The 144,179-nt window shown below is 40.8% G+C and overlaps 1 protein-coding gene across 4 annotated transcripts; it reads left to right on the forward strand.

Moving 5' to 3' along the window:
• The first annotated feature begins 3,823 nt into the window (after positions 1–3,823).
• On the forward strand, positions 3,824–110,970 carry SPAG9 (sperm associated antigen 9). Of its 4 annotated transcripts, none has more exons than XM_054046713.1 (30): positions 3,824–4,277; positions 13,894–14,014; positions 35,611–35,681; positions 49,452–49,546; positions 55,068–55,221; positions 65,725–65,935; positions 66,718–66,817; positions 69,238–69,359; positions 73,194–73,251; positions 74,772–74,924; positions 75,009–75,060; positions 75,519–75,649; positions 78,893–78,949; positions 80,074–80,247; positions 82,355–82,484; positions 82,991–83,083; positions 83,481–83,648; positions 84,648–84,819; positions 86,267–86,494; positions 87,024–87,219; positions 88,230–88,349; positions 88,969–89,049; positions 89,601–89,668; positions 92,528–92,676; positions 94,189–94,360; positions 95,385–95,498; positions 97,742–97,780; positions 98,671–98,847; positions 104,705–104,842; positions 107,296–110,970. In XM_054046713.1, exons 1-30 carry the CDS (start codon positions 3,972–3,974, stop codon positions 107,409–107,411), a joined length of 3,966 nt encoding a protein of 1,321 aa, XP_053902688.1. In that variant the 5' UTR covers positions 3,824–3,971; the 3' UTR covers positions 107,412–110,970. The 4 variants fall into 4 exon arrangements, with proteins under 4 accessions (XP_053902688.1, XP_053902687.1, XP_053902689.1 ...); XM_054046712.1 differs by having other exon boundaries at positions 3,825–4,277; positions 88,227–88,349; XM_054046714.1 differs by lacking the exon at positions 97,742–97,780 and having other exon boundaries at positions 3,827–4,277; positions 88,227–88,349.
• Positions 110,971–144,179: the final 33,209 nt, after the last annotated feature.

Here is a 144,179-nt window from a genome sequence, read left to right on the forward strand (position 1 = left end):
ATAATGAATCCAAATAAGAGAGACTGTAGCTTTCTGGAACGAGCTGATAGTGGGAAGAAAGGAAGAAGTGAAGGTGAGGAGGACTGGTCACACCACAGGATAATCAGTGAATGAACAGCATATAAAGTGAAAAGAAGAACAGGAGTACTTGTGGCACCTTAGAGACTAACAAATTTATTAGAGCATAAGCTTTCATGGACTACAGCCCACTTCTTCGGATGCATATAGAATGGAACATATAATGAGGAGATATATATACACCCATACAGAGAGCATAAACAGGTGGGAGTTGTCTTACCAACTCTGAGAGGCCAATTAATTAAGAGAAAAAAAAAAACTTTTGAAGTGATAATCAAGCTAGCCGAGTACAGACAGTGTGATAAGAAGTGTGAGAGTACTTACAAGGGGAGATAGAGTCAACGTTTGTAATGGCTCAGCCATTCCCAGTCCTTATTCAAACCGGAGTTGATTGTGTCTAGTTTGCATATCAATTCTAGCTCTGCAGTCCCTCTTTGGAGTCTGTTTTTGAAGTTTTTCTGTTGTAATATAGCCACCCGCAGGTCTGTCACTGAATGACCATATAAAGTGAAAGTGTGACACAGGTCTACACGATATAACAATGGAGTGTTGATCAAATTGTTTAAAGTCTCTTGTATGCCACCTAGAAATAGCTGACATTCTATGAGACAGGCCTGACCCAAAGCCCTGGAAGTGAACACCTCCCCTCAATTTTTAGGAGAGTTCAGGTCTGGATCCTAAGTTAGTGACTCTGGCCCCTACTTTATAGTGGTCTGAGTTAAAAACCTACATCTGTACAAGTCTGAATATTGGGAAAGTTCCAGTCTGGGTACACACCTTGTAGCTTGGATCTACTTGTCATAACTAGACTGACATCTATGCAACCCCACTGATCTGATGTATCTAAATACACAATGCAACACACAAGTCTTAAGTACAGCAATTGTTCAGGACCAGGCCAAATGAAAATACAGTATGAGCCTCTGCTGCTCTCCAGTGGAAATTAAAGGAATAGCTATTAGTTAGATCTTCTCTACCTGATTAGCGCTTGCATTTTTTTAAATAGTATTTGCTAATTTGATAGACTTTGTAACCTTAGCGATATAAACATGAATATTAGTTCAGGCGATACAGTTCATTATAGCATTAAAACTCAGAGAAAGCCAGTAGCTCATAGCAATCTGCAGAAAATTTCTATGGTGGCATTCTCCAAAACAATTTTGAAATAGCTGATGAAAATTGTGGAATATGGAGTTATCTAACACTTTTTCAAATCTAAGTTTCTCTGTTTCTGTCTCTAATGTTAAAATAGTATAGAAATTAGCCCATATTATTCAGATATGAATATAATAGGTCCAAATTGGAGCTCATCATTCCATTTTTTAGGGATCTTTCATTATAAACCAATTTTTATCAGCAAGTGTACAGTTTTTTCCCAAAAGTTTTTACCGGTATTGAAACATATACCTGATATTAATTCCTTGAACTACTTCATAAAACTACATGATAAGAGATTAGCATAGCCCTTGAACTAAGCACTGGGCTGGGAACCATGAGCTACTGAATTCTAATTCCAGCTCTGTCACTGACTCACAATGTGACCTTAAACAATTCACGTAACCTCTTTGTTCGTGAACTTCTTCATATGTAATTAGTGGATAATAATGTTTGCTTGCTTCTCCAGCATATTGTGAGGCTTTGTTCATTCATGTATTTATAATAAAGTATTAGTATCACAATTAAAGAGCAATTGTTCAACCGGCCTAAGTCCTAAAATTTGACCTGCCTTCAAATTGTTATAATCTGGAGAGAAATTTATTCCAGGTTAAAAAAAATTTTAAATCCACCAGTTGGCACCAAGAAATGAGGAAAAAATATCCTCAAAACTCCAAGAGCTTCTGCCAATGTAGGATTTTTGTGGCCTGGGGTTAGACTATATATCAGTGTTTCTCAACCTTTTTGATACCACAGACCAGTCATTGAGAAACACTGAACTAGATCACCCTTGTGGTCCCTTGTAATCCTAAAATGCTATGATTTAGACTGAAATGGTGCTACTGTCCACTGCTGCATGGCCAGCAGAGGGCCCTCAAAGTATAAACACTTAACACCACACATACTACAAAGGAACACACAGATGACCTCGTCCATCGAAACTCTTGAAGGACTTACTGCGTTAGAGAATGTACAATGAGTGGAATTGTGAGACTTTTTTCATCATCTAATAATTTATGAAAATGCTAATAAAACATATTACAGAAAATGCATTCACCTGGGCTCCACCAACCAGCCTGCTGTGTTTCCTACAGCTGTTTCGAGTGCTTTATGGAATCATAGGACTGGAAGGGACCTTGAGAGGTTTTCTAGTGCAGTCCTGATTTGAGTGCAGGGTACTAAGTATTATCTAGACCATCCATCACAGGTGTTTGTCTAACCTGTTCTTAAAAATCTCCAATGACTAAGATTCCACAACCTCCCTAGGCAATTTATTCCCGTGCTTAACTACCCTGAGAGTTAAGAAGTTTTTCCTGCTGCCCAACCTAAACTGCCCTTGCTGCAATTTAAGCCCATTGTTTCTTGTCCTAGCCTCAGAGGTTAAAGGTAACAATTTCTCTCCCTCCTCCTTGTAATAACCTTTTATGTACTTGAAACTATTATCATGTCATCCCCCCTCAGTCTTCTCCAGACTAAACAAACTCATTTTTTTTCAAACTTCCCTGTTAGGTCATGTTTCCTAGACCTTTAATCATTTTTGTTACTCTTTTCTGGACTTTCTCTAATTTGTCCACAGTACTCCAGTTGAGGCCTAATCAGTGCGGAGTAGACGGAAAAATTACTTTTTGTGTCTTTGCTTACAACACTCCTGCTAATACATCCCAGAACGATGCTTGCTTTTTTTGCAACAGTGTTACACTGTTGACTCATATTTAGCTTGTGATCCACTATGACTCCAGATCCCTTTCCGCTGTACTCCTTCCTAGGCAGTCAGTTTCCATTTTATATGTGTGCAACTGATTGTCCCTTCCTAAGTGGAGTACTTTGTATTTGTCCTTGCTGAAGTTCAGCCTATTTACTTCAGACCATTTATGCAGCATACAGCAGTATAAATGCCTCAAGTTTCCACGGCTTGTTGATGTCATTTTTCTGGAATGTATTTTCTTGTTGACTCAGATGTTCAGGAAGCAGGAGCTGGCTACAGTACAATATTGCCACATGTATTATCTCCCCACCCATATGACACAGAGGATGACTCAAGGCTCTTGGACTGGATCCCATACAAAACATCACAAGACTTAGGTGTGGCTCCACCTACCCCTTCTCCTCGCCCCACTCTCTCCTTTCCGTGAGGTCAGGCATCCTCCTCCCCCCGTCCCTTAGCCCCCTAAAGCCTCTGATACAGGCGCCTCTTCCCTTAGTGCAGCCTCCTCCTGCAGGTCACTTCATTCCTCCCCTGACAGTCTCCTCCCCACATGCCCCCCACACACACATTTTCTCCCTCAGACAACGGGCCCCGCCCACTCCTTTCCCTCCTTCGTTAAGCCCCTCCCTCACTTTGTCTCCTTAGCACCACTGGGCCACTCCCGTCCCCACAAGGACCTTTCCCCCCGCAAGCCCTACCCCTTTCCCCAGGGACCTCAGGCCCCGCCCCCTCATGCAAGCCCCGCCCCATACGCTCTAGCGTGGCCCGCGCTCCCGCCCCTGTGCCGTGGTGAGTCCGGCGACGCACGCGCGCCATTCCCCTCCCTCCCCACCTCCCCACACCGCATGCGGCCCCGCCCTGTCCAGGTGACGCCGCTGCCCCGCGCCCCGCCCCGGCGCCGTGGGTGAGGTCAGTGCCGTGCGCCCGCGCTCCAGGCAAGGCCCCGCCGCAGAGTGGGGAGGAGGCGCTGAGAGCCGCCGCCCGGCCGGGCCCTGTCAGGGAAGGAGCCAGGCGGGCCGGCTGCACCGAGGCCATGGAGCTGGCGGACGGCGTGGTGTACCAGGAAGACCCGGGCGGCCCCGGCCCCGCCATGATGTCGGAGCGGGTGTCGGGGCTGGCGGGCTCCATCTACCGCGAGTTCGAGCGGCTGATCGGGCGCTACGACGAGGAGGTGGTGGCCGAGCTGATGCCGCTGGTGGTGGCCGTGCTGGAGAACCTGGACTCGGTGTGCGCGCACAGCCAGGAGGCCAGCGTGGAGCTGGAGCTGCTGCGGGACGACAACGAGCAGCTGCTCACCCAGTACGAGCGCGAGAAGGCGCTGCGCAAGCAGGCCGAGGAGGTGAGGGGCCGCGGGGTCGGGCTGCTCAGCGGTACGAGCGAGAGGAGGCGCTGGGCGCGGATCCGGGACTGGCCCGTGGCACAGCTGAGGGGACTGGCTCGGCAGGGGCTGGGAGCGGTGCCGCTGGAGCAGGCCGAGGAGACAGCAATATAGGGGTCGCGGTAGGGTGAGAGTAGGGGCCAGGCCGACGGGGTCCGGGGTCGGGTGAGTTTCCTAAGCCTGGTTTCCTTTCCTGGGGAGTGGGATGGAGGCGTCAACATCCTTCTCCCGGGACTTGCTTCTATCTCGTAGGGCGAGGTGCAGGGTTCTTTTAACATCCTCTTCCTATTGCTGGTGGGACGGTGGAGCTAAGCCCCCTTCCCAGCGGGCGTGTGGCCCTACTCTGTAGTAGTCTGTCTTCACCCGGTTCCTATACAAGGTAGGTCACACACACACAGACGCCCAACTTCGCACCAACTCCTCTGAGGTGCAGAGATGACCATATCATGGCTAAACAAGTGGCTTATTTGTAGGGGGAGGGAAACAGACATTTCACTTTTTCTTCACACTGTACTGACACTTAGCATCCTGGTCAGAGGAATGTATTGTACATCATATTCCTTTTTTAACCCTGTGGTTAGAAAATTACAATACAGAGTTGATTACAGCAAGCTGTTTTAACTTATTCCACAGCTTCTACTCTTTTATGCGGCTCTTCGTTCTTTGCGACTCTTAAAATAACTGGCTAGAACAGCTTTAGAAGATTATTTTTCTTGTGTTCATATGGGTTATACAGAAGAACAATACTATTTGCGAGAGTAACCAAGGAACCAAACATTAAATGAATCAGTATCTCAAACTTCCTCTCTGTGAATTTTCTAAAGTTAAGGAGCTCCATAGTTATTTTTATTGTCATTCCTTATAAACATCTTGTGTGGGCGTGACTAAAAAAATGATACATTATGTGGTGTGTAGAAATGGGCAGTGCTGTTCAGGCTGTAACTCCCTGGGCTGGTGAATAGAAGCTTCAGCTGAGCAACAGGTGGCTAGAGATAGTTCAGTAGCATAGGCCTTCAGTGATGATACCACATAATAAGCCCCATGGTTGGGTGTGTCAAGGTAGTTCATCCAGTTCCTTATTTCAGAGTGTAGAAATTTGTAAAGCATCTCTTGTGTAAAAGTATCAAATAATATTGTCCCGCACTGTTGCTTTAATTATTTCCTCCAACACACTATCTCTCCAAAATTGCAGTAAGAAATCAGAGTGAAACCATTATCCTTAATTTAGCCAGCTGTTTTAAAAATAGTCCATGTCCGGACATAGGCTTCTTGTCCTGCACTCACCTGTATGTTTTTATTTCTGTTTTGAAAACTGAAAAGCATTGTTACTCAAAGTAGCCTTTTTCTGTACTAGTGTTGTCTTTTTTTTAACTTAGAAAAAGTTGTTTTACAAGCCTAGTAAAATTAACCCTACACTGCAATGCAAATAGTTCTAAATTAGTGTGAAAAAAGGTTAAGGTACAAATTGCTACAGGTCACACTTGAACAGGCAAGAAGACTATAACAAACATCCTTTGTTTTGTAAAGTTATAAAGAAATACAGTATGAATACACACAACTTTCCTCTAAAGACTTGCATCTAGTTTTTGTCCAAACCAGTCAAAAGAATACGATACATTTCTATACCAGATTTGCAAAATTAATTGCTCATTAATTCCAGGTGAATTAATTTATTGATAGGTGATTGAATTTCACTTTATTACCAAGGTGACAACGAAGAGGGGGTATTTGACTTATTTTCCTGGACTGGTAAATTTTCATGACTATATTGCAAGGATGGTTCATACTTGGATGGAATGTGAAAAAAGGGTCTCCACAACATGGAGCAGAAACTATAACAAATCACAGAAACAAAATGGGATGCTGTTGTTTCAGCTCTTACGGACTTTTCAGAAGTTGCGCACCTGTAGGTATCTCTCTGGCAGTATAGTAGTGTTCTATTTCTGTAAGTCAATTGAGGTGACCAATATAATGTAGATTAAAATTGTTACTGAATTGCAGCAGAAGTTCTTTAAGTTAGTTGCAGTTTCAGCGACTATCAATAAGGTATTGTTTTCAAACGTGAACACACTGTCCTTTCAGCATGAACACACACCTGTAATATTCCCAGGCCATTTTCAATTACTCCATTAACACATGCATGATAAATTTTAAAAATGCATGATACAATCAAAGATGTACATGCATTTACCAAATGCAGTTATAGCAACCATTTTTTAATGTTTGGTACTAATGCAAAGATGCTTCTACAAAAGGGTAACAGCGGGAATAAAATGAGGAGGAAGGTACATGAGTTACAGATTTGTACTATTGCTTTCTTTTAAGGGGTAATTTTTAATATTTTTCCATATTCCCTATTAAAAGCCTGATATTGCTTGGCTTGCCTCGTTTGACTATCCTGGATAATTGTCTCACTATCATTACAGGAATTTTTTTCTTTGGAGTAGTCTCATGATGAATATTCATGATGTTTCTTAACTCAGAACCCTTTTTGCCTCACTGTTTTTTAATCAGCAAGCTCCCATTTTTGTTGGATTTCTTCCTCATTAGCATTGTTTGACATGATGCAAGTTGTGATTGTGGGTTTCTTTTGGTAATGACTTCCAAAAATGAGAAGTTAAAATCTGCTTCTTTTAGCTATTCTTTGGGTGCCAGTCATTTCTTTAATGACTGATGCATGTGATCAGTTTTCATAACCAGTAAGAAGCCGCCTGCATAACTTTATGTATGTGATGTTTGTTCAGTTTCCTGGTTTAACATGAAAATTGAGAAGATGGGATATCTGGATATTTTGCCGATGTTTTGCATGTGACTGCTGTGTGACCATTTATATTTACAAAATAAGCCTTAGGCAAATTGGTTATACTGGAACCTTTATTAACCAAAGTTCCAAGCAACAAAGAAATGAGGAAGAGGAAGAAAAGAACTTTTATGCTGCTGTCTTATGTATAAATATACTTCTGACTAGTTCCCATAGGAGCACACCAGTCTATGTTTAGGTATGGGTAGCTGGCAGAAAATTGTTACGGAAGCTTTGATGCTTAAGGTTACTACTGGGCTTATAAACAGCCACAAGTAATTTCTTTCAGCAAAGAAACATTTATCTGGGATTTGGGTTTTATAGACTTGCCCCATAACTTATTAAATCAACCTGTTCTTGAAACCTGACATCTCTTAATACATACATCTTTTTTTATTTAGGCATGAAAAGGGAATTAATTTCCAGCTTCCCGCTAAATGGGTTTAAGTATTGTAGCTTACTTGGAAATACTGAGGAAGACAATGGCTAAAGTTTTTCTGCTTAGGATTTCAGGTTAACAGTGTTAAATATTTAAAATTACTGTCTTATTCAGCTGTGAGTAAAATTAAATACTCTAACTCTTATAAGAGTAGAACTCGTATCCAGATTTAACATTTTGAATGTCACATACTTTCAGTGTGTAATTTTTAATCTGCGGTAAGTAGTAATCGAGTGAATGGAGCATGAATCTGAGTGCCAGGAACTTACAGTCCACCCCTGATTTTGCTGTTGATGTACTGAGATGTTGGGCAAGTCACTTAAATACCTTCTTTATTTTGCAGTGTACAAAATGGGAAATTTAACTGCTTTACATGGGTGTTGTGAAGATTAATACATAGAAAATCCTTTGAAGAAGTGTGAAGTGTTAGTGTAATTTAACCATTAAAACCAAGGAGTGGCTTTACGTGGGATGTTGAATTGCTGTGTTATGTTCATCTAAATTTCAAGGAATGCTTGCTACAAATTGACATTTTGTAAAATGTCATTTGATAGAATAGTTGAAGTTGGTCCTCAGTGTCAGTTCACTTTTAAAGGAATGTTATCTTGAAATCCAGTCACTTTTAAAAGTTAAAAGTAGTGTAAGCTGAGCTGCCTTGCCAATTTCTGTGACTTCACAATAACTTCCCTATTTTTGAAAATGTTTTGTGTTTTTCCCTCTCCTTTTGCTGTGTGGAAGATCTGCATAAACAGGGGAAACTAACTACACAGGGAAATAGCAACTCTGACTCTGCATAGTGCTGTCAAATGCAAAAAGTAAACATGAGCATAACAGGGAGAATAGAAAAAAACAGAAATTTCTCTCATGTTAGGTGTTACTTGTAACAATATGGGCAAAAATAGAAATAAGTTGGTGGTGTCCCTTTGAATAACTTCACCTATTTTGAATATTCTTTTGCTTAGTCGGTGAATATTCTTTTGTTTTGGATAGAACATAATTCCCCTTGAATAGAACTTGAGTCCTTAGCATCTCTTTAGATTTCCCAGTGTAAATCTTTAAAACAGCAGTGGAATGACCAAGAGAATTACGTTTAACTAGGTAAAAAAAACAAACAAACAAGCAAACAAAACCACAACAACCTTAATTTGAAAACTAAGTCCTGTACAGCTCTAGAAGAAATTGTGTCTAAGGATAAAAAACTTGATCTATATTTGGTTTTATGTGTGATGATGACATTAAGATTGATTTAAAAACAGCTGTTGATTCAGAAGTAAGATTGTTGCTAATCTTTTGCACTCATGTGGCACACATGACTTCTGGAAATCTAGTGTCAAATAGAAGCAAATTAACAATGTTGCAGTTGTATTTAAACCTATTCTTGCACATTTTCTTCTGCTCACTTTAATGCGTTAGAAGTTACTCCGTGCAAGGCCTGTGTTAAACTTTGTCATTTTAAAAGGGAAGCGGCACTAACAAGAATGAATAAGCTAGACCTGGCCTTAAATGTTAATAAAAAAAGGCCAAAAAACTTAAACAAAAAACCCTTTTAGACCCTCTGTCTATCAGAAAGAATAAAAAAGTGCAAGTTGTATGTTTCTGGTTTCTGGTCGTATTTTTACACCATATATTTCACTAGTGAATATTCCTAAAACAAGGGAAAATGGTTAAACTGTTCACTCCCTCTTCCAGCAGTTCATAGGAATACTGGAATAAACTAATAAATTTATATATGAACTCCCTTCATTCAAGCAGAGAACCACAAAACACATTTACCTGTCTTTGAGCATCAGCTGTTTCTTGCTTCTCTTAGCATTTTGTTCCAAGCGCTGTCATATGAACACCATTGAGTCCTGTGATAGCCATATAACAGCTTATGTGAAAGCACTCTTGTTCAAGTTTATAGTATGAATAGAAAACAGAGCCAAATTATTTAAATGCACTATCAGAATTTCTTGCTGGTTGGTCTGCATTAGTAGAAATGAAGTGCTTTTATAAAGTGTTATGAATTCTCTCTTTCCCTTTATAGATGATCTAAAATTTGATGGAGCATAAAAAATTAGATGTAAACAATTGTGAACAAGCTATTTCAATGCAGTATTTTTGGGGAATAGTCTCAAGAGTGACGCTCAACTTTGACATATTTTTGAAAAGCTATTTGTTCGCACAGGAGTCCTATATCAGCCTCATCTAAATAGATCATCATGTGGATCATCTTCCCAACTTCTCATTAATCTCATTCATAATCATATATCATCCCTGTTGCAACTATAGCAATTGCTTATGTTGACTAGTAATATTGGTAAAGAATAGGCCGCTCTTTGCAATTGGAAACAAGGAGTGCCATGTGACCTGCCAGCTCTTAGGTCCATAAGAAAGGGTTCCCTGGGTCACCAGTGCTCCATGTGTGACAGCGTGATGATTGATGATTTAAGTGAACTTGCAGTGAGGTCAAGAAGTCTGTCACTGAAAGGAGCCTGCATACCTATAGAGATTCCTTTTTCCTATTGTTATTAGATCAGAGAGAACACAGCTTTCTACTATGGGGAGGGTATGATGCTCAGGGTTGTTTTTTTTGTCTGTTTGCTGAAGTGGTATGCTTTCCCTACAGATATAACTTCTGTGGTTTTTAAAGTCCACCCTTTTTCAGACAGTTGGATCAGTTCAAGTATAATTTATTTGAACCGTAAAGGTACTTTTGAGCAGTCAGAACTTCACGTATCACTTTCATTTCTTTGTCTACTTTTGAAGCCCCATTACCTACAAAATATACTAACTTAGTGAATTTCACCCTGCGCAGAGGGTAAGCGCAATACGTATGAACTGCCAAAGACCTACAGGTCTTGTGCTCGCTCTCTGCATAGTTTTGAATGTAGTTTATTATGCATACTTCTGTATCTGGTTTACTTCCTCCTCCTGATATCACTTCCACACATCACAGTCATGAGATGGGTGGGAAAAAACAATTTCAGCAGATAAGGCCGCAGCCTTTCTGTAACAGTGTTTTAGCTTTCTGGCTTTAGGTTATTGTCTGTTATCTTCATTATTATATATGTTGAATACTAGAATATGGAACAATACATTGTATTTGTTACTATGAAATCAAGCTAGTAACTGGACTATTTTATTATTACTTTCCAGCCATCCCTGAAAGAATCAAAACAAGTTAGCTAGAACTTTAAAAGCGTTATGTACAGTGTAGCTACAATAAAGCATTGATTGTTGGACACTTCTGATATTGGAACTACTACAACTTGGTTCATCACAGTGCTCCCACAGCTTGCAAATAATACCGTTACTGTATAACTATACTTAAATTACTTGTGCGCTCATTTGCTTGAACAATGAAGAGTAATGTTCCCTGAAACAACTGATCTAGAATTTTAACTTTCATTAAACGCTTTTAGCTTTCATGTCTTTAACTCCCAATTTAAAACTTTGCTATGCATGTTAAAACTGCTGTCTGTCCCCCCCATTCAGTATTAAAATTAATATGATTTGTATGTGAGAGTTGAATAAGCATGTGTACATTTTGCCATTTTTAATCACTGTATGAGGGAGACAACACAGATAGTGGATTACTTAGCCCAGCCGCCACACCTGTATGACAGCAAGGGATTTCAGCTACTAGTACAAATTAATTTTGCATAATGCCCATATAGGAATTGGACTCAGATCATGAACTTCTCATAGGCTATTGAATAGTAATAACTATCAGATGGAGAGGCAAGTATTAAAAAATTGATTCCTGGATGTAATTCTAACTGGATGACAGCAGTGCTGCTGGCATTTGTTCCTTAACACACTTCCTGTTTTTCCTCCTTCCCACTCCCACTTGTGTACAAAGGATTTTGAGATGCTTAATAGCTTCCATACTTCGTGCTGGAAGACAAGTATCTAAGGTTAGGAAGGGCAGGAGTGGTTGTAGAGGACTAAGTTATCTTAGTCTGCTTGGCACTGCTTTAAAGTTTTTTGATTACACCTTATTGGCCAAGTGATCGAGGGAAGTTAATTCGGACAAAATGCTCCAAAAATGAACACTGGAATGCTACATAAGGTAAATGGCATGCTGTGTGCTCACTATAAACTTAAACTGTAAATGTTATTCAAGTAAAAACAACGAGGAGTCCTTGTGGCACCTTAGAGACTAACACATTTATTTGGGCATAAGCTTTTGTGGGCTAAAACCCACTTCATCGGATGCATGGAGTGAAAAATACAGTAAGCAGAATATATATATTATAGCACATGAAAATATGGGAGTTGCCTTACCAAGTGGGGGGGTCAGCGCTCACGAGCCAGTTCAATTAAGGTGGAAGTGGCCTATTCTCAACAGTTGACAAGAAGGGGTGAATACCAAGGGAGGGAAAATTCATTTTGTAGTACTAATGAGGCTAATGCAATCAAGGTTTGTGAGAGTGAGGGATCGTCCTTCAGGGTAGGTTGTAGATCCTTGATGACCTTGGGAGGCAGGCCAGTCCTGGCTTACAGACAGCCCTCCAAACTGAAGCAAATACTCACCAGCAACTACGCACCACACAACAAGAACACTAACCCAAGAACCAATCCTTGCAACAAACCCAGTTGCCAACTCTGTCCGCATATCTGTTCAAGGGACACAATCATAGGACCTAACCACATCAGCCACACCATCAGGGGCTTGTTCACCTGCACATCTACCAATGTGACATATGCCATCATGTGCCAGCAATGCCCCTCTATGTACATTGGCCAGACTGGACAGTCTCTACGCAAAAGAATTAATGGACACAAATCAGACATCAAGGAATGTAACATTCAAAAACCAGTAGGAGAACACTTCAATTGTATGGACACTCAATAACAGACTTAAGATAGACAAAAAACTTCAAAAACAGACTCCAACAAAAAACTGCAGAACTGGAGTTAATTTGCAAACTGGACATCATCAAATTAGCCTGAATAGAGACTGGGAGTGGATGGGTCACTACAAAAAGTAATTTCCCCTCTGCTGATACACCTTTTTGTCAATTGTTGAGAATAGGCCACTTCCACCTTAATTGAATTGGCTCGTTAGCACTGACCCCACACTTGGTAAGGCAACTTCCATCTTTTCATGTGCTATAATATATATTTTGCTTACTGTATTTTTCACTCCATGCATCTGATGAAGTGGGTTTTAGCCCATAAAAGCTTATGCCCAAATAAATGTTAGTCTCTAAGGTGCCATAAGGACTCATTGTTTTTGCTGATACAGACTAACATAGCTACCCCTCCGAAACCTGTTGTTCAAGTGTGGTTCATAGATTCACTTCTGTTTATAAACTCTTGACTACACAACAGTTTCCTGTGAAATGCAAACTTTTTCGCTCCCACGGGCTGCTTTCTACATTCAGGAGTGAAAGTCTATTGAAAATAGTTTATGGAAGTGAAACTGTTGTAGATCATGACCGTAGCTTTATAGGATCATAAATAGATGTTGCTACATGAGGACCAGTAGTCTGGCTGATGATTAAGCTGTTGATAGTTGAATTACTCACCTTTCTTTAGCGGTCTTCAAAACTTGTTGCATGTTAGCTCTTCAATAGCCTATATAACAAATAGGTACTGTTTCCAATATTTCATATTTTACTCTTTGTAAAACAGGTTGGCTTATGAAGAATTTATTCTACTTAAGAGAATAGGATCAATTTTCTAAACTTCATGTAAATCCAGAATGGGTGTTGACCCAGTATTGATCTCAAAGTGACACAGAACGCTTAATAGTTAGAGGGCGGAGCACTGTCATGTTGTGTCAGAGCTTTATTGCTTACATCACAGTAGGAGATGGGAAAGAAAAACCTTGCCTTAGAATACTCACATGGAGCCCCTCACACCTCTTCTGGTGTATGGACGGAACAGATTCAGAGGCGGGCGGGCAGGTGGTAGGGTTTATATCTTTAAAAGCAAAAAAGCCACTTTGTTGGAGTAGAAAGAAAAATGTCTATAGTTATATATAAAAGGTAAGAGGAAGTAGAGAAGCCAAACTTGCAGATTTGGTCACCCTAATTTAGGTGCTTTGAGACTTTGAAAAGTGGGCATACTAGTGAGAACTACTGTTTAGTACCTAAAATGTTTGAAGTTCTGCAGCTTAGTGTTTCAGGAAAAATAATTAACGAATATTACTTTTATAATAAACTACTGTATATTCCTCTTAATAAAAGTTGTTAGGATTTTCAAAAGGTACTAAGGGAGTTAGCTACCCACTTCCTTTGAATTTGTGAGCTTTAGGGGACTAACTCTGGCTTCTTTAAAAATCCTAACCTTGCTGCTCAGTGTCTAACCACACTAGTGAATATTTTATTTGTTTTTTTGTCTGTCAGAAATTCATTGAATTTGAAGATTCTCAAGAACAAGAAAAAAAGGACTTACAGACCCGAGTGGAATCATTAGAATCACAAACACGACAGCTTGAACTGAAAGCAAAAAATTATGCTGATCAAAGTAAGTAGAAATGGCTTATCATGCTGTAACTGCGCTTTGGTTACATTATGACTTCAGGATGATGTTAATTTTCACTCTAATTTAACCTACAATAGTGATACATGACAAATCTCTTTCTGATGCCTGGTCCACCACTTTTGACACATGCACTTAAACTAGCTTTTATGTTGTTCCACCTGTAACTAGGATAGAAGTTTAGATGCCAACACATTTTATTCTGATGATTTCTTTATTATTCTATACTCTAGGACACAACACTATCTTAATTTTACAGAACTCTTTTCAGGTCAGGGTATAAGTCTTAAGCTATTGCTATACTAAAGAGCTTACAGTGGTGTAGCTGCATTGGTGCAGCTGTGCCACTGTAAGCTCTCTAGTGTAGCCCTAAACCAACAGGAGAGAGCTCTCCCATCGACTTAATTAATTCATCCCCAGCAAGCAATGGCAGCTAAGCTGGTGGGAGAAGTTCTCCCACTGACATAACTGTCCACACCGACGCTTAGGTTGATGTAACTTATGTTGCTTGGTGGTGTCTTATTCGCACCCCTAGTGACATAAATTATACCGACATAAGGGGTAGTGTAGACATAGCCTTAGTGTGCAAGAAGTGTTATGCAGTCCAATCTATAAATTGATGTTGATTACTGACTCCTTCCACTTTGCTGCTTTTAAGAGGGCTCTTAGTGTGCGAGACTTGTGTAAATAACCAATTTTTTTTCCGTTTGGTGACCAAACTGAAAAATCAAGGTTTGTGTTTTGTATTGATGTGAAATGAAATACTTCAGAATTTTTTTACAAAAGTCAGAAATTCATTTCGGTCAAATTAAATGTTTCATTTGACCTAAAATGAAACATTTTAATTTTTTCAGGTTTTTATACTTTTTTTTAATAAACTTGAAGTAAAATTTGAAATTGGTTGACCTAAATCTTCAATTTTTGGTTTAAAAAAAAAAAAAAATCTGAAAATCTCCCCCCCCCCCCCCCCCCAATCTTTGTTCTTTATTGGAATCTCCTGCTTCAACCTCACTGTTTGAGAATGTCAGATGTCTGCTGAGAGATCATTTCCACTGTCCCAGGCTCTAGCTACAAAGACTTTTCAGGGTGTTTGGCGCTGGGCTGTGGCCTGTTGGAAGATTAGAATAAATTCTAGACTGACTTCCTTCAGAGCCCAGGGCAAAAGGTTATGCATAACAGGACCCAAGATGACTATATTAGAGGAGAAAATACCTTAAGTACAAATCACAGAAACCTAGAAATGAGTAGGAAACTCACTGAAATCCCAAACAGGAGATGAATGAGACTCCATATTTTTTCTAGAGTAATGTCTCATTTTATTTCTTTATGTGGCAGTCTTGATGGCTTTCATTTAGCCTAGAGAAGTATTGGACCTCTCTTATTAACCCCACTTTCCTGTTCACTCTCATCATAAAATGGCTATCTGTAGTTCCTCACTTCCATTTCCAATTACTACTCCTAATCCTCCCTAGTTTACTTTTCTCCTCTTGTCCAGGCTTGAGCAGGAATCTCTTGTAAGGGTTTGACAGGGTGCTATTTGGAAGTTGTTGGCATTTTAGGTGTGTTCATCTACCTTTCAGAGTTTGGGAAATCAGCCAGAACAGTCCTTGGTAGGTTGGCAATAACTGCAGATGCCCTAATGTTCTTTCTTTTTGTCCAGTTTGCTGGGCCAGGCATAAACAGAAAATATTTTTATTACCACCATTATAAACCTTGGACTACTGGTATTTTTCCAGCCTGAAAATCAAAGTAATGCTTTGTGGGAGGATTGTCTATATTTCTGCAGCATCCAGAAGGGTAAATGCGGTGTGTCCATGGCTTCTACAAGATTGAGTATCATAAAAGAAGCTGCTGGAACATTTGGAGTTGCTGAGACCATTGTCTTTCCAGAAAACAGCTATTTCATCCTATTGGTTTTCTTAAAATGTAATATTTTGGGTTATTTTAAAGATGTCTCAATTGCACGAAGTTAGACAAATTGAAATATATTTTTTAAAACTGTATGCTGTTTGTGAGTAGTTGCTGAAGTACTGAATGCAGACTTTGTCACCTGACTAACTTTCAGATATACATTCTTTCAATACAGGTCCACTAATGAAGCATCCTCCTTAATCTAGTTAATTCTGCTGGAGGCAGAGATGTTTTGTTCTACACTAGTTTACTCTACTGTGTAAAATTACCTTAAATCACTGATGTAATTTCGTTGTGGCATATTGTTGGAGTAGGAGAATAGCTGTTGTGCTAAAGTCAGTAATGTGGGAATAAGTTTACTTTTAAGTGAAATGTCAGCTGAGACTTTAGAAGTGAGAACATCTTCACCTATAATCCTGATTAGCCTGTTTTTATAATGAGAAATGAGGAATTGCTCAAATACTTTTCTGTCCTAAGTGGGGGATCTAGTATTTACAGAAAACTAGTTTTTAAATAGAACTCTTTCACTTTAGAGGGCTACTTTCTGGTAACTTAGCCCCAAAATTAACTTGTGCAAGTTTTTGCTCAATCTACTAATAGAAGTGTCTTCCTGAAAACTTGAAAAAATTAATTTAAATATATTTTGGCTTATGCTGCATTATTTCCGACACAAAGATATTGTGGACTCATGAAAATCGAAGTGAAATTAATTTATTTTAGCTAACTGAAATGTAGAAGATTGGTGTGTTTTTTTTAAATACCCTCTCTCCACAAATTGTAAGTTGAAGATGAAGGCTCTACAGTATTTGGTTCTAGATTGATTTTAATTGATTAGTGTTTTGTCTAGTCTACTGTTAAATGTCCCAAGGTTATGTTTTAATCTAGTGGTGTTCATAGCATAGGTATTAATGTGAATATTCTTTTAATGGTAACTGCTCAAAATCAAGATGTGCAGTGCTTTAAAATTTGCTTAGACTGTTGATGAAAAATGTTACATTAAAGACTTAGAAAAGGTAGTGATATATATAGCTCCTAATGCTGGGTTACAACACAACCTTGCCAGTCCAGTTCCTATGTTACCTGGCACTGATTCTCAATTTCCACCCTTTTAAGCAGGATGCTACTTATCAAAACACACTTTTTGTACCATCTCCTTCCTGTCTCCTTTGTTCCTTCTCCTCAGCCAGCTTTTTTTTTCATGGTGGATGATTTCTCTAATACTAGTGAGTAATGTGTAGCTGTCTTCTCTTCATTAGTAATGTGCAGCTCTTTTCCACCTCTATCACCTAAAAATTTACTCACTGTAAGATTCTTGCTTTTTTTAGTGGCATCTATGGCAAGAGAGCTAGAGTAGGGAGCTAGGTAGAGATTGAAGAGCTTGGTAATGTTGTGCTCTGAAGTATGTAAAAGGAGGGCGATACAGATCATCCTAACTGTTTTTCTTAAATTGAATATTGGAGTTATGTGGTGTTTGATTAGACAAAGACTCTGCTCTTCAGTCGATTAGAATATTATGGGCAGATCTTCATAGAGTGCATTTTGCAGGAGTACGTGCCTCTGATACAGTATATCGGGGTCGGCAACGTTCGGCACGCGGCTCGCCAGGGTAAGCACTCTGGCGGGCCGGGCCAGTTTTATTTACTTGCTGACGCGGCAGGTTCGGCCGATTGCGGCCCCCACTGGCCGTGGTTTGCCGTCCCGGGCCAATGGGGGCGGCGCGAAGCCACGGCCAGCACATCGCTCGCCCGTGCCACTTTTTGCCGCCCCCATTGGCCCGGGACGGCAAACCTGCCACGTCAGCAGGTAAATAAACTGGCCCGGCCCGCCAGGGTGCTTACCCTGGTGAGCCGCATGCCGAACGTTGCCGACCCTTGCTGTATGTGATATATGCTCAAACAGAGAGACTCCTATAGGAATTGACAAAGTAAACTCAGAGTCATGGACCCTGGATAGGCTGCCCCCACTGAGACCCTCTTTCAGTCCCCTGAGTGGATCTCTTTAAAATGCTACGCACATGCCTCCACTTCTCTGCAGTGAGAGCCTGAAATCCAGCCACTCTCTATCTGGGTCTCTAGATTACAATCCCTGGGTAACAACCTTGACGAATTCAGCAGATCCAACGAGGGCTGGTCCCTGCACGGGTTTCCTTTTGGGAGCCTGTGACAGCATATACTTGTAGGGAGACAGAAACAGCTTCTTGAAAACAAAGCATGATTTATTTTGCCCAAAAGGTTTGCAGCAGAGGAGTGCATTTAAAATAACAGACCTACACTCATATTTCCTTACTTAAGCTTAATCTTTCTATCCATAGCTCAGGTGAGTTTGGCTTATTCTCCATCTCTTAGTTCGGAGAAAGAGCATTCATGGCTTTTAGCATTCTTCTGTCTCCGAATGTCTGACGCATTCTGGTCCGCCTCTATCTTCCTTTTCTAGTTTCTTTGAGGGGTTAGGTCTCCTTTTAGGTATGTCTGCACTGCAAGCAGAGGTATGACTGTCACATGTGTAGGCATACTCGAGGTAGCTTTGATCTAGCTGGCTTGAATATTAAAGCAGTGAAACTGTAGCAGCACAAGGGTGTATGTATAAGCCTGCCAGAGCATTTTTTTTTCTGATATCCTCTGAGAAGTTGCAGCTGTGTATAACTGAAGAGTCTCACCTCAGGACTCCAACTCCTCCCTTGTTACCATCTGCCTAAAAAGTGTGGTAGTCTAGCATTTAGCTTGGTAGATCACTCCCTGTATTCCTTTTTGTGCAGTTATATGAGGAAATTGTTGCCTTAATGGAGAAAGCTAGCTTCATGTCTGGCCTCTTAATGCTAAATTACAGCCTGACTTTTTTTCAAAAGTGCAGTTCCTGTTAGTTGTGTCGCAGGTCCACAGCACCTTTTAAAAGTAGGCTATTTCACTAAACTTAATACAATATTGGATTTCTTTAGCCAGTAGTTGTGGCATACTCAGGAATGGTGGTTTAAATTTAGTTCTACTTTTGCTTCTCTTATAGCACTGATTGAGTTTTTGTTGTCTAAATTGAGTGCTCCATGTTTCACCTTTAAGGCAAGAAATACGAAGTGTTTGGTAGAAATTCAGCACACATTTGGAAGTGATCTGTTAAACTAATACTATTAATGTGTGTTTAAGATTTTTAACTTTAAAATAACCTACAAAAATTAAACACAATATCTAACTTCAGTCTGAGTTACCTGGATTTCTAAAAAGCCCTCAAATGTTAATATTTTTTTAAAACGGACTTGCTTACATTTACTATGGAATGTCTTTTTAAATCGAGATTTATGTTACATGGTGACAGTACATAACACCATAGAATGCCACATTTTTATACAGTTTAGTTTATGTATGGTTACTTTACTACCTTTAATGTGAAGACTTCAGATGTTGGTTCGGATTTGGCATCTCTATTGCAGTAGGCATGTTAAGGCCTTTGGAGGAAGTGCAGGCTTGGCATTCTTTTTCAGTGCCATTTCTGATCAGAATAGTTACTATGTAAAACAGTTATTAGTTTACTAGTTCATATTTGGAAGTGAATTCATGTTAATTGCTTGGGAAAAGGCTTGTTCCAGAAGCAGAATTTAGTACTAGTAAGTGTTTTTTAGGAGAAAATTGCATTTTGCTTTTGGAATAACAGTCATCAGAAACATAAAATTCAAGGATTAGAAACTTGACTAGCAAACCTTTCTAAAATTTTGGAAGTATACATCTTGCTAGAAACACTGGGGTTTTTTTTTTTTTGAATATTTAAATAGAGCACCCATCAAACTTTAATGAGTTTTTCATATGCTAAATCAGTGGCCAACTTGGCATGGAGAATTTGAAAACAAGATTGCAAACATTCAACAGACGATTAATTGAAAGTGAGTGTAAAAGAGGAATGGGACAAAAAAATTCAGTTGATGCCTGACAAATAGCATATTACAGATGGATTGGAAAAAAAGACGTGAGGTTGACATTGTGAAAATCGTACTGATATACACATCATTTTGAACTCTTCTCATTTCATAAGGTAGTCCAATTGTACTGTGGTGGTGTCATCTTTCCCATTTTAGCTGAGAGAGACCTATTTAGATGTCTGATCTATGGTACCAAAGTATGGGACACAATGTCCCCTTTCAATTCCCTGGGTACTGCTATATGCTTATTTTTTTGGCTACATTCCTTTTCTCTCTTCTCTTGCTTCCCTCCTCTTTTGGTAACACGTCATTACTTATTGGATGTTGTGGTAGCATTGCTAAAGGACGTGGAATGAATATTTGAGACAGATTAAGGAAACTGAGACCTGACTTTGCCTTGTTCTTCTTCAGAGAGAGCCCAAGGTGGCAACACTATTTGACCTGAGTGTACTGAAGATATAATATTTTATTATTGTTATTGGCCCTTAATATCAGTGGGTGTTGGCAGATTTTGGAAGCTTGATTTGTGAATATCTCCGGTAGTGTGTATGGTATAATAATTTTTACAAGATCACATGAGGGTTGAAATTTTAGCTGCAGATCTTAATTGTGGCTGAGAACAGGTCTGAAAACATGGACTCCTTAGTTTCTATTCCAGCAGTTAATTCCTTCCATAGTTTGGGCAAGTAACTTCAAGTTTGATTAAGATCTGCAGAGTAACCATATAAAAGGGAAATCGTGGATTCTGTACTTATTTCTGTGACTTCTACAATCAAATTATATTAAAAATATACATTAAAAGCATTAAGGTTGCAAAGTCAAACAGTCAAAAAATAGGAAATAGTTGTTCTCTTGTGCATATGTATTTAATTACATGATCATATAATATGCTTTCCATAGGATCCCTGCCTCATCCAGTGCATACTTCAAATGGTTAGTCATATGATAATTATCATATAATGTGTGGCCGCATGTTTTATTTACCACATACCAGCCAAATACTGCAATGAATAGTTTTTTTTTTTTTAGGTTCCTCATGGGCTTTTCTACTGTGCTCATCACTATAATATCTGAGTGCTTTACAGATATTAAGTAAATTATTTTCACAACACTCCTGCAAGGTGTCTGGTTGTGGTGATACTCCCATTCTGCAGCTGAGGAATTGAGACACAAAGAAACAAAGTAAAAGAGATCACTAATTTTGAATGCCCAGCTTGAGATACTTGGAACTTAATAATTTTTTTTTAAGAGTACTTAGCATTTTGTCAGCACTTCATATGTTCAAGATGCAGCTCCCATCAACTTGGGCTACGTTGTGATCCTCCACTCTTCTGCAAATCAGGTCCCTCAAGTTGTATATCTGGAAATTGAGAAACATGATTTGATTTAATATGCCCAGCATCACGTAGCAACTCTGTGGCAGAGCAAGGAAAGAATCCTGTTCTCTAGGATTAATTTAATTGCCTTAACCACAACAATATCCTTTCCCTTCTTGTATTTATCAGCCTTATTTACTATACTATACGCTGTCTGCTGCAAATAAGGCAGAGGATATATAGACAACTGCCTTATTTACTCCACAACTGATTCATTTTCCTGAGCACCATCCATCCTCTGCACTAATTGAAGCAGAGTCCTGGAGACAATAGAATGTGATCATATAACTACAGACTGTATCATAACACACACGCACTAGGGGGTCTTGTTAAGGTTTCAAAAGGAATCTGAATTTTAGCATGTTATAACTTCTGAAGGCTTGAATTTTCAATCTTAATGCTTTTAACATAATAAAAATCTTGCAGAACCATACTGACTTCCTCATGTGTTGGAAGAGGGACCACAGCACAGATGACTACAACTTCATCCAGTGGAGTAACTGGTAGCAATACTAAGGGCTTGTCTACGCTACCGCGTGGGGTCGATCTAAGATACACAACTTCAGCTACGTGAATAGCATAGCTGAAGTCGATGTACTTAGATCTACGTACTGCGGTGTCTTCACTGTGGTAAGTCGACAGCTGACGTTCTCCCGTCTACTCCGCTTACGCTTCTCGTTCCGGTGTAGTACCGGAGTCGACGGGAGAGTGATTTATCACGTCTATACTAGATGCAATAAATTGATCGCGCTGGATTGATCGCTGCCCACTGATCCTGTGGATAATGTAGACGAGTCCTCAGTCATATCTATATAGACCAGCCACTATAGGAGGCTGAGATGTTTCTTTTGCCAGTGGATTTCAGTTATTTGCTTGACAGCAGAGGAATGTTGGGACTTTTCTTTTGTATTATATGGGCGAGTCCACTCTAGTGTTTAAAGACCCTGGTGTCCCTACCTTCTTATGTTCCATTCTCCCTGCTCCTTTCCACCTCTGCACCTCTTCCCTCTAACCCAGGGGTCGGCAACCTTTCAGAAGTGGTGTGCCAAGTCTTCATTTATTCACTCTAATTTAAGGTTTCGCGTCCCAGTAATACATTTTAACGTTTTTAGAAGGACTCTTTCTGTAAGTCTATACATAAAACAATAGTTTGGTTATATATTAAAGTAAATAAGGTTTTTAAAATGTTTAAGAAGTTTCATTTAAAATTAAAGTAAAACGCAGAGCCTCCCGGACCAGTGGCCAGGACCCGGGCAGTGAGAGTGCCACTGAAAATCAGCTCGCGTGCCACCTTCAGCACGTGTGCCATAGGTTGCCTACCCCTGCTCTAGCGTGTCCATCCCTCTGCTTCTCACTGCTATGTATTCCTACTTCTTTCTACTTTCTGGGCACCAGCAGGAAGCATTGGGAGCATAGGAGACAGTCTCCCCGCTCTCAGTTCTGGGTCCACAGTATCTTGTGGCTGTAGAGAGAAATGACAAGTAAAATAGTGCTCAGCCCTTTCAGAACTGCACTGGAGCATGTCCAGTGCAGACGGAATCTTCTGAGATTTTTACATTTACCCTCTAGTAAATATGTACTGAGCATGGGCAAATGACTGTTTGCAGAGGCTTATAACTTGGTGAAATGTAGATGGATTTTTCCAATGGACAGCGAAACGCACCTTTCTGAATTTCAATCATAAAGGTGCTAGTGTTTCTTAACAAAATGGTTGTAAGAATTTAACACTGGCAAACTGTATTTTTCCCTAGCCTCATTGTCAGAAATGACTGAGTTGTTTTTGCTGAAATTTTCAAGGAATTTTAGGCTGAGGCAGACACATGCATGGAAAATTTTAGTCTGAACAGTTAGTTTGGCATAGTTATAAATGACTGAAAACTATTTTATAATGGAAAGTATTAGACAACCTCAACTATAGGACTTTCTGCTAGCTTTGCCTATATTGTGACTAGTTTGCAAGTAAAATATTTGTCCGGTCAGCCTGCAAACTCAACTTTCAATCGGAAAGCCCCAAACTGTTATTTCTAGCTCTTACATCACCAATAAAGATTTTTCAATTGAAACATGAAGCAGTCCACGGCCTGGGTTTCAGATGCTATACTGACACCCTTAATTACTGAATGTGGGAGAAGCTTTACTCAGAGTTCCCCTTGTATGTCGTTGGATTCTGTGGAGGATAGAAATCTTTGTTTTGTCCTTTGGGCAAGTGGGCTCTCCCATGCTCAGTTATGGAGGCTTTTGGAATAAGGAGGAATCAATTTGTGGTGTGGTTGATCTTCGAATTCACTGAGTAGGTGGGAAAAGCAGCTGTGCTTCTTGGGAACAGTGGAACATTCTGTGACAGTAGTGATCGTGATGGGATATTGGACCTACTTTCTGGCAGCTGCCTCCACCTATGGAACTTCTTCCCACCAAAGCCCAACACAAGTACAAATCTTAGTGGCTTTAAGACCGAAAGACTCATCTTTCTGCCATAGTTTTCTCAGTGATGATCGTAATATAAGCTGTTTTGCTGAAGAGAGTGAAAGAAAAGGTACCAAATAGAACCCATATTTGCTTAACTTGTTGGATCTTATAGTTATTGTGGTATAAATACCGAGATAGGCTATCTGTCAACAGGAATAGATGCTGAAAACATCTGGTCCCCTTTACTCTAAAAGCTTGTGTACACACAGAAATTGCACCCATTTGGGCCTAAATCTGTTAAGTTAAACTAGTTTGTGTGTGTGTGGACTCTCATCGCTTAAAAATGGTGTTATCAGTTTAGTTTACACCTGTAAATTTACAGGCACAAGCTAAATGAGTACAAGGCCTAGTCTACACCTAAACTTAGATTGACCTTGCTTCATTGCTCAGGGATTTGAAAAATTTGAGACACTGTATGACATAGGTTGACTTAAACCCCACTGTAGATGCACGTAGGTTGATAGAAGAAGTCTTCCGTTGACCTAGCTGCTGCCTCTCAAGAGGGTGGATTTACTATAGTGACAGAAAAGCCCCTTCTGTCACGGTAGTAAATGTGTACTATAGCTGTAGCACTTGTAGTTTAGACATACCCTCAGGGCTGGTCTTCGCTGGGGGAGATCAATGCTGCTGCAATGGATGCAGAAGGGATTGATTTAGTGGGTCTAGTGAAGACCCACTAAATCAATGGCAGAGTGTTCTCCAGTCGACCCAGGTCTCGGAGAAGAGTGAGGGAAGTTGACTGGAGAGCGACTCCTGTCGATGCAGTGCAGTGAAGACACTGGGGTAAGTCGACCTAAGTTATGTCAACTCCAGCTACGTTGTTTCACATAGCTGGAGTAGCGTAACTTATGTTGAGTGAAGACAAGCCCTCAGTGACCATGCACAGTTGTACTGGTTTAATTAAATCAGTATAAAATCAGATCATTGTTTGGTCTGCACTTAAGGGTTAGGTCAGTACAGCTATATTGGTCAGGGGTGTGGGGAAAAAAACACATGCTTGACTGACATGTGCCAACCTAACTCCCAACATAGACACAGCTGTATTGACAGAAGAATGCTTCTGTTGATGTAGCTACCATCCTTTGGGGAGGTCATGTTCCAGTACTGGTGGAAAAACACCTTCGTCAGTGTAGGCTGTCTACACTACGAGGTTATGCTGTTATAACCAAGCAACATAGTCTGGTATAGTCTCCGTAGTATAGGACCCATTTGACCCTAAGACGTATTGGTACAGCTTTGGGTGTGTACACACCAGGTCTAAGTACAATAATGTTCTAAATACAAGAAATAATTCCAAACAAAATATAAAAATTCGTGATTGCTCACTGGTGGAGGGGAGGGGGGAAAACTTATGGCTTATGTATCTTCATCATTGTTAATTTTCAAAACCGATGAAGGTGGCAATAACCTAAAACTGTTTTGATACTTACAAATCATGCTTGCTTAAGTGATATTTCCAGTGATACATTTTCATATTTAAACTCTAATTTAATTTAATGTTTACACTGAGGCTGCCTTGATCTCCAATCAATGACTAAATACTGGAATTTTAGGCAATAACACTGTTCCCTAATTGCTCATAACAGTTAAATTAATAGGACTGCATATAGTATATTGCGGTATTAAAAGCTCTTGCTTTTTGTACTGGAAGACTTTCTACAGCTAACACTTCATGTGAATTTAAGAGCCTAGATTTTGTGGGGTACAATTTCTTATTAGAATGCATGTATTCATAAACCCTGAGAGCTGCTGGTTTAGAACACAAACCTCATGAAGCAAATATCACATTGCCTAGTTCTGTAGAAAATTGATTAAACTCCATTGTGCAACAAAGTAACTGCAAAACGCCTGGGTCTTCAGAACATTCTTGTTGAGCACTAACTTAAAAAAAAAATAAGTTTCGGTCTAGAATTGCAGCAATAGAAGCTGAAGTCGTCTTTGCAATATATTGGGTCACAGTTAGTTACAGGGCAATTTTCTCCCTGCCTGTCCTATCCATTGTCTTGACAGTGTAACCTACCCTGGAGGAACCAACCCCGTAGTGCAGTGAGGTAGTTAGTGCCATGCCATTCAACTCTTGAACTGTTGCCAAGTCTGGTACTAGTGGGCCTACCTGGAATGGCTTTGTGGTTTGATCCCCCACTGTCTCTAAGAAATTAATGAAAACCACCTACTAACTTCACATAAATTGCAAAACTGGACATGGCCAAACTCTGGATATTACTCACTTGAACTTGAGCAAGGCATTCAACCTGTATTAAAAAAAATAGTTCTATAGGACCAGAAAAGGATGAGGATCCAGCCGACACGGTCTTATAGCATAACTTTATCAACTTAAAATGTTTTCTAGAAAAACCTTGTTTTTTGTTTCAATATCAATCCTTTATTTGAGACAACAGGCTGGCCTGTTTAATGTAGTTGTTGACTTACTGCACCCAGTGGCATTGATTCTTCGTCTGTATTCTGTGGAAATCGATAGCCCACTAGATGGAGCAGAGCTCCAGTTAGAGAGCTCTTCATAGGAGTCAGTCACGTTACAGAACTGGAGACACAAATGTAGTAGAAAATCAGACCAACATAATGGATCAATGTGCTTTACACTCTACTCATGTGAAGCCTATTAATAAAACTAATTAAGGGGGGGGAAGGTTTTAAAGTTAACCAGTATTAATCATAAATATTACTTGACCAATATCAGAACTGACTTATTTCCCAGGGGAAAGTTAACAATAAAAGATTTAGCTGCTGCCCAGGCCTGATAAGCTACAGATTTGTTGAGGATCTCTAGTTAAATTTTAGACTGCCTTCTAAATGTTGCTTATCAAAAAAACTTCACTTGCTGTAGTTGAGTTACTTACAGCAAAGGGTGTGTAAGATTTTAAATGTCTTTCTGGATTTTACATTACGGCTTGTTATGGTAACCTGGCTTCTTTTATAAAGTTAATGTACTGTAGTTTTAGCATCACTGTTCTCCTGGTATTGAGCTCTTTTAGAAACAACATTTTGTATCGTGATTCCATTCTTCACTCTGTTTCCCACCCTACCCCCCCATTAGTGTTATCCCTGCTTCTGCCCTCTACCTTGTCCTTTTTTCACCCTATAGTCATTGTCAGGATGCTCCATTACTTTTGGATGTAGGTTGGCTAAACAATGTGGTAGATTCAAGTTGTTCTGGCAGAAATTGTCTTTGCCTGTGTCTTGAGTCTAGCTCAGCGGGCTTCAATTCTTGGGCATGGGGGGATCTTAGAGTGCTACTGTTATATCAACATTAAATGAAAATAACATGGATTTTAGATGACAGCTTATTTAAAAAATTTCCCTGTTTGTCAAGTTTAAGGATTTTCAGTGATAGTTTCTACTCAATCAAATTGGGAACTTAGTGGGACTTAAAGCAATATTAATGGACACATTACTGTCTAAAGGTAATGGATGTCTGTTCATTTTATGGGATTCTGCAAGCAAAAAACTGAATATATGCACATTGCTATTTACTCTAGTTTCTCAGGAAACAAATATTTCTGTAATCTTGAAAGTCTAAATCAGCATATTGTCAATTTTAAAAACTTTAACTGCAGTGTAGAACAAGTATTAAATGTGAACTATTTGAAGGTGGTTAACCTCTTGCCAAGGAACTGAGTTTACTGTTTGTCTTAAACAGTATGTTTTACCGTCAGATTCTGTCTAGCTTTCTTATTGCTCTGTAGTTAAACGCTTGTGTTGAGCCAGTTTAGTTTTTCCCTGCCAAGGTTGGGATGGTCAGCCTATCAAGTAGTCACTAAAGAACGTGTGTTCTGTATCTTTTAAAGTTGGTGTGAGACATGCTGTTAGGGAATCAGTTGAAGGAAGACTTTCCAAGGAGAACCTTCAGAATGGGCTTAAGTGTCATGCAAGTAAGGCCCACTAATAAATGGGATCTCTTTGCCCTGCCTACACAGCAGGAGCTGATAATTCCTCTTGAGGAGGCATCTGATCAGTTGGATTTGGCTTTCTAGCAGGTTTGTTTCTCTTTCTCCCCCTTAGGCTAATCAGCAGTTTGAGGCAGAGGACAACAAACAGATGGAGGGTGTTCCAAACTTGGCAAAAGCCATCAAACTTGGGAGGTAAGCTCTGATTTTTGATCAGGCAGGGCAGGCAACTTTTATTGCCTAATCCTTCATACTTGTTCTCAGGATGGAGGTGGAAGTTGCAAATGCTTCACCTCAGTTTCCCTTAATACTTAATTTCCTGTTTTGAGGCTTGACTGGTTCAGTTTGAGATGAACTGGATAAGTTAAATCAAGGAGGCTTAGGTTTCCATATGGAGTACTGGTATTTCAGATCTTTGGATACTGTTTCACTGTGTGCTGTATATCAGATTGCAGATGGGCCTTGAGCGTATGTTAAAGTGAACATTTTCTCTCATGGAAGCTTTATTTTTCCAATGGAATCTGTTTTCTTTTCAGTCTAGTGTTCTGACTTTTTGAATATTTACAACTTGGTTTACATACTATATTCAAAGCTGACTAATATTTGTATAGATGCAGAACTTCATTGAGGATTTAGAGCTCTGTATAAAACTGAATTGTCTACACAACAAATTAGTTAAAAAAAATTACTTCCTTAAATTGATCAATGAGGATTCTTCCACTGTTCAGGATAGTATTTTTCAATGTGTAAAACACCATTTAAATGAACTAGGTAAGGTGTTATTTAGTAGGTGTGTATTGTACCTGGAAAGATTGAACTTTTAGAATCTACTCTGCACTGTTGCAAAATCAATATTGAACTTGTAATGTGCTATGACAAATTGGGCTATAGTGAATTTGGAGGGCATTCAATTAACTTCACTAATGCTAATTTTTTCTGAAATTGAGATTGGTGATATGCAAGATCTGAGAAACTAGACTTCAATCTATGCTGAATATTAAACAATAGAAGTAATTGAAGTAAAGGACTGTTTCTTTGTGGTTAGATACAGATTAAGTCTAACGAAAGTTGCTCAATTCTTGATGCTCTGGCTGTCTTAAATGGCAGCAGATAATGATCTTGCCAAGTCATCTTCTTAAAATACATGTGAATGTAATTATAAATAAGTCTAACTGTTAGACCTCTCCCTTCATCTGAATAGTTATATTTGGCTAATAGGAAAATTGAGAATGGATTTGTTTTGTGCAATTTAAGTATTTATTTCAATGAAAGGACCAAAACAAGTTGTTTTTAATCTCTGCTTGAAATTTTCTGTAGGCTTCCTTGACCCCACCATCCTTGTGGTGATATCTTTTAAATATTTTTCTAGCCAGAAATAGGGGTCTGAGATATTGGATTGCAAAAGGAACTTTTTCAGTTGCTTTACAATCATTTCTTTAATATAATCTCAAATTTCTACCCTTTTTTGTTTTTAAATCCCTTTCCTGTCCCAACTGGCACTATAGTTAGCCTACCCCCAACACTGTGCTTTGCTGCACTTAGTGGTTGTGAAGTAGCGTAGACTAAAATGAATGTTACCTGGGCGATTTCAGACTTCTACTCTGCTCCATGTGCAAGCTGAGCAAAATGAAAATGAGGCAACCTTCAGACTTAAATTTGTTGCGCTGGTGGTATTCTTGCCAGTCTAAAGGGCTTTGTGAACTGCCATCTAGCCTATTGCTGTGGTGATGTCCTGTTTCTCTTGGGAATAGAAGACCCATTTGTAAGCCCATATTAATTGCTAAGCTTTTATGTTTCTTTTTTGGACCAGGTTCTGATACCCTTACTCAGTATCTTAGAGTTTTATACGGTTGTTTATCAGTGTTGTATCTGAGCATCATCTGTGTAAAATTTGATAGCAATAATGAAGTCCCTAAAGGATTCAATGGAGTATCTGATTCTCCCTTTTTAAGTAAAATATCTTGGGATTTGGGGGTGTTTTGAGTTTTGTTTTGCTTCATTGGCTTCTTTTACAGGGTTGTTGGTTTGTGGGAGCGGGGTGAGTTGTGTCTGAGTAGATGGGATTGTGGGTGTTGTCATTCTTGCTATAATGAAAAGGCTTTTTTCTATTTAAAAAGGGGCGGGGGGAAATGTTGCAGTGTTGGCTAAAAGATGGACAGGTTCCTTTACTCATTCCAGGGTTTGCCCATTTTTCTTCCCATGGCAAGGGTTGTGTGCTCCCATTCTCTCCCCCCTCCCCCCCCGGGACTGTGCGCACACCGTCATTTGTCCCCTCTCTCCCCCCCTCCCCCATTTTTTCTTTCTGTTTGGGTGATAAGTCATTCAGGACATCAAAATGTTAAACTTTAATGGGAGGATGGACTGAAATGAGGTGGGAGTATTGTTATGCTGGAATGTTATGCAGGTTTTTTTGACCTATAGACAATTGCAGAGGTGCTTGAGGCTATGATGAAAAGCTGGCAGGAGCTTCATATCTCTCATTTTTTCCTCTTCTGGTTTCCAGTTTTTCCCCAAAATCAATAGGGTTTTGGCCATTGATGCCTAGAACTTTCCATGAAATTCTGTAATTGATCAGATATGGCATTCAAAAGTTATTTTATTACAGACAGAAAAATGCCATCAAGTTGAGTGTAAGGCTGTCACAAGCTTGACCAGCAAAGCCCAGGATGAAATGCGTGAGCAGGAGACTAGACATTCAGTTGTAGGCATCTTGCTGAGGAAAGAACTCCAGAGGAGATGAGACTAAACCAGAGTTAGACATTTTGGTCACATTGCAGGGCCTTCCTCTAAGAAAATGTTCCCATCACAAATAGAATGGTTATGAAATAAATCTGTGTGGGTGTGCACCCTGGGTCTTTAAAGCTATGGTGACAGTTTCATTAGATGCAGGCACTAATTATGGAGCTGCTGTTCTTGTTAGAATAGGCCCAATGAAGGAGGCAAATAGCCTAATTTGGGGTAGTGCTAAGACACCATCAGTGATCTTAAATTATTAACCACAGTAAATTGTGGAAAGCAGATTTTACTGCTGATATCATTTAGGTAGACTGTTGTGATCAAAATGAAGCGTTGGGAATTAATCTCATGGTTTAACTGTAAAGTCATAGTCTGTAGTCATTTAAATGTGGTATGTGTTTAGGTCACCTCTAGTGAATTCTGGAGGATCATTATGAGCCAGTACTAGTTAAGACATATAAGTCAGAGGACTTAAACTTGTATCAGTGTGTTTTTCTGTGCTAATCCCCAGCTGTGACTGCAGTGAATATAATCTTCTACTCACCAGCACTGGAAAGCAAAATTTTAAATCCAAGCCATCATTAGTTAATATTTAGCATTATCTAGGTCCTGATGCTATTTCAGTGTACTTGGAAACTGTTTCTAAGGAAGGGAACAGGTCTCCCATAACATGAAGCCAATTAGCAATGCTATTTGCACTTCCTGATTTCCAAACTGCTTGCTTGGACTGAGGCAATTTTTGAGCACCTGAAAAATTTGGTTGAGGGCAAAAGGGAATGACCATAAGACCTTTCCTCTTAAAAGTCCTAAGTCTGCTGATTTGACAAATGTGTCCTACGTATTAGTGACAGGAAAAACTAAGGTGAGCCAGCCTTCCTTGTTTTAAATATTTCTACAGTATCTTTCCATCTGACCAAGGCATAGTTAACTTAGATTGTAAACTGATACACTGTAGTCCGGCTGTACTAGAAGATAATAGTCCATATAGTCTGATAGAGTAGGCAAAAGTTGGCTTTTCAAATAAAATCGGTTGTTTTTCTCTGGATACTTATCCAAAGCTTCCATGCACTTATCTTCTCTCCCTGAGTGTTCAGAATGGACATTGCCTCTGACTGACAAATTTGAGTCGTCTTATCTGCTTTACTCTACAGTGCATTGATAATTTCTTTAGAAACGCACAGCTAAGTATCTTGCATCCTATATCAAGCCTTTCAAAATTAATGTTCATGTATTTATTGCTATATTTGCATTTTAAGGATATATCCTTAATTGCTGCTAAGTTCATTTTAGAGTTCTTGTTCAGCCTGCCATTATGTGGATTAGATTTTTTTACTGTATTGTAAGATTGGTTCATAGGGGTGTATATATATATATGGGATACTTTTGAGCAGTATGATATGTATAGCTAGAGTGCAAAAGGTCTTGTCAAATATCTTAATGTTCTTAGAAGAGGAAGATGAGATTAGAGAGTAATGTTGATCAAAGTGGACAGACAGTTGTAGGTTATGGTTACATCTTTTGAATCTATTCAGTTTGAACATTTTAAAACTAGTATCTATATAAAGTAACTATATAAAGTATATCCTAGGTGCAAATGTAGAAAATGTGGGGCAGTAAAAAATGGTGCATTGAGAAATATTGAGGACAGGAGCACGCTGGCAATAGTAGAAATGCACAGATTGCGGAGAAAATATTGGCATAGGTCTTGTGATACTGTGGTGTTTGGCACTGAGTCTATAGCTGCAGACAGATTGGTAACTGTATTGTAAATCATCTTGAGGGGTTTAAACAGGGCAAGTGGAAGAAGAGGACCTCAACTGGAAAATATGGAGCACTTGCCTAAATCAAAAGAATACATAATGTAATATTCTCGCACGTTCCACAAGCAGAAAGTTAGAGTTGACAAACTTGTAATGGCAGGGGTAAAATGCTCCACAGCTGAACAAAAGGGGAAAAACAAGACTTTAGGTAAGGCCTTGAATAAACTAATTGCAAAACAGGGCAAAGTAGACACCAAAATAAACAGATAGCTGTTGTCACTAATAGCTTATATTGAAATGACATGAGTGAACACCGCAGAAGGCCATGACAGACCATTTTGGTTGGAAAAAGGATTTTCTAAGAACCTTCCTAACGCCGTACTGAATATTAGAATTACATTTTTTGTTATGTGAAAGTTAGTGTGAGAATTCCAGTTACAGTTGAGTTAGGAGCTGAAAGTGTTAAAACCAAGGGTAACCTTGGCTTTATCTACTGAGAGCTGTAGATGATCCTGTACTGGTACAGTACTTTGTTACTTTTCAGATTGGGACAGAAAACATACTTGTTTTACTTCTAGCCCATTTCTAAGTTGAGGGGAGCAGCTGATCAATTTGGTATATCTTTGACATACCAATAGCATGCAGATTTAAAATACTCCTTTTTTAAAATACTTTGCATTTTGAAAGGTAGCCATAAGGTTTTTAAAAAATAAATAAAAACAACCAACAACAACCAACCAGCATTTTAATTGTGAGAGCTAATTCTAACATGGGCCCAGCTGTTCAGAATTCTACTTCTTATACTAAAAATGTAGTGCAAAGAGAGCATTGAGTTTATAAACTATTTGGAAGAGAAATGTGGTATAGGGATACCATAACCTTGGAGATAACTTGGTCTAAGGCCAGGTCTACACTACAGACCTACATCGGTGTAACTTAATTCGCTCGGGTATGAAAAAGCCCACCCCACGAGTGACCTAAGTTATACCAACCTAAGTGCCAGTGTGGACAGCACTATGTCAGTGGGAGAGGGACATAGCTACCGCTGCTTGGGGAGGTGGAATAATTATGCCAACGGGGGATAGGGTGACCAGACATCCCGATTTTATCGGGACCGTCCCGATATTTCCTTGTTTGTCCCGCGTCCCGACCGACATGCGGTCGGGACAACCGGACAAACAAGGAAATGCCCCGGAGCCTAGAGCCCGGAAGTGCTCGCACCCCCCCCGCCCCGACTCCGCCCCCTCCTCCCCCGATTGGCTCCCTCCCCGAATCCCCGCCTCTTCCCCGGGCTCACCATTCCCCCTCCCTCCGCAAGCGCTGGAGGGAGGCCCGGGAGACTCAGGGGAAGCGCGGGGCCGGGGTGAGTAACAGTCCGGCCTGGCCCCGAGCAGGCAGGACTCAGTTCGGTGGTTGGGAGAGGAGGGGGGCGGCCCGCGGGGCCAGGCGGCGGCTGTTGTTGTCCCCTCGGGCAGCGGGACGCGGGAGCAGCCGCTGCTGCAGCTCCCACTGCCGCGGGGGAGGAAGCGGCCATGGCGCTCCGCGGCTGCGGCGCCCCCGAACCCCCCGAGCCGGGGCCTGCTGCAGGGACCCAGCAGCGCGCACGCTGGGCCCAGCCCCTGGCCAGGTGCGTCTGGGCTGCTGCCCAGCTGGTGCTATCCCGCGGCGGCCCGGGGCGGAGGCATCGGCAGCCCAGCCCCGTTCGTTCCCCTGCGGGACCCGAGCGGAACGGGGGGGCTGGGGCCTGCTGCCCCCACTCCGGGGCCGCCGCGGGATAGCACCAGCTGGGCAGCAGCCCAGACGCGACTGGCCAGGGGCTGGGCTGGGCGCAGCGTACGCGCTGCTGGGTCCCCGCAGCAGGCCCCGGCTCGGGGGTTCGGGGGCGCCAGAGCCGCAGCCGCGGAGCGCCATGGCCGCTTCCTCCCCCGCGGCAGTGGGAACTGCAGCAGCGGCTGCTCCCGAGTCCCGCTGCCCGGGGGGGAGAACAGCCACCGCCTGGCCCCGCGGGCCGCCCCCCTCCTCGCCCTACCACCCAACTGAGTCCTGCCTGCAAGGGACCAGGCCGGGCTCTCACTCACCCCGGCCCCGCGCTTCCCCTGAGTCTCCCGGGCCTCCCTCCAGTGCTTGCGGAGGAAGGGGTTTTTTTTGGCCCCGCCCCCCGCCACGCCCCCCCACGTTACCCCCCCCCCCCCCATGTCCCGATATTTGTCTTTGGTGATCTGGTCACCCTAACGGGGGAGCTCTCGCTGATCTCGGGGGTGGAGGGATAGCTCAGTGGTTTGAGCATTGGCCTGCTAAACCCAGGGTTGTGAGTTCAATCCTTGAGGGGGCCACTTGGGGATCTGGGGCAAAATCAGTACTTGGTCCTGCTAGTGAAGGCAGGGGGCTGGACTCGATGACCTTTCAAGGTCCCTTCCAGTTCTAGGAGATGGGATATCTCCATAAATTAAATTAAATTAAAAATCAGCATAGAGCATCTGCACTAACAGTGCTACATCGGTACAACTGGGCCCCAATAGTGATTCTACTGTAGTGTCTTCACTAAAGTGCTACAGCGGTGCTGCTGTAGCATATGTGAAGACAAGCCATAACCAAAAAAACCTATCATCTTTAATCTTGTAAATGAAGACTGCACTGATGGCTAAAAAATTTTCTAAGTTGTGTTTTAAAAAACTTAATTTCAGTACATTTGTCTTCAAATGTAAGCATTCAAAGAAAAATGAAAAGTTTAGTTTTGCATCAACAGGACCATTACTTTAATATACAATGGAGTGCAGGGTTGAACTCTTAAATGTAAGAACTTCAGTTATGGCATGTGGAATACTGTAAGTTATTGCCAAATTATTAATACTTTAGATCACTGTAATATAGAGTATCTGCTTAATATTTGCTCTGCTTCAGCCATTTAAAACTTTTCAGTGGAGAAATATAGGCTTGATTTAGGCCTGTGAGTTGGCAGCCTGTTTATGTAGAAGAAAAGTTTTCTAGATTCCAAGGCTAGAAGTTACCATTGTGATCATCTTGTGTGACTTCCTATTGGTAATGCCAATAGATAGCTTGCAGTTCTCTTCATAGATGTGACCTCTGAATGCAAGATTAACAGTATAGCATGTGATAGGGTCTCTGTTGCTTCCTACTTTCTCTTGTTATGCATGTGTGAAAAGATCTGAACTGGTAGAACTAATATAAACAATTTTATACTGGACAAATTTAACTGGGAATCTGATGATTTAATAGTCGTAACTTGTCGGTGAAAAATGTGTTTCAACTCCATATGGCTATTTGCAACCTTTAGGGGAAGGAGTGTGCTTTCTTTAGCTGTAGAAGGGGGAGTGAGAAAGATTTAAGAAGGACAATAATAGAGTTGAATTTCCTCAACTCCATTAAGTGCCCTCTTGCTGCTTGATATCCATCAATTGGAATACCCTGACCTCTGGAGTGACAATTTTGGTCTCTGGAAATCAGACTTTCAGTAGCTGGTATTGAGTCTTCTTGGGTTAACCTTAATTAATTTTTTTTTCAGTTAGCAGACTTGAGGAGAGGGAGGCAGAACTGAAGAAAGAATACAATGCACTTCATTCAAGACATACAGAGGTAGGTATCTAAATACTCTTAATTCATTTTGATATAAAATATTTACACCATGTGTCAACTTAAGCTTCCTGTGTACAGCAGTTAATGCCAAAGTGGAAATTTTTTAGCCATTCTAGCTTGCTAAGTAGTGTACACAAAATTCTGTTTCTGGATTTTGACATTTTTGTTGCCAACATCCATTGTACACAGGCTCCATTTGGCATTTAGTTTTTATTTGCCATATATGTTTGAGTGTACATAAGTTTTCCACAACACTTTCCTTGTACAAAACTGTCAATTATATCGACACTTCTCTCATATTCAGGCCTTGTTGAAACATGAGCATCCTCAGTAGTTCCCATGCACCAAAACGATTTTTCAAAGCAAATGTAATGAGCTGCAAACAAATAAATAAAAAGGTAACATAATCCGCTTATTTCTGGTGTTCTGACTGCTTTTTCCACAATGCCAGTGGTTCCACTTTCTTCCTTGAGAGTTCATTTACCCTAGGAAATCAACTTAGTGCTGACAACCATTGTCTGAAGAGAGTTTCCCTTCATTCTTTCTCTCAACTGTTAATAGTAACTGCTACTTGAGACGGAACAAAATTGTTCTCAGCGTGGTCTGTTCTTGCAGTTGAACAGTTATAAACCATGTGAAAGAGGCTTGTTACTGAACGACTGTTAGCAAAGGGTCATCTTCTTAGTGCAGGCAGGGATCCTAGCTGGCCCAGTGTTCATGTGTATGTGGGAATATTTCAGTCTAATAAAACTTTAATTTGAGTACATTTAATTAACTAAATTTGCTATGTTATTCTGGTATTGAGAGAATCTTACTTGTTGGTCCTCTTATTTTCTGATTCCAGCCCTTTTACTGCTCCTGTTCTTTCTTAGCTCTCCAGCAGTAGTAAATACTTAGTCTTTCAAAGTGAGAGCAGTTCTGTTCTGGCCTTTTCAACTAAAAATATTGTGCCTTGAAACATGACATTTGATTATGTGTAACATTAGCGCAGTTTTCATCTATATGAATGTGTTAGGTGGCGTATGAGGCATCACAACACTGACAATGAGTAACAGAAAGGGAACGAAAGCTTCACAGGAGCTGGAACCATGATGTTTATGGGCTTTCAAACAGTACAAAACAAGATCTCGACTATGTTTAAAAAAAGTCCAAATTTTAAAAATAAAATTCAATTATGTTAGGGTTCTAAAGATTTTACCGAAATTTTTTATTAATTTTAAAAGTTTAGGATAAAATTTTCAGACGTGCCTAAGGCCCATATTTTTAAGGGTATGCAGGCATTGCAATGCTGTCTGCAGATATAGATTCCTAAGTTCCTAAATCTCTTTTGAAAATGAGATTTATGCTCCTAAATCAGTTGGGGATTGCAACACTGAGCATAGCAATGCCTAACTACCTTTAAAATTTGGCCCTAGTCTCATTTTCACAAATGATTTAGGCACTTAGCAGCCCAAGTTCCATTGGCTTTCATTTAGAATTAAGCTCCTAAATGCCTAAAGTCACTTTTGAAAATGTTACCCTTAGTCTGTTCTGTAGCTGTTAATTAACCTGTTTTTTAATGTGGAAATTTGAGCCTACAAGTTGTGCACAAAATTTTGAAGTATGTATGATCAAATATAGTATCCTTGAAACTGTATTTTCAGAAATCCATGTTTATTATTCTAAATATACGTTTACACTATTGTAGTGTATAAATGTTAATATAGCTCTTGTCTATTGTAGTAGGCTATAAATGTATGTAGACTTCCATAAAATATTTTTCCCAAAGAAAAATATTTTGTTTAATGCAGAAAAATAACACCCCTAAATGAGACTTAGTTGAACTTAAAATTGTGAAACAGGAGAAATTGGAACACTACAGGGTAGGTAACTGTTTCTGCCACTAGTTTAGTTTAGCAAAGCTTAGAGCAGGGGTAGGCAACCTATGGCACGCGTGCCAAAGACAGCACGCAAGCTGATTTTCAGTGGCACTCACACTGCCTGGGTCCTGGCCACCAGTCTGGGGGGCTCTGCATTTTAATTTAATTTTAAATGAAGCTTCTTAAACATTTTAAAAACCTATTTACTTTACATACAACAATAGTTTAGTTATATATTACAAACTTTTAGAAAGAGACCTTCTAAAAACATGAAAATGTATTACTGGCAAGCAAAAACTTAAATTAGAGTGAATAAATGAAGACTCGGCACACCACTTCTGAAAGGTTGCTGACCCCTGGCTTAGAGCATAATGGCTTGAGACCCTAAACTATAATAGTAGTTTGAATTTATATTGTATATTTAATGTAAGGATCTCTGTGCTTTTAAGAATTAGCCTCACAGTACTGAGGTAGACTTGACATACATTTAGTAGACAGGAAAATAGAGAGTGAGTACCCAGTCCTTGTATTATACATCCAAAACCGCTCATTGAAATCCTGAAGCCGACCAAAAAAAAAAAAGGAAGAGAACCAGAAAGAACCAACCAGGAGGGAAATAGCTGTAGAGAGGAAAAATCAAGACAGGACTGAATGGCTTCTTCGTGGGGATGAGAAAGTAAAGGAAATAAGAGGCTTAACAGGAAAAAAAAAATAGACTAGAAGAGGTGACTTAAGACAGAGCACTGTGGGATCCCATGATGTGGGTTTTGGGAAGTTTTTGTAGCTTCTGAAGTTAAGGGTATGTGAGGAATGCAGAATTATGCCCAGAGGATAGTCAGTGGTACAGCTAAGACTAGTATCTACAAGTCTTAATTTCTCCTTTCGTATTGTTACGAGTAGGCCAGACTATCCTTCTGAACAGATTGTGTAGACGTCATTGCCTGTTTTTCTGGTTCTGAATAGAAGTTGTCTCCCAGACAGAACCGGAACTTTGATATCTGTTGAGCTGCTGAATTTGAGTTGTAAATTTCTGAACAAATCCTTGGAAATGAACTTCACATCAAAACCAGTTAAATGTCAAATTTTGGCTCGTCTTTTGCTGTCCACAACAGTTTTGTCACATTACTGCCCATTTGTGAATATTCCAAGGCTATTCCAGGCTCTGGAGTCGATTGTAGTGGCCACAGACCCTTCTTCATGTCTTAATCCCCTATGCCCTGTCCCTTCTGCATGTCTTTCCTCCTGCCCTCCTCCCCCATCCCCAATCAAAACTTGTCCCCTTCTGCCCTGTCCCTTTTAACCTATTCTTGTCATGTCTCTCATTGGCCTCCAGTCTTTCCCCTCCCCATACTGGCTCTCAGTCTTCATCTACAGGCTCCTCAAGCAGTCTGTCTTCCACTGCCTCTCACCCAGCTCCTTGACCCAGTCTCTTTGCCCAGCCAGTCCCAGTTCGCTTTCCCGCTCCTTGTCAGATCTGTCTCCTGTTTCTCCCACACTGATTCCTGCTTTGGCCAGTCCGTGTCCCCTCTTCCCAAAGCTTCTGGTCTGATGCCCAACCAATACCCACTTACCCTCTCCTGCCTCTCCGTTCAGTCTTTTTGCTCAGCCAGCTCTAGTCCCCATCAATTTGTAGTCAGTTTCTCTTCCATCCCCTTCTAGGCCAATATCCTGCCTCCTTCCCTTCCCCCGCAGTTCAGTACTTCCTTTGCGTTTTGAGTCAGATGGCTGCCTAGGTGCCAGCAGGGTGTCATTGAGAGGGTAAAGGCAGGAGATACAGGCTCCCTGCTCTCAGCCTGGCCCCACTCTGGGAATAGAGTATGCTCTGTGGGGATGGTGCATGCTTCTTTTATCCAGCACTAGGAGCTGAGGGTCTGGAGCATGCTCATTGAGCATGGATTCTTCAGGAATTTAGCTGTTAAACTCTAGCACTTCTCTACTTGAGTATATGTGAACTGATATTTTTTCAGAGGCCAGATTTGGGTGGAACAGTAAAAGGTACATCCCTGACACAGACACCACCTCTGCTCCAAAGCACAGGAGTGCTGCAGAGTCTTAGTAAAGATTATCAGGATTATTTTTAACATTGCAGTTTTTTCCCCTTGGTTTCATTCTTGGATACAGCTGAACTGTTTTGGCTGAAACTTTCTAAAAAATTTAAGACTAAGGCAGACCCATGGTATAGAAAAATTCAGCCCAAATGGTTAGTTTGGTAAAGTTATAAGCAATTGAAAACAGGGTTTTGTAATGGGAAGTGACAAACAAGCTTAATAGGAGGTGCAACCAGCCCTGCCTATAAGATATATGTGGTATATTTAAAAAAATGTTCAGACTTTGAATCACTTTCTTGCAGTCCTTTGTGTTGCTTGTTTAAATTGTGAACTCTCTGGACCAGAGACCATGTCTCTTTGTATTGGTACAGTACTTAGCACAATGGGCCCTGATCCTGACTGGGGCCTCCAGACATTACCATAATAGAAATTAATATAAAGGTTTAAGTTTTTCTTCATTTATAAGAGAGATCAACAAATGTGTATAATCAATTTAACTTGATTTAATGAACTCTAACAGAATGTTTGGAATATCTTGTTTTTTATATAGACTTTCTTCCAAAACGGACAACAAGCTATGCAGGTTCGGTTTATTCAAATAATTTACTAAACATTTCTACAATTTAAAATGCACTCTTTTGGGTGGGGAAAGTTGTTTCCTTAGATTTTATTATCACTGCGGTGACTATCTTCTACCACAAAGGAAAAGGACTTAATGCAGCTCGTTCTTGTCCCATGCCCTTCGTCACAATTCTTCCTCAGTTTTTACTCTGGGCATTCCGTTTCCTGTGCTGTGCTTTTTGACTGATTGCTCTAGCCTACTCCTTTCCAGTCACTTTCACTTAGGTGTCACTCCATGTTCCCCTCCTTTCTTTGCCTTGGCTTTCTCTTTTTAGTAACTTCTCACAACCTAATACTCCCCAGACCCTTTATAAAAATCGTACGTGACATTTGCCAAACTGCACATTTTCATTCTGTGTTGTATGTTTCAGAGTAGCAGCCGTGTTAGTCTGTATCCGCAAAAAGAACAGGAGTACTTGTGGCACCTTAGAGACTAACAAATTTAAAGAATATAAATAATATAAATATAAAGAAGCAGGTGAGGTATGAAAAGAAGTTATACCAAGCAAGGTATACACCGTATGAGAGAGCCTGTTCCAAACAGCTTAGAGGCTAAATACACACAACAGACAAGGGGTGGAGAGAAACACATACAACTCAAAAAGAACAGGAGTACTTGTGGCACCTTAGAAACTAAAATTTATTAGAGCATAAGCTTTCGTGGACTACAGCCCACTTCTTCGGATGCATATAGAGTGGAACATATATTGAGGAGATTTATATACACACATACTGAGAGCATGAACAGGTGGGAGTTGTCTTACCAACTCTGAGAGGCCAATTAAGTAAGAGAGAAAAACTTTTGTGATTATCATGTTTGGAACAGGCTCTCTCATACGGTGTATACTTTGCTTGGTATAATGGGCTTGGACCTCTAGGCATTACTGCAATACACATAATAGTGGAGGAAATAACAGGGTACTAATTTGTAGTCTCTTAATTTGTAGGGTTTTCTAGTACCATTACAGGGTCACCAAGGAATCTTGGAAAACATGAACTTCTTTTCATACCTCACCTGCTTCTTTATATTGCGGCTCATAGGTGTTCTTGTCATGTCAGTATAAGACCGAGTCCATCTTCACCTGTCCTATTCACATGTATTTTTTTATTTTGTTTAAAGAATCATGATGGAGTTGGATTCAAACTGAGAGAAACCAGATAGAACGAAAAGAGAGTGATATCAGATTTTCTCCCTTGAATTTTCTCCATTTTCTTATTGTCTAACCCCTTCACTACCCTTCCTAGTGTTTCAGTTCTGCTCTGGTAACCTCATTGTTCATTTAGTGTAAAATTATTTGGATAACATCACTCTACAGATTGAATGTAGTTTTGAAGTTGCCTTCAAGGGTCTGTAGCATGAAATCAAACCTCTGATTCAGCTGAGTGATTTCACCACAATATTTGCTTGAGGAACTTATCTTCTACTCATCTCTCTAAATAAGAATAGTTTTCTTCTTTCTTTAATCAACTTCATCTTTGTCTTTGCAAGTAATAATCCTTGATGCTTACTGAAATAACAATTGATTTTTCCTGTCAGTTGATCAAATAATGAAAGGAGCGTTTGAAGCTTGTAGTATTAGCTCTGACAGCTGTCTAAACCACGAGTTCTCAAACTTCATTGCACCGTGACCCCTTTCTGACAACAAAAAAAATAAAATAAAAAAAAAATCACTACACGACTTCAAGAAGGGGGACCGAAGCCTGAGCCAGCCCGATCCCTGCCACCCTGGGTGGGGAGGTCAAAGCTCCATTGTCCTGGGGGGTTGAGAGAGCCAAAGCTGAAGGGCTCAGCCCCAGGCAGGAGGTCTGTAATCTCGGCCCCACTTCCCAAGGATGATGCCCTCAGGCTTCGGCCCCAGATAGTGGGGCTTGGGCTTTGGCTTCATCACCTGGCCCCAGCCCTGGCAACCCCATTAAAACAGGGTCGTGACCCACTTTGTGGTCCTGACCCACAGTTTGAGAACCGCCGATCTAAACCATGCGACTGTCCTCTGCCTTTTACTGTTTGTTGATTCCCCTTGCCCTTTTTTCTCTTGCTCTCCTCATCCCACTTTTTAGTGTATCAGGCTTGTCTAGGTTTTTTCCTATCTTTCATTCACTGGTGTGTTCTCGTATCCTTTCCTCTTTTTGACATTACGGCTCAAAGCAGAAATAATTCTGCAGCAGACTGAAATATACTGTCAATATTCTACTAAATTTCTCTCTGCTGCTAATGCATAGAGTACAGTAGACTTGTCAGTGCAATGCATGAACCAGAACAGAGAAGAGGGATGCTGGGGAACTTAAGGAATGATAGATTTAAATATTTTTAGAGTTCGTGACTACACAATCTACTACTTCAGGGGTTCTCAAACTTTGCTGCACCGCAACCCTCTTCTGACAGAAAAAAAAAAAAAATTACTACATGATCCCAGGAGGGGGGACTGAAGCCTGAGCCCACCCGAGCCCCGACCCCCTCACGGGGGAGGGGGAGGGCCAAAGCCCCAGGGGGGCCTGTAACCTAAGCTCCAGCACCCAGGGCTGAAGCCTTTGGGGCTTCAGCTTCGGCCCCGATGGTGGGGTTCAGGCACCAAGCTCCAACAAGTCTAATACCAGTCCTGGCAACCCCATTAAAATGGGGTCGCGACCCACAATTTGAGAACTGCTGTACTACTTCATTCACCTGCATTTCTATGTAAATAGGAAATCTAACCTTTCAGGCTTGCAATAGCATTTGTAAGTAAGGTCTGATGACACTAATAGCTGTAATCAACAAAGAAAAGGATATTCCTGTACTGAAGTAAGGATATTCCTGTACTGAAAAGTCAAGCCACAAAGACCGCTTTCTCCTTACCTCTTGTGTGGGAAGCTGGGAAGGAAAAACTTGTGTGAACAAACAGCTGAAGAAACGTCTCAAAATTTGTAATTCGCTTGGACAAAAGTGGCGTGCTATAAATGATGTATAGTTAAGATGGTTTGATAGCAATTCCCAAATACCTTCCCTGTTTATAAGGAAACATTTCTTTAGAAAACATAGAGGTACTGTACAGGATATATATATATTTTTTCCCCTGACAGTGAGTATTGGCTTAGTTTAATGAAGCATAATTGGGCCGTGTAAATTTGTCACTGTTTCTGTCTGATAAAATGTGACCGAACAGTGAGCATTTCTTTAGCATTTGGAATATACTTTGTCAAGCTCATTCAGATAAACAAATATCCTGAACAGTCCTAGTGCCAGGAGGATGGCTAGCATAGAAGAAATGCAGAGAACTTTTTAGTTACAAATTTGGCAAAGCAGAGTTATACCAATCATATGTATCTAATTGAAATAAAACTCTATACTTATTTCCCAAAAAGTGTTCCAAATAAGATTTAAATGACCTTGTGTTATAATATTTCTGAATATTAATTTTAATGTAATGTATACATAATGGGCTTAGTGCCTTGGAATGTTACCATAGCCGCGATCCGCGTCATCTTATTTAATTGGCATACATCTGTGCAGAAATCATTGTTAATGGGAAGAATGCTTTTAATTTAAATTCAGATAAGATTTCTGCTCAATGGGTGCATAACTTTTAGCATTAGAGTGCAGACTATGCTTAGAAGAACATCCTTGTGACAGGATGCAGAAATCTCTTAAATTTCTGCTAAAATAGAAATGCCAGATTAAAGTGGATTATCTGGGACACAGGAATATTGCAGACTGGAAGGAGTACATGCAGTATATGAAGGAAATGGAGCTGCTCTGTAATATATGAATACTGTATACTATATGTTAACCAGCTTACTGGGATGTTTATTGTAGGACTATGTTGGTTAGGGATTTTAAGGAAAACAAGCAGGCAGAGAAGAGTCAGCTCAAGATAAAACACTTTAGCAAACACTTCATGGTTGTATGATGGGACAATGACAGTTACTGACTCTGAGGAGTCTGGCTCAACCTTGTGCTGAGCCTGCAGGACTGGCTGTGTCCAGAAGGGCCAAAGCCTGGGAACTGGCAAGCATAAAGAGACTTGGCTGTGTTAAGAGGGATTCTATCAAGAGAGGAGAGGTAACTGTTAGGACAGGGAGCTGACTGACACACACATCTGCTGGGGAAGTCTGAAGAAATTAGACCTGCCTGAATTATCAGGGGATGATTCTGGTCAGTGCTATTATTGGAAAACTTGAAGAAGACTTAACCCCTTCTTGAAGATCTGCTCAAATGGTGCACCTGACCACAAAATCATGACCAGAATGAGCAGCCTGTTATCTATTAAAACAGTATGGCTGGCTTCATTTGGACAACTGGACCTGGTCAAGAATGTTCATGGGATCTGGAGACAGGATGCTGAGCTAACAATACTAGGAAGTCATGAGGAATTGAATAGAATCTGGAGTGCAACTCTTACAAAAAGAAGGGATAACGAGAGGTGAAGGAAGGCAAAAGTTTCTACTGATGTTTTAAAGATGAAATGTCTAATGCGAGACTTCTGTAACACTTAAAGAGTAATCTGTTACATCTCAAACATAATGCTGAGGAGGGAGTCGTTGCCTCTAGTCAGATCCACTCTTAAAATAAACACAGGAAGTGTAGAAAACTTGAGGAGTTAGAATTTTTTTTTTTTAAGATGATGGAGGGGGGAGGAGTAATCTCAGAAGAATATCAGAACTCCTAGAGAAAACACTAAGAGGTTGATAGCAGTGGGCTGGGTTAATGCAGGATTTCCTGGAGAAACACAGGAAGGGTTCTCTGACCTGCAAGAATAGTTTATTTAATGGTTTAATCTTGATAGTGTATGTTGGCTTGCTTATTTTTCAATAAACTTGTAGGGTGCTTGTTTTTTTAAGTGAATGACTTTTCTGCTAGTCTCCAGCATACAAAGACACTATGAGGAAACAAATCTATTAGTGACAAGGAGACAGGCAACCTTTGGTCAGGATGACTAATCTTGGATTATTCCAGTGACTTTGAAGGATTCTTATTCAAACTTGTGCAGCATAGGAGCATTTCTATAATGTAATTTCCTAATGAGATGCTAATGAATAACTTACAAATATTTGATTAAAAAATGGTAATGGTGAATAAAGGATCATAATGTCAGTGTGACAGGATATATTGAACCATTTAGCCCTGTAAATATAACCTCCTAGCCTATATATGTAGATCAGTGATCACCAACCGTATGTCATTGATCCTAGAGCCTCTGCCAGTCAATCACAATCTCTGGCCGCTAAAAGTCAGGAAGCACAGCAGAACTAAGGCAGGCTCCCTGCCTGCCCTGGCCCCACTCCACTCCCGGAAGCGGCCAGTACACCCCCCACAGCCCTTGAGGGAGCGGGGTCTCCGTGTGCTGCTCCTGCCTGCAAGCACCACCCCCACAGCTCCCATTGGCTGAAAATGGGGAACTGCAGCCAATGGGAGCTGCAGGGACGTGCTTGCAGGCAGGAGCAGCACGTGGAGCCACGTGCCCCCCGTCCTCCTGCAGGGGTGCGTTGGCCACTTCCAGGAGCAGCATAGGGCCGGGGCAGGAAGGGAGCCTGCCTTAGCCCTGCTGCGCCCCTGACCGGGAGCCACCCAAGGTAAGTGCTGCCTGGTGGGAGCCCCCTCCCAGAGCCTGCATCCCATATGCCCTCCCACACCCCAACCCTTTGCCCCAGGCTCTGCCCAGAGCTTCTTCTCACACTCCAAACCCCTTGGCCACAGCACAGAGCCTGCACCCCCCCAAACCCCAACCTCCTGCCCCAGCCTGGTGAAAGTGAGCGAGGGTCGGGGAGACAGAGTGATGGAGAGTGAGCGCCGGAGGGGGTGGGGTGTGTGTGAATGGAGTGATTCACTACTAATTCCTCCCTGTAGGTCAGAATCAAGTCTAAAATGACTCTTCCCCCTTATTTCCTCCACTTTCTTGGGGGAAAAGTTGTCCCCAGTACATTCCAAGAACATGTTGGAAACATTGTGTTTTGCTGTATTGCTTTTCCAACAGAAGTCTGGGTAGCTAAAGTCGTCCGTTACCCCCAGGTGTTTTGTATACTTCTGTTTGTTCTAGAAATGTCTCATCCACTTCCTCTCCTTGATTTGGTGGACTACAGTAGCCATACCATGATATCACCCCTGTTTTTTACCCCCTTTTATCTTTACACAGAGACTCTTAACTGGTCTGCTTCTGACCTCCTTTTGCACCTCAGAACGAGTATGCACATTCTTGATGTATAATGCAACACCACCTCCATTTTTAGGCTTCCTGTCTTTCCTGAACAAGTTATACCCCTCTATACCAATATTCCAGTCATGAGTCTGGAATATCCCACCAAGTCTCTGGCACCAATTAACTCAAAATTTAGCTAATGTACTAATAGTTCCAGTTCTTCCTGTTTGTTCCCCATACTCCTTCTATATTTGTATAGACATCCAAGATGTGGATCAGATTTCCCCCACTGATTTCCCTCTTGTTGCTCGAATGACCCTAAAGTAATTTTCCATGTGACGACCCCCCCACACACACACCTCCATCTAGCTTTTTGTTAAGGTCATATTTTTATGCTTACCTGCGAGCTCTTGTCATCTGCTCCCTTTGAACTTAGTTTAAAGCCCTCCTCACTGGATTGCCAAGTTGGTGCGTGAAGATGCTCTTCCTCTTCTTGGTGAAGTGCACTTCTTGTCTTCCCAGCAGATGTTCTTTTCTGAACAACATCCCATGGTCTTGGGCCTGACCTGGTAAATTTACTAAGGCTATATTATAAATGCAATCAGAACCATATTGTACAGAAGGCTTGAATGTCTATGGTCTCTTGGTATTTTAAAATCGTCAAGGATTATAAGTGGAGGAAGATAGCTAAAGCAAGTTTTGTAAGGACCAGGGGCAGGGTGCGCCTGCAACAAATGTGATTTGATGATGTGGCTGACTGGCTGGACAGGATGTAGTATGGTACACTTCTCAGGTGTGCATGAAAAATGTGGAGGAAGATTGCTGGTCAGTGACTCGTGTGATGTATTTACTGTTCGTTTTGATGTGACTGTGGTGCTTTGCACAATGATGGTTATGATGAAGCATTAACGTTATAAAATCTGCCATTATATACTATTGTAGTTTTAATGCCTGTTTTCAATTATGACCATTATCATTTAAACAAATTTCTTAAAATTGACTGCTCGATCATTACTACTCTAATCTCACTCAGCCTTATGCCTCATGCTCCTGATTGGCTTGATAGATTCATAAAACCCTATTGTGTTCCAGTGTAACAGCACACATGCTATTGAAGATTAAGCATTGTTCTAAATGACTGTGAAATGCTAGCTAGAATAGCATGACTTAATAATGAAAACCTTAAGGATAAAATAAGATAAATCTTAAAAGGATCAGAAAAAAAATTCTAACTACTGTACTCACAAGCTTAAAATTGAAATGTACTGCCTTTTGTGGGTCCTGTGGCACCTTTAAGACTAACCGAAGTATTGGGAGCATAAGCTTTTGTGGGTAAGAACCTCACTTCTTCAGACTTCTGTTAGTCTTAAAGGTGCCACAGGACCCTCTGTTGCTTTTTACAGATTCAGACTAACACGGCTACCCCTCTGATACTTGCCTTTTGTGATGTCTTATTTCTTCCTCATTTTGCAGGTACAAAACTTGTTCCTGTGGAGTGGAGGAGGGAAGGGAAAGTATGTATGCAAAATTATGAGGAAATGGTAACAGAAGGAAGGGGTTGATCAAATTTTAGCCAAATTAGGTATTGATAATGCGCCCATCAGTTTATGGTGGGTACTACCTAAGATACCAACCAGCCAATGTTCCTTTATTTTTTTTAGGTCAAAATCTAGACCCAGCATATCCTAGATATGATCAGATTTTAATGAACTAGTAAGGGTTCTGGTTATTGGCTTATATTTATCCAAGGTGTGAAATAATTGTTACAAATAATGCAACTCTGTCTTTTTACAGAAGGCTACTTAAAAACACATAAAATGGGTTAATAGTACATTTGTAGCTCAAATAGCTTGGCTGTTTCTTTAACTGTTTGTTTACAAATACTTGGTTCAGTAAGAAATCACCATGTTTGCAATTTTATAAACCCTCACTGAATAAAAACATGAAATATATATCTGTACTATGTGCAGGGTATATACCTATTCCTGTTTTATGTTCTACCAAAAATACACATTTAAAGAACATAAAATTCAACACTGATTTTATTTTCAGAAAGCTATATAAATTTGAAAGACCATACATGTGGTAACAAAAAAACAAGACAATGAGCAATTGTTGTGTCTATCTGTCATTTTGGGTGTTGCTTTTTTCTAATTTATTCAACGGAGTCAAAGGAAGTTCTGCTTTTACACAGTGACGTTTTTCAGTGTCTGTTTTCAGTCTTCTGGTGTCTGATATTTATCTTCATTATGTAGCAGTTTGGTGTAGATGGGGAATTTTAACCAGTATTTTACAAAGAATTATCTGACCAGACTACATGAAGGCAAAGGAAAGCCTGAGACACACATCAAATCTCACTTCAGTTTTCTTTAAATTCCAAACACTTAACATGTTCTTCCTTAATGTATTAACTAGTAGATTAGGCCACATTTTGATAAAAGAACTAACTGCTCAAAACTTAAACATAATATAGTTTTTAAAATATTTTCATTTTATTTTGGTGACTATTCTAGATAGATGCTGGTTTTTGCTATATACTGTAACATTTTATTGCATTAAGTGTTAATACAACATATAATACTAGTTTCTGTGTGTTTTTATACATACTTAATATCTCTGAATATAGAAGGTTTAGTTGCCATTCATTCAAAGAAATAACACAAGCCTGGGATGTGTTTAAACTTCAGCAGGGTACAGTCATTGGGGTTTCATTATTTCTATTTATGGACACTTAGTTGCAGAATTCTGTCTGAAATGCCATGTACACTTGTGTTGCTATTCAAATATTGCCTGTGCATGAATATAGGAATATGTTTAAGGGGATTAAAGTGAAACTGAATTTTTATTTTTGAAAAATGACTTAAGGTTCTTTCTCTAACGCTCAAATTTTAAGGAAAGGATCTAAGTTCAGACTGGTTGCCATAAAAGTCAAATATTTTGCTAACATTTGTTTACTTCCTTGAAAGAAATTAACTCTGAACTGTAAAATGGAGTGGGCTCCTAGTATCTTTTTTCCGATATGCAGAGGAGGATTGCGAAGTGGTGCACAATATTGGCTGTAAAATACACTACTGCAATACATTTAAATGATACTTAATATTGCTTACAGTATCTCTATTTTGTTTTAAACAGATGATTCACAATTATATGGAACACTTGGAAAGAACGAAACTTCATCAACTAACGGGGGGTGATCTGCTAGAATCCACCACACACGGTAGAATTAGGTAAGCATTATTATGCTCTTTCTCTGAAATGAAAGAAAAATCCATTCATGTATGTTTGCAAGACTGTCTGTTCTTTAATCCTACAACAACAGTTTGGCTGAATCAGAAAGATTTGTCAGTTGATTGGAATGCAGTAGGAGAATAGTATAGAAATCAGTGGGGGGGGGGGGGACACTTGCTTTTGTAACACTAAATGTTGATATATATACTCTGTACATTGGTCTTGGGCAATAATTTTGGCATACATTTTTATAAATTTAGACAGGGTTTCTTTTAGGATATGGATAATTTCAAAATAACAGTAGACAGCAGCAATACCAGAGTCTAAAAATACTTAAAGAATATTGCGTTGCTGCTGCTGCTTTATACACAGGTTTGCAAAGGAACATGTCTAAATGTCTGCTTGTGCTGAGAGCTTTATGTGAATATATTATGCAGATCTCAAAGCTTTCTGCCAATGAACTCTGGAAGGGGGGAGAGAATAGGTAATAAGCTGGCTGTCTCTCTGGGTTGCTGCATAGATGCTAAGAGCAGCAGCTCTATGGTTTATGGAGGTGGGGGAGGAGAGAAGTGATGTCATTGGTTTGGAGCTGCTGCAGGAGAGAGTGGAAATCTGCTGCTGATGGCATTGTTTTTGTGGCAGCAGCTGAATGACAGACTTTCACTACAAAGATACACCCTCGTCGTCTGTGTAGCCTTGGTTCCGGCGTTTCACCATGCCAGCGCAGCGCCATGAGTCCTGGATGCATGCTGCTATTTGTGTTTGGCTTCGTTGGCGGGGCGGTGGTCATTAATTCAGCTATCTTAGTATCTCTTTCTGTGTTGCTGCTTGTGCACTTTTCTATTTCTACTGGTGTGCCAGCTCTGACGCAGAATCTACCAAGGATACTCAGGTACTCTGACCTACTGAACCCCCTACTTGTTTTCTTTGTTATCTTCCTCATTCTTGCTCATCTTTCGATCTAAAAAAGAGGCAACGGGATATCAAGTGCAGGTTTGAAGTCCTGTATATTTAGTATTCATAGACTAAGGCAAGGCACAGTTTTTTAAATTGTTGAAGGAAATTTGCATTGGTGGTTTTTTAAAGTAATTACAAGGTCAGTCAGTGTGTTTTTCCTTTAGAAAGCTGTTAAATCAATCTCTTTGACACAAACTTGCCAGCAGAATAGAGGTGCTTTGTTAAACATTGTAGACAGAGCTTGCACTCATTGTGTTGTAAGGTATTTAGCAAATATTATAGTCCTAAATTTGCGATGGCTTAGGCCTTTCATTTACCCAGTTTATATACAGCATATGATAATGGGTGCTCTGTTCAAATATATAATTATTTCAGTATTTTTTTACATTACACTTGCTTTTAAAAAAATACTGCTTGATCATTTAAAATACTTTGAAAGAAAAATCTTTCATTATTTGGGTATTAGAGCTGTAAGAGCCTATTCACTATTGTTCAGTCAAATGTTATCCTCTCCTCTTTATCTCTCTACTTGTATGGCAATCAAACAACTCTTTCCTCCCTTGAGTTATGTGCTGTTTGTCCTGGTTGCCTAGAGTATTAGCCGATCTGCATTAGTACAAAAAAGGGGGGGAAAATCATTTTGACACATTTTAGTGTTAGTTTTAAATGAAATACAATGGGCCACATTTTAAAATGTGATCTTTCAAACTTGTAAACTTGGCATTCTTTAATCACTCTTTGTCACTCTCGCTTAAATAAATTTGTATACTTGTTAAAAATGTGATTGTCAGAAAATTAGTTCTAATGGAAGATTATTTTAAAAGAATAAATGTAGCACATGGCCTGGGTTTGGTCTCTCGCCTTCAGTGGGTTTTTTATTTTTTTATTTCTCTTTTGTGACAAATAGGGTAGTATATTACTATTGAATAATCAATTACTAAGGCCTTATACCTTAAAAGTAAAGCAAAATATTTTATTTTTTTAGGTTTAAAAAGTCTGAACTCTAACACTTTATCTAGCTGATAGCATTAGTGTAAAGAAATAATCTCTTAGTAGCATGTCATCACTTTTCAAGTTAATATTTATATTTCAAGTCTTTCTCAGAAATTGTGCTGTCTTTTTAGTAGAGCCTTTTGGTTAACTTTTAGAACTATATTAGTATGTAAATAAGCCAGTCTTTTTAAAGGCTGTGCTGTTGATTTTCTTAGCTAGTGTGAAGAAAAAAATTGTAGAAAATTGTTAAAGCATTATGGTCTTGAATATATAATAATATATTAACTTGAATATTTATGTAATCAAAAAGATATAATGTAGAGTGGCTGCAAAAATACTTAGTAAAGCTATAATATTTCAGTAAGCCACTGTTAAAAGAAATAAAGACTAAATAAATACTTTTATTGTTTAGGAAGTAAATTATACTGTCTGACTTTAATTCAGCGAAATGGCATTTTTCCAGATATTTCTTGGAAACTGAAAGGGGGACTCTTCCCCATCCCACCAACAAACAAATGTATACCCTATTTTTAGTGGGAGAAGATCTTGCTTGTCAGAAGGGAAGACAGACACCCTTAGAACTTAATGACCTCTCCCTTGCATGGATTTTGATTTTGATATCGTACATATAAGACATCTATCTATTTACTATAGGTGACTATAATTTTAAAAATGACAATCCAGCTAATTTCCTCTCCTCCCCCAAACAAAGTGAGCCCAACTGAAGAAAGAATTTTTCTTTGAGGATTCCCCATCTCCCTTCTTAGTCCATAATCTTCTCCCCCATTAAACTCCGCTCCTTAAAAGCCTGTATAGAAGATTTTGCAGCATATCCTGAAGATAAACAGATCTGGCCTTTTTTGGACCATTGGTTCAGAAGATGGTTTCCAAAGTTAAGGTCCTCTCACAGAGCATGCTTTAATGTGAGCTGTCTTTTAAACTGAAAGGGGTCCAACTTGATTTTTGGCACTGGATTTTTTTTCCAGAAAATAAATACTTGAAATGAGAACTAAGTATGTGTATCTCCCCCCCCACCCCCCACATGTATTAGAAATGTGGGAATGCTAAACAAAGGAAGTACTTGAATAGATTCCAAGGACTCCTGCTGTTGTAGAAAAAACTTCTGTTTAGTTCTGCAACTATTTAGTAAGGTTTTTTTCTTCAAAGTTGTTACTGTTCCAGCATAACCTGACCATTTCAATACTTTTTATCTATGTGGCCTTGATTACTTTTGCTTTTTTCATTTGCTTCACATTATCTGTGCTTAACTGTATTAATGCTGATTGAATGTCCAGCTGTCTTCCTGTATTGGTTAAGAGCCTACCCAGAGATCTCCTGTGTGTACTAGTTTCCTAGTGCAGAATCTTTGGTATTTTTTTTATTTATTTTTTTTAACAGCATATTTAGTCATGCAGATGTTACCTTGTACGTCATGATCTTTCCTATATTGGTACTCACAAGGTGCTTGTTCAGGCATTTTCCTTAACTTCCTAAAAGTTTTTAATCTCTTGAGAAAATTATTATCCAGACATAGTGAATGTTCTCAAAAGGACCTGTTGCTTCTTGGGCCCCAAGTACAAGCACTTCTTGACTATCTTTACTTAAGTTTTTTTCGCCCCCTTTGCATAGGAGCATGGACCTTCCCTTGGCTACATTTAGTGTTGCAACACAGGTCTTGCTAGCAGACCATGAAGTTGTCCTGGCTAATGTAGATAGGGCCCTGGCCATTTTACAAGTCAATACTATAGACTTGAGTCTCCATAATCACTGTGAAAACCGTTACCTTGGTTTTCTCATTCAGAGGTGCCCACTAGTTTATGGACTATACTTTTACCTGCTTTGTAGTGCAAAGCTCAATTTTCTGCAGTCATTGTGTACTGTCTCTACCTCTTACCTTTGGTAAACTTATCTCTAGCTTTAACAATGGTTTTACTTTTGGCAGTAGTGCTTAACTGCACATACTTTTTGGATTATGCTGTTTTGACCAAGCAAATGTTTTGCTTCATCTTAACTTTCTTCAGTTAAGTGTCAGACACTGACATTCTTTTACAGAGCTGGCCACATCATTCTGCAGATGACTTTCTAAACATTTTTGTTTCTCCCCAGATATAATCTGGCCTTATTCATTGTGATCACACCACTGGACACAGTATCAGTCCTGGGATTTTTGGGAAGGCTCTTCGAGATGAGTCTTTGGGGTCTCCCAAATTGTCTTCTCCATGAAGAGGAGGGTGAAATCTGTTGGCTTTCACTAGGCTTCTCTGCTGTAAAGTAATATTTAGTTTTTGGTGCTGTGTTCCCATACACAGGTGCCAACACTTCAAAATACTTCAAAGGACCCTTTTCCAAATAGCCCAAGGATCTTGGGAGAGATAGGACCCACTTCATGCCAGTCTGTGGAATTCTGTGTGCTTTCTGGTGTATTTTAGGTTACTTTTGATTGTATTATCTAGTTTAACATTTGAATATAGAATAGCCAGCTATGGTAATATGACAGGTAATATGAGGATTAAAACCATCCGTGAACTTCCTCCTGGGCCCCTGACAGACCTCTCTGCTACCAGTTTTCTCAGTGCCCTATGTAATATTGGTACTATTGATGATTTAAAAAAAAAAGCTAATTCTGTAACTGCTGACATCTCTGTCTCTGTATTAAAAAGGCTATCTAAATTCATATCTCAACTTAGGCTTCCTGCATCTCATATTTGTTAATTTGGGAACTGTAATTATCTAAGCACACCAAGATTGAAAACTCTTCAGTGATATCACCATAAGATCTGAATGTTTAACTGGAAAAGTGGTTTTGTATAGTTTCTCTCCTACAAACTAAGCTGTAAAGTTAATTTTAGTCCATTCCAAAAATAGTCCCCTAATTTTCAGAGCCTCCAGTTCTAATAACAGGTCTTTCTGTTCACACCCAAACATACAGCTAAGCAGAGTACAAACTGTACTTTTTAGATGTACAAACTGTACTTGTAAATGTGAAATGCTTTTAAGAGTAGATATGAGTTAGACTTCAAGGTAAGGAGTTTTTGCTTGAAGTGGAGGGGAAAGTAGAAAAGATTTGTCTGGATTTAGTAGTTGATCGTTACAGAAGTTGTGGTGCTGTACAACAGTTGAGCCAATTAGAGATGCATTTTCAAACGTAGCTTCTGAATGCAATTGGATTGCTAGTGCTTCATCTGAATTAAAGAAGAAAATTAGACTTTTAAAACATTGATTCTGATGTTCATGGTCCAACAATTATTTCATATTGAAATTTTTAGTCTTCTCCACCTGGAATTACTATGGGATGTCCAGCATAAATGCTGCACAAAGTTCAAAACTGGAATCTGTTAAATCAGTCTAAAGTACTCAAACTTTTGGAATACATAAGCAGAATCTGAGGAATTACTAAGTAAAATAATGCAAACTGTGTATACTTGCATGTGTGTATAATGGGAAATACAGTATGCATGATTGAATCTAAATTCTGTTTCCTTGCCATATTCAGAAGCAGGTATAGCATAGGCAGTGAGTGTGTGAAATTGAAGCTCATGAAATTTGGTTTTGTTTTGTTTTTTCAAACAGAAAAGAGCGTCCTATATCACTGGGCATCTTCCCATTACCTCCAGGAGATGCACTGCTTACACCTGAGACTCAAAGAGAAGGAGGGGAAACACCTGGGTCAGAGCACTGGAAATTCCATGAGCTAAGCCAGCCACGCTCCCACACCAGCCTAAAGGTGAGCTATTGGTTTTCAGGTTTGTTTTGCATCTTATGGATTCAGTACATTGTCGGTGATAACTACATTACTGGAAAGGTTGAACTGTCGTCCTCCGGTTATATAAACTCCTCAATGCATCAGTTATTGCATGTGACTTTGAGCGAGTCTTGTATTTTAAAGGAACTGTGTGTGCTCAGTGAATGGGGATTTGGGCTGCACTTCCAACATGGGGTGGGAATGCAAGATCTGTCTCCTGCTATTTCAGAGATCTTTTTCTTTTCTAAATAGGTAACAAATTTTAAGGCCTGCAATTCCAGTATTTACAGACTGGATAGACCGTATAAACCCTGGGTCTCAAACTCCCAAGCCACGGGGCTCCAGCAGTTTTGGAGCCGGATCTCTCCCTTGCCCCCACCTGCCACCCCCGGGCACTTCCCCCCTTAGGGGCCCCGGCAGCACAGCGGAACTGAGCAGCGTCTGCCTGCTCGTTCCAGCTGTACCTCTGAGGGCAATGGGATGCTGCGGGTGTGGTGCCTGGGGGCAGAAATACGTGGAGGCCCCCCCGCCCTGCCTTGGAGCACCAGGTAAGCACCGCACCCCCAAACTCCCTCCCAGAGTCTTCACCCCCTCCCCCCTCCTGCCCCCAAACTCCCTCCCAGAGCCTGTACCCCAATCCCCTACCCAGTGGGGGGTGGAGTTTTTGGGGGGCAGGATGTTAGCCCGCTGGGGGGATTTGAGGACTGGCACTGGCCCTAAGGTAAATTGAGTTTGAGACCCCTGGTATAAACAGTTTTGGGAATTTAATATTCTATGGGATGAAAAACTGAGTATTCAAGTACTGTGACATACATGTGTATATTTGTATATAAAATTTGTGTAATTCTAGTGCTCGTAGTTTAAAATTAAAATATTACATCTAATATTCAGTGATGTGTCTCTGAGGACGAAAATAGTTCTAATTTTAGTATGAGATTCCTGAAAGGGTTTTTTATAAATTTTTAAAAATACCAAATGAATTTGAGGTGTTCTCCCCTTGATCTGTTTAAATATAATCCTGTACTGGTGCCATAAAAAGATGAAGGAACATCTGAATGACCCTTCCCTCTTTAGATGTCTTTTGGGAAGATTAAAACTATATAATGTAATTTTTTTTTGAGCATTCAAAAGGACTTTGATATCTCAAAGCCTCTATAGAACTAATAAGCTTTCTGCCTCACATACAATTTGGAAAGAACTGTACAGTTCTAGTTCAGATAGTCTGATTTTACAGCTGCTTTCTGTCAAGATACCATCTGATTACAGCATTTCAGAAGGAAGAAGAAATCTGATTAATGGAATGACAGAGGTTGTCCTCTTTAACTCTGTTACTCACTATTTAACTTTTGGGCTCTTTTTATTGAAATGGCTGAAGACCTTAATTGTTAGTGCCTGAATATGAGGATCATAAATCCGGTGGGGTTTGCTATGCCCACAGGGTTTGTCCTCTAATCCAAGTTCACCAAATATGTGCTTTCCAACAGTTTCTTGGAAGAATAAGGCTCCCTAGATGCTTGATCCTTTGATAATTTAAATTGGCCTAAAAACCAGGTGCCTAAACTACTGGATTCGTGAGACACTCCTTCTGTGATGGACTGTGTGCACTACCGCCATCACTCTGTCAGTCCAGGAAGTGAGAGCAAGACTGAGACTATACCACATGGCTAACCTTTTCTCCTATCCTATTAGAAAGGGCTATGGCGCTCCCCCACCCCCCTTCGGCGTGCCACTGGATGTACTGGGGTACCACTGAGCCTGCCCATTCCACCAGCCTGGCCTCCCTCACACTGTCCTGTTGAGCCAGGCCCTCAAGCCGCCTCTAGCGCGCGCACACATAGGGATGTGTACAGCTGCAGAAAGACACTGAAATCAGCTCTGCATGAGAAAACTCAGCTAGGGGATTGCCTGTTACTCAGTGCACTCCCCCTCTGGGATGCAAACCCAACATTGTATTGTCTTGCGCTGCACAGAAAACTGTATAGCGTAAGCTCATGAAATTCGCTCCCTCCCTCAATGTGGAGGAGGATATGCACAGCTTTTTATCCCCATTTATGAATTTCAAACTGGTTTAGAGAAACAAAGGGTATTCTAAATGATTATAAGGGATAGCAAACAGATCAAAGTAATTACCTTAGTAAATAAATAAATACAAAATGCAACTGAGCTTAAGACACTAGATAGGTAGGGTATAAATTAGCAAATTCTCACCCTGAGTGATAAACAGGCTGGTAGATTCTTAAGGCACAAGTTGCCTTGGCTTTCCCAGGTTTTCATGCACAGGCTAAAGATTCTTCTAGCCTGGGACCATCACTTCCCACAGGTGTTGCTCCTCAGGTGTTTTCAGGTGTGTTGTTGCAGAGAGAGAGAGTCCACCCCATGATGTCACTGTCCCCCTTTTATATCTTCTTCCCATTTGCTGGAAAGCTCTTTTGCTGTGATCGTTCAAATAGCTCCCATTGTGTAGTGCTATCTCTGAGAGGTTTCCATTGTATACAGTTCATGGGGTAATCCTTGTGCTTGTGTGCATTTCCTCAATAAGCCATTAACATTATTTGGCCATTTTACTGTTGTACCTGGAGGGCTGCTTGTGCGTGCTTTCAACCTCACATGTTTCAGTAACACATACATAGCCAAACTTCATAATTTCACATACAACGATAACACGTACAATCCAACAAGATATTAATGTCTAGCAGATCAAGACTTTAGAATACCTCACAAGACGTGCTTTGTACAAAACATATTCACCACTGTCATGTAATTAGGATATTGGGGTGTCAGGGTGTCACAAGGGCCTTATCACTAATGAACTCCTCTACTTTTGGAGGTACAAAAACAGATGCCTCTTCACAAGTGGTTAAGTACCCCAACTCAGGAGATAAAGCATTGTCTAAACTATAGCATACTTCATGATCCTGATTATACAAAGACTGAAAAAGAAAAAGGATCAGAAGACTCTGTGAAAGCTTTGTCCTTTTGCAATCCATGAACAGAAATACTATAGTACAGTGGTTTTCAACCCTTGCAAGCTACTGTACCCTTTTCAGGAGTCAGATTTGTCTTGCATTCCCCCAAGTAATCCTCTGTATTCATATTTCCCCATGGCAATTTCATTAATTCAGAAATTGACAGGCTTTAGAAGGAGTTGCTTTGCTGAAATACATTAGAGACATGTGACTTAAGAGTGGATGGAGTTGAGTTATAAAGGGAGGTTTTCTGATCTCATTCTGTCCCCTCCAGAAAACAATACCTGTCACTTCATATTGTCAAATTATATTTCTTGGCATTAGTCCTTTTAAAAATATTAACTTGTATACACTTAAAAATGGCTACCTTGCATGCACAATTTTGCTGCTCTATATATACACATCTCAGTCTAGTTACAAGACTAAGTGCCTTAGAGCAGGGACCATATCTGTAAGTTAGATATTATTATTTATCTTACACAGTACCAAGCACAGTGCCTGTATTTAATAAATGATCCTGTGGAATGGCATGATACACTGCAGTCACTATTAAGAGTCGAATATTAATTTCTCTCTATTATAGTTTTTAACATGATGTATCTTGCCAGTGTCTTGTACTACTGCTTTCAAATACACCTCTACCTCGATATAATGCTGTCCTCTGAGCCAAAAAATCTTACCGCGTTATAGGTGAAACTGTTATATCGAACTTGCTTTGATCGGCTGGAGTGCGCAGCGCCCCACCCCCCAACCCCCGCGGTACTTTACCGCGTTATATCAGAATTTGTTGTATTGGGGTAGAGGTGTACATGTATTTTTATTCATGCAGTAGTATTTGAAGGATGCAGAATGGTACACCTAAAAACATCTCCGTATAGGTGCCCAGGAGCAACACAGACAAGGGTTTATCTGGATATTCTGGAACTTTGTACAGTAAGGACAATATTGTGTGCCATTGGAAGACAAGATGCAGTTGTGTATTGCTTCCTTCTATCCCTACTCTGATTGCATTGCATACAAACCACTATTTAGTTCTCTACAAACGTAGTGACCTAATTTTAAATACACATCTTAGTTCCATGAAAAAAGTCTTTAGGAAACATTGCTTACAAAATACAACTTGATTATTTCAAATTTTTAAAATATTTGGGGAAAATATTTAGCCTCATTCCTGCTTAATGGAATTACATTTAACTCTCACTGATTTCTGGAGCATATATTGCTATCAGTTGAATCTACTGATAAATCCAGTTTCCAAATGCAAGGGAAGAAATTAAGTAGTTATAGCAAAACAATTGAATTATACGGAAACCCTTGGTTAGTCCCTTATAATTTTTGGAAACAATTGATTCAAAATCAGTTGAGACCCTTTTTCTTCACAGCCACTTTCTGTTGGTCAATCAAGCCATTTGTTTAGGGCTTTTTGTGTGCTAAAGTCAATGGTCAGTGTGTGCTGCATTCTTCAGTGGATGCATTCGGAATACAGAGTTGGAGAAATGTTTGAACAGAGCCAACATTCATGTTGAGGTTTTATTCCCTGTGTGGGTGAACTCTGGATTCGCTTGGTAAGAGTACAGTTTCCTCCCTTCATTACTTGTTTGTTAAAATATGAATCATTATCCAGTTGTTTAACCTTAAAAAAAAAAAATCTACCACAAGTTAACATTCAAAAGGCAGCTTATAATATTTAATCATGTAGCCTTTTTAGAAAATGGACTTCAATTGTTTGCCATAATTCCTTAATTTTGGGCTTCATGACTTTGAGTATCCTTTGGGGGGGAACGTACATATTCTTGGAATCCGTCAGAGATGTCCAATAGTCAGGTGTTACACATGCTGTGTTATACTCTCCAGTTGATTCACTGAGAGACTAACAAATATTCACTCTTCCCATCTTGGTCACTTTTAAATTTGTGATGAAGGATATTGGTATATGGAGACAATGCAAGCAATTGTGACACTTCAAAACAATTGGAGACTTTATTAACAGCAAGTTGTTTCAGATGTTCAAAATTTGGAATTACATCTGTAACTCAGTACAGTGAACTCTTAGTATTTAGTAAAGAATATGGTAAGATGAGGCTTGATATCATTGATGGGGCAGGACCTGAAAGTGCTAAATGGATCATTAGGGCTTGAAAAATTCATATGACTAGGAACTTCATCTGGAGAAAATACCGTTAATTTATGCATTTACAGCAAGTTTTGCTTTTCACTTATGATTGCAGAGAACCCCTTCCAAACAATAGAGTACAAAGTAGTTGTTGCCTGTCAAAATCCTTAGATAGCACCAGCATCTTTGCTGCTGGTAGAGCTCAACCACACAGTGAAATTAACAAGCCTCTAGTAAACTTCACTGCTGCTATTAAGGACACTGTGGATCAGGTCAGATTTTTGCTGCAGGCTGGGGGACAGCCGTAAGCAGAGGCAGGTTAAAGGAAAGCTTTATAAAAAGGTTGTTATAGGGTCAGCTCAGTAGAGGATGTCCTCCCTTTGCAGTAGTCTAGAAGTTCTGGATTAGGAGTGGGGAAACCGAACTCCCTCTTAAACTGCTGGCTGCTGGAAGGTAGGAAGGCTTCAGATTTCACACTTACTAAATGGAGGCCATAAAGGATGGAGCCTCTGAGCAGGATCCAAGGAGAGCACCCTAGTAGGAGTACAAAGCACAAGCTGGTGGGGAGGTTGGCTTCCTAGCTTCATGTTGCCCCTAGACAATGAGGCCCTTCGTCTAATTAAATGATCTAATTTAGACTTCTGGTTATTGGGGTGCAGTAAACTTTTCAAGCCCTATGTATGAAGGGATGGATGATCGGCAAGGCTGGGTGTGGTGTGTTTCTGTGGGTGATGGTTGGTGCCAGAGAGAGTGGAGGGATAAATTAAGATCCAAAGTCCACATTTTTGGAGGAGCGGGAGGGAAATGGGATGGAAAATAAAGGAGACACAACAGAAAGCAGTGTTGGGAAAGCAAAAGAGATATATGCGGGAGAGAATTAGAAATAACATGTGGCAAATGCAGGAGCAGGTTTAGGCTTTAGTAAGGAACTGAGGAAGTGGGAGTGAAGGAAATATGGTAAAATAAAATCGAAAGGCATAGTAAGTTACATACAGAATATATTCTGTTCCTATTTAATGTATACTACAGATAAATGCAGAATATCTTATCAAATACATAATTGTTTATTACTTGGAATTGCGGATGAGCGCGGAGGGATTGGGTTTCAGAACATGGCAGTACAGGTATATTTCACTTTTATAGTGGTTTTGGTCCCCAGGCTAATAAATGCTGGATAATTTTTTTAAGCCTGGTTACTCATGTGAAAAACTCTGTATTCAGGGGTCTGCTGTTCTGAAGGCTGTGTAACCATTCTGGTTCTTGAATATTTTTCTCAAGAGTCGAGTTTAAAGGATGAGAGGGAGCCCAGAGTAATATTTATACAGATGCCAAATAAAACATGTACATTTCATAAGTAAGATGAGATGTGTGGGGGAGAGGTGTGTGTTGCCTTCATGTTTGAGATGTATTGAGTTAGACTAATCTAGATGCACACCTGAAGGTGTACAACTGAAAGTCTATTTATTACACAGTACCCATAATTTGTGTTTGAATGAGCAGCATCCAGGTGGAGGCCCTAAGCCCAAATACCTGTGAGCCCAAGGGTCCTCAGTATGAAAACTCCTGTATACATTTCAGTATGTGAATATTTATTTACAATAGTCCAATCTAAACTGAGGCTAAAACTGCTTGCTTGAGCAGGTTCATGAAACAAACTTGTGGCAGGAACAAACAAGATAGTGTGTTAAAACTATTTTCTAGACTAGTTAGGAATCTAAAAAGTACCTTTTAAACATAGTGGACAGACAAACTATTAATTTGAACCCATTCAGGATTAGTCAATATGTACATGTGACACAGTAGACCTCCAGCTATACCACTTGGTTCCAACTCAGCCGTAACAAAGTTAAAATGACAAATTTAAAAAGGAAATTTTTAATTAAAATTAAAATTTTTAAATTTTAAAGACAACACGGTCTTTGGAACTCATTGCCACAAGAAATGGTGGCAAAGAACAATTAAACATATGGTTAATGAAACTATCTAATTATATTAGGTACTTAAATATTATAGGGATATTGATCTTCCTGCTTCAGGACACAAGCTAGTCACTGACTGCCTGGAGTTAAGAGGAAATATTTTCCCGGTGTGTGATACTGCATTAATTGCCCATCATGGAGAACTTGTCTTTCTCTGAAGTATTTGGTACTGGAAACAGTGCGAGATGGAATACTAGAATAGATTTGACCATTTGTCTAATTTGGTGCAATGTGGCAATTATCTTTCTGGATCCCAGTGATTTTCATAAAAAACTGGGAAGATCAGTTGTGATAGAGAGGCACACGTGACATGGAAGATGGCAGCCTTCTGGAGTTAATTATTTTAAATTCAATGTTAATTGCTTTTTTTCAAAGCCATCTCCATATTTATATCAAAATTGTGTGGTTCAACTTCAGAAATATCACTAGGGTTTACCTTTAAGTGATGTCTTCAGGGGTGATGGGGATAATAGGTACTTTATATTATAATTCTCAGGGAACATGTGCATAGATACATAGGTATGAAAGTATATATTTTAAACATATTCAGTGCAATCCCCCTCACACCATTTGTAGCCCACTTTTCTTAGATTGTTTTCATATGTATTGTTACAGTGCTTAGCAAAATGGAGCCCCAATCCTGATCAGGGCTTTTTGGTGCAGCTGTAATAAAAATCTGTAAGCATAAGAAGATCTGGATTCATAGTTTAACTACCAAAATGTACTTGAAAAGAAAGGGGAGGTTGTTGATCACCTAGTTAACTTGTTGGAGACTACAAAGAATTACAGTTGAGTCCACGTCTGAAGGAAAATCAAACATTTCAGCAGTCTGAATACACAAAGGGTTTTCAGTTACACTTGAAGTATCACCTCTTATTTTGTATATATTACACTTTTTTGTGAAATGACCTTATTTCTATTACATATAACTTTTTTAACTTTGAGTAATTCTGCATATAAATAGTCAATATATTAAACCAGTTTTCCTCTTCAGCTTGTTACTTCATATATTGTAGTGACAACAGAATAAATGTCTGAACACTCTAATAGTAATGTTGTATTTCAGCAGTAAATTCACATGCTGTCAATTACTCTGAATAGAAAGTGAATTGGATTGGCATACCAAACAATGGATGACGTTACAGGAAGTATTTGTACAGAAAATTAAATGGCGAAGGGAAGAATGCTCAGGATTTTTGAGATTACAACCCTGTTTGTTGTTTAAAGCCTCCTCACCATCCTGCCTCCATCCCTCCCAAGGTCTTTTTTTTTTTTCCCCAAAATGCAGCTACGTGTTCTGCTTACTATCCTATTTGGCTTTCTGTCTTGTAACTAGTGAGTAAGAGATTAAACAAAACAAAAAAACACCAGTTTAAATTTCCTATACATGTACAATGCCCATCTACTTTTTAGAAGCTATACAGATTTTTTTGAAGATTATGTGCAGTCTGTATAATTTAATGTTCAAAAACTAGTAACATTTTCCTCTGTTTTTGTAATTTCCCTTTAGTAGGTAAACGGGGTAAGTGACATATATTGAGCACTGCCTAGGTTCTGGTATCATTAAAAAATACTGTATCCGAAGTGTGTAATATTTTGTTTTTCAAAAGTGCCGCTTTGTTTGACTGTCTTCTTCACCCTCAGTTCCCTCAGCAGTAAAATTCCCTTGTAAGCGGCAGTATTCACATTGTTTAGCTTCTCCCTATTTTAATAATAATTTAAAAATCTCATCTTGCAAAAAATTCCCAACGTGAATATGAAGATTGAAATCCTAATTATACTTCCTTTGTGTGTTAAGAATGGGTAGTGCTGCATAGCCAATTACATATGCCAATTTTTTATTTGCTTTTTAATTAAATTATCATTTAATATAATCAAATTCAATTTCTCCTCAACGTGATCTTTTGTACATCACAAAATGTAAACTGTTTCAACCTTGACTTTGTTTTTGGTGTCTTGATTTAAAAGCATTTCCAAGATCAAATCTGTGTTGTGCTTTTAGGCATATTTCCTGATACTTAAATAGCTTGCTTTCAGCTATTTGATTCTTTCAATTTTGTTTCAGAAGGCCTTGGAAAGGTTAAACTGTAATCTCTAAATCAATCTCAGGATGGTTAATCTTTATAGTCACTGTAAAAAGCCTTAGAAGTGTCATGTTCGGCTCTTGCTCTATCAGTGCTAGACTGCCCCAAGGTCCCTTTTGGCACTGTTTGGAGAAGTTAATTGCAACCCTCTTTGACTAAGTACCTCATTCTTGCCTCTCTCAGGTTAGAGGTTGGTTTATGCCTTGGACAAAAACCTAGCAAATATTCCCAATTCAAATTGTCACAAAGTTGCCCATAGCTTGAATAAAAGCAAATATTCTTGGCCTAATATAGAAAATATGATATAAAGCAAGTTGGCTAAATGAAGTGCCTCATCTCTGGCTACAGATCCTAGGTACAAGATATTGTTGTAGAAAACTGACCACTTAGTCTGTTTGGTGACTCGACTCAGTCTGACTCAGTCTGAGGTGCCTATTTATCTGTTCAGAATCTGTATGTCTAGCAGGCAGTCTCCAAAGAGTGTCTGTCCTGAGAATTATAGGGAAATAATCAGGGGAATGATAGTGTATACTAGTGATGGATAACCTTACCATTGTTGTGTAGAGCTGCTCTGGACAGGGAGGTCCATAAGTGCTAGTTATTCTTAGCACTGGTAGAGCTGCACTGGAGTTGTAACAGTGGGAGGTTTCCGCAAAGTTCTGTGTAGACAAGGCTTCAACATGTCTTTTCATTAGGGGAAGTCCTATAACGAATTAGTCTTTTTTACTCTGCTAGGTAGGATTTAGCCACCCTAGTACACCACTACCGGTATGTGGGGACTTAATTGGTAAATGAAAATGCAATAATAGAAATGATTGATTCCATGCAACCAACTTGATCAGATTAGTTTTCATATCAAACTGATTTCCGTTCCTTAGACATATTAATATTATTTTTTCATCTGTCTTAATGTTCTCAGAGAACAGTAGTGTAAATTAGGGTGTTATCCCTTTTTTTTTAATGCTTTTTCTTGAAGTGGTACACCCAGTTTGTTGCCTAAGGAGGCTCAAATAAAATTCCATTCATACTGCTGATAGTCTTGGGTACCTTTTGGAGACACTTTCTTGACCTTGCAAGCAAAGTTGTTTTTAGCATTCTACTTATTAAAGCATACATACAATAAACCTAAATATTAAAATCATGGAGATGTATATAATGGTTCCAATTCATATGAGAGTCGGCATATTCTACCACATCTAAATTACTGCTTTAACTTGAATGGAATTAACCTAGTGAGCACAGGAAATAAGTTCATGCACTCATGCTTTTTCTTCATTTGGAATCCTTCTTGTTTAAACTAATGCCTGTGACAATTGTGTAAACAATAAAACTTTCAATTTTAGGATGAACTTTCTGATGTTAGTCAAGGAGGCTCAAAATCTACTACCCCAGCATCAACAGCTGCTTCAGATGTGCCTGGGTTATCTGCTGAAACTCCCCTGAAAGAGGATAATGAAGGGCTTGCAAAGAGTGCAGATACACTGAAGAAGAAATCAGATGTAAGCAAGCACATTGAAGTGCAGGTAGCTCAAGAAACAAGAACTGTGTCCATCGGTAAGCTGCTGTAACAGTTCAGTGTTCAGTTTGCTAGATACGCAATTCAGTTCAATGCAATGCAATACAAAGTCAGTCACTGGTGTCTGGAGGGAAAAGTGTGTGTTCATACTTTTGGGAGTGGAGTACTGGTGATGTTGAAATGAGGATCACTATTTACCTCTTTGTCTGTTCACACCTTATTTTCCATGGAATGTGAAGTATATCTATGTATTAATTACATTCCGGGGTTATTTAAAAAAACTAGAAAGATTAAATGAGCTAATACCATCTCCCTTCATGATTTTCCCTTACAATATATTTTGACTGCTTTTAAATATTTGAGGTAATGGGTCTTCCACCACTTTCTTTAGGAGACTATTGCGTGGTCTAAGGCCTTGTCTTTACAATATAAATTTTTACCTATTGCTAATGAGAGTTGTAGCTGAACCAGTGCTCAACCTGTTTTAGCAGCAAGCAGAGCCAAGTAGTGTGTATTTGTCACCATTTCAGAAAGAACCTGAAATCCGGGCATTGTAAAATTGAATTTAAAATTAAAGTTAAATAGAATTGGTTCATTAGTCCTATTTTAATGAATGACATCATTTTTTAAACTTGTGAGGCCGGTATAGAATTACCACTATATGAACTCAAATTCTGTACAATTCAGAGGCTTTGCCACAATAATATATGAAATTTGTCAGGAGGACCCCTGCATGTGATTCTCTTTAAGCCAATAGTGTACAGAGCTTTTCTTAAATGTGGTTAATGGATATATATTACTTCCCCACCTTCACCCCCAGGTGCTAATGAAAATGAAGAAAAATCTGAAGTTCAGGCAATCATCGAGTCCACGCCAGAGCTGGATATGGATAAAGACCTCAGTGGATATAAAGGTTCAAGGTAAATTTCATACTGTGACTTGAGTACACAGATTAGGATTTCAAAAGGTACTGCAGTTACTCATTTTGAACTTGCATGACTTGTTTGGAATTTTAACCGATTGAGAGCACATGTTGTGTAATGAGTTCCCATGACCTGTTTTTCTTCCCTGAAGAATTCTTATAACAGCAAGTTTTGTTTTTATTGCTACATTTGCAGTACAAATGTACAAGATACTGTATATTGTGATGGACTCAGGACAGCTAAATGCAGTTTTCCCATTCCCAGCTAAGAGTATATGCAAAAGAGGGCTCTTATCTTTTTAAGAGAAGAGCTCAGGATACTGGCTCATTCCAAGTTGGATTCTTGTGGTTTTCTCACTCACCCCTTTAAAATCCTGTCTACCCCCTTATGTTGCAGTATCATCACAGCATTTATCCTTCAGAGTCATAAGAATGGTCATACTGGGTCAGACCAATGGTCCATCTAGTCCAGTAATCCTGTCTGACAGTGGCCAGTGTCAGATGCGTCAAAGGGAATAAATAGAACAGGGCAATCTTGAGTGATTCATCCCCTGTTGTCCAGTCTCCGCTTCTGGCATTTGGAGATTGAAAAACACTGCTCTAGGTGTCGGTAAAAGTTCAGGTCGCGACCCAGTACTGGGTCGCAGCATGTAAGGCACTGGGCTGCCTTCGTCAGCACCCAGGGACCCTAGCGGCTCTGGTCAGCACTGCCGACCGGGCCGTTAAAAGTCCCGTCAGTGGTGTTGCCCAGCTAAGGCAGGCTAAGGCCTATCTGTTCCGACACCGCACTGTACCCTGGAAGCGGCCAGCAGCGAGTCCGACTTCTAGGCAGTGGGGCCACAGGGCTCCACATGCTGCCCCCACCCCGAGCACTGGCTCCACATTGGGAACCGGCCAATGGGAGCTGGGGGAAGCGGTGCCTGTGGATGAGAGCCGCGCGCCTCCGCCTATGAGCCGGACCTGCTGCTGGCCGCTTCTGGGGCACAGAGTGGTCTGCCTGGACAGGCAGGAAGCTGCCTTAGCACCCCTACTGTGCTGCTGACTGGGAGCTGCTGGAGGTAAGTCTGTGCCCCAATTTCCTGGCCCAGCCCTGAGCCCCCCCAAACTTGGAGCCCCTCCTGCACCCCAAACCCCTCATCCCTGGCCCCACCCCAGAGCCTGCACCCCCACCCCAGAGCCCTGCACCCCTCCTCCACCCCTGCCCCAGCCCTGAGCCCCCCAAACCCCTCATCCCCAGCTCAGTTGGGTTGCAGGCATCAACAATTTTATTCAACTGGGTCCCCAGAAAAAAAGTTGGAAAACCACTGACCTAGAGGATGGGGTAGTGTCTAATGTCATTCAGAGCTTTCTGCTGAAGATGTTAGCAAATTCAGATGCACTCCACACTCGCATTACTGGCAGCACACTCCTGTTTTTGAGAACTTAGTCCCTTCCTGTATGAGAGGATGGAGGGTAAAAATTTCGAGAGCATGTTAAGCCCCATTGCAAGTGAGTGGGCACTTAGGAGCCCAAGTGCTCCAGTCACTTTTGAAAATGACAATGAGGGCTTGTGGATATGGAGACGTGCTGCACAGCAAGGCAGGGCGTGAATGTATAGTGCGCTAGTCTGTTGTGTATTAAGTCTTTTAGTTTGGATCCTGCTATTATGCGCTAAAAGTTCCGTAGTGTGCTTACTTCAGAGTACTAAGTTTGTGTGGACAAGCTCTTAATCTCGTAAGCCACTTGGTACCATCTGCTGAGGTTGCTCTGTCGCTGCTGTCATCTCTCTTCTTGCAACTTGGCCCTCTAGCCAGGTCAGGCTTTAGTCCACCCTAACCCTAACCCAAGGTAATAATCTCCAGCCCAGCTATGGTCTAGTGACCTTACAGCAGGTCTTCTGTCTGTCTCTGGGCTCCATGGTTCTTACATCCCTTATCTCTGGGGGTTTCACACTACCTTCCTTGGTGTCTGGTAGGGGAATGCAGGCCCTCTTTACTCTTGGTTGTAGTCCAGGGACCCTGTACCTGGCAGCCAAGGTCTACTTCCTCAGACTCCTTGCTGCCTCCCTGGGCTGCTTTCTGGGGGATAGAAAAGGCAGGGAGTGACTGCAGACTCTTATCACTGCAGCCCATTTTCTGCTACAAACTTCCTGGCTTTGTCTCTCCTAGGTGCTGCTATGTATATTAATGTGCCTTTCTGGCTCACATTAGCCCCTTCAGGGCCTGTGTGGAGTACACTCCTCCAACATAGGTACTTAAGAAATGTCCAGCAAGGTTTTCAGTTCATTTCTATGTTAATGAATGAGCTATAAGCCAAACCATAGAGCAGCCATCTAAAAATCACATTTTTCCTTTGCTGTACAACTGTGTGAAATGTTTGAATGATAGTTGGTTCCATTTTCTGACTTTTTTTTAAAAAAATTTCAATTCTGTTGCTTAGCACGCCTACCAAAGGTATAGAGAACAAAGCATTTGATCGTAATACAGAATCTCTCTTCGAAGAGCTGTCTTCTGCTGGCTCTGGCCTAATTGGAGATGTGGATGAAGGAGCAGATTTATTGGGTAAGACAAGTTAGCTGAAGAAATTATTATTATGCTTGTGTTTTTATAGAATATTTCTGGTAATTGCAGCTTCCTTTAAATATATTTCCTGAAATATACACCAAGATTCATTGTATTAAGTTTCTATTTCAGTGGCCTTGAAAGGCTCCATTTTCCTGTACTGATAAATGAAACCATCTCACAGTTCAGTGTGAATTTTCTGTGGTAGAGCACACTTCTTTAAAATTCAGCAAATTCATCAGTTCTTTAAAGTGCTTGGTATTTGAATTGCTCTGTATATGGTATGACACAGGAATGTGTCTAGTGCCTCGTATATTAGGATGTTTCTTACAAAGCAATTTTTTCTCAGTTTTGGACAATCAAATTAACATTGCTTAAAACCTTTTGGGTAACAAATTGGGCCTCATCGTGCTTTTTATATTGCTCATATTTGGAATTTTGCCTATGAGGGAGATTGTATATTGCTGTTGCATTGTGAAACAAGTTGGTTGTGTTTGAGAACCAAACAATTTAGAAACACTTCAGCATCCCCGAGTGTTTAACAAAAAGCAACAACTCAGTAATATGTGCCATGAAACTTTTGCTGTAGCAAAACTGAGCCATATTTCAGCATCCACACTTTATTTTATTGAACAGATGGCAGTAGACATTAGAGAACATATCTTAGGGCTTGTCTTAACTACCGCGCTAAATCGGCACTGCTGCAGTGCGTCTGGTGAAGACACATTATGGCGATGGGAGAGTGCTCCCTTGTCAACATAATTACTCCCAGTCAACGAGAGGCGGAAGCTATGTCAGCGGCAGAATGTCTCCTGCCAACGTAGCGTGGTGTAGACCGTTTTAAGTCTATGTAAATTACGTCGCTCGGGGGAGGGGGGGATTGTTTTTTCATAGCCCTGAACAATGTAAATTACATCGACTTAAGCAGTAGTGTAGACGAGCCCTTAGAAGCAGCTGATTTTTGAGTCTGAAAATGGGCTGTGTAGAAAGCATAAAGAGCAGTTTGACTCTCTGAAGTGTGGTGTAGAATTTGCAGGGACCAAACATGTATTTTTGAATAGTCTAAATTTCTAGTGATTCACATTGTGCATTTTCTGAGAATTTCTTGTTTAGTGGGGAAAACTGGATAGAGTTGCACTGGAACTGATTTTATTTTAAATAGGCAACAGCAATGCAAGTTGTACCTATTAGCTGCCATTGTCCCTAGTCTGGAAAGACCACCACTAGGGGAGAAAATAGTTCTGTTCTTTTCCTCATACTCTGGACTTCCTTGCTGAGACCACAAGCAACGATGGTGACTGGTGGTGGTGGTTTTTTATGTGGTCATCTCTTCCTAGTTTTGGTAGGCATCCATAACTCACTTTACATGTCCTCATACACTGGTAATTTTTAGTTGCTACTGACATTCTGCATTCAAAAATGGGTTCTTGAGATCAAGTTTCATAGCCTATTAACAGCAACTTTTAGTGCCTACTCCTACATAGTAGATCTTTCAAAATAGTTATTTAAACCTATAAGACGTTTTTCCCCATATTGGGCACCCCATTTTCCTTGGGCAAAAATGAACACCCTTTTCAGTCTTCCCATTATTTAGGCAAAGTTTATTTTGTTACTTCTGTTTAGAGAGCAATTCTTTTACTAAGTCTGTTCCTATAATATATGTAATTAAGCTTTTCATGTGTTATGTGGAAATATGTGTTGACTTACTAACTTTTATGATCATACTGATTTTCATTTATGTAGCATTACAGCACATGGATATTTTTGTCTCAGACACATACATTTTCCTAACTTGCATCACACACTAGCCACATCTATTTACAATGTATTGAGTGTGGTTTTTAGTGGATTATTCCATTCTAAATTAATATTAGCATTGAGTTTCTAGTTCTATAAAACCTAGTTAATTGGGATTCTCTAATCTGTTTTCTCTTGGGCTGCATACCCAGGGGAATATTCTGGTGTGTATGCTTTTAAATACTTTGAAAACTATTGCTTCTACAGTTAGGCGTTTTTGTCTGCTGCTTTCATATACAACATTATCCGCATTGTTTCTGCTTGGAAACATTTTTTTGCCCTTGCGTCCTTTTGGCTTTCCAGCTGTGTTTTATCCACTTTTTTGACAATGTAGGGATCCCAACAGTTGTTTGCATTTAGTTCAAATCATCCTAGGTATGCTTGTAAAATAGCTTTTCATATATAATTCAGTTTTTAAAAAAAAAAAAAAAAAAAGCAAAGCTATTCTTCAAACAAGCAAAACCTCCTGATGCTGGCAAACCTCAGTTTTCTACAGCTGTTGGCAAAGTGAGAAGAGCTGTGATAAAATAACTTGTGTATTGTTAAGGTAATTTACTACTTTCAATCTAAAGTCCAATGAGCTCTATAAGAGACCTGATGTTTCTCTTTTTTAGGGGAATATGATACACTAATCATTCACAAGATTAAACGAATTTCATCTTCATGCCTATTTTAAATGTTACTTTTTACTATTAAGATTTGTTGATTTTTAATAAAAAAAATTTCCTTATCAAATATTTTGGAAGATATTACTGTGTTTAGGGAACTTGTTAAAACCAGATGTGCACACTGTTCTTACAATGAGGGTAATTCTTTAAGATTTTTTTATTTTGCTGTGTAACGCTAACCTCTAATTGGCATAATTGCTCCTATTATCAGTGTGCACATAATGCTGGGCTTGGTTGTCTTGAAAATAATCTGCTGAACAAGACTTACTATTGCTGTTCCATTATACATTTTAAAAACTAAAACAGAACTTAAAATTCTACAGTAGATTCTATTTAAAATATTCTTTAAGCATGCAGACAGTAATTTATAGGAACTTCATAGAAATATTAATGAACCTTATGGATGCATAAAACAATTGAAAGCATTTCAACTCAAAACTTGGAATTTTTTTCAGAATCGAATATTTCATCTAAATTTTGCATTGATTGGTTTAGCACTTGTTCCAAATACCATGCTTCTAAATCGTGTCACAGAAGTGAAGATTACCTTTTAATCCATTATAAAGCTTTGTTGATGCCTGGCTAACTCATTTGGTGATACTCATTTATTTTACTGTATGTCTTGCATATCAATCTGCTTCAAATCATAGAACATTTCATATTTTCGGTGCTGGCTTTTCTTTAATTCACTCGTACAGCTTCCAAATCTCTTGATTTGTTGTTGCTTTTCGTTCATACTACTCCTTACATTAAATGTTTCTTGTTCTTGTTTTTGCTGTACATGGAATGCATGGGCTTTAAAGACCGTAATTTCTTTGGTAAGGTACCATCTGCTTTGGGGAGATCTTCAAGGCTTTCACACTCTCTCTGAGCGTTCTTGTTCAGCATGTCCTGTGTGTATTAAAAATGGCGCATTTTGAACATAAAATATACTCTATGACCTCTTTTGTAGAACGCTTCATTGAATTTGTGCATTGTAAATGGTTACATTTTTTTGTCCATTAATGGCGTAGATGTTCTATTTGACCTAGTAGTACTTCAACCTTTCCCTAAAGCTTGCAATTCATTTTGGGGGGGAAACCAGCAGAGAGACTTTATTGGTCATTAGCCAGGGCTGTTTTCGGGCATCACCTGGGGAAGGATGAAAGCAAAGCTAAGTAGAGAAGGAAGGGACAGAAAGCTTTAGATATTTGCTCAGTGGGAGTATTTACATTGCTTCTGTGAAGTGCTTCTATATTCATCTTGTTAGGCAGATAAAGGCAAAATGTAGATTAACCATATTTAAATAAAATATTTGTATTTGATTTCTCTGTTGTAAAAATATTCATTCTTTTTTCTGAAATTTATTCACTTACTCTGTCTTGGAAAGGAATGGGCCGTGAAGTTGAAAATCTTATTCTGGAGAACACCCAGCTATTAGAGACCAAGTAAGTGTCAAACTGTAGCTTTTAATTAGGGAGTGCTTCCTGCTACTCCCTCTGCTCTCACTCTTTTTATCATTTTCCAAAATGGACCGTGCCATAAGGGATCACTGACAAATGGTGACATTTTTACTTTAGCATTAAGTGGTATTTTTAGTATTCAGAGCTACCCGCAACTGTGTACTATGTCTGGTTTTTTTTGAATGAAGCACGGTGTATTTGATTTTTGTCTAAAATGTCACTTCAATGTACCAGTTATACTTTTTCTTGGTAGACTTGTATTGCACTCTGCCAGTGTCCTCCATTCCTGTTAGTATGCAGAGTGTTAAAATGATACAAAAACTTTAATTAGAGAGTAATAAATCTTGTCATTTTAGTAATCTACTAGCTTCCAAGAGCAAACCAAGAACAGTGTGCAGTGCCAACTGTCTAATCCCTGAAAACCAAACACCTCTGCCCCCGAGGCGCCCCCCCAGTCACTCAGTCTCCATCCCCACCCCCATTGCTTGCTCCCCCATCCCCTGGGACTTCCCTGCTGCCTGCAGAGCTGGGCTAGGAGAAGCTGACATGGAGCCTGCCTGCCTGTCCAATCAGGGCGCACCAGGGCATGGAGGGGGGCGGGGGAGCAAGGGGCTAGGAAGGTGAAATCGGGGCAGACGGGGTCCCCAGACCAAGGGGATGGGAAGGGGAAATTGGGGCACAGCAGGGCGGGGGGACGGATAGGTCACCAGTGCTGGTACGTACTTTAGAGTCAGGTCCGTCAGGCGGGGGGGCGGAAAGAGCTAAGCAGAGCTGCTCCTCCAGGCCCCAGGAGCAGCTGCTGCTCTTCCCGCACCCTGGTGGCAGAGGCCAGTTACTGCCAGTCTCAGTTAAACTGAACATCTGGCAACCCTACTTTGTAGGTTTTCTTGGCAGAGTATATGTGGCTTTGCTGCTGATCTTTCTTTTAGGAATTTTCAGAGCTATGTCTGTGTAAATGCTTTTTAAAAAATATTTTAGCCTTAGGAACCTGGCCAGTCTGTTTTCTAGTACAATAGCAGCACCCTATAACTTCTATTATATACATATCTGTAGTATAGAATAGTACCACTGGGCCACTGTAATTTCCATTTCAAGCATGATTGTAGTCAAGGATTTTTATTTTTCTGCCTGTTTTGACAAGCTGCTGAAAATGTGTTCCAGTTCAGAATTGAAATCAACTATAGGAATTTATTTGCTATGTAGATTACTTGAATTTGAACTTTAATTTCATTTGGATATGTTTATTTCCAGGTTTTTAGCAGCTTTAGAGAGAAGATGGTGACACTTGAAGTCACCTGTTTACAACACAGTGGTGGTGGTGCATGTCATGTACTTTTTAAGCTTGTTTTAGAAAGTGCCAACTTCTAGTTGCTGCATACAACACTAACTAACTTAGAAATCTCTGAATAGAATCGGAGCTAAATTATGCTAGTGTTACAAAGCTATGTGCTGTTAGGTTTCAATGGAGTTGTTATAAAAATGTATTCCAAATGTTTGTTGCATAGAAATGCGCTGAATGTGGTAAAGAATGATTTGATAGCAAAACTGGATGAACTGACCTGTGAGAAGGATGTACTGCATGGAGAACTAGAAGCTGTAAAACAAGCCAAGCAGAAGCTTGAAGAGAAGAACAAGGAATTAGAAGAAGAGCTTAGAAAGTGAGTGTTTAGTACTGTCCTCATGAAAGTTTAGAAACATCTGCTAAAGATTCTCTTAGTTATCTCATCTTTTTTTTTCTTTAGAGCTCGTGCAGAAGCAGAGGAAGCAAGACAAAAAGCGAAAGAGGATGATGATGTAGGTATATATTTAACACTAAGTTTGTGTCATGCCCTTTTCTAATATTCCATCATATTGTTTTAATTCTATGAAACTTACATGGCTTAATCAAGATATAAACTATTTTCCACGTGGGAAAGAGATAAAAAGTTCAGGGAAACAAAATGTTAGTTTTAGACTAACCTGCTCTAATCCTTTCCTGCCTCCTGTTCCCTTTAGTGAACTGGTTTTGACTTAGTTTCCATTAGCTATTTATTGATTTCTGGATGGAGTTCAAGGTGTTGTCTTAGGCCTATGGAGCCCAAAATGGTTTGAATCCTGGCTACCCAACTCTTGCCTTGTGCAGTTCAGTGGCATTTGCAGTCCTCCAAGGCACTTGAGTTAATTGCCCTATTTTCTAAGCAGAAAGGTGGTGGCTGACTTTATGCCCCTGATATTCCTTTGTAGTACTATAAGCTTGCTTTCTGTATGTGCAGAGTGATGTTCCCACTGCTCAGAGGAAACGTTTTACACGTGTTGAAATGGCCCGTGTCCTGATGGAAAGAAATCAATATAAAGAGCGGCTGATGGAGCTTCAGGAAGCTGTGCGATGGACTGAAATGATAAGGTAAATGACATAAGATCCTTTGATATTTCTTTCGTATTGTTAGCGGATTGATTTCTGGGGAGCAGTGTAGTTTAGAGGATAGGACACTGGTCGGTAACCAGGAGACCTGGATTCTGTTATCAGATTTGCCACTGACCTGTGGTGACCTTGGGCAAGTCACTTCCCCTCTCTGGACCTCTGTTTACCCTTTTGCTGTTTCTTATCAAATTAGACCCTGATCCCATAAAGATTTAAGCAAGTATGAAACACACACCATTGAAGCCAAAGGGACTCTGAGCTTGTAATGTTAAGTGCGTCGTAATTTTTTTCAGCCTTAGGTTTTTGGGGCAGGAAGAATTCTCTTACTGTGTGTTTGTACTCAAGTCGTCTAAGACAGTCATACAAACAATAAAATAAAATTGGTCTGTGGCCCAGATGTGATCATAAATCAGAATTGGTTGGTCAGCTCTAGTAAAAGGCAATTATTATAACTTTGAAAAGGTGGAAGAATTGTCAAATTTAAGAAATAGACTGGAAATAGAATAGTCCTAATCAATTACTGTGTCCTGAATTTCAGCGAAATTACACAGCATTCCTTCTGGATAGTTAAACATGGCTTCTCACCTCCGACCTCAACACAAAGTTCTTCCTTGTACCACTTCTTACAACACTGCCATATATCATCCAATAGTTAATACCACAGTATATTGCCATCTAGTGGTCAGGTGTAATGATTACATCTAACATTTACTTTTCAATTACTGTATTATAACAGAGGGCATATCTACACTACTGATTTAAGTCAACCTGTGTTAGGTTGACTTACAGCTACCGCAGTAATTACTGTGGTGGCTGATGTGCACAATACCCTCCTTCTGTTGGTGGTGCGCCTCCTCACTAGAAGCACTTCCACTGACTGAAGGGGGCGGGAGGCAGGCATGGGGGCCCAGCTGTCCTTCCCAACTCTCCTCCCCGGCTCTTGCCTCCCTGCTGGGAGCGGGAGCCAGCCACCCGGGCTTCTTTGCTCCCTGAGTGGGGAGCCTCCAGGCAGCAGCCTGGCTTTCTGGCCAATATCAGGACTCCAGGATGGAGCCCTGAAATTGACAAGACATCCAACAGCTGATGCAAGTAATGCAGTGTCTAGACAGACACTGCCGCCCTATATACACCGACATAAGCCCTACGCCTTTCATGGAGGTAGAGTTATGTCTGTGTAGTAGGGGACTTGCATCGGTGGGACAAGGCTGTAGTGTGTACACTGACATAATTAGGTTGATGTAAGCTGCCTCACTTTGACCTAACTGTGTAGTATCGATCAGGCCTAAGACTCTACTCAACTTGCAATATTCCGGAAATTGCAGATTCCACAGTATTAGGCTTCCACTGCAATTTTGAGAGCAGGAGCCCCATTGTGTGTGGGGCTGACAATGGCAGCCACCCCGGTGCTGAGAGCTGGAGCCCCTGCTGTCCGCCCCGGGCCCCCGCTCTCAGTCCCTGGTGGCCGACAGCGGAAAATTTGCAGAAAAATAGACTTTATTCCTGCAAATAATAAGGTCCATTATTACTTTCCTGCAATTTTCCATGGCTTGATCGCAACTCAGCTGCAATTTTTTGACAATCCTTCTGCAATTCAAGTAGGGCTTTAATTCTAACATATTAGATACGTGAGCCATTTTGACTCCAAAACTTGGTGGGAAAACAGCATTTTCTCAGGTAGAGGTGGCTCATTTTTCCATGGCTACTCTTGTAATGGAATTCTGCTCCCTCTCTCTCTTCTTCCTTCTCATACCAGTAGTTGGCTTGCTTCAGGAAAAAATCATTTTGTCACCAGCTAATTCCTAAGCACTAAATTGGACTATGACAGGTAAGTTAAAAACCAACTGCAAGATTTTGTTAAAAAGGTAGGGATTAAAAGTGGAAATCTAAAATTAAAAAGGAAACCCAAGAAAAAACATTGCAGTAAAAAAAAAAAATCAAAAAACCAAGTTGTTGCATTTCACCTGGGTGCTTTCTTTATATACATCGTAAGCTCTTTGCCCCCCAAAGTCTTGTCTCTTAAATATGTGCAGAGCACCCATCGCTCTTTTGAACTCTCTGTATGTTCTCTCTCCATCACTTCCCTTCTCTCCCTTTGCTTCCTCACATCCACTGATATGTGCACAAAATTGATTTAAGCACCTTTCTCTCAATTTCCTGTTAAGGAATCTTTTACAAGGGACAGTGAAACCCCGTTTATCTGATCTGATTGGGACTGGGGCCAGATTGGATAATCAAGAATTTGGAGAATGGGCAAAGAGCTTTCTATCCATTATTTTAAGATATGGAGTTGCTTTTAAACTAGCTGGCCCCTCCTGGAAAAGCATTAAAACATACCCCCCTTCTTATCTGCTTAACAGAATATACAGACCCCTAGTTCTTGCAAACAATATTTTGTTCATGTATTAACAAGAAAAGACGTGAGTTTTTTAACAATCTGTACACGTATTGATCACTTTTACACTTTTTACTCTTTAATCCTGAACATTATAGTGTTTCTCAACCTTTTTGTTGCAGTTGTCCCAGGCCCCACAACCAGAGTGCTCACACAAAGCTAAATTATATGCTTCAGCCCCCCACGGGCTATCAGTCCTGGGCAGCGGGGCTGAAGGGTCAGTTTCCCAGATTTCTCTGTGCGCGCTAGTGGTTTGGTTAATACAGAAAGGCGGATAATGGAGGTTCGGATAAGTGGGGTTCTACTCTAATTGATAAAGTACAATGTTCTATATTGATTTCTGGTGCTGAAAGTGAACATTAATTGTTGGTCTTCTCTAAAGACGATTTGAGAATTATCATCCCAAAATCTTTAAAACTAGTGGTGTGTGGGGTGTGTGTGTGTGTGGTTTTTTTTTTTTTTTTTTTTATAAAACCCCAAACCTGAAAGTTTCCCTTTGCGAAAGGTTGCTTGGAGCAGTATCCACTGCTGTTACTGTGACTTACAGAATAACACTATAAATAAAACTGGTATCTAAGACTAGGGAAGTAAGAATGGAGGGTGCTTACTAACTTACTGGAAGGAGAGCACTCTTCAATTGCAGCTGAGTTTAAATGATAAAACTAGTCTCTGACTTGAAGAGACATGTATGCAGGTATTGACACCTTCAACTTCTGTCTCCAGGGCTCAAGGCAGTGCCTTATACTTAAATACCCAAAGTTGTGTGTGTTCCCACACACCTTACCTTTTGTATTCTTGCTTATTTAGTAAACTTAGTATTCCCTTTTCTTTAGAGCGTCAAGAGAAAATCCAGCCATGCAAGAAAAGAAGAGATCAAGTATTTGGCAGTTGTAAGTACTGAAATACAGGCAGATGCTGTGAAAAACACCAAGTAGTTGGTATTAATGCTTTTTGTATGTCAGTTAATTATTTAGTTCTTGGGATAAAGATGTTTAAAGTGCTTCTCTTTTAGATATCTAGCATGCCAACTTGGTAAGGCTGTTCTCAAAGACAAAATGTGTCATCAGCTGTATCCTATAGTGAATGTTTGTGCATTTACTGGAGTTAGATGCTAATGTACTTCAAAGTAATGGTACAGTATTTTGAATCAGAAGATGAACCAGGTTCTGAATACACTGATTCTGAGCATTTTTGTAAATTTCTTTAATGATAAAATTTTTTTGAATGTTTGTGGTTTGCATATAATTTCAACACTTTTTTATTTCCCCCTGAAATAATGTTTACTGATTGTCTGTTTATTCTTGAAATAAATGTCAAAACTAAAAAAGGGAGATAAATGTTGAAATCCCCGTAATTTTTTAAATTTAATTTAATTTAATTTTATTTTTTGTATTAATGGCTTAACTGGTAATAGTTCACCTCTGGTCTGGAAGGTTTGTAGGTTCACTGGGCTAGAGGGTTTACATGGATAGAGGGTTGTGGAGTACAGTGTAGTGTAGAGGATTTGGGCTTACGTGCAGTTCCTCACCATGGAGCTAACGCACTCTTTAAGACTTCTCTTCAATGAAGAACATAAGCTACCTTTTGCCCATTTTGTGGTGGATGTTCAAGGGAAACTTAAGATCCAGTTTTCCTTTAAAGGAAGAGGATGGGATAATACCACTGTTTGAATTAACATGCCTCTCTTATTAACATAGGTTCACATTATGGCTGTGTGTAAGCTGTTGCTAAGCACATAATAGCCGCTGATTTTGGTTCCACTCCCTTCCAACCACTGTAATACATTGATTTGAGCAGTGTAGTGTACACAATGCTCTATGTACAAAATAGGGTGACCAGATGTCCCAATATTATCAGCACTGTCCTGATATTAGGGGCTTTGCCTTATATAGGCGACCTACTACCCCTTCTTCCCTCCTGGTCTTTATTTTTCACACTTATCTGGTCACCCTAGTACAAAGAGATCAGTTTTGTTGGATGCATACAGACTTATCACACTTCTTTTATCCTTCAGTTTCAGCAGGCTGTTCAGTTCATCAAGCAATACTGCTAAGAAACCAGAACCACCTGTTAATCTTAAGTATAATGCTCCAACTTCACATATTACTCCATCAGTCAAGAAAAGAAGCAGCACCTTATCTCAGTTACCTAGTGACAAATCTAAAGCCTTTGACTTCCTCAGTGAAGAGTAAGATGCATTTTTATTTTTCCATTGTAACTTATACTAATTAGCTAATTTGTTCATTAATAAAAAATCTTTACCTGTATATTTATTATAGTTTATCAAGTGACCCATAAAGGCAGACAGGATAAAAATCAATTGTATTACTTGCAGTTGACTGTTCACATTATGTCAAATTATTTTTCTTAGTGAACATGTCAAAGAAGTTACTCATGAAATCAGGATTATGAAAATTGTAGTGCGTAGTGATGGCTGCATGTAAGAGATGGCATGGGTGACACTGCTATTTTCAAGTGTTGCTCCCTCAAAAACTTACCTCTAGGCACTGGAGAAATAGTTAGCTCTCAGAAGAATGTTTTAAGTACAGTAGAACCTCTGATTTATGAACCCCAGAGTTACAAACTGACATCTCATGACCTATCTCATAGGTATGCAATCAGGCAGCAGCAGAGACCAAAAAGAAACAAATAAAGTACAGTACTGTTAATGGTAAACTACTAAAAGGAATGTTTTTAATTTTCTTGATAAGATAAGGAAACTGTTTCTGTGCTTTCATTCAAATTAAGATGGTTAAAAGCAGCATTTTTCCTCTGCCTAGTAATATTTCAAAGCTGTATTAAATCAATGTTTAGTTGTAAGCCTTTGAAAGAACCATAACATTTTGTTCAGTTATGAACATTTCAGAGTTATGAAGAACCTCCATTCCTGAGGTGTTCGTAACTCTGAGGGTCTACTATATGAGCATCATACGACTTTCAACAAAACACTGTTCCAACAGTGTTTTTATAATTAATATATCTCTACACAAGAAATATTTCATAATTAAGGATTATATAATTAAAAGGAAACATACGTTTGTGCTAATAAAAAGATCAATGTATTTCATGGTTAGTCTTTCTACTGTAAATTTACAATCTTAGAGAACTGAAAATATAAACAAAGCAGTTATATAGTACAGTTTCAGAGACTTGTTTATATAACTGATTTATTCTGGTAATATCCATGCATAAGGAGGTTTTAAGATAAACAAAGCATGTAAAATATTTGATAAACCTAGGACATTAAAAAAGGAATCTCTGCATTGTTTAAAAAAAATCCAGTTTTAGCACCCATCACAGTATATATAGTGATTATAACTAGCACAATCATAAAACAGAGTCAAAATTAGAGAGCAGAACAAGAACTTATATTGGTGCTTATATAATTTGTGCCAGTAAAGCGTTCAGTTTTCATCAAATGAAATGATTTAAGTAAGTGTTGGTATGAATTTTGTGCCAGAAGCTGGGAATGGGCGACGGGAGATGGATCACTTGATGATTGCCTGTTCTGTTTATTCCCTCTGGGGCACCTGGCTCTGGCCACTGTCAGAAGACTGGATACTGGGCTCGATTGACCATTGGTCTGACCTAGTATAGCCGTTCTTATGGTCACCCTTGCCCTAGCTGGATGCATCTTGCATGCCACAGGGACACTGTTGAGTTGGCCTGTAGCTCATCATCTTTTGCTTTCATTTTTAGTACGAACTCTTTAGCTTCCTTTTCCAAAACTACATGGTAAAAGAACACTTACAACATTTTCATCTGGAAATATTTTTATCGACTACTGTTAAAAGTAACCATGAAGGTTACTTTAATTCAAAAGTTTTTTTTTAAAAAATCTATGTACTTGGTGTATTTGACAGCACTGTGTGTGCAGTCATTTTAGTTTGCCTTTCCTCAAGCTCTGCAAAAGGGTGATTACCAGTAAAAGCAGTGGGAAAGCTAAATCTCAGGAGGCAGGTCACAGAGGGAAAAATGGGGAGAGGCGGTAGAGTGGGCCTGACTAGATGATGTCATAGAATCATAGAATTGTAGGGCTGGAAGGAAGCTCAAGAGGTCATCTAGTTCATACCCCTGCACTGAGGCAGGTTTAAATAGAAGTATACCGTCCTTGGCTCAGACTAACAAATGTAGCATTTTTCTTTTACTGTAATAAATATCTCTGAAAATAGTTTGGATTATGTTTACCCTCAGTAGTTTAGGGGGCAACTTCTGCTATGGCATACCTACACATTAAAAGAACTTATTAGGAGAACAGAGATGAATTTGGAAAAAAATATCCATTTTCCCTCTAGATCTGAAGCCAATTTAGCCTCACGCAGAGAACAGAAACGAGAACAATACCGCCAAGTGAAAGCACATGTTCAAAAGGAAGATGGTAGAGTGCAAGCTTTTGGCTGGAGTCTGCCTCAGAAGTACAAACAGGTATTGTGATTATGACTTCTTCTAAGGTATTTAACAATAACCATAAGTAATAGTTACTGGATAAAGTACTAAGGCTCCCTAAAACTGTGGTGTTTGATGCTAGTATATTATAGCTAGTTGTCAGATAGCTTTTTAATAAGTCTGCTTTCTGAATTAGCACCTTGAGAAGGCAGCATTAGTCGTCCAACTGAAGGACAAGGGCAACTATCTGTAGAAGAAAACTCACTTTTTTTTTTTTTTAACTTTAGTAAGACTGGAGCATTAATTTGCAGGAAGGCTGGGGTCTCCAAGCTCAGTCCTTTAAAAGAGAATATATCAACTCTATTTAAAAAGGCACTGAAATGTTTTTGCTGTCATCTTTGTTTCCTTTGAGTGGTGCTGACCAAACTATGGGCCATGAACCAAACCAACCCTCAGCCTTGGCAAAATATTGTCTTGCGTGCTTGACAAGGTTCACAAACAGTGATGTTTTTTTAGGGGAAAGTGTAATTTTGTTTTCTTTTTAGGTAGCAAATGGTGGTCAGGGTGATAACAAGATGAAGAATTTGCCTGTACCTGTCTATCTGAGACCCTTAGATGAAAAGGATACATCTATGAAGGTAGGACTTCTAGAATTATGAAAATTAGAGGAGATAGCCCTTGATGGAGGACAATGAGACATTGAACTGCTAACTTCCTTGATCTGAAACCTAAAATATTGAATGATTTTTCTTATCCGTTTGGTAATAAAGCTGGGCGTCTAAAGCAAATGCGTGATACAGAATGCATACTGCAGCAGAATCACATTTATTCGAGTTTACACTCATGCTCTTTAAACATTGCATTCTTAAGAATAATGGACTCATTTTCTCTTCTGCTAGGTCTTCCATAAATTGTACTGTAAAAAATTGTACTCGACTCCTGTTATAGCCTACATAGTTAGTTCCTTTATTACTTTCATAAGCCAAAATAGCCATGTGTTCTGCAAGTGAAATGCTCAAATTCTTCTCTTTCAAGCTTTGGTGTGCTGTAGGGGTGAACTTATCAGGAGGGAAGACAAGAGATGGAGGCTCTGTGGTTGGTGCCAGTGTATTCTACAATGATGTAGCAGGTTCGGATGCAGATGGGAACAAGCACCAAACAGGATCTCAGAGTAGCTTAGATAGACTAGACCAGGAACTCAAGGTAAGATTAGTTCTGTTCTATAATGCTGAATATTTAAGAGCATATTTTATCAACATTACTTAAATAATACCTCTATCCCGATATAATGCTGTCCTCAGGAGCCAAAAAATCTTACCGCGTTATAGGTGAAACTGTGTTATATAGAACTTGCTTTGATCCGCCGGAGTATGCAGCCCCACCCCCCAGAGCACTGCTTTACCGCATTATATCCAAATTCATGTTATATCGGGTTGCGTTATATCGGGGTAGAGGTGTACTTAATTGGTAATCAGTTCTGTTAGTCAGCAATGGATAAGCAAGTTTTCTCAGGTAGAATTTAAATGATCCAGACAAAAAACCTGGTGCTTTGTATTGTATCCACCTACTGAAATAAATATTCACGTTTTGTCTGATGTTTACAGGCTCTGAGGTAAATCTAAATAAATAGCTAAGTATTTTTACACAATCTGTGTAGTTACTTGATCTAGATACCAGCATTGCCAACTTTCACAATTCTATCATGATTCCACATTTTTTATGTATTAAAGTTCCAGCTTCTGAACTCAAGAGATTGCATGAAAATCTGTTTTCATTTTAAAAAGTTTCTATCCTGAATGATTGCAAGTAAAACATGAAGACTTCCTCAGAAACTAGAAAGCAAAGAAAAAACTCAACTTATTTTTTAAAATGCTCATGATTTTTAAACTGAATCTCATGATACTTTGGGGCCTGACTCACGATTATTTAACACTTGAATTTGGCAATACTGAGAGCGCGTGCAGGCATGTAAATGTAACTCTTCTTCTGACAACACCAGTCTTAGGTTAGTCACTAGTTCAAACTTATAGTTCTCTGCATAGTTTCATTACTTTTCATTTAGTTTCCTATTCATGTAATAGTATTAAACATATGCCTAGCCGTCCAATATGAGTTTTACATAATATATGGGTATATATCTTTAAAACTGCTGCCACCTGCTCCCTTCTAGTATATTAGTACATCCGCTGTTTGCTCTTGCAGGAGCAGCAGAAGCAGTTGAAACATCAGGAAGAATTATCCAGTCTAGTTTGGATCTGTACTAGCACACACGCCGCTACAAAAGTGATTATTGTTGATGCTAACCAGCCGGGAAACATCCTAGACAATTTTATTGTTTGCAATTCTCATGTTCTTTGTATTGCTAGCATTCCAGGTAAGAGAATCAGCCTATCATTGGTGCCAGTTGACTTCCCCTGGAGTGGTGTGTTCATCTCAGAAAATTAGAGCCAGAATGTTTTAGAGGTGACGAACTAAAAGGATACAAGTTCTGTGATTAATAATCATGATAAAAATACACTATAGCTGACAGCATAACAAACAACATAGCTGAGGGGAAACTGGGTTTAATCTTACATCAGGCCTGTGCCACTTTTCTATCGCCTCTGATCCTGGAATTGGCCATTATCATAAAGCAGCCCTTAACCACACCAAGGCAGGAATGTGACTTAATAGGACCAATAATCTGGCCCACTATCTTCCAGTACTCCACTTTAGAGGTAAACAGTCTCTTCAGTAGTGGGAGTATTCCACTGATCTCCACATTCAAAGTGTGGTTCTAATTTTATTGTATTTATTGAGCCCATAGAGATGTATGATATCTTTTACAGGAGACAATGAGATCCCTCCCCAAGGAGTCTTACCATTTAGCATTTAACCGAAGATCTAATTAAGAGACAATAGAGTGTGTAGGGAGGGCAAAGAAAAGTAGGTGGATACAACACTTCAGGTGAGGTTGGTTGCTTTGTGTGCATCTTGTTAACTCATTTATAAAAAAAAAATCTATTAAAAATTAGCCTCCAGTGGAGGGTTTGTGCTAGTAGGCTTTGAAAAAGCAAGTTCCTTTGAGTGGAGATTTGAGTGAGGCTGCTAGCGTAACATAGTAAAATCAAGGAGGTTTTTCCATGCAGGAGAGAGAGCCTGGAAGTAAGGTCTGAAGGTGCATATGTGGAGATGAAGGGAGGGCATGTTTAGACATGATACTTTGGGAAGAATAGAATGTGCTGGAGGCTGTGTAGAAAGGCAAGTAGATGAATGGAGTTGTGCAGACCTTGAAAGTGAGACAGGAAGATGAACTTGCTCTGTTGGAACTACTTCTTGAATTAGCCACCATATGATGATTCTTACTATTGGGATTGTCTTGAATTATACATATTTCAAACAATATATCATACAAAACAAAAGCAACGTTCTTACCTCTGGAAATGAGCAATTATGTGCGTAAATTTTAAATCAGAACAAAGGGAATTCAATGAGGGTCTGTTAGCATTTTTCCCCTGTTATCGGCATCCGTTTCAATTCTACTTTTAACCTGGCTGCAAAGTTTTGCTCAAACAGAAACCTGACATACAAGGTACAAGCGTGCAGCACTTCTTTAAATCACTTTGTCCACTTTTAATTTAAAGGCGGCAGCTTGGTTTAAGATGCCTTTTCGTGTTATGTGATTAAAGCAAGTTTTATAGGATGTTCTAGTCGTGTGATTCAGGCAGTATAGACTGTAAATATCTTTGTTTATTGTCTAATTTGGATCTTATTGCTTGATAGATTATGCACTGTGTTTTACTGTATCCAAGAAATTACATGAAGCTTAATCTGCCTTTCAGGGGCTAGAGAAACTGATTATCCTGTAGGAGAGGAAGGGTCACAAGAAGCAGACTCCAATCAGGTGGACAAGACCTCTTTGTGTGGAAGTATGACAAGCAACAGCTCAGCAGAAACTGATAGCCTGTTAGGAGGAATCACAGTGGTTGGTTGTACTGCAGAGGGTATTACAGGATCTCTCATAACGCACAATGCTAATGGTGCCTCATCTGTGACAGATAAACAGCCAGGTATGAAAATATTCATCCATGTATATTTAGAGTTTTAAGTGGGAATACAGGGTAAGTTGTCAACAGCATCAGAACAAATTGAATAGACCTGTATTGAAGGAAGAGGAGGATGCTAACCTCAGCCTCTGGAGACCTGGTCTCTCTCACGCTTCTTGTGTAACCCCGGGGAAGTCATGTAGTCTCTCTTTGCCTCAGTTCCCCATCTGTAAAATGGTAATCGTATTAGTTCCGTATCTCACAGGGGTGGGAGACTAAATGCACCAAAGGCTGTGAGGTGTTCGGATACTATGGCAAGAGGGATGAGTTGAGAGAAACCTGAAGAGAGTGTTTAGTCAAAAGCTGTTGTTTCATGTTCTTCAATTCCTAATCCTTTCCCATTTAATGGGGCTATTCAGTGGAATCCAAAGGATTAGTCTATCACATAGGGAAATAGAAGGCAAAGAATTAACAGTAATTTGCCCATGCACTTGCCATGGTGTATACAGAATGGTTTTCAAGTTAGCTTTTAACTGAAATATTTGTTTCATAGAAACTGCAGCTGAAAGTAATGTGGTAGATGAAAACGTTCCAACAGCAGAGGAAGCAACGGAGGCGACAGAAGTCAGTGCTGGGTCAGGAGAAGATTTAGCTGATCCAGCCCAAACCGGAGTGTATACAGAGCATGTCTTCACAGATCCTTTGGGGGTGCAGAATACAACAGAGAGTTCTCCAGTATACCAGCCTAGGTACATGGTCAATGTCCACACCATTAAAATGTATTAAAATTCATAAATATACCATTTTAGAGTACTATTGAGACAAAGGTTCGTATACAGTATTTGTAAAGCACTTGAGGCCATCATTTGGAAGGCACTATATAACTGAAGGTTTCAGAGTAGCAGCCGTGTTAGTCTGTATCCGCAAAAAGAACAGGAGTACTATTGGCACTTTGTTAGTCTCTAAGGTGCCACAAGTACTCCTGTTCTTTATATAACTGAAGTGTTTCTAAGTGTGTGTGCAGATTAACCTTTACACAATAGTTATGTAGAATATCTTGCACTAATTTCTCTAAAGCGGTCTCAAGTGAGAATGAAGAATAGTTTCAGTGCAACTTCATTACGTTTTCTACGCAGGTACCTCCAGAAGGGAGTGTGTTAATCTGTTTTTAATTATTTGTTCCTTTCAACCCACCATTTCAGCAAACTGCTGGTTTAGTATTGTTCAACACTTGGTGTGTACTCATTGATATCACACTTGCTCTATAATTCATGTCTGGCACTTGGCTCTTCAAAAGTGTATGGGAGCAAATGTAACTTGCCTTTTTTCTCAGTCCAGCCAACTGCTGTGCATTAGCTGTGGTAGTTGAGGGAAAACTTGAATGAGGTTTGTAGGAGTCATTAACTAAATAAATAGAATTGGAACATCTGAGATTTTTCAAGGCCTTCAGCTATTCACATGAGGTTCCACCTGGTGTGTGTGTTTGTATGGGAGCAGAATAATGGGGCTGAATGCAGCCTCTCATTCCTCATAAGAGGTAGATATCCTCATGAAATAATTAACTCTAAAAAGGTATTAATTTCAGTCGTACAATTGGTATACTTAATGGGATTCTTATTCTGCTTTAGATATACTTATAATACACAGGATATTTAAACATTTAACAGCTTTGAATTTGGTGTCTGGGTTATAGTTTGAGCATTCTGTGCATTTGTTTTCAGACTATTTTTTATCACTTTACTATTGTTTTTCTCAGTAGTGAGTCGGACTTGTGTAAAGATGTGGTAGAATTGCCAAATGAACAAGATCTAGTGAGAGAAGAAGCACAGAAAATGAGCAGCCTTTTACCTACAATGTGGCTTGGAGCACAGAATGGATGGTAAGAAAATGCTAATGATAAAACTACTAAATTAAAAAAATTAGGAGTCATTTTAAGCCTGCTTTCAGAAAGAGTTTAAATACCAACCTGGGGGTGCCAAGAACTAAGATGAAGTGTGAGGAAATCCACAAAAGGAAGAAAATTCTGAACCAAAACTGTAGTAGTACCTTTCAGTATGCCTTATTGTGTCTTGGCATTATAGAACATACAGAATGTATCCTTCTGTAGCATAATATACTGTACTATATATTGTAGGAGTTTAACAAATATCTTTTTTCAATAACAAATTAAACAAAGTGATCTCTGACATGTCTCTAGAAAAGGCTTTCTTTTTATTGAAAGAAATATGGTACTATTTAAGGATTCTGTAGTGCTGAATGTCAGATCACTGGGAACATTTACTATATCCCAGTTACAGGCTCTGTGGATAGATGTTCAGTAATGTTTTGGGCAGCCAGTGGGTTAGCTGTAGCAATGCTGCACTTTCAGTATGAGAGAATTTTTTCCCATAATTAAAGCTTTACCCTGGCCGAAATTGATTACAATTCTTGTATTGTCTGAGACATTAACATGGTCTTGAAGTATTCATGTTTAATTCATCCCAATTATGTCCTTGCAGCTTGTATGTTCATTCTTCAGTGGCCCAGTGGAGGAAATGTGTTCATGCCATTAAACTTAAAGATTCTATTCTCAGTATTGTGTAAGTTGCCTGAAATAATGTTTTGTAAATTTTGCTAACTTAAAGTGAACCTTTATTATAGATAGCATAATTACAATGTAGTTTAAGTAGATTTCCACTCTGAATTCATTGAGACGCTAATTAAAAAACTACATTTCTTTATTCTTTTGGGGAAGATGATGGAGAGGAGGGTTAAGCCAGCATAATGGGGAGCAGGGGAAATAAAGGGGATTTTATGGATACTGAAATATCAAGGGTATTTCCAGGTTTTGGGGACTTGTATAAAGAGGAAACTATAATTTTCCTAGAGATGCGTCCTCCTTACTTTGTAGCTAATGTATTGTTACTATCAGTTTTCTGTTTTCAGCCTGTGCGTCTCACAGCCCCTTCTGTTCAATCAACCATATTCTAAAAATTAGAAAACTATATATTTAAGAACAAATGTGAATTTCATTTATAAAATTATGCTGAACTGTAAGAAATATTTACCGTAAAATGTCCTATTTATATTTTTATATTGATAATATGAATTAAACACTAATGATATACTTTTGCCTCCTTTCTTTTTCCAGACATGTAAAAGGAATAGTATTAGTTGCACTAGCTGATGGAACGTTAGCAATATTTCACAGAGGAGTTGGTAAGCATTCTGCCGAACGACCTTAAACAGAATCAATGACGGTACAGAGATGCTTCATGATAGAAATTGAGTAAATAAAATGTATCATTAGTGAATATTTTACTTAAGTTTTGAAACAGTGTTAATACAACAAGCATTTCCAGTCTCTTTAATGTTTTGGGTACCTTGTCAAAAAACTAATTTGCTAGCATTTTGGTTGATGAAGTGTAGCATTAGATATGTTCAGGCAAACTTATTTTATAGTAATTAGGAATTCCCCTGTTCTCCCTTTCTTTCTAGTAGATAGCCAAGAACTTCTCCTACTTGGAATCACCACCATGGATCCTCACTCTGAAGTTCTTTTGAGCTGCCTCCAGGACTGTGGAGTAATTGAAATTATGAATTATAGGTACAGTAAGTAAAGTGCATGCATTAAGCCAGTCGACCCTCTGCCTGTATCTCCATCATTGTTGTGCACCCCTTCAGTACAGATTTTTTCAGTCAGCTGGTTCCTCTGAACTCCATGTTAGTTTCACTCATGCCTGTCTCTACTTCAAGTTCTTCGTGCTTTTAAAACAGAAACTTAACATTATCTTGGTTTGTTTTGCCTTAGTTGGGTATTGTGGTGTTGAGGCTGGTCTTCAGAGACTTTTGTCATAGAATGCTTAATGCCCTTACTTGAAAACAGGGTTTGTCATATTTAGGCCCCCGCTATACTTTTTGAGAACGGTATATATTAAACCTTGCTTATCTATTGATCCTGGCCACACTGTAGCTGAATCTAGTTCTTGTCAATAATCCATATTTTATGTTGTCACTATTCTTCCCACCTCTGAGCAATGAAATTGCTGCTTATTTCTGTCTTGTGCCAATTCTGATATATCAGGTCATAAATATAGGACAGTTTTTTTACTGTCACTTATGTCCAAAGTTAAGGCTTTTTGAAGGTTGTTGTATATTTTTTGCCTTGAATCCGTAGCCATGTAAAGGCCACCATTCTGACTTGTTCTGCAAGACCTTTCTGTTAATGTCAAATGGTAGAAACCATCCATCAGTTCAAAAAACCTTTGCACCAGAGAAGCACTAAAAATAACACTGGGAGTTAATATACTCCAATATATTTCTCTTTGAAATCAAAGGAGTCAGAAAAAAGTCTTCTAACTGGAAGTTGTCCTTGTCTTGTGAATTTCTGGAGGCTTTTTATTATCCAGTCTCACTTCATCAAGTTTTCATCTTCCTCGCTCGTTTTAGCATTGCTTCAAATGTTTCAAAGACATAATCCAAAGCTGTAAGTAATCTCCATAACAATTCATAACTGGTCTGTTGTCTGTCATAGAGGTCTATTTTTAGTTGCAGGCCCATGGTGGGATCAGTTTTTTTCCTCTTGTTCTCCAATCTTTTCCTTAAAACATTCACATTGATTTATATCCTCCATAAACTTCAGTTTAGTCTTCCAGGCTCTTTGAGCATTTCTAAGACTTCCTTTTAGCAGGATAGCCTCCCCCGCACCCCCAGCCATTATGTCGGCCAGAACTCTTGACCCATCAATTATTTTTCCATAAAAATAACATTGTTCTTATTAATGGCATTTGAGGAAAGTGAGGGCTTATTCTGAATTCTACAGAAACCAATCCACTGTCCTTCTGGTTTGTTAAAACTCATTCATATTTTGGGCAGAAGATGGGAGAGCTGGGGAAGTCTCTGTATACAAGCTATGTAACAAAAGCTACTTAATTATCAAAACAGAACAGACTTTAGGTTATTCTGCCCTTTAGTCATGTCCACAAGATGCACTATATATCCCTGCATCTTTGTGAGCATTAGTAGTTGGTCATGGCTGCCAGCATAACCTTTCTGATAATATTGTTTCTCAAAATCTGTATTCAAAATTCTCAGCCCTATCATTCCTGGACAGGCACTGTTCTTCTGTCTTCCGAGTAAGGATCTCTCTGGGAGATCTCAAATAGGAGAGATGGGGGTGTTCCTTACCAGTAATTGGAATTCTCCTGTTGGATCATCACCACAGGTTCCTCACTTATTTGCTCTCTTCCTTGTGGCGCTTTGGATACTTGCAATCAGCGTCTAACAATATTAAGCAGGCATGCAGCACTGACACAAATATAGGGAAAGGCTCAACTGGCTTGATACTGATATACTCACTTTAGTTACCTAAAATTCCAATGGCGACAGGGTCCTTGAGGGATCTCAAGTATATGTCAAAGAATGATGATCTTTGGAGGAGATTAACCTAGAGGAGAACTCCAGTTAATGGTGAGTGACGCTGTTGTATGTGCTATTTTTAAAAAAAGGCATACAGATAGTAGGCAACATTTAAAGATGTCATAGCACACTTTAGACAACAGAGGGGATAACCTCCGTGCATGGCCAGCATTTCCATGCTCAAACAGCTAACGTTCAGTGCTATGTGTAGGCTGTTGCTCATTGTACCTGTTATATGCCTATCCAAGCAAATGCATTTAGCAGTATCTGACTGCTTTTTAAAATGCTTTGGTATACTTTGACTGAGTCACTATGTACAATCACATTCTGTAAGAACAAAAATTGCACTTATTTCCTTAGACAATAACAGTCCCACACTTAATTGTTGTTTCAGTTTAATGGAAAGTATAACTGTGAATTTGAATTGACTTTTTAAATGAGCATCTAACACTTTTCTAAAAGGTTTCAGATGAAGGGGGTTCTAGCCCACGAAAGCTTATGCCCAAATAAATTTGTTTGTCTCTAAGGTGCCACAAGGACTCCTCAATGGTTTTTACTCTTCTAAAAGTAGAGAAGTACCATTTTAAAAGCAAATATGTATGCAGATTAACTTCTGCAAATGAGCTTAACCTCTATGAATTATTCCTGTTTGTTTTAAAGATGGCCAGTGGGACTTGACAAACTATCACCTCTTAGACCTGGGCCGACCTCATCACTCCATCCGATGCATGACTGTTGTACATGATAAAGTCTGGTGTGGCTACAGGAACAAAATCTATGTTGTTCAACCAAAGGCCATGAAAATAGAGGCAAGTTAAAACAGTGTTTGTTTAAAGTATAATTAATTTTTGCCATTGTCTTTTTGTCTAAACATACCCCCGCACCCTTATCCATGAATCCTGAGAAGACACTGTTCATCAGCACAGAAACAGGCCATCATTAAGAAATGATCTTTTTGGAGAGAAATTAGTCAAATATCTTCTAAAATTCAAGGATAATATTTCACATTATGGTTTTAAAAAAGCAGATTTTTTGCTTTGAGTATAAAACTTATCCCACATCTGTTTATAAAAGTGATTAAATTAATACATCTCTACCCCAATACAACACTGTCCTCGGGAGCCAAAATATCTTACGGCGTTATGGGTAAAACCGCGTTATATTGAACTTGCTTTGATCCGCTGGAATGCGCAGCCCCGCCCCCTCGGAGCGCTGCTTTACCGTGTTATATCCGAATTCATGTTCTATCGGGTCGCGTTATATCGGGGTAGAGGTGTACATCAATTTTTGTGGAATCTGTATCACCAACACTTCCTCTCTCTGAACAGATCCTGTGAAATAAAACCTGGTAACCAATCAGCTGCTGCAATGCCTAGAGAGGAAGTGCACAACATACTGCATTTTGTGGTCTTCCCCCCTCCATCAGCAGCCTCTTCTAGGATTTGGCTTTCCATACTTTTATTTCTAGGGGATGGATTTTTTTAACTTGTAGTATTAGGAGGGCGTTTGTCATCCAGTTCAATCAAACTTAAAATTTATCTAGAGGTCTAAACTGTTGTTTCTGCAGTGTCCTACAGGTACATGGCATGTTTGATATACAGGAAATAGCCAACATAAGTGACTAGGGATTTTAGGCGCTTTAGTTTTTGGGTGTCTAATTTGAGAACACACTAAAGGGTCTTGATTTTTAGAGGCTGAGTGCTCAGCATCTCTGGAAAACCAGGTTTCTTTAAAGTGTGTCTCAAGTTGGGCTCCGAAAATCACTAATCACTCTGGAAATCTTGGCCAAGATCCTTGCTCAGAGTATCTTGCAATCTATTACCCAATATATGGGAAAAGAAAGTGAAGACTAGATGGAATTGATGCAACCTTATTGTTGAGATTTGGCATGCATCTTGTAGCTCCAGGATTATTTGGTATGTTATATTTATTTCATTGTACACAAGAGGACAGGATAGCAGTGGAAAGAGCCAAATACTTTTTAGGCAAATGTTTCAAACTGTACCAGCGAACCTAATAACAAAAATATAAATATCTATGATCTCTCTGTCTCGCTCTCACTTTTTCGCTCGTGCACGCTCTCTCTATCTAGATAGAAGGGTTGGTAGATCATAATGGCTCATAAATGGGGATTTAATAGTAAATGGCTGTAGAGATGTATGTTGTGAGGCAACACTATGCCAAGCCTTGACAAAACACTCAAGGCAAGGTTAGTAGACAATTTATGGGAAAAGTTACCAATATGTATAAGATCTGGCTGAGAAGAGAGATCATCTTGTCTTTTTCGAGACCAATCTAATTCAAAGTACAATCTTCCATAGAAATCGTTTGATGCACACCCAAGGAAAGAGAGCCAAGTGAGACAGCTGGCCTGGGTGGGTGATGGGGTGTGGGTCTCTATTCGTTTGGATTCCACACTCCGACTCTATCATGCACACACATATCAGCATCTACAAGATGTGGACATTGAACCCTATGTAAGCAAAATGCTAGGTAAGTTGCTGACTGTAATAAAATTAACCATAGTGTTTTTTCATTCCTGTTGCTACTTAGATCTTTTTTTTTTATCTACCAGGGGTCAAACAGCTTGTCTCAACCAAAGAAAAAACTTAAAACAAGACATCAAAATCCTATAATGGCATGGAATTTAACTTCCCCAACACATCTGATTCTAGTGTCCAAGTCAAACAGTCTAATACTGACTATAGAGAATCATGGTCCTTTTGGCTCAATCTCCTAATCTTGAGGACACTGCGGACAGCCATTAGGAGTTCAGAACTATTTAGGAAGACAAGATGGTAGTGGGAAGAAGTGTATGAAGCCCCTGAGATTTTCCTTCCTAGTTCCCCTCAACTTCTGATTGGAACTGGGCCTCAGTTTTTCAGCCTGTAGATGTGGGAGGAGGCTGTAGGTTGTCTAGAAAAGTTGCCTTGCACTTGTATAGGGAGAATACTGAGGCAAAACCTCAGATAATTTGCTTCTCATAAAACTGAATACGTGTTTTCTGATTTTGCTATCATGTTTTTTCCCACATAGCTCTAATTAAAATTAGTCTGAGATTTATTTCTGTATAATTTTTTTTAAACAAGAAACAGTATTGTTTGTTTAACTAGCCAGGAAAAATATGGTGTCAGAGCTCTTTGAACTTGCCTTTAAGTTAAATCCCTTGTTTTGGGTAAATCATTGCCTTTGCCTTGTAAGCCCAGAAGCATTTTACTGTAATGTGCAGCATGAAAAAATCATGACAGTCTTTAAAATTAACTGTTTATCAGTATAGTATTTTATTCCTCACAGAATCAAGATTAGACTAGAGAACAGGCCTGGAAATTGGCCCACATGAGTTCCCTCTCTAGATTGACTCTGGACACAACCATTATGCCTTGATTCTGTAAAAGGGAACATTTCCCCCATCTCACGTGGATGTTGACGTTCTAAAATGGTCTGAGCTCTCTAGAAATCCAGATGATTATTATTGGTGCCCAGAATTTTTACTGAAGCACTTGTTTATTTTTTTTAGGTACTGGAAAACTAGGATTCTCATTTGTAAGAATCACAGCTCTTATGGTGTCTTGTAATCGTTTGTGGGTGGGAACAGGAAATGGTGTCATCATCTCCATTCCATTAACAGAAAGTAAGTAAAATGTGAATGAATGTCTGTAACTGAAGACCAAAAACAGTCAATGAAAGTACTGTAGCAATAAGACTAAAATATGAAGTGTCATCCATGGGTTTGGTAAAGGATATAGATATATTCATCTCCAGGTTTGAATCTGCTCTAGGTTAGTAAATATCTGAGGGCTATTTAGCCTGCATAAAATGGATTGGTAGCATCTGGTCTATCTCCTAGCAGGCATCTCTCCATATAAAACACTTCATCCCGAAAGGCAACTTTGGAATGCCATGGATTGAATGGACACTGGGACTTCTACCCTTAAAGAATGGAGGGATATTGGCAATGATCTGTGACAGTTCGATAGCACTGCCTGTGATGCACCGCTTGCGAATAGAGGATTTCAACTTCTCGATCATGACAATTTGGCACTTCCCATGAGCTCTAAATTCATATTTTAAAACTTATTTTGGCAGTAAGGGTACAGTTAGCACAATTCGAAATGGCCTTGTTGTCTCAGAATCCATCACACAACCGATAATGTCTCCTTGGTGTCTACGACTAGAGAGGCAGCGAAACTGAGCTGCTTTTAAAGGCGTTGCACAAGGGCATATGAGTTGTAACCACATGCTTCAAATTGAGGAGTTCAGGTGGTGGGTAAAATTCAGCCACTGGTTATTCAAAAAGTCTGTGTGCTTAAAAAAATTAAAAAGTTGTGAACTTTTGCCATATGCTGGTGGTACATTTAAAAATGAAATACTTGCATTCTAGGAAAAGCAGTTAGCCTTTATAAAGAATGGGGAGGGATAGCTCAGTGGTTTGAGCATTGGCCTGCTAAACCCAGGGTTGTGAGTTCAATCCTTGAGGGAGCCACTTGGGGATCTGGGGCAAAATCAGTACTTGGTCCTGCTAGTGAAGGCAGGGGGCTGGACTTGATGACCTTTCAAGGTCCCTTCCAGTTCTAGGAGATGGGATATATCCATTAATTATTATAATTATAAGGCTAATAGAAATACCAACCTCCTCTCCTCTCCCCCTCCTCCCCCCACCAAGAAATAAAACACTGTTAATTCAAACAGAATTAAATGCTATGAACGGCAATTTTGTCTTGAAACCCAAACATCTGTTTAATCCATTCCCTAAAATTTTGACAAAAAAGAGCTCCCTGCCAGAGACTTCACTGATGAAATTTGGATCAAAGCTTTTAATAACAGAAAATGCTTGAACAAAGGTTTCTGAAAGGAAAAGCTGGCAACTTTAAATATAGTATTAATCGTGATGTTAAACATCTTACTGTATAAGATTTTTAAGGTTTGACTGTAAATCAATCCGGAGGAAGACCTTTCTTTTAAATTTGCTGGTGGTAAATCTTCATGTTTTAATTCCTTTGTTGATAGCATATGCATTATGTTTCTCATACTGTTCCATTACATTGATCATCCATTAAATAAATGTTTGTTTTTTGCATTGCATGGGTGTATTGAACAAAGACATAAATAGTTAAATCATGCTTCCAAAAATTAAATAGTTGCACTTAGTTTGTAGCAAAGTCAGTTTTTTAAAGTTTGGTGGGAATTTTCCTTTTTGAATACTGTGAACTTAAAAAAGGACCCTATCAATACTGGTAGGCTTAATTTTAGGTCTATTAATGTTCTGGTTCCTGAACACAATGATGCTTCTCTCCCTGCATTGTACTTATGAGTAGGCAGAATTTTGTAAATTTCAGTACCCTGCCATTGTAAATGTTCATGATTAGGAGAACACACCACATAGCTTGCTTGCATACACAACTACAAACAAACTCCGTTCCCTTGGTCTGTTGGTGAGTTGATGAGCTAGACATCTTATCTAGCGCATAGTAATCACTTTCTAGAGCTGATGGATTTTTTTCAGAGTGAGGAAGAAATATTAAAACATTGTTTAATTATACATTGTTTTGCCCATCAGTTTTGATAGTGTCCATTTAAGAAAAGAGAGAAAGGGGAAACTTTACTATTTAATTATATAACTTAACAGTAACTAAAATATCACATTAAAGTGACATGGCCTTCGTTGACCATTTATCCTGAAACCATATAACAAGATATAGTTCTTGATTACTTTTATTGAATCTTCTTTAACTAGGTGTTTTAACTTAAGTTAGGAGCTAAAATCTAAAACTCTGTCTTATCAAATACTCAAATATGAGAGTGGCAGGTTCTCATTAATCCTTCTCCTCTACTGTCATACCTATCCATTTCCCCTTTCCTCCTTTCTCACTTTAGCTGTAATCCTCCACCAGGGACGTTTACTGGGGCTGAGGGGTAAGTGCAGATCCTGAACAAAAACCTATTTTCAGGCTTCTAATAGCCACTTTGAGGCTGTTTCCCACTTCTATAGATTGACCCTCTGTATGTTCCTCAATGTTTTTCCACTCGGTTACTGCATTGCAGCAGTTTTATGTTTGCTAAATGGCCACCAATCTGCTCAGCAGTTTAGTGTATCATCCTGTGTTGCAGCTGAACTTTCATACCGACTTTGTTTTTCTTCCAGCAAATAATTTGATACCATATCTCATAACTTTGTCATTAATCCACATCGTTGACTTTGTCTCATTACAAATCACATTTCTTTCACTCCTTTGATAGTCTTTGGAATGGAGATGGCTTGTCTGTCTAGCATGAATAAGCAGCACTTTTCTGTCAGTGGATTTTAAATCATCCCAGCAAAAACTAAACAGTGTTTATAATGGTGTAGCTCCTTTATGCCCACAGCTGACTATTTTTAGTGGGGTTTGTGCTGGTAATGGGATACCCTATAATCACAGATGCTAAGGAAATCTTCCTTTAACATTTTAATAGTTATACATTTGAATGCTTTAGGATTTGTTCATTGAGACATCAATTAGATGTATTCTATATTAAAGATATTTTTCCCTCATGAATTTAGTGGTTTTTTTAAAAAGTAAATCTTAAGACAATTATGCTAGACGAATAAGAATCCTACTCCATTTTGTGATGTACTTCAAATAACCAAGCATGCAGTCTTACTTTTTCTTTCCAGCTCTGTCCTGAATTGGCATTTCTGCCCTTCTGTTCCATTTTATCTGAATTGGCTTTAGCTTTTAGATAGTACCATAAGGTTACTTAACAAATAACCACTTCTACAGACTGCAATTTCAAGTGGAAAACATTTTTGTTCTTTTCTTTTACAGCTAATAAAACAGCAGCAGGCTCTGGAAACCGTCCTGGGAGTGTTATACGTGTATATGGGGATGAAAACAGTGATAAAGTGACTCCTGGAACATTCATACCATATTGTTCAATGGCACATGCACAGCTTTGCTTCCATGGGCACCGTGATGCTGTTAAGTTCTTTGTTGCAGTACCTGGTAAGATCTGTATTCCTGTTCTTAAAATGCGGGGTTTTGCCTTTTTTTAGATCTCTGCTCTGTGGATGCAGTGTTGAGACAGGCAAAGCCAATGTGAGGGGGAAAATCCCATGTTCAAAAATGGAGTTAGGATTCTAGGCTTCAAATCATAGTGCATTTGGAGGGAGACCTCCTTGCTTCTGAGACAGTGGGTCAGCATTTCAGTTCAGAAAGCCCCACCCGGTTAAATAGTATGAGAATGGTCTGGGCGGTAGTGGAGAAAATGCCTTGCTTTCATCTTGGAGGAGATGCCATGCAGTGGTGAAGAAGGGAGGACTTGAGCACTTCGCTATTAAAAAGGTAGTGACATGAAAACTAGATGATTACAGCTGTAATGTAAGAATTTGGCACTAGCTAGCCCAGTTCCTGTCATCAAGGAACATTCGGTATGAATGAAGCACAATTGATAGAGAATGCCCCTCTTGTGTGTAAAAAAAAAAAAAAAAAAAAAAAAAAAAAAAAAAAAAAAATTTCATCTCCGGTTCAAAAAGCCAAGCATGCTTTTTAGAAACTAGAATGCCAGATGCATGCCCTTATGGAATGTGCATGCACACAGACGAGTTGGCCCCAGGAAGGCAGAAGTTAGATTATTTGCTTCAAAAGGTGATGGTACTTTGATGATATGTAAAGAATTGCAATTGCTCTGCTCTTTTCTAAAGTCTCTGTTGAAAGTGGATTTAAATGTTGTTGTACTGAAATGGAATTAGCTTTACATTTCAGTGTCTAGTAACCAAACTAGACTGGTTGCATTCTTAATTTACAATAAACAAATGATTGCTACCTAAATTCAAGTAACCAACATCAATTTTTCCTGTCCCTAAAACATGGGGGTTAAAATACAAGATATGTGCAAATATACTCTACCCACGTCTTGCTTCGAGCCTTTCATGAGAAACTGAACCTGTTTGGATTAGATGTTCCTTAGAAAGAGACTATTCACTGGTATTCTAGTTTGCCTTAGACCATTTCTCTTCTCCTATTTAGCAACAAGGTTACGATCAGCATTATAGCTCTACCAGTCAGGAAGCAGCAGGCATGAGTTGACAAGTGAGCTGTTAAACAGAGGTCTTTTTCTGTCTGTCCAATTGGACTGTTCAGGTAGAAGTTGAAATTCTACAAGCACTGGTCCCTATGTGTTTTCCACAGATGGGTATGCATGCATCGGAGACCAGAAAATCTTGCAAGTAGTGTCTCTTGGTTCACACCTGCACCCTGGAGCCCGCCATGCTCAGTACTGAGGGTATAAAGGGAGGTGCAAACTGACTGCCTCTCCAGTTCCTTCTTATTGCTGCATGGCCTGAGTTGGAATTCTTGGTGTCTGAAGCTAACTTTGCAGGATCTTTATCTGTAAATATAATGGCATATAGATTTTAGTGGGTTTGGTCGTCTCTTTATAATTAGTGTAAATTAGTTTTTCTCACTTCAGGGACCTTCTCTATTTCCCTCCTTACAGGAAGGACTATGCCCAGAATTCTGGGGTTCAAGAATTGTTTTCTGTGCCTTGCTCCTTCTCGGCCAGTGATGACCACCAGTGCTGTCTTTGCTGCCTTGGGGAGGCCCATATCTCCTCCAAGTGCAGTATCTGCTGCTGCTCCTCTCTCCAGGCCCAAGTAAGATGAGAGCAAGTACCTTATGTAGAAAGCCATAAGACCCCAGTCGGATCCATACTGGGGAGACACCCCCCCCCCCCCCCCAATACATTGGCCTCAGCCCTCAAGCATCTCCACTCTGAGCACGAGCTCCAAAGCAGAGGCCAGATCTGATAAAACAAAAGACCTGCTGTCTCGAGCTTCTCATGAGAGTAATGGATACTGACAGATACATCTGAAGTGCGGTTTTTACCCATGAAAGCTTATGCCCAAATAAATCTGTTAGTCTTTAAGGTGCCACCAGACTCCTTGTTGTTTTTGTAGATACAGACTAACACGGCTACCCCCTGATATTTGACAGAACTAATCTCTGACGAAAAGACAGATGAGTCTTTACACTTTTTAAGACTCCAGGACAAGCCTCTGCTTCCTGTGCATGTATAGCCGGTTCTGGAAGAAGACTTACCATAAACAGGTATATAAACCAAGGTTTCTTCCACAGCCTTTCTGTCATTGACCAATATGAAGTGGCAGAAGTTGCAAAGACCAAGATATGCAACTCCATCCACCTCAGTGTCAGCCACCTGGTAAAGGTTACTTTTGATGGAACACTCAGGAGTTGCGAACCATCACAGATGCCATCTCTTGCACAGCATTATTCACCCACAACTGGAGGGCTATAATCATGGACAAAAGTGGATCATATCTAGTACTCATTTGGCTACCCTGTCAAGATTCTTTCTCCGCCTCCCCACAAACCATCTTCCAAGCCCTTCTTTAGGGATAAGTCTCATGAGGAGATCCTCTGACAAGAGGTGGACACTCTCCTCAAGTGAGGGGCTATCGAGCAAGTGCCACCTCAACATCAAGGGAAAGAGTTCTACTCTTCATATTTCGTAGTTCCCAAGAAAGGATGGAGGCCCATTCTTGACTTGCATCAACTAAATATTTTTATTTACAAATTCTGCGTAGTTATGTTGGCACTGATAATTTCATCTCTGAAAGACACATGGTTTGTGGCTTTCAGCCTGAAAGATGATTACTTTCATGTGACTGTTCACCCATGGCACAGAAGGTTTCTCAGATTTCTAATAGGACAGGAACATGACCTAGTCCAGGTACTCCTGTTCTGTTTGGCAACAGCACTCAGGGTCTTCACAAAGGTCTTCTCAGTGGAGGTGGCACAGATGAGACAAAACTGCTACGCCATCTTCCGAGATGTGGACTGGCTCCAAACAGGAAGATCCAGCTGCAACGTTCATCTTTGCTTTGCCTCCTGGCATCAGGGCTGGCTCCAGGCACCAGCGAAAGAAGCAGGTGCTTGGGGCAGCCAATGGAAAGGGGCGGCACGTCCGGGTCTTCGGCGGGTCCCTCTATCCGTCTCGGAGGGAAGGACCGGCCGCCGAAGAATGAAGCAGCACAGTAGACCTGCCACTGAACGTTTTTTTTGCTTCGCTGCTTGGGGCGGCAAAAAAGCTAGAGCCAGCTCTGTCTGGCATCTTTGGGAATCTGCATGAACACAGAGAAGTTTACTGACTCTCAGACCGTAGACGTAATAGGAGCGATCCTAGCCTTGACCTCAGAAAGGGCATGCCTCCTTATGGACAGATTCGAGGCCATGAGCAGCCTGATAAGACATCCTCACAAACCTCCAACTACTGTCAAGGTCTGTCTTTCCCTACTAGGCAACATGGTCTCTTCTTATACTTAATGCTGTTTGACAGGCTTCATCTTCATTGCCTAATGGCCTGGCTTTGGTATTTTTACTTGAAAGACACAGTATGAATACCTAAGTGACAGTCCCCACCAATGTCAGGGCTTCCCTTGCCTGGTGGATGAACCCCAGAGCAAGTGCGTACTGGAGTCCCTTACCTTCCTCCCACATCTGACACAATCATAATCAAGGAGGCATCCCTCATAGGCTAGGGAGCCCACATGGGTGACCACACAACACAAGATACGTTGACACCTTCAGAGGCCAGAATGCCCATCAGTCTCCTGGAACTAAGAGCAGCCAGACAGATCTGCAATGCATTCCTCCCACATATACGATCCTGACATGTCCAGATGATGTCGGACAACTTGATGACGGTCTTCTGTATAAACAAATAAAGAGGGATGAAATCTCTTCTTCTGTGCATAGAGTTGATCCTCTTAGGGAACTGGTGTATCTGGAATCGCATCACACTCTGTGACATACCTCCTGGGTGCACAAAACTCAGAGGTGGACAATCTCAGCAAGCACTTCTCCACCGACCACAAGTGGGAGATACACAATTCAATACTAAATGAAATCATCACTCAGTGGGGATTGCCATCCTGGGACCAATTCGCCTTCCAGACGAACAAGAAATCCAACATGTATTGCTCCAGAGCAGTCACTAAGTTGGGACTCCCAAGAGTGGTGCCCTTCTACTATCCCGGACAGACCACCTGAGGTACATTTTTCCTCCTATTCCACTGCTACAACAGATTCTATAGAAGATTCATCACAACAAAGTGCTAACTGGCCTAGGTATTTCTGGTTTCCTGGACCCTCCTGCACATATCAACCCATCTTCCCATCGTAAATGAGCCTTCCCAGATCTGCTAACTCAAGTGACTGGCAGGATTAGATGTCCCCTCTTCACCTTATGGCCTGGTATTTGGATGGGTGTCAGACCTGGAGTGTTCACATTAGAGACCATTCAAATCATCCTCAACCACCGCAGAAAATTCTCCACCAGAAAATGCTATCTAGGTAAATGGAGACGTTTCTCTCCTTGGGTGCAACAAAATCAGTTATCTCCAGAAACAGCAGGTATTCCTGCTATTCTAGATTACCTCCTTGCTCTCACAAAGTTGGGCCTGTTCTTTAGCTCCCTGCAGGTGTACTTGGGACCAGACAATGTCTTCCATACTCAAGTAGAGGGCTATTCTATCCTTATTCACCTAATAACAACCAGATTCCTGAAGGGTCTCACTAGGACCTTCTTCCCATCAGTAGTGAAGCTAATACTGCAAAGGAATCTCAATCTTATATTTTCACTGCTTACCAAGCCACCTTTTGAATCACTGGACACATGCTCTATGTCCCACTTATCCATGGAAGTTGTCTTCCTTGTCACCATCATGTCAGCCAAGAGGGTGAGCAAGCTGTGGGCACTTCTGGCTGACCACCTATATGCTTTTTTCATAAAGAAATTTTCGTCTCCACCCGAAATTCATCTGTAAGGTAATTTCAGAGTTGCATATAAATCAATCAGTTAACTTACCAGTATTCTTTGCAAAGCGTTCTACCTGCAGAGTACGAAATCAATTAGAAAAATGCCAAGCCACTTGCTATAACAGAACAAGAATGCAAACAAGTGGTATCCACTCAGAGACTAAGTGGATTTTTGGTTGTTATGCTCCTTTGATATCAGCGCATCTCCCTTCCCTGGATGAGGTATGCTCCCATTCCACTAGAGCACAGGCAATCTCAGTGGTATTTCTTCAAGAAATGCTTATGCTGGATGCCTTGTAAGGCAACAACCAGGAGTTCCAGCTACAGCTTCATTACACTTTAGTCCAAGCCTCTTCTGAAGATGTAGCCTTTGGAATGGCAGTATTACAGACATCTGCACTGTGTGCATCCTTGCATCCCCCTCCTATTTGACTACCTCTTACCTGTCACTTGTGTGAAATACACATAGAGACCAGCACTCGAAGAAATGGAGGTTACTTATTTGTAACTGGAGGTTCTTTGAAGTGTATGGTCCCTATCTGTATTTCACTACCTGCCCTCTCCTCTCTACCATGAATCCTGTCATGATCTAAAGCAGAGAATTAACCGGAGAGGCGGTCCATCGGCTCCTCTCTTTATAGCCTGAGTGCTGAGTATGACGAGCTCCAGGGCACAGGCGTGGATCAACAGACACTACTTGCAAGATTTTTCCAGTCTCAGGCACGTGGTACGCACACATACCCACATGTGAAACACAGATAGGGGCCACTCATCTTAAAGAGCCTCCAGTTACAGGTAAGTAACCTTTATATCTCACATCTCTTTAAAGAGTTAGGGAATAATCTTAGCATGGCCAGTCTGTCTCTTGCTAATGGGGTCTAGCATCAAGGCTGTGAGTAGCTGAATGCATGGCCATAAAATATGTCTAGCAAAGCCACTGCAATATTAGTCTCTAATCAGTTACTTTAAGAGATTTCATATTCAAGGTGCTGAATAAAAACAATGTTTTTTTTCTGAAATACAGGTCAAGTTGTTTGCCCAGCCAACAGTGGTGGAGCAGAACTATCCGGTGATAAATCTGCCCAAGAATTCTTCAGCCAAACTCCCTTAAAATCTATGTTGGTGATAAGTGGAGGAGAGGGATATATTGACTTCAGGATGGGTAAGAAGTTGGATCTTGCAAAATGTGTTTTCATTACCTTTGTATAATGCAGTAAAGTTGCTTTATGATAGTTAATGACTTGATCTATTTTCCTATTTAAAAGCTAAATCTGTTATGAGGCTTCTAAGGAAGGGGACAGTAATTTATGAACATTTCTGGTATCTAAATTTGTTTGGATAAATATTAGCGCTGTATGGATTTAATATAAGACTGAATTGAAACTGTAACCATGTTCTTTGCGAGAATGAGTTATTAGTCTTAATGCCTTTCATCAAGAAGGATTTCAGAATGCTTTCATACATTTAGATACACTGTAGTTCATATATTAACTATCTAGGAATCCCTTCACTTCTGAAATGCAGCTACACTACCTAAGCTAGAAGAAACAGGACTTTATTTGGGGAGTGGCAGAAGTCTTCCTTGGAGCTGTGCTCCGGCTCCGCTCCAGCTCCAGGCAAAAACCTGCAGCTCCACTGCTCCGGAGCTGCTTCAGCTCTGGGCTCCGCTACAAAGCCCTGTTTTTATTAATGGGCAAATAAGTCAGTGATACATATGAACTCGGGCTGTGGAAAAGTGGAGGAGAGATGGATAAAACGAAAAGATTTTAGTTAAGTCTTTGTCAAGGCTAATGCAATCTGCATACAAATATTCATTCAAGCCCTGAGTCTTGTTACTGTATTTCTTGGAGTACTTTGACAACAAGGAATTAAGTCCTTTTGTGTTAATATCTTACATTGCTGGAGCATGTGCCCTTGTCTTAATTTATATTAAACTGTATTTTTAAAGATTACATGAGTCTTTGTCCAAAAAACGTTCAAGTTTCCTTTATAAGAAAAAAAGGAAAAATCAGTTCAGATCTATACTTGCCCTTTTTTCATACAGAAGCTTGTAAAGGTTCCTGTTGTTCCAGTAACACACTTGCATTGATCCAACCTGTATCAACTTGGTGTACGTTTACCATATAAACAAGAGTTTACTTAATCAAAAGCCTTTGCTTTAGGAAAGAAATACATGAATGAGAAGCGTAAGAGTTAACTGCTTTGTAGTGGTTACACCTATTAACAATGTACAACCCCTTGCCCCTTCTGACCAAAATTATAAAATCAAATCAAAGTCAAAAATTAATGTACTGCCCTGCAAATGGAGAATTTAGTGAAAAAAGTGTGGCTGATAATCTCATGATTGATGGATCTAGTTTTGACTGCTTCACTTCCAGCACTTTTTTACATCTCTCTAATATAAAGTCTAAAAATCTTCTCAAATTCCATGAAGACAGCACAATTTTGTAGCACACTACTATCTGGTGAAAAACAGTAACATACAACTGAAGATCAATCTAAAGATGCAGGCAATGTTTAGCTTCCTAAGTCATACTTCGATTTAATCAGTCTAACCTACCCACACAACCATTTCAAGCCGTTCTAATGTTTTCATCATATTCCCACATCACCTGGATATATTAAAACTCTTCTGTACAGATGTCCCATACAAACTACAGTGAGGGCTATATGCTGTAGTGGCTTAGTGTGTTGGCCTGTTATCTGTAAACAGACTTCAGAGGACTTGTGGCACCTTAGAGACTAACAAATTTGTTAGTCTCTAAGGTGCCACAAGTACTCCTGTTCTTTTTACGGATACAGACTAACACGGCTGCTACTCTGAGACTTCAGAGGGTAGTTCAGGTGGTCTAGGCCAAACCTCCATTTATTCATACATATTGCAAAATCACTTGTTTTGCCATAACTGGTTTCTGTTCAAGGGCATCAGTGCAGCACTGCGGGGGGTAATGCAGGTTAGGACTGAGGTACAGTGGTTGAGTTGTGAGACAAACTAATGGTGTGAAGCAGTTAAAATGAGAACAAGTCATGAGAAAGGAAAGACTAAAGAATTCACAGCAGACTTTAAGTGTTACAGCTTCTGTACAGATTGCATTAACATTTCATGGTGACAGTTTGCATTCAGTTTCTACTCCTAGGTCAGAGAAGCATTTTATGTATCTGGATGCTTGGCTCTGTTTATTTGGCTTGTGTGTCTGCAAACTCTTCCTCTCTGTTGCAATCCCACTCATGTCAACACTTCTGCTTGGGTGATATGCAGGGTAAACGTTGTCCCTTTTCTACTTTGCTTTATGTACCCTAGCATCAAACCTTAGATTAGCAGAAAATAAATGAAATGAGACATTTATCAGTTACAGTTAACTTAGGCCAGGGCTAGAATTAATAAATATGGTCTGCAGAATGCACTGTTGTGGAATATTTGTAGGGCAGGTTTCCAGCTTCCTTACTTAGTTTTTTTGTTAAGGGTTTTGAATCTGCTGTGGCTCTAGGGGCAGATGGCAACTCTTTTACTGTGTATTCTTGCCTGTTACCACACTGACCCTTCCTGGGGTATAGTGCTAAGACCAGTTTATTTTCATTGGTATGTTCAGCTGAATCTAAGTTGTCGTTTCTCAGGTGATGAAGGTGGGGAATCTGAACTTCTTGGAGAAGCTCTGCAACTTGAACCTTCTGTAGCCAAAGCTGAGAGGAGTCACCTGATAGTGTGGCAAGTAATGTATGGCAATGAGTGAACCCACTAAGAAGCAGCTGGAGACTGAAAAAAGGCTTCTGCATGTTTTTTGGTTTTTTATTTTTGCGGAATCTGTTTCACTACATGGTGTTGAAGCATTTCTTTGCTGTTTAACTTTATATTGCAAATCTGTCAGACCGTAACAATACAGGAATTAGCTTGTGCTGTTTTACTGCACCAGTGTTACATAGGTAAGATCAGTATAATGAAAAAATCAGTGTTTCATTTCTCAAAACTGGTGACCACTGGTAAGCAATCCAGACAGTTTACTGTACTACAACAATCTAATGTAGTTCACTTCTTTTGCTAGTGTCACTCTCTATCACTAATTGAGTTAAACTTCATTACAACTGAGATTAATTTATCTGCACAACATATTGAGTGAAACAGCAAAGTTATTCCCAGTGTATTATAACATTGACAAACTAATATCAGATGAATTATCAAGATTCATGTCTACATTCAGTGAGGGCTAAAGTGAATTGTAAATTTTAACTTTTATTTTCAAACCTGACCCATCTTGTTTATATAGTGTATACAGTTTTGTTTGTGGTTTCATCAAAACTTCTGGGGGAAGAGGGGATTGTATAGAAGAACTTACAACAACAATATTTAAATAAAGTTTCATGTTTGACTGCTGAAGAACTCTAAAGTTTGAGAACTGCTACCCTCAATAACAACTAGTTTGGAGAACAGTCTTCTCACTTTTTCCTTGTCAAATGGCAACATCTCAGTAATTTCCAAAGGACACTTAGACATTGGGATGATTATAAAACTGAAAAGTTGTAAAATCCTTGAGCAGGGGATACATTCATTTTCTTCATGACTTAAATCCATATATCTTTTCTTAGACCCTAGAATAATCTCCTCTGCCTAGCTAGTCAAACTCATGAGTAACTATTATGGAGGTTAGAGACCTCAAACAGAGCAAGAGAACTGACTACAAAAAAGAAAATAGATTCTGCCAAATGAAATTGCAAAGGAACTTCAGCTCTGTAATTAGGCAAAAAACACATAATTGTTAGTTTCATACTCCTGGTTAGGTAGTGAAATACTATGTTATTTAGAGAGAAGAAAAACACATTAACAGATTAAGTAACATGAAGATTGAATTAACTGACAGAAGCCAGGAGAGTCTAATATCAAGGCGGACATTCTGTCTACTCACCATATATTTTTTTAACCACAATAGAGTGAGTTCAGGATTGAGTGTCTTCCTTTTGCTTTGAATTTCCTGAGTTGGTATCAAAACTGAGTTTAAACCCTTTCTATAGAGTTTCTGTAAAATGTATAACTCTTAGCCAGGATGTTTCTTAATTTAGTCTCTGAAAAACAGACATTTTTTTGATTCTGAACATTCAGCACATATCCCCAAAAGACTGGGACTGTCTGAGCAATCTGTGACAGAATGGAACAGTTTCAAAGGAATAAATATAGACAAACTTTTTTTAAAACTGCCTAAACATTTTTATGCAATAGGAGCAGTTCTGGTCTATCAGGCAAACGTGTTTATATATTTTTCTTAATTTTTTAAAAGAACACATTTAGCTGAGGTCTATTGTGTAAATATATATTTAGGCAGCTTTTTTCAAATGCATATCATATCTGATAAACCAGAAAAACTCCATTCAGGTCTATTGGTTAGATTTATATGTATAAATACTTTTTAAACAGCATATTTTGTACACAACTGTTCCACTCTCGTAAATATGTATTTAGGACATAGGCTATGTAGTAAAAATCCTTATTAAAAATGCCTAATACCTTGGTAGTGTATTTTCTCTCCAGAATGCCAAATGTGATGAGTGTTATTCACAAATCACTTTCCAAATTTTCATTTTTAAAATCAATCTTGAATTGCTTTGGCTTAAATATGAAATCTGGGAACTTGAGAAAATAAAAAAAAGTACATAAAATCAGACCGTCTTAAGCATTGTTATAAGAAAGACCTATTTAAAGTATATATATATTTAGATTTGTATGCTGAACTTCAAGCACATTTGAGTTATATCTCATGAAATTGGTGTCTGAGAAAAATGCTGACTAAACTTTAACAGTGATGCAATTTTATTGCTCCTCCTGCCATCTTTCCTTTTACATTTAACTTATTGGCTATTTGGAAAACATTCTACAAGCTTTACGCGCCAATGGATTTTCACATTCACGTATTCTCAGAAAGAACGCACAATTCTGTTCCTTAAATCTTGTATAGCATTTTATTTGTAATTATTAATGAACTGTTTCTTTGAACTGCGTCACTGCTGTCAAATAGAGCAGATACGTCTGGCAAGTGCATACCTAGTCTTTTTTGCCCAGTCTGGTACACTGTGCCATTCTATTCACTTCAATGGACCAGCTCTTGCAAATGGCTGCAGAGACAGAAGTGTCTGTCCAATAGTGGAGGGGTTTTAAAGGAAACACTACCTGTCACTACAGTACAACTGTGGGTGTAGAAGAGGGGGTTGCACACTACTCTGCATTTTCATTTTAAAATTTATCCCCTGTTCTAAGGAACAGTAGGTTAAGGGCGTACTTATTCTCTTCACAATGCACTGGGATGTATAAATTCCAGATCACTTTGAAAGGTGGGTAAAGCACGCAAAACCCCATGCATCAAGATGACAAACTCCTAAAAATCTAAATCTCAAGAATGTGTTTATGCATCACAGACTTGTCATTTAAACGTCCTATAAATAGGAATTAATTTCTTGATAGCTACAGCTTGTTAATAGTTTGGAAACATTTCGAGCACAAAATATGCAGCACATTACTTGTCTGGATAAGTGTGTTTGCATGATAAAGGTAAAATGACTTATATAAGCTGCTGTATTGTTAATTTCTTGTAAAGGTCTTCCTGCGTTGGATCAGATAGAGCTGGCAGAGTGTAGACACTTTATCATAGGCTGCCTTAGTAACAAACAAATGTTAAATCTGTTTTATTATACTAACTGTTCTAAAGAACGTATGTCTTTAAAATGGTGTGTAACTGAATATTTATTTCCATGTGAGTATTATAAAAGTTACCAAAGGATTAAACCTGATTTAGCACTCTTGTAAGTGACCCTGTTGAGCTGGGGTCTTGTAAGTGACCCTCGTCTGTAAAATGAGACACACAGTAAAAAAAAAAAAAAAAATTACAGCTCTATGCGGAAGTTAAATATTTTTTCTAACAGGGTTATGCCATATTGTAACGACATATGTTGCACCTCAGAGCATTTTTCTATACACTAAATGTCTGTCCCATCCTCTAACAAAATTAAGTTTCCTTTATTAATTTTGTTGCACATTTCTCAACCTTTTAAACATATTTTAAACATTTTATGGTCTGTAATTTGACAGTTTTGTCTGTTAGACACTTTACGCTGAATTTTACTTGCCTCTGTAATCTGAGATGGATACTACAGCGTTCAACTTGCTGTCGGTTAAAATTTGAGGCTTTTCTGTGAGCAAGAAAGCTCCTATAGCAGTGTAGTTATTTCAGTATTTATTTCTATTGAATCCTTGGGGTTCAGAATGTAACTTTGTACATGAAATATATATAAATATGTATATGAAACATACATTGGATTTGGTGTTTTCTTTGTAGCCTCATCCTAAATGTGTAACAATTGGTACCAGAAGACAATTGTCAAATAGTTTTAAACTAATGGCCAAATAACTTCAACTTAAGTAACTGATGTAAATGTGTAATATCTGTAACCAAGAGTCAGGTTGCATACTCCCCAGGTAAAACCAGCAGGAGTGGGCTAAGGAAACTCTTCATGGAGTTTCTCATTGATTGCTTTGGGGTGGATGGACAGAGTTTACCTCTCAGTGGAAAGAATTGAATCCATTCACAAACCTCATGACACTGCAAGGGCCCTGGTCTTTCAGCACCAGCTCTGGCTTCCTCATGGCCCCTGTACCTCTCCTGACCACATCTATTCAGCAGCCCCATAAATGTGGCGTTCTCCACCACAGGGTGGGTGTTGGGAAGGGGTTCAGAATTTGGCCTGATCATTCACTTTTCCAAAACGCATCTCTCTGGGTTGGCTGGGAGATTGCACCCTTGTGGCCCTGCCCCCCACTCTCTCAGGGCTACTGGTCCCTACAGAGCACTAGACCTTTGGGGTTTTGTTGTCAGGATATTGATTTTCATCTAGAAAGATTTAGTACAGAGTATCAAGCACAAGCGTAATGACTGCCCTGCTGTACATGACACAGCTATCCATATTCTACAATAGTGTAAGCTTCTAAGGTTGTCTTCACGGGAGAGTTAATTCGAGTCGACTCCTCTGGTGTTCGCTTAGCCCGAGAGAGAGCAGACGCTGTGTGATCCAAACTTCCAGCTGCAGTGGTGATTGGATGACCAGCTAACTTAGAATTGTACTATAACTCTAGCCAGAGGGGCTAGTGCCCCTGCAATGGAAATATTTAAATTTGCTCATGTCCGGGGGAGGGGAGGAAGAGCAGGCCCCAGCAAGGCTGGAGCTGCCAGGGTGAGGTCCAGGACTGGGCCTAGGAGCAGCAGGTAGGAATCCCCAGGACTTTCCTTCTCAGCCTGAAGCCATCTCTCTCATCACCCCTACGCCAAATCTTGGTATCTCCCACTCCCAGATTCAGACTGTAGTGCAGTTCCTGATAGGCCAGCCAACTCTAGTTTAAAACATCACCACACTCAACTTTAGAGTTTCTGTGTGTGGACAGTTAGGGGCAACACACGAGTTAACTGCAGTGAAGACAAGTTCTAAGTGACTCTCAGGTTGCACATGATTAACCTTGACAAAACAAGGATATGGTCTCTCCTTCCACTCAGTTCTTCAGGGAGCCTGTTAATGTAGTCAGTCTGGCTGGCTTTGGTGGATTTTAAGTTGTAGCTCCTCCAGGCTTGGGCTGTCCCTTTCGTTGAACTTTTTTACCCAGGGTTTGTTCAGATTGGGTGGCTTAAAGACTTGCTTTTTTTTCTGGCATTTTCCATCTGGTCTTGAGAACACAGATGAAAACTAGCTCACTTGTTAGCTATAGCCAGTTCTTGTTGCTTATTGCTTATGACTTCCCTGGTTAACTATTCCTCCCTTTTTAAGAGACATTTTTACTGCCTTATTCACTTCCTAATCATAGTTTTTGTTTTAAAAAACTGGCTCTATTCACAGGCAAAAATCAACCTATAATTCATATGTTAAGAATCTAGAGGATTTCCACTTCTGACTGCAGCTCAGATGAAATAGTTTCTGGCACAGAACTGTGTTTTTCTTTACACCTTGCCAAAGTATCTGACTTGACTCTTTCAAGCCAAAACACAAGTGTTGCTATTAGAGGCCAGACACACACAGGAACTACATAGTGAATTACAAAGGTCGGAGGAAAGAGAAGAGACAATGCCAAGAGATGCATTCTTCAGGCCATGGACACAATGTTCAGCTAGAGTCGGCTTCCAGCTTTTGCTGGCTGACCTGTTTCTGTTTAGCCATCTGTTAGATGTGTGGCTTAGTTAGTTTTTAGCAAATGGCCGTCTCCGTTTACTTTTCTGTAAATCTTTTAAAATATGTTTAACTGCCTTCTAGAAAGTTGAAAATACTCTCCCCTCCCTCCCCCAAAGCATTATGGGACAAGGCAACGTGGCTATAGTTCTAACACTAGTTACATCATCTAATCCATTTCCCTGCCAATGAAGGGATCGCTGAGGACAGTGCAGTTCAGCACAATTCATTGTAGAACCTAGGTCCAGTGACGAGACATATTTAAGATACACCTGTCTTGTAAACATTTTATGGTAGATAACAGAGGTGGCCCGCCCCTCCTCCCCCCAGCTTTCTGCCTTTCATGTCTAGTCAGGAATCCACCAGCACTGGGGGGGGCTTACAGGTTACAGCCATCGCAGTCCTAGGGGCTCAGCACGCTGGGGCTATTGGAGCAAGTGGGGCAGAGCCACTGCCAGTGCCCAGCGGTGGGGAGCTGAGCTGGGGGGGACCAGCAGATCCCACCCCCACTTTCCCTGAACCAGCTACAGGTGCTGGGCTCTGCATGGGCTTCAGCAGCTGTGGAGCCCAGCTGGAGGCGGCTCAGCAAGGGAGGGCACCACCAGGAGGAGGAGCAGCACCACCTGTGGCTGCTGCCTCACTCACAAAGCCTAGGGAACAGAGCTGCCCACACCCAGCGGCAAAGTGAGGGGCAAAGAGGGTTCTAAGTCTTTGCCCAGGGGCCTTCTGCAGACCCTGTGAGTTTGGGGCCAGAACAGACTGGAAATCACTTCCTCTCACGCCCCTCCAGTGCTTATCTGAGGGACGGAGAGGTGCTCTGGGTGCCTTTGGCACACGCAGGGCTTGGGCAGTGCCCTGTGTGGGAGGGTCTTGGGCTTTCCTGGGGTGCTGGCCAGGGAAGCATGCAAATGGCTGATGGATGAGCAGCAGAGGTGACATATGGGGTGGTCAGGTGGCCTCCCAAAAACTTTAAATTGTGCCCCCCAACTATCAACTGTTACCTGTCCCTGGTAGATAAATTGGCCTATACAAAAGCAGCTAGAGCACGAGCAAGTAATGTGTCTCATTTCCCCATCTAGGATAACACTGAGCTACAGCTGAGAAGTGCAGCGAGATGCTAAGGATTGCTAGGACTATAATACCATGCCTAAACTGAAGCGTGTGTTCTGGCGTAAAACAGTCCATGGCTCAGAAAATTTCCACAGTGCGGCTTTACTCACCCGCATTTTCAACACTTGGAAGTTTCTTGGAACAACCTCTTGCCAATGAACATCCATTTAGAATTTGGCCTCCTTAAGTCAGTGCTGAGTATTTGAAATGTAGAAAGAATGGGTTCTCGAACAAAAGAAAATTCTTATAGATCAAGTTACAAGGGAAGATTAGTAAAGTTCAGACGATGAATACATTTTTACACATTCTTTTGTGACAAAAGAGGAAAAAAAAAGGATTAAGAGGAATAGTTAAAAAGCAGGAATGGAGGATTGGGATCAAATAAAAAAGGCCAATGTGTAGGTCTGCCACATCTCTCCCTGCTTTAAACTTTTGTGTTACCTGGTTTGGGGCGGGGGGGGGGGTTGTTTTGGTTTGGGTTATTTTGCCAGACGCATTCGATTGAGGGTCATAGCAATCTCCCTGTGAAGTGGAATTACTAGCTACATCGACTCAGACTCCCTCTTGCAGTGCCTCTATGTGGGGGAAAAAAAACAGGAAAGCAACACATGCTAAAGCTGTGAGTAGCTTTTCAAAACTGGTTCTTTGGTCATCTCATTACAGCACTAACTTAGTTAAGTGTACAGTACTTTCACAATGTAAAGCCTTATAGGATGGATGCTAGTTAAGATGAAGCTAACTCCCCATTATTACATGCCTAATTTTTACTTCCTCCCTGCAACTTCCAAGAAGTGCCACATGCCACATTCAGTGCAGGGTAGATTGATGTATTTCCCCCCATAATATCTGGGGCAAATCACAGTTTCGGCGCTACAGCGTTGAAACATTCCCTGCGGCTTGTTTTACAAAGATTTTTCAGCTTGTCATTTCTGAACTTGATTTGCTGCCAAAGTTCTCTTTTCCTGGAGCACTTACCACTGTGCAAGCACAATCACTGGTGTCTCCTGTACACAAATGCATGCCAGGCTCCACCCTGGACTTTGAATCTAGGAGCATGAGTTCTCCCAGCTATGGCAGTGACTGGAATGACTTTAGTCAAGTCACTTAATCTTTCAATTTCCACACTGATAAAATGGGGATAATTACCTACTGTTGTCACTGCAGTTAAACCATTAAGAATATCATAAAAGGGAAAAACTAGGATGGCAATAATTACAGTCAGAGATGCAGAGATCGCCAGCAATGACTGGCAACCCCCCAAAAAGACATTGCTGGCACATGTGGCCCCTCTGCCATGTACATTGGCCAAACCGGACAGTCTCTACGCAAAAGAATTAATGGACACAAATCTGACATCAGGAATCAAAATACTCAAAAACCAGTGGGAGAACACTTTAACCTGTCTGGTCATTCAGTGACAGACCTGCGGGTGGCTATATTACAACAGAAAAACTTCAAAAACGGACTCCAAAGAGAGACTGCTGAGCTAGAATTGATATGCAAACTAGACTCAATCAACTCTGGTTTGAATAAGGACTGGGAATGGCTGAGCCATTACAAACATTGACTCTATCTCCCCTTGTAAGTGGATAGCTCAGTGGTTTGAGCATTGGCCTGCTAAACCCAGGGTTGTGAGTTCAATCCTTGAGGGGGCCAATTAGGGATCTGGGGCAAAATCAGTACTTGGTCCTGCTAGTGAAGGCAGGGGGCTGGACTCAATGACCTTTCAAGGTCCCTTCCAGTTCTAGGAGATAGGATATCTCCATTAATTTACTCTCACACTTATTATCAAACTGTCTGTACTGGGCTAGCTTGATTATCACTTCAAAAGTTTTTTTTCTCTTAATTAATTGGCCTCTCAGAGTTGGTAAGACAACTCCCACCTGTTTATGCTCTCTGTATGTGTGTATATATATCTCCTCAATATATGTTCCATTCTATATGCATCCGAAGAAGTGGGCTGTAGTCCACGAAAGCTTATGCTCTAATAAATTTGTTAGTCTCTAAGGTGCCACAAGTACTCCTGTTCTTCTATTTACTGAGGAGACCCCCTGCCAGGGCATGGAGAATCATGATTTGACTGAAAATCAGCAAGCTCTACAGAAAAACGTAGAAGGTAAGAAAACTGCTTTAGCCAAACGAGTGTAGCCTGCTGAAGTTATGTGTAGCGTGTTATACTTTCGCTTCCTTTGTAACCAATTCTGTTTCCCTTATCCTTTTTTTTACATCACTTAAAGCTTTGTCAATGAACTTCTCTTTGTTTTAGCTGTACTATTAAGTAAAGTTGAATCAAACAAGCTGGTGTGTATTCTAAGCGGCTGATGAATTGGGATGCACCCAGTGTTACTGAGAAGGCAAAGTAAGGGCTGGCAGAGTCCTGAGACGTTTTGTAGGAGTAGCTAACAGACTGGGGTGACGGAGTTGTCACTCAGTTTAGCACCAGCAAATCTCTCTCTTCATACAATGAACACAGACTGCAAAACGGATACTTAGATGCTAACCGCCAGATTAGAGGTGTTTCTCAAACCTAATTGTTGAGAATGAAGTGAGGGTTTGATAAAAGGTTAAGTCAAACACTATGAAAGCTGGCAGCCAAAAATAATATTTCCTTTGGGGGTACAAACTCTGCCCTGGGATGGAACAATTTGGGGGGGGGCATCTCCCCCAAAGAAATCCTTATGGAAATTTGCTTTCAAACAGTTCTTTCCTGTGGTTTTTAGACATCTGTGGGGACAGGCTGGCACCTGAACAGTAAAAGTTCTATGGCCGTGGGTGGGTTGATAAACACTTTCATGTTCTGATTGTGGCAGGGGTGTGTGCGAGGGGAGGGGGCAAGCAGGGACCGGGGTGGGGAGAGCCAGCTCATCCGGCCCTGGGCTGGGGCGGGAGATGACAGCTCCTTCGGCCCGGGAGCTGCAGAGGGAGAGCCAGCTTCTCTGGCTGCTGTGGGAGAGTGAGCTCCACGGGCCCCAGGGGCAGAGAGGGCGAGCGAGTCGGCTCCACCAGGGGCCCGGCAGGGAGAGGTAGCTCCTCTGGCCGCAGAGGGGGAAGGAAGCGGCAGCTCCTCTAGCCATGGTGGGCACAGAAAGTGCCCCTTCAAAGGTGGCCAAATTTGTATTCCTGTGCATCGCTCTGGATTGTAGCTACCCTACACTGTACATATGATTTTAGTATAAATTTTGCTTGCAAGGCAAGTGACCATTAGGATAAAGTCACTGGGTTTTATTTATAGTTTATAAGTATGATATAATTGTCTTACCATGTTACCTTTCCAGTGAGTAGAAGACTTGGGAATAGAACCTATGAGTCCTGACTCTCAGTTGCTTGCTCTAACTGCTAGAAATGACTCCCCTTCGCAGCAGATTGAGCTAAGCACGTTATGTTCTTTACTTGGAAAACAAGAGTGGCTCCATAGGCATTTCTATGGTGACTATAACTGTAACATCTGAGCTGATGGTAAAGATCCCTCCTACTACACTTGAAAGGCCTCAGTATGGGATGGGAGCCAGAAACAATGAGTGCCACCCCTCCACCTTACTGTATAGAAAAGTCACTTCGTATCTTGAGCCTTCATTTTCTCCCCTGCGTTTTTGTGGTGGCCTCCACACCCTGTACTACTTACAGTGGTGCCATCACCATGTGCCCAAATCATCGCCCTTGTTTTATCTGACTGAGTGTTAAAAGGGGGGTGGCTATTTGTTTATTTTATTACATTATAGAGCAGCTTGGGTGCCTTGCTGATGGTGGGAGCTTTATAATTTAAAAAAAATACATTGCTAAAATAGATATTATTGAAATTAAGTGTTCAGAGAGGCAGTGGGGACAGGATACTGGACAGGATACTGGCCAGGGAGCCAGGAGAGAAGGGGAGTCTATTCTTGGCTCTGCCACTGATCTCATGTGTGACCTTGGGCAACTCCCTGCACCTCTCTGTGCCTCCAGTTTGTCTCCTACCCTTTGTCTGGCTCAGCTATTTGGATTGTAAGTGATTTGGGGCAGGAATTCTCTCCTAAGACTTGTGTATACAATACCTTAGGGTCCCTGATCCCGGTTGTGGCCTCTAGGTGTGACCATAATTCTACTAAGCATTCCTGTGAAATTCATGGCATTTTAGGATATTCCTGGCACATGCAGAAGCTTTACTCGACTGCCTGTCTGGGCCTGTTGTAACCATGTGAGGACATAATTATTTTTAATTAAAAAAACCTTTTATTTTCAGCCAATAAACTAAGATTTGGGAAGGCATGGCTTCCTGTTTTTTGCAATATTTATAGTGAAGCAATGAGAAAGGGAACAGAGCATGTGAATTATTGATCATGACATTCAGTGACTATTCCAGATGCATGATGGAAAAATCAAACAAAATCCACAGTTCGAAGAGCTAACTTGCATTTTGAACACAAGATGGCACCATTGCAATTTCAGAGACAACATGAAGATGTAAAGGGGAAAATACATATCATGGGGCTGCACATTTCCCCTCCCTGCCTTCCTATTTACTTATGTAAAGTCTCAGGTTATAGATTTCCTCTCTTAAGTACTGGTCCAGGTCAGACAGTTGTAATTATCCTGTGCTCAGTCATCACACCTAAGAGAAGAGGAATCCTCTCTCATCGTCAGGGTCTTTGTTGTTTGCCACAGGGGTCAGGAAGGAATTCTCCCTCTATACAGCACTGTGCAGTTTGCTAGATACATTATAGGGGTTTGTCTGCTTCAAAAGCACTACTTCAGGCACGACTCCAAACTCAATGGACCAGTGATCTGATCCAGTCTAGCAATTACTGTGCAGTATCAGAGATGCAGAGTTGATACAGTTCTGTGCCAAGATCTCACTGGGCCTAGAGCACTGGCTGCTGAGAAACAGGACATTGAAGGTATCCGGGAAGGTCACACTACCATGCCATCTCGTACTAGACTGACTGAATAGACTTTATTTTCTCTCTCTCTCTCTCTCTCTCTCTCTTTTCTGAGGATTAATATTTTCCCATTAAAGGAACTCACCCCCGTGCAGAGGGCCAGCCCAAAGGGCTAGGCAACACTTCAGTCCCTGAAATAGGGTCTAAGTGGGATTTAAATTGAGGTATAACACTGGGGCTGGCTTTATGCATAGACATGAATTTCACCCTTTGAAAAATGTATCTTCCTCCTTGCTGCCTTCCTGGTGGGTACAACCGCACTGCAGCTGGAAAGGCTGGAGGTTAGCAATACACTATGCCAAGTGGGAGGAGTGCAGCATTTCATCCAATGGTTGCACGTGCCACGCCAAGGGCCTTTTATGGAGGTTTACATAGTAGTTTGCACAAGGCAGGCACTTAAATTATCTCTGGTCTAAAGTGTCACACGCCTGGATTCTTGCATTGTGGAAACCATGTGTAAATCTAGAGCCGCTGCCTCCTCAAAGGAGTGGAGCTTGGATTGCTTAGAGAGGGTGGGGTTACAAGAGATAATTGGCCAGACTATCAGTTTCCTCAGAAACGGACGTGTTAGTTAAACCTGCCAAAGCTAGCTTGGAATTTCTTCTCCACTGTGAACTTCCCCCGGTCCCCATGACAGCACTCTTCTGCAGACCAACACACAAAGAACCTGAATATAAGCAGAATAGTGACCATAACAGGGGCGCTGGCATTGGGGTTGGGGAAAGGGGGAACTTCCATCCAGGCCTCTCTTGAACATGCCGTATACTGCAAATCCCCTTACTGGGTCTCCCCTTCTCTGGCTGGCGTGACAACCACCCTTCCTACAAACTGGCTCACCCAATATGTTCCCACTCTAAAATATAGTGTCTTTTTTAAAAAGTGGGAAACAATAATTTAAGAAAAACAAAACCTTTTTCCCTGGCAGGAACTGAACCCATATTCATATATAAGAGAAACATGGGCTTACCTACAGCTAGCTACAAAATGTGGGGAGTGGGTTCCTGTAGAATTTTGTTGTTGTTGTTGAAAGTTTGAATGCCAAAAAAATTAGTTCTAAACCCAAAATTTTCAATTCAGAAATGCTGCCCCAGTGTCTCATGGGAGTTTAAGTTTGGGCCCCACCTGTTAACATTCTCTCTTATAAGCTGAGCTCTCGGTTGGCCTACATCTGCCATGATGCACTGTCTCCTTTCTCCAAGATGGGAATCACTGGTACTGCTGCAAGAGGAAGATGTAATCTGTCCAGTGAGCCCGGCCTATCTAGGAGAAGCAGGAGAGGGCTAGCTCAGTGGTTTGAGCATTGGCCTGCTAAACCCAGGGTTGTGAACTCAATCCTTGAGGGGGCCATTTAGGGATCTGTCTGGGGATTGGTCCTGCTTTGAGCAGGGGGTTGGACTAGATGACCTCCTGTCCAACCCTGACATTCTATAACAGGCAAACTACAACTCCCAGAAGGCACTGCAGCACCATAGACTTCTTTTGGCCAACATTTTTCGCTGTTTTGGCACTCACATTTCTAACAAGAAACTGAAGCATTCCACAGAAAAGGCAGATAATTCTCACACAAAAAAATCTGTTTAGTCAGAAACCTCATTTTTCAATTTGAAGCACAACTCTGACAGAACATTTTTTTCACCTGCTCTAACATTGTTACCCAGTCAACTAGCCACACGTGCTATTGCCATGCTCTATTGCTTTCACACTATCACTAAGAGCATCATGCGGCAGCTTGGCTTCAGTACTGTATTCAGAGGAGCCATGTAAAGGATGTCTCTGGAGGAAGGGCCGCACAATGACCACTCTGGTTGAGATGCTGACGAAGCCAGGACTACTGACGAGGCTGTCAAGCTATCAAGCCGCAGTAGCACAGGCCCCATCCTCCTTTCTAATTCCTCCCCCACCACAAAATAAATTCCAGGGCCTTGTGCAAGAACGAATACAGGACAAGAACTTATGAACCTACACGTATTTTCCACGTTGAAAGACTCGGGTGGGGATCCAGGCCAGGTGGCTGGCATTAGCAAGCCTTACATTTCTTTGCTGAAGCTGCCCATCCTGTTCTACTGATGATAGACTACCTCCCAGAGGATTTTTATTTATTTAGTTTATAATAAAGATGAATTTAGAAAGCTTCCCAGATGCCACATCTGCTTTTCCCTGCTACCTGTCAGCGCACAAGACTGCACAAGAAGGCTCGGGGGGAAGAATAAGGAATTTTTACAACAGTCCTGAGGTCCCTCTCTCTCTCTCTCTCTCAATTTGTGCCTCCCTCCCTACCTACTTGGCCAGGACATAGTCACCTATATGCCAGATAGATACATACGGTCGGGCCCTCTGCAGCATAGCCCATATTCCATTTCACTTAGGCTGAGTTAGCTAAGGGGATGCAGAGGAAGAGACAGCACAGTATACAGGTGCTCTTCTTTGGGTGTCTGTGTCCCTTCCCCCCATCTCTAGGCAGGGGAACTAAGCACTGAAGGGACAAAAAAATTAGTGCACATCCTAGCAACTCAGAGCCAAGTTCTGCTCTCAGTTACAGTGGTCAGTTTCCAATGGAATCATGCACAACGCACTGGTGTAACTGCACAGAATTTGGGTTTCCCTTTTTTGGGGCGGGGGGGGGGGATTTCTCGTGGGTAACAAGTACACAGCTTGCTTGTGGTAGCACTGGGCAGGTTGACTGAACTACCTGCTGCTTGCTGGTGGGGTGAGGAACACAGGAACACATCTTGGGCTGAGTAACTGACATTATGGTTCAGCTATTAGAAAAAAAGAACTCTCCTAATTTGGCAGCACTGAAGTAGATCTCCCAAGAGGCCTGGAAGGGAGAATCCCAAAAGCACTCACCAATGGATCTGGCTGACCCTAAATACAGCTTGGGTGATGCAATGTAACAAGAGCTAATCTGCAGAAAGGGGTGGGTAGTTGATTTGGCAAAACACTCAGGAGACAGAGTCACAGATGTGCCTCTGGTGATGCCATATGGAAAACATAGTGATTATCATATCAAGGCACAATGATGACAAAGGCCACTGGCTACAAAAGAGCTGGGTCTTCTCGGTCAGGCCCCCTTTTCGGAGATCTCTCTATCTAAGAATATTCAGTCTACAGCCATTTTCAGAGCTCACGAATCCTTCCTGTCAGCCTCCCTTTTCTATCTTCTGTGCAGCTGGGTGAAGAGGGAGAGTTTACTGGGAGCAGAAGGGTCTTAGCTATGCCAATGGTCCTTTCAACTGGGTCGCCTGCCCCATCAGGGCAGGCCTGAGGCCAGCCAACCCCATTCCAAGGCTGTGTCCCTTTAAGGACAGGCATTCTGGGACCAAGCTGGCATCCCTGCTGGAAAATGGGGGCAGGACTATATAAAGCAAGCTCCTCACCTCACCCTAGGTGAGGCTGAACATTGAGGTAAGACTGGTGTTTAAGGTATCTCACCTGGGTTCAGCAATACCTGGGAGAAGAGTAGCCAAGTATCAGAGACCTGGGGAATGAGGTCAGGGAGAAATCCTACAGATAGATAATGTAGGAAGATGTAGAATAATTGTGAGGAGTGTGGTAGGGTTGGGAGTTTGGAGGCAGCAACCCATTGTGGTATACAATTTGAAGGGCCTGGGCCTGCGTTCCCCTGCAGTGATATCTGGAGGCGGTGTGGGAACTCCTACAAACAAGGGGAAGGAAGCTGTGGCCTAGGGAGGGCAAATGCTATTTCACCCTGGAAAGAGGAGACGGTGAGGAGGCTCTGGCTGTAGGGCGGACCCAGAGACTGGAGGAAGTTTAGTTAGACTCTGAGTCAGTCACCCAAGAAGGGGGGTGGGGGCACTTTTTGGCTTAGCAGCAGGGCCAAAGTACTAACTTGCCAAGTACCTGAGGAGTGGCACCAGTCTCCTGTCCTCTGACTAAGTAAGTTGCTGCCACAGTCTGGGTTTGTTGCTATTACAATTATAGAATCCCTTTCCACACAGCATCTGTCTGGTGACATATGCTCAGCAAGAGCTGTGATCTTTTGCATCCGTTTACTTCAGTGGGACTTCTGGTGTGGACAAGCAATGCAGCACTGTGCTCTGAACTGCTAAGTCAATGGCAAAGCTTCCTTTGAGTGTGAGGTGCAGGGTTTGGCCCTAGTTTATCTAAGTAGGTAGGAAGAGGCTTAAGAGAATAAAGATCCTGCCACTGTGATTGGTTGCTTTTTGTTTTGAAAGAGCGAAATCATCCCATCTAGGTTTTATGAAGATTTTTACCAATACCCTGGTATCTAAGTGCCTAACCTACAGCACACAATCTTCCCACATGGTCTCATACCCAAGCATTAACCAGGCCCATCCCTGCTTATCATCTTAGCTCAGATGAGATTGGGTGCAACCAGGGTGGTGAGTCTGTCACTAGCCCAGTAAAGGTGTTTTTAATAGGAAAATCAGGGTTTGCAGCTGGCAGCTCAGTATCCGCCCGGCTCCACAGCTTGCTATTTAATGCCTCTGAATCGTCATTAGGCCTCCAGGCTGTGATAATTGTATTAACAAAAGGCGGGGTGATCTATCCTGAGGTAACACAATCAGATTCTGATAGAGATGATCATGCACAGTTGCTGTTTGAGGTTTTTAAACCGAACTAGAACTGTTACTACAGCTTTTTAAAAATGACTGTGGTTTCTGGGTTGATCACCTCCCTGACAATCTTAGAATCGTAGAACTGGAGGGCTGGAAGGGCTCTCTAAGTCAAGTCCAGCCCCGCCCCCTGAGCTGTGGCAGGACCAAGTGAACCTAGACCATCCCTGACAAATGTTTGTCCAACCTGTGTTTTTTTTGTTTTTGTTTTTGTTTTTAAATGGGGATTCCACAACCTCCTTCGGAAGCCAATGCTTAACCACCCTTACAGTGAGTTTTTCCCAATGCTGTACCTGCCTTGTCTTACATCTGTCACTCCTGTTAATATACCCCAGAATGAAATTAGCCTTTTTTGCAACTGCATCTCTGTATAAGACATATAGCTGCACTTGTGGGTGTACAAACCCTGCTACACTTCAGAAAGCTACTTCTTGTGACAGTACTCACTACAGGAACTCAAACACAGCTGGGTTAAAAAAAAAAAACAACCAACAACTCTCGAGGGAGCTGGTTACAACATGGCTTTTAATTCTGTCATGGCTAATGATTTACCGTAGCCAGAACTGACCCAGGCTGTAAGCAGGTCCCATCCCAGGTGGTAGATAGGTACTTAGTGTGCTGATTTCTCAGTTGTTGCCTGGAAGAGTCTCCCCAGTGATCTCGCAGCTGTGCTGATTGTCATGCTGAGGATAATCCAATGGCTGGGGAATGTTGGGGGGTGCACTGAGTCTATTTCTACAGCATGCTTTGCATTTTGGGATGGAGAATGAATGTTGGGGCACACTCACATCCAGGGCCTGAATCGTACCACAGCCTTCTCTGCTTTTATTTACTAATCACCTTTCAAACAAGCTGATTCCATATATGCAAGATGGGCTGGCTGAGAAGCTACCAGCAGCCCACAGTTAGGTGAGGCAGCAGAATAAAGTTTGCATATTGCTCTAGGAGGCACCTGCCTGAGAAACACTGAGGGGTAAGAGTTGTGAGGAAAAACTAGCCACCAAAGAGTGCACAAATCAGGATGAAAACTCCAACGGTCAGAGTTAATCATGAGAAGGCTAGTCTCCACCAGAGCATGTGCACCTGAGAGAGACAGCGGGGCTGTATTTACAATACTATTACCTCTACCCTCCAAGTGGAATGTCACACCTGCTTAAGTGTATCAATGCACCCCCATATTGCTACAGTTCAGGTGGCAGGGACGAGTGGTTTCTGGAGTGAGAGGCCCCGAGTTCTATTCCTGCTGAATTCCTAGGCAGTCTGTTGCACCCAATTCTGCAGGCGGGGAGAGGGTTGGCCAATAAATACATAGGTGAGGATCTACTCTTATCCCCACTCCTCCTCCACTACTGTCCCCAGATCTCTCCCCCTGAACTGGGAGCTGTACGCTGGCCTATTGGAATGCAAGTTACTCGCCTCTTGCCCTATGCAGCAGACCCTCAGCAGCTCTGCAGCAGACCCTCTGCAGCAGGCAGGTCTGTCCATGCCCGTGGAGTGAAGTGGGGGCAGGATTTGCCCTGGGAATGGGACTATGTGGGTCAGAAACTCCCAAGCTGCTGAAGGGGTTACTCTGCAGCCTCTCTGACCCTGAGCTTTATTTAAACAACCATTTACTTTCCCTCCCAACAATCTTCAGTAGCACTTTTGGCTGGGAGCAAGAGCTGTGGTTCTGATAGACAAGCTCCCTGTGGGGGTGGGAGGGGAAAAAAAATCGAAAGTAGATGTAACTGCAGAGAGACAGTTGCTACTGAACATACAGAGCTGAGCCAGTCTACAGGGGCAGAAGGTTTATTACAGACTTACTAGGTCATGGCCCTGGAGATTGTGATGCTACATTTGGAGTGGGAGAGGAAGGAATCCGATCTGTTTGCGGTTGCATGTTAATAGATCCCTCGGATAACCGCCTGGGGAAATGTTGTTAGAGACTGATCTGAAGAGGACTGAATACAGAGGAGAGAGGATGCAGGGGCTTTCTTGGCTTCAAATTGAATTGTTCAGGGAGAGAATGGCAGGATGTCTGTGTGGGCAGGGAAAATAGAATTCTTGTCAAAATTGCCCAATAAATAATGAAAACCTTGAAACGTAGAAGAGGTGACTTGTACATCACATGCAAAACCGTTAGAGTAGGGATGACTCAGCTTGCAAATAAAACTTGGCCTGTGTGGGTGCCAACCAGCAAAAATCTCTTGTGCATTTTGAGGAGATGCCTATATTGAATTTCCCAATTAAAAGGGGAATGTTACAGTTCTAGGCACCAGAGAACTTTGATTGGAATCCTGTAAGTTCGTATGGCCTCAGAGTCCTAGTCGTGGACCATGCCCCCATTGTGCAAGGTGCGGTACAAACAGACCAACTTAGATGGTCCCTGCCCCAAGGGGCTTACAATCTAAGTAAGAGACAATAGAGGGACGTAAAGAGATGGCAGAGTACAAGTGAACAATGAGACGATATTGGTCAGCATGATGCAGGGGAGGAGGGGGAAGGTGTGTGAGAGAGAGAGCAAGCACACACTATGGGATCCTTCATGACACAGGTGCTGGGACTCAGGGTACAGGGGGTGCTACTGCACCCCTGGTTGGAAGTGGGGGTTCCATTATATACGGAGTTTACAGTTTGGTTCGATGGCTCTCAGCACCCCCACTATACACATTGTTCCAGCACCCCTGCTTCATGAAGAAAAGATTTTGTTTTTGGTTTTAAAGAGATTATTTCATTGCAACTGTAGCACAAATCCAGAGTTCATGGGGGTGTGTTGTGTTTGTGGGTTTTTTTTTTTTTTTTTTTTTTAGTTCTTGTCAGTAGCTTGTACTTCTACTCTTATTATTTCTGTCAGGATGGCGTAGGTGCCATCAGTGCTGTACACCTGGTGAACTGTTGCTTAATTGTGAGGCGCACAAGATCTGCATAAACCTCTGGCTGTGAAAGTGCGGACGGGTACTGTGAACAGTGGTTGGGTGAACTCTTCTGCTCTGGGCCCATTAAAAGGGAACACAACTAACTCCCCATTCAGGATTCCATTCAACCAGGAGGCTTACAGGATTTAGGTTGTAAGCGCTTAGTTTAGATTAAGTTCCTTGGGACAGTGACCTGTCACTTGCCGTTTGAACACCTTTCCCAGTTCTGCCACTATGCAAATAATTGAAGCAATAAAAAACAGAACCAAAGTATGACTATACTATGCATGTTGGTGGAAACATAATGAATGGTGAAGCTAAGAATTTAAAATTAAACACTTCTGATCTAGCTGGAGACACTGAAAATAGTCTACAAGGTGGTTTTGCGGTAGAGATACAGGGCTAGATCATCCTGTCATTTAGATGTAAATCGGGAGTAGCCCAGTAGCAGTCAGTGGGGTTACCCCAATGTAAAACTTAGGCAAGGAGAACCAGGCCCATAGAATTCCAACTCATTCCATTTATTCTGTCCTACCGACCCCTATTTTTGTGAACTTCACACGTGTCATCTCTCCAAACTATTTGTGGATTTGCAAAGTGGCAAGCAGGGGGCTGTTTGCTGGTGATTAATAAAGTGTCCATCACCACTTCACAAAAGAAGCAAATGCACATTTATTGGATTTATTGGATCGGGGGGGGGAGGGATAGCTCAGTGGTTTGAGCATTGGCCTGCTAAACCCAGGGTTGTGAGTTCAATCCTTGAGGGGGCCACTTGGGAATCTGGGGCAAAATCAGTACTTGGTCCTGCTAGTGAAGGCAGGGGGCTGGACTCGATGACCTTTCAAGGTCCCTTCCAGTTCTAGGAGATGGGATATGGGATATGGGATAATTTTCCATGCAAACTTCTAAAGCATCCAATTCTAACAGCTCCCATCAGTAAGTGGTGAGTATCAAAGTGCATTAATACTGGGCGGAGGTGCCAGCCTAGCTGATAACTAGGATAGGTGGGCAGAGCCCATCAAAGGCCTGTCCCTTCAGGTAAGGGCGGGGGACTCAGAATTGATGGCCCTGGAGACCAAGCTCCTACATGCCAAGTCACATTCTTGGCCTCTGAGTTTGCTAACAGGGCTGGCAGTTGCTGTCAAATGTAGTGATGGAACTAGTCTGAGACCTCCCCAAATCACTTCACATAGGCCACCCAGTCATCAGACAGTAGCAGCCATGGATCGTGCATTGACTTGGGCAGGATTTCATCTGGAGACAGTGTAACCCAATACCAGTCCCCTGACCCATTTCATCCATCCCTTTTACATCTTGGTGGTTAGATTTATGGGCAGAATAGTGTGACTCTCACAGAGCAAGTCAGTGGAGCTGCAGCCCAGCTGCTCCAAATATGGGAATTACAATTACCTAGGACTTCTCTTTTGCACAATTTTGCTGCTACCAGAAAGAAGAGCTAGTCCTAGGCCTGTGGAAACAGTGCAGTCACATGGTGTCCTTTTGCCCTGGATGCCCCTCAACACGTTACATGCTAGGACTGGGAGTGGCAGCAACGGAGTTTACCTTCAGGAGGAAGGTGATAGAAGGGATGAAGATGGCAAGAGCCATCTGGAAAAGAGGGGGGCAATTGTTGGTCTCCCATAGAGGAATTCCCCTATGTCTTCTAAATACATCTTGCCTGGTCTACAAGTCACAGCTCAGGAGTATACAATGTAATTCTGCTAAAGGATTTTGATCAAGAGGAAAAAAATAAACCTTTGTTCATATAAATAACACAGATGGGTCTGACCCGAAATCCCGGATCTGGCCACCACTGGACTCTGGATAAGTCTGAATCCCCAAAGCTTAATGTTGTTGGGTGGGCCCCACACTCCTGATTTAAAGCCAAGTGACTGCTGTGCGGTCAGCAATATTACAGGAGTGGGTGTCTAAGTGGTGAGCAGTGAGCAGCTAATTTTAGACATGTTGCCTCCATGTGTTATGCCTCAAAGACAACATAAGGGGTTTTGTTCTTTGTGTCCTAACACAAACACAGCTCAGGAGGGGATGAAGGGGATTAGGGGCTATTTGCATTCGGATTGACGTTCTGTTAATCATAACCCCATAAAAAAAATCACTGCAACTCCACTTCTTCTGTTGCTATATTACGCTCAAATCAGATGGCGTTAGTAGCCTCTGTGGTTGATGTCAGAACAACGAACTTTGCATCCTGCACTGGCCACCAGCAATAACGTCACTATAAAACAGTAGGGCAGAGGGTAAAACCTCTGTAATTGGGAATGGGGGCAGGGAAATGGTTTTGCTACCTCCAGGGTGAATACACTCTGTCAGAGTGCCCTGCTTTCTGCTAGAATAACAAGTCAGATGACTGGCTTTTGCAAGCAGCATTGTAGGCTAGCTGCTTCTCAGCCAAATCTCTGAACTTTTCAAGGTGCTTAAAAGGTCAGTTCACCATGGCAACCTTGATCTGTAACAAAGCCAGAAACATACATAGACTTTGGGCTAAAGTCATGGTTTAACCTCTACAGTGTGCTGGCTGGGAATGGAGAATCTGCCATTTCATCTGCTATCCATATGCGTTTTGGTTCAAATGCCTCGTAATGGCAGTCTCATATTGAACTCCTTCAAAGAAACTAACTTTTTTCAGGAGGAAGCTAGACACCTGCTGGTATGCAGCTATGCAAGGGAGGCACAGCCAGTCAGCCCTGTTGCTTTGTAATACGCTCACCCATTTTGTTGCTCAGACCAATGAGTTTTATGTAGTGAAGAGTCCACCAGGTGCTCACTAGAATTTACCTAGCAGAGTGCTTCACTTTCATTAACAAGACTACATTCATTGGTGGTGGTAGGGAGTTGTAACCAGGCCACAAAAACCACTTTCTAGCAGCTTTTCAACACTGCTCAGGTCCCAGACAAAGGCCTCATCTCTTTTAGGAATTAGCTCAGTAACCAATGACCAGACTTCAATGTACCTACACCAGAACAGCCCTCAACTATAGGCAAGGAAAGCCACGATTTGCACCAGTAGAGTTTCCCCAGTTTTAAGCAGAAGTAAATGTTACCCAGATTGTGATCTCCTGGGCCAAGGACTGTCCTTTCATTATCTGTGTATAGTGCCTAGCACAATGGGGTCCCAATTCCAGATTGGGACTAAACACAGCTGTGGAAGTGCACAAATTACTACAACATTGCAGGAGGGTGACCATGTGCCTTCATCCTACCTACCCGGTACATGTTCTCATCCGACTCTCTCACCCCAGAAAGGCCCGTCCACACTGGGTGTCTTTGCATTACCTTGCACTACTAAGTTAGCTGGTAATTTACAGGACTGAGTCACTCTCCCGCAATAGGTTTACATTAGGCATTTGTCCCAGTACAAACACATGGGTGTAGCTACACCTCTGCAAACTTCCAAAGTCTCCAACCCTAAAGTCTTAGCGTGAAGGGTCTTAACCCATAAGCAGCAAATATTGAGTTTACGCAGCTCTAGCCAATAAAAGAATCCAGAAGCAACTTGTCATAGCTGCCTTTGCAGTATTTCCTTTAAAGAGGAGATCAGGGCATGTTCTTGCTAGTTATCCAGCTCAAAAATGACACAAAGGATTTTAAAATGTTGAAACAGGCAGCAAGGAAGAAATTTATGGGGAAGGAAGAGATTTTAATAAGCCTCAGCCTGAGCTGGGAGTAATATTTCAGTCTCATAGTGACACTTCCATGTAGAAAGTCTTCTAGTTTTGTGACTTTTTTTTTTAAGCACTGCAAGGTGTGATCTCAAATGAGATAAAGGAAAAAGGGAATTAAATCTGAATAGCTCATAAAAGAATATCTCAAGCCCTGAGAAGAAGTCCAATGGTATTGGCTTAGCTTATATTGCTGATGTAACAGCATTTCACTTCCAAGCAGCTACTCATGATTAAAACAGACTTGCTTGGTCTCTGTGCCAAAGTGGCTGGGCTTTCAGATGAGAAGCAGGAACGAACTTTACTGCTTGCACAGAACGTTGCTTTAGGCTGGTATCTACGTGTCACAAATTATAGGTCTACTGTCAGGCTGAGCTCAAAAAGGAAAATTCAGAGATAAAAAGCTAATCAAAATAATTACTCTACACACTGTGCATAAATCAACCAATTGTTTTTAAAGGTGCTGTTCTTCAGCCTAAGCTGTTCAGCTGTTCCATAATTTCTGCCTCTATGAATGCTAAGTTTATTTACCTTCAGGGCACTGCCCTGCCTTTCTAAGGGCTTGCCTTTCTATGGGAGATGCCACAGTGCTTAGGGAGGAGAGGCATTTATTTTTATTGTGCGACTTTGTGGCCGCTGCCGGTTCCTTTCTCTTTATAGTGATTGAATCTTTAAAATAACTCTCAGGGGTGCCACATGCACACGAGAGAGACATCTCTTTGCCATTCTTTAAAATCCAATAAATAAAATTAGTTAAATTATCTATCCAATGAATTTTAACTTTTTCCCCCAGCCATGAATCATCTGATGGCAACTTTCTCAAATTCATTGGCTTGAAGTTGTCACATAATTTGTGTAAATAGATCTCGGTCAACAGCTCATTCAAGAAGCAGTTTTGGATTATTCAAAGTCTGAGCTCTTTTGTCTGGGGTACAGAGCTCGCATGTCTTATTTCTGTTCCCCAACTGGATGAATGTATGTATTAGAATCAGGGCTTCAGTGCAAATGCTCACAGGTACCCATTCAATATCTACTTTCTGCAAAAATTCTGCAGTCTTCACACTGCATGCTGAAAACCAGTTCAAGTCCTGCTATGGGACCAAGTGGTACTAAGCAAGCACTAGTCCTATACAGATATGAATTTCACCCACAATATTTGCTATTTTCATATTCGTGGGTTGGTGGTGGGTTTTTTTGTTCTTTGCAATAGTCATACCTCTAACTAATGTTTTATAGTTGTATAAAGCCAATCTAGAGGACTTCAAAGCACTTTACAAAGGTAGGCAAGTATTACCCATAGATAGGAGAGGGGAGTGACAATGAGGCTCAAAGCTGAAAATTTTCTATTTTTTTTTATATAGTGCTGACTTTACACCTTGTGTTCCATTCTTTGGCAAGTACGGCTATCACCTTAGTGTCATGTAGCCCAGGATTTCAGAATGTTATTTAAGAGCTGCAAAGGAGAGGTCAAAAAGACTGGAATTCTTTTGCTTAGAAAAGAGACAACAAAGGGGGAAAAGGGTAGTCTATAAAATCATGAATGGTGAGAATAAGAAAATGTTTACCCCTTCATGTAACACAAGAATCAGAGGTCACCTGATGAAATTAATAGGAGCAGGTTTAAAACAAACATAGGGAAGTACTTATTCACACAGTCACCCTGGGGAAATCATTGCCAGGGGATGTTGTAAGGCAAAAGTATAACTGGGTTTAAAAAAAAAACAAAAAAACAAAAAACAGAAGTTCATGAAGGACAGGTTCATCGATGGCTGTTAGCCAAGATGGTCAGGGACGGATCCCCCTGCTCCAGGTGTTACTAAACCTCTGATTGCCAGAGCTGGGAGAGGACAACAGAGGATGGATCACTCGATCATTGCCCTGTTCCATTAATTCCCTCTGAAGTAGCTAGCACTAGCTTCTGTTGGAAGACAGGATGCTGGCCTAAATGGATCATTGGTCTGACCCAGTATGCAGCATTCCGTCAGGTCCATAGGCATTGAGATTGGTGATCTCTCACTCACAGACCTTGACTATGCTGCTGATGATGTTCTTTTAGTACAGAGCCCCGCCAGGCCTTGTGAGGCACTCCAGCATATGGAGGAGGAATCAGCTAAGGTTGGTCTCCATGTTACAAGGTCAAAGACAAAACTGCAAAATCTAGGACCAGGTCCACCTGCGACTCCAATCTCTTTGAACAATGAAATGGTCGAATCAGTTTCCAGCTTTTGCTATCTGGGTTCTACACTTACCAGCTCCTCCAATTCTCACACGGAGGTTCTCCATCAGATTGGCATCGCAGCATCTGCCATGGGCCATTTACAATGGATATGGAATCAACATCATCTTAGTATGACAACCAAGTTCAGGATTTATTCAAGCTGTATCCTTCCCATACTGTTGTACAGCTGCGAAACATGGACACTACGCCACGCAGACTGGACAAAGCTGGAGATGTTCCACACAAAATGTCAATGTCGTATATTGGGCATAAAGTGGAATGACTTCATCTGTAATGCAGATGTTTATGGTCATTCAAATCTACAGACTACTGGGGCCACTGTCCACAGGCAGCACCTTACGCTTTTTGGACATGTCACAAGGACGCCACAAGACGTTCCAGCGAACGCCGTTCTCTGGATGGCTTGGAACATCCGGGATAAAATTCCACCAACCGAGGGGTGGAGGCGGACCAAAGGCAGACCCCCTATTACATGGGTTCATCTAGATTGTTCCAATGTTGGACTCTCAGGCAATCAAGCTTTTGCGGTTGCACAGGAACAGACCAAATGGCGAATGATTGCTATGGCCGACTGTCTGGCTAAGCTTTGAAGAAGAAGAATGGCCATTCTTATGCTCTTAATCTTATGGGGCTGGAGAATGAAGCTGTTTAAGAATTGGAATGCCTCTGATAAATCTTTAAAGCAAGAAAGTTAAGGAGGATGGATGGAGGAAATATACACATTAAAAAACAAAGTGTGAAGGGTGAAATGAATCACTCAAGCATGAGGAAAGGATTCAAATGAATAATTCAAAACAACGTCCATAGAAGGGAATCTATAGGAAAAATCGCCTCCGACGAGGCAAGTATATGGAGAGTCTTTGAATGAGTGCGTGGGAGCCTTGACCACTGAGAGAGGGAGGTCCTGGGTGAGAGGCATCATGGAAGGAGTCACACTCCAGGGTGCAATCCAGACTAGTGAGGGGTTGTCACCACCTGCCTGGCAAGCTTGGATGCCTCACAATGCTCTGCCGTTGTAGCTCCTAATCTGGGCTGCTCACAAACACCATGCAGGTCACACTCTGAGGGTCTGTGTATTGCTACAGCCCTAAAAACAATGAGGAGTCCAGCGGCACCTTAAAGACTAACAGATTTATTTGGGCATAAGTTTTCGTGCATAAAAAACCCACTTTTTCAGATGCATAGAGTGAAAATACAGCCCTGGACTATCAATTCTGATCCCAGCAACACTCCAACCACTCTTCGGCTTCCAGCAGCTTTGGTTACTACCTGCAGGGTGAGCCCAATACACTCCCAGTCCAAATTTCCCCCCAAAAGTGTGTTCTGCGCGTTCCCACCCTCTCCTGGGCAGTTCCAATATTGCCCTCATAAAGGGTCAATATACAACAGTTTGCTACTTTAACTGAAGTTACCCAAACAGTTCAGTTTAAATACAACACTGGATTAGTTTTGATTAAAAAAATAGAACAAGTTTATATAACTACAAAGACAGTTACTTGTATTCACTTAAAATCTAAGGTAGTAAAGTCAGAAATGGTTACAAGAGAAATAAAGACAAAATACTTTCTAGTAGCTACAACTTAAACTAGCGTTGGTTCATGGTAAAAACCTTGCCATGTGCTGCCAGCAACATTGCTGAACAAAATCTCAAGACCAAATCCCTCCCTCTTCCCAAAGTCAAAGAGCTGGTTCCTTTGTCGTCTTAGGTGAAAGAACGTGAGAGAAAGAGATCCTAGTGTCCTCACTTCTGTTGTTGGGCACTTACATTCAAAATGCATCACCCCAGAGCACAGGTTGTAGAAATTGCAGTCCTTCTTTCTGCTAAAGGAATTAGTTGTCCTCCTTCCTCCACGTGGATCACTCTAAGCTTTCTCCACCACTAACTTTCTCAAGTCCTCTACTTTGGTCCTTTGTGCTATATCTGGCCCACAGGACGTAAAGGTGCAGATACCTCACCTATTGATCATATATCCATCATCCTGGCACTCTGCCTTGTGTATCAAATGTATCTTGTTCTAACCTAAAGTTCAGTGTTCAAGTCTCCCTAGGTCCCCTAAACTTCTTTGAAAAATCCTATCCAAAGCAATAATGAATTAAGGACCAGTCTATCCCTCTCCTGTATGTGGTTAGGACAGGATTGCCTCCAGTCCCAGATTCTGTGGAATGGGATGGATGGGACAATTACACTTTCAGAGCATTCACATGCAATTAGAAACACTTGAGTGAAACAGAATCACACCATGACGGATTGTCCCAGTGGGTGAGGTGATAAAGGTGGCACTCCCTGCATGTGCTACCAACAGAGAAGTGATGAGTAATCCAGCATTGCTCAATTGCCTAATCTGCCCTATGTAAACCAAGATGTGCATGTGTAGCGTCCATCAGTTCTCCTAATCTCATAGGAAGGATCTGATCAGGGAAGCTAATTCCCTGGAGCGCTCTTACGCAGAGGCTCAAAGTGCATGTGAGCTCTTAAAGAGCCCGAGAAGGGGTGCCAGTGGAGGTTTGAACCCAACCATCCCCCTCTTGAACCTTTCAGGAAAATCTGTTTCAAGTTCATGTTGAAGGCTTGCAGGAAGGTTAAGAGAGAAATAATTCATCTCATCTCTAACTTTAACAAGTCTATATTTACAATAAACTGAGTGGAGAAGGATTTATTTTCTCCCAGCATATCCAATTTTTTTTTTTCTGAAGCTAAAAGCTTTGAATCTCTCTGGCTCTAACTGCCCCTTGGAAAGCAAGTCTATATTCCCTCCCACAACAAGGTCTTTGAAATAACTGAATGATTAACATTGTTGCATTTTTAACATAGCCTATATAAAAAGAATGCTACAAAATAGGCTTAGTGGGGTTGCTTGAAAAGGAACTTCATCCAAGGCCGATAATAAATAAAGTTACATAACCTAGTAGGTCATAGCTCTAACTAAGCCTTTTATGGACCATAAATCCACATTTATTTCCTGGATTTTATAGCTTCTGTTAAAAAAAGATACTACGTGACTGGAATAAGCCTCAAAGTCTGTACTCTTGTTTATAGATACAAATACCATTCTATAAAAACCTCAGTTGTCTGCCCATTCTACTAACATATAAATATGTATCATGGGCATTCCCTTTAAGCAGGCACTTCCTGTAAATTGAGAGATACCAGCAGCAAAGGATTGGAAGCAAAGAAGGGAAACAGTGAAGAAGTATATGTTATAAACAATGGCTTTTGGTCAAAGCTATTAGCTGCCTTAAGGTGACATGGAGACAACCTGGAAAAGCAGGTGTTTTGTGTGTCCTCACTTCAAATTGTGTGTGAACCTGCAACATTTTGTGTTTGAAGGTAAGATGTTCATCAGAATAAAAGCAAAAACTAACTGACTTTCAGTGTCTTGAAGTTATTTAAAGATCTCAGTGTCTAACTGAGCCACTTTGGGGTGCCTTTGTTTTGGAAATTATCTAAAAACGTATATTGTCAAACATATTGACTCAAGGATTATCAAACCCCTTTCACTGGTAAATGCCATTGCAGGGAGAAGTCAAGCATAACTTTAATTACTGAACTGTAGCTTGCTGTTACAGATGCTAGGGAGTCAAGTGAAAAGCAGGAGTCAAAATTTGAACAGGGAAATCTGTTGGTTTTGGGTGAGGGGGAGATCTGACTAGAAACTCAGTTTGCTTCCAGTTGAGACCACATACATTGCAGTTCTCAAAGTATCCCACAGGGGACTCCAACACATGCATAGCTTCTAGATAGAAGCTTTTCAACCTTGTGCTGAAGGGCAGCGGATGTGCTCCCATGAAAGTAGACATCTCTGGACTTTTGAGCCTCAGTCCTGAAAACACTTGAGCACACACTTAAAGTTTAAGCACATGACTTCAGTGAGACTCTTTGTGGTTAAAGTTAAGTGTGTGCTTTAAGTGTTTGTAGGAGCAGGCATAATTCTCCAAGCTTCAGCAGAGGGACACATGAGAGAAAAGGGGAGGTAAGGTTTGATCTAAGAATACAGTTTGTTGGCTGATTCAGAGTAGCATTGGCATCAATCTTGGAAGTGAGGATTTATCTGTCATCTAGACAGGAGGATGAGTGCAGCAATGGCAATTTTAAACCTAAAGGAACTTTTTTGGTGGGTTAGGGGAGGCGTCTTGTTTTTTCTCATCACTCTTATCTAGCTGCTTTTTTCAGTTTGATGACATGATTTATTTACAACTGATTGCTTTCTCATTTCCCAGCAGCAGAGTCTGCTTTCATCTGCTATACAATTTTTTCCCCTGTATTCTTTAGAATACCAATCTTGATACTAGGAGACAATTTTCTGTAGAACAGCAACTGCCATTTAGAGTTCTGGATGGGACTGCGTGTCCTGCGCCAATCTCTCAGTACATGTGCTGACACCAAACTAAACTATGGCATTGACGTGTGTAATTTGTAAGGGTGCATGAAGCAGGTAGTGATACCCAAATGAAGTAGACCCATACAAGTAGATGCACAGTATGTAAGGAGAGTGACAGCAAGTACATGGATGTTATCAATCTGCTGCGCAGTGCCTGTTTCCTGTACTGAGAAAGTATTATTAAATGTATATCAGAGGCACCAGCTTTCCAATGCGCTGGGGGATGCTCGACCCCGGCTCTGCACCAGACACCTCTTCCCGCCCTTGCCCCACTCCCTCCACCAAGTGCGCCTCACCTTCGCGCCTCCCACTCCCACCCAGCGCCTCCTGCATGCCGCGGAACAGTTGATTGCAGCAGGTGGGAGGTGCTGATTGGTGTGGCTGCTGGCAGGCAGGAGGTGCTGCGGGAGGAGGAGGAGCTGATCGGGGGTGGGGGCTGCTGGTGGGTACTCAGGACCCACCATTTTTTTCCCCTGTGGGTGCTCCAACCCCAGAGCACCCACAGACTCCGCGCCTATGATGTATATCCTATTTAACACTTTGTTTCTATAGTGACTTTCACAAAAAGAGCTCTGAACACCTCTGGGAACACTTTCTCACACCATCCATAGGAGGTAGATTAGAGTTACCATTATTTTCCAGATGGGGAATATGAGGAAGAGAAAGGTGAAGTAACTTGCCTAAGGCAACACTGAATCAGTTCCAAAACCAGGAATAGAACCCAGGAATCCTAAATACCAATCTACTGATCTGACTCTTCTGCCGCTGAACCTGACAACAATAGAAGGCTCCCCAGCTGACAGTTTGAGTTGGTTCAGAACATCTGTAGTGTCTAGTTTGACATTTTTTAGGCTACATTTGTCTAAAAAGAAAATCATTTCCTGGAATGTGTTGTATAGTGAGATGATTCTGGCTGCAGAGTCAACAAACCTGAATAGAGAACTTTTATAAAGCCATTCAAACTAGAAACTGGAATCCTAGACTCCCAGGCCAGAAGGGACCTTTGTGATCATCCAGTCTGATCACCCATATAAAACAGGCCATAGGACTTCCCCAGAATAATTTCTAGAGCAGATATAACCATGTATACCTGTTGTGAAACGGTGTTACTTCCTACTTCTTCGGATATATATGCATCCGAAGAAGTGGGCTGTAGTCCACGAAAGCTTATGCTCTAATAAATTTGTTAGTCTCTAAGGTGCCACAAGTACTCCTGTTCTTCTTTTTGGTGTTACTTCCCAAAGGGATTTATAGAGGGAAAAATACTGAGACACATACATTTATTCATTGTGAAGCTCTGTGGTTCAGTGACAGGCAACCCATATGGAATAATCAATGCTACCTTCCATAATCTCAACCACGTTTCCAATTAGATCCATGTCAAGCTTCTTAACAGGCCATATGGAGGAGTTATTCTTCTCCAGAATGCTAATGAAGAGCGTTTGCTGAGATAGGATGGGTGTTACTTCATTTATCAGGGGAATAGCCATAAATAGAGAAGGTTAGACCAGCCTAATCACTCTGTAAGAGGTAAATGTGCATTAACATAGCTTACTGAATGTGCTAAAAACTAAGCCTTTCAAAAGTAATAAATGATTTTGGGGTATCCAAATTAAAACATCTTAAAGGGGATCTGATTCGTGCCCATTTGGAAAAAAACAGGTCCTCTAAGGTGTCAAGCTGGCACCCAAAATCACTCTTGAAAATTTTGGCCTAAATGAACTTTTAGCCTAGTTTACTATTGCTTCTAGAGGGCTGCCATCATCTGGTAGCACTGTATTATGGACAAACAGTGCTGAGACCAACAGTCTTTCAATAGAAAGCAAAACCCTAAAGTTCTCAAATTAGCAGGTTAGTACAGAGGTAACCTTTTATTTTCTGGAATTGTGAGTACAGTACATCTGGACAGTAACTTGGCAAAAGTCAGTATGTAAATATTAGAATACCTATTTTGTTCCTGGTCAGCAAAACCTGCTCTCAGAGATATGGTTAGGCCAAAACTGTTCAAAGGTAGACACCTAAAGTTATGACCTAGCTCAGTGGATTGGCCTAGGTCTTGTACAATGCAAAGTAAACAGATAGTTCCTGCCTTGGTCTCCCAATCTACCTTAATTCACAAAATATGTATTGGAAAACTTTCCTTGTCAAAATGGACTACTAACATATTTGCTAAAACAAAATTTAAGCTTTTAAAACTCCTTTTGACTACTTCAACATTTTGTTCCTATGTGCCAAGGAATAAAATATAAAACCCAGCATAGCATGACCTATTGGATAGACTATTCCAGTGGTTCTCAACCAGGGGTTCAGGGCCCCTTGGGGGGCTGTGAGCAGGTTTCGGGGGGCTGCCAAGGCAGGCCAGTATTAGCCTCGCTAGGGCCCAGGCAGAAAGCCGAAGCCCCACTGTATGAGGTTGAAGCCTGGGACCCTGAGCCCCGCCATCTGGGGCTGAAGTCGAAGCCTGATCAATATAACTTTGAGGTGCCCCTGGGCATGGGGCTGCAGGGGCCCCTGTGGGGTGGGGCCCCAAGCAATTGCCCAGCTTGCTACCCCCTAACACCGGCCCTGGATTTTATATGCAGAAAATCAGTTGTGACACAGGTGGGCCGTGGAGTTTTTATAGCATGTTAGGAGGGGCCACAGAAAGAAGAAGGTTGAGGACCCCTGGACTATTCTTCTACTTTCCTTGTACAGTGGAAATAAGTTGCATTATATAGATCCCAACAGAAACTTGATATGGATTAGAAAATCTACTAGTGCTCTTCCATCTTCACTACCAATGCAGAGTGCTGCTTTCTTAAAGCACAGTTACTATTCTGTTCACTCTAATGTTGCAAGTCCCAATTCATGGGTCTTCTGTCACTTCCCTAAGGATACTATTCCACAGTCTAATAGATTTCCCCAATAGTCAGCTACTTAATTTAAATAAGCATGAGCTGTCATTAGAGAACATACTCCAGCTAGGTACACTCAAACTCTTGGCACACGAGTATATTCTTTAAAACAATCACGGAGAGTGGACAAAAAAAAAATATTTTCTATAGTTAAAGCTTGATACGCTGAAGGTGATCAGTAGCTTGATCTGTGTCCACTGCTTAGTTTAACTAACATTTCCATGAGATGCCCTTTAGAGGGAGCTCTGACATCTCTGTCCCAGGTCAACCTTTGTTGGACACCACTAAATCAGTAAGAGTGAGTACTTGTCATTTACCTTCTGGGTCTAAATGCTTTCCCCGGAAATCAAATGTTTTCTTTCTGACTGTGTTCTATTTAGCGTTCCCCTTTTTTGATTAAAAATTACCACTATACAAAACACATGTGCCTTGATAAAGAAATGGCGAACACATCTCAAAGTAAGGGCAATAGGGTCATTGTAAGAGGGTATTTCTAGTGGTGTTCCGCAGTATTTGTACTAGGCTGAAGGCTATTCAATATTTTCTTTAATGATCTGAAAAAACACTGCTGATTAAAATCTGTGGCTGACACAGAGACTGGCAGAGTGGTAAATAATGACAGGGCAGTCAGATAGAGTGATCTGTATCATTTTGTAAGCTTGGCCCATTCAAACAAAATGTGGTTTTTTTTAAATACAGTCAAGTGCAAAGTCACACATCTAGGAATAAGGACCATAGGCCATTCCTACAGAATGTGGAACTCTTTCCTGGAAAGCAGTGACTCTGAAAAGGATTTAAGAGTCAAAGTGGACAAGCAGTTGAATGTGATGAGCTCACAGTAAGATTTTGTGGCACAATGGGCTATGTGATCCTTGGATGTACAAACAGGGGAATAGTGAGCCGAAGTAGGGATATATATATATTTACTACTATTGAAACAAACTACCAAAGGAAGTGGTGGATTCTCCATCTTTTGATGTCTTCAAGTCATGACTGGGTGCCTTTCAGGAAGCTATGCTTTAGCCAAACAAGTTATGATTTAGCCAAACATGTTATTGGGCTGCTCAATACAGGAATAACTGGGTGAAATGTAATGGCCTGTGTTAAACAGAAGGTCAGACTAGTTGATCTAATAGTCCCTTCTAGTCTAAAACTCTATATGAATTTTCTCCAAGTCTGTAAGAAGAAAGCTGACACAATTTCATTGAGTAAGGTTATCACAAGAGTGTCTTAAATTTGAAGCAATTGTGGGTTGCCGCCTTACTTCATCACACTATGTAGATTTCCAGGCAGCATATGGTTTATATTCTATTGTGGATAACTTAGATCTCCTAGATCTACACTAGACTCAGACTGTGTAATTTTTACTCCCATTAATCTGGCCAATTGAGATTCAAGAACACTCAGTCATGACTCCCTGCAAACTTAGAATTTGGTCTAACATGCCCCCTCCAATTTGTCTTCCTGCTTCCACCCAGTGACAATGGCCAACTCCTGCATCGTTAGTGGACTCCACTGAGCATGTTCAAGGCTTTCCCTCTGTGATGCAGACAGGGATGCTGCAGAGAAGTAGTAAAGAGGTTTTCTGGTAAGAGGCTGTGTAGGTGCACTTTCTTTTTTTAAAGACTGATCTCAGTTTTACACCTAGGTAACACATTAATTTTTAGTGGAATTCCCGATTCCCACTGGTGTAAGTGGAAGGAGATTCAGGTTCTCGCTCTTTGAGAGTTGTAAACACTTTACTCAGCTGAACAGGGCCAAATCCAACCTGCCTCCATTGGCTTCGGAGCCTGAGCTGCATCAATGTACACAGCTGTTTTTAGCGCCTTGGCACGAAATGGAGTCTGTAGACCCAGGCTCTGAGACTCACAGCTGCTGGTTTTAAAACGCAGTGTGGACTTACCCACAGATACTTAAGAACCTAAGGGTAACATTTTCTAAAGTCCTTAAATTGCTTCTGAAAATAAGACTTAGGCACTTTTTGAAAATTTTACCCAAGCTTAGTCTCAAAGCAGCTCACTGTGACACACATTGGGAGTTGGCAAGAAGAGATCAAAAATCAGACCAAAATAGGATATTAAAGATTAAATCGTGACTTTGGGGGTTTGACTCCCACTTTTTGGCTTGGCACTCCTGTCTGGTATTGGAGAGGCAGTCAGTGCAGATCAGAAAGTACTGGTGTCATCTGTGCCCAGAAAGATATACCCTGTAACAAAAGGAGCTGCTGAATTCTTGTTCTGTTTCTTCTCCCTTGTGGGATATGGTCACACTCACTCTCTGGTCGGGAATGGAGAGTTCTGAATTTATTCTACCATTTCTGCAGCTGAAGAATGAATCCTTTTTCTAAGTGAATGAAAGCGCCATTGAGAGCAACACTATCCTCTTATTTAAGCTACATTTAATTTTATAGGGTGGGGCACACAAATCTCAAAATTGCCCTTGCAGCCTGATTTTTCAAAGTTGCTCAGCACTACAGCTCCCATTGACCTGAATGGTCACCGGCCTTTATGTTACTGAAGGAACTCAGTGTTTCTATAAAACTCAGCCTGAACCTTGCCAGACAAGTCCCTATGTCATAAGCAAGTGTTCCTTGGTGACACGGCAGGTTAAAAGCGTATCTTTTGTTTTTAAAAATCCTTTTTTTAAACCATCACCTACTATTAAAACCGAAAGGATTTCAAACATTTCCCCCTCGTCCATGCCTCGGGGTTCTTGTACTTCTCTCTGCTTTAAGGAAGGAAACATATTAGTCAATTTCACTTGTTTTTATGTTCCATTTCTCATGATCTAGCACAATGCTACAATGTCTGAGTTTAAGCTATGCTGTTTGGTTTAAGAAGTTGGCTTCCACTGGAAGTGAAGTGGAAACATTTAATTTGAACATTTACTGATATGTTAAATCATGTATTTAAAAAACCTAAAATTGGGCCTAAATTGACCTCATTGTATCTCCTTATCAACACTGATATTTTGCAGACTGTCAGAGGCCACCCCTGTAACTACTACAGACACATTACTAGCTGGAAGCACAGTCATCATAACCAGTTGTAAGCAGGACCCTGCATACTCTACATCCCAATGGGGCCAAATTCTGTGGCAGTAGCCCCTGAATTCCACAGCAACCTTAATTTATTCTACTGCCATAAAATGCCTCTTGTTCCTGTTCCCCATCACATATGCACCTTGCTGAATAGTCATTGACCTAAAACCTGCTGATTGATTTCTGCCACGATAAAGGAGGACGTGTCATAGCTCCAATCCCTAGGCCTCTGCTCCCATGATATTGACCAGTCAGACCATCTCAGAACTACCTTTTTCAACCTTGGGTACATCTACACTGTAGCTGGAAACATGCTTCCCGGCTCTGGTAAACAGATGTGCTAGCTCTCCTGGAGCTAATGTGCTAAATATAGCAGTGTAGGCAGAGGCGTGGGCCCATGCTACACCCCGCTACACTTCTGTTTTTAGCATACCAGCTTGAGCAGAGCTGGGGAGCACTTTCCTAGCTGCAGTGTAGAGATACCCCATATGTTCCAGGGTAGCTTGTGGGTGACTTCAGCAGTTTATCTCCCCAGATCTCAACTGCTGCACTGTTCTACTTAGCTCGCCATCTTACACTTGTCTCCTCCACTCCTTGGTTGCATACTGAGGTGTAGCTCATGCTCCCACTCCCTGCTGCCTGGCTCCATGGAATTGTCAAGTCCATAGGGCTCTGATTTGAGATAATGGGGCAGGTCATACCTCTCAGAAAGCTTGTTTCAGGATCTCTGCAGATGACACTGCATCAGTTTGCGCTCAGCTCATGTTTGAGGCTCCCTCAATCATAGGGGCTAGACATTTTTTTTTAAAAAGTCTGGTTCTGGAGCATGATTCTGCAACTAGGGGGAGAGTTTGTTAGCAAATGTCATGACTTTGGAACACCCAAGCTTCTGACTATAACACTTCAGTCTGTGTCTGTCTAGCACAGTGCTTCTTAACCCGTGGCCCGCAGGCTGCTTGCGGCCCAATCAGCACACAGCTGCGGCCCATGTGACATCCTCAGAGCCATACAAGTAATATATATATTGTGTGGATGTGGCCCACATAACACATAGAGAGCTGCGTATGCAGCCCACAATGGTAAATAGGTTGAGAACCACTGATCTAGCAGCTTTTCTTCCTTCACAACTGTCTAGGCCTGTCCACACCTAACCATATTGCATAATCATGATTTTTGAGTGACTGGTGGGACAGTCTGGGCAGCTATCCGTTAATACTTCAGCCACTGCTGCTCACCCGAAGGACAAAGCCTTTTTTCTCCCCAAAGCCACCTCCTACTACCCAGGATTATGGCATTTTCAGGGAACTTTGGGGGTCTTTAATCACAACTTCAAATGACTTTTTAATGAGAGCCACTAAGCTAAAATCCTGCTCCATACCTAGAAGTTTAGGGTTAGTTCTCATATCCACACTGAAGTTCTCTGTAGAAAGCGTGGCAGGCTAAACATTTGAGTTGAGGGGATGGCAGTTGCTTCTATGTTTAAATACTGCCACCTTTCCAAAAGGGTTTATAATTCACTACAGCAGTGTTTTGTGTATCATGGAGTGCCAGTTATGGCAG

Source organism: Malaclemys terrapin, chromosome 13, assembly GCF_027887155.1.
Source record: "Malaclemys terrapin pileata isolate rMalTer1 chromosome 13, rMalTer1.hap1, whole genome shotgun sequence".
In the NCBI taxonomy this organism is placed as follows: Eukaryota; Metazoa; Chordata; order Testudines; family Emydidae; genus Malaclemys; species Malaclemys terrapin.

Coding starts and splice junctions, on each gene's coding strand:
- SPAG9 (XM_054046712.1), top strand. CDS start 3,972: ATGGAGCTGGCGGACGGCGTGGTGTACCAGGAAGACCCGGGCGGCCCC. Junction 74,925..75,008: donor TTAGAAGAAGAGCTTAGAAA/GTGAGTGTTTAG, acceptor TTTTTTCTTTAG/AGCTCGTGCAGAAGCAGAGG. Junction 75,650..78,892: donor CGATGGACTGAAATGATAAG/GTAAATGACATA, acceptor CCTTTTCTTTAG/AGCGTCAAGAGAAAATCCAG.